Source organism: Ictidomys tridecemlineatus, chromosome 16, assembly GCF_052094955.1.
Source record: "Ictidomys tridecemlineatus isolate mIctTri1 chromosome 16, mIctTri1.hap1, whole genome shotgun sequence".
NCBI lineage: Eukaryota > Metazoa > Chordata > Mammalia > Rodentia > Sciuridae > Ictidomys > Ictidomys tridecemlineatus.
The window spans coordinates 13489091-13633269 of NC_135492.1; the positions used below are offsets into that span (position 1 = coordinate 13489091).

Consider the following 144179-nt stretch of genomic DNA (forward strand, 5'->3'; position numbering starts at 1 on the left):
ATTGAAATGAGATGTTTGCTACTAGTTCTTTTTTGTATTGTGATAATTAGTTGTCACTCCCTCAGAACAAGAATCCAGGAACTTGAAATAATGGCTCATCATTTTCTATTGCAAAGTAAAAAGGGGGAGTGTGCAGGGTGCCACCTGTAAATTACTTGAGGGTCTTCTCTGGGTATGGAGCCATGGAGATTTAGGTCTAACTGTGGGAACTGTCTGCAGCTCCCCAGAGTTCACTAGATTGCCCAAGGCACATGACCCTATCTCTGCTCTACTGGAAAGACCCGTCTTCTAGCTCTGAAGTTGAGCATAACTCATTGGGAACTGCAAAACCCACCTTCTATCTTACTTGGCAAAGAACATTCCATGGAAAACCTTTGATATTCCCTGATATAAATAAAGCAAACATGGGCTCTATTTTGATCTTTTGAGTGTGGAAGCTTCATCCCTAAATTGGCTAGTCCATCCCACCCCGCTTTTAAATTTACTTCCTGTATCCTGTGGGTTGTTTTCTCTTCTTTACTTTTCTTAGCTTTTATTTTCAGCCAGACCATTCCACCAAAAGGAACTCTATTTTTTGCCATCTGCAGTTTTGAATTTATGATTCATATTGCCTCAGCCTCCTGAGTCATTGAGATTATAGAACTGAACCACTGTGGTGGGCTCTTAATTGCTTTTTTATATTTTTTATATTTTATTTTTATTCTCAACCCATCTTTGTTTTTGGAATCTAAAGTGAATCTGATGTACACAGCAGAAAATTATTTTTTAATTCTAGGTCTTATAGCCAAAGGTGCCTTAACACTGGGCTGCATCCCAGCAACTTTTAAATTTTATTATCTTTTATTTTCAGATGGTGTTACGTTAAGTTGCTGATGCCAACATCAAACTTGTGATTCCCTAGCCTCAGTGTCACAAGTAGTTTAGTGAAAGCATTGCACCACTGTGCCCAGATGATGATAATTTAGACAGGCTCTCTATAAATCACCGAGTTTGGACTCAAAATTGCAATCTTCTTACCTCAGCTTCCCAAGTTTTTAGAGTCACAGATGTGTACTGCATGCCCAAGTTGATCAATATACTTTCTAAAATTGGAACAAATCTGATCTATATGCAGTAATAGTAATGAAAGAAGTAATAGTAATGAACAAAATGTTTCTTCTATGTTGTCACTTGTTTTCTACCTATGTTTTTGGTTCATCAATTTTCTCATTACTTCCTATTAATGATTCATTTTTCTTGTGTACCATTTTTATTTTATTTTCTTTTTTTGGCACATGTTTTAATTTTTTCTTATTGATTGCTCTGGGAGCTCTAACATGTTAAATTTATGACAATCAGTTTTTATTCATGTAAAATTAGTTTCAGTAGTATAGAAAAGTTTTGCTAATCTTACAGATTTGTCCCTCAGTCCTGGTTTTTATCTTTGTCATAGTCTATAACTTCATGCATTGTGTGTCTTCTAAGGCTTGGATGGCATTTGTTCCCAAACAAGCTTATATTTTGGACACTTGGTCCACATTATGGTAGCACTGAGGAAGGGGAACCTTTCAAATGTGCTGTCTACTGGGAGTTAATTAAGTCATTGGGGACACCACCCTCAGGAAAAATGGACACTAGTCTCTTGGAATGAGTCTTTGAGAAAATAACTTGTTATGAAAAATCAAGACTGTCCCTCTCTGCTCTGTGGCTCATATTTGTCCATATGATTTTTTTCCTCTTCCACTTGTCCTCACTCTGATGACAGCCATCATGCTGGAATAGAGCAAAGTGGTTACTCTCCAGAAGCCAAGTGTATGGCCCCTTTATCGTGGACTCTCAGCCTCTAAAATTCTGACCTAACTGACTTTTTAATCACAAATCTCTCAGCCTTAGGTATTTCCTGATAGCAATGAAAAATGGAGTGTTGTAGTCATTCTGCATCAATGTTTTTTTGGTTATAAGTGTTTCTGTGATTGTGTGTGTGTGTGTGTGTGTGTGTCTGTGTGTGTGTGTGTGTGTTGTGTGATAAGTGTTATTTTTGCACTCATTTATTTTTTAAATTGTTTGAATTTTTTTTTACATACACAACAATGTAATGCACTGTAATTTTTATTACACATATAGAGTACAAGTTTTTACACTTATATTTTTAAAACAAATATAAAAGAGTTAGAAACTAAATACTCCTTGGCACTGGCTATATTTGCTACCATATTAAGCTACCTAGCTACATCTACCATTATTTCTCTTTATTTTATGTGGACTCAAGGTTCTCTCTTTTATCATTTTCTTTAACCTTGATTCCTCTATTTGTAATTCTGGAAGAGTTGTTTACTCACCACAAAACTTTTCTTATACAAATCTCCCCTTATCTTTTGAAGCACAGGTTAGCAAGGTAGAAATTATTGATGGTTAAAAAGCAAGTTTTATCATGTCCTCCCACTGCCTTTCAGATTCTTGGATTCTCTAGGGAAACTCACTAATGCTGGCTTGTACCTGAACAACTGTTTCTCTCTGACCACTCACAAGATTGCTTCTTGGTATTTGTTTTACAGAGGCATGAGCCTCTGCCTTCTCCAGCAGTTTTCCAGTTTATATATTGCTTTTGTAATACCTTTCTGTTGGTTGTGAGTTGTCATCTTTGTTGAGAGACTGACTGTGGTGATAGTGCTTCACTTGTGTAGAAAAGAACATCTCTCCAATTACTCATGCACCAAATACTTTTTTTGCCCATGTTGCTTTGTTAGCACCTTGGAGCCTTAGAATAGAAAACAAACCTTGACCGTCTTCAAATGGAAAAAAAACATGATTTCCCAAGAGACTATGACCTAAGAAGTTGAGATGTGTTTAACAAGTCTAGGATAAAACTCTTTCACAAATAACCTTAAGAGAAAGTACCGGTGACTAGAAAATCAATTCTACTTCATTGTAATGCTAAAATGTCCAACCAGGAAGAAAGTTGAACCATGTTTCCATGGTATATGGTTGTATGCCAAAGTGTCCTTAAGAATGACTCGTGTTTAACCAATGCAGTCTGGTGCATGCTCAACTCCCAGGATTGAACCTGATTTCATCTGATAATGCAAGGTAACCCCCACCCCTGCCACAATGCCACCATGATCTGAGGGATGAGGTATCAGTCCCTGTGCATAACTAGGAGCCAATGGAGTCCCTTGTTCTCTCCAAAAGGAAAATGCTACAGTTGTCATTCATGGGAGAATTTAAGCCTCATTCTCATATCATGTAGTATATGCAGAAGCACATATTTCTCGCAATCCTGGGCTAACAATTTGCAACCTCTACCAATTCCTAGGCTGTGAGAGTTTGAAAGCTTCTTAGAAGGAATTTCAGGTGCAGATTCTGCTCATTATTTATTTATTTGTTTTTGGCACCAGGGATTGAACCCAGGGCTGCTTAACCACTGAGCCACATCTCCAGCTCTCCCCCTTTTCAAATATATACTTTATTTAGAGACAAGGTTTCACTCGGTTGCTTAGTCCTAACTAAGTTTCTGAGGCTATCTTTGAAATCACAATCCTCCTGCCTCAGCCTCCTAAGTTGCTGGGATCATGGGCATGAACCATTCTGCCTGGCTCAGTTAATTTTCCTTAATGATAAAAATAATGATTGTTTTGATGATAAGGTTTGAAGTCAGGAAGTCAGAGAAAAGTTGTTTTTGATTTGTTTAGTTCCCATCAGTTTAAGCAAGAGCTAGTAAGGCTCCGTACCAGTGCTGGATGAGAAGGGAGTTACAGAAGAACTTATATATGAAGTTGATTGCAAGTGATAGAATGGATAGCTGGCCAATGACAAGGAGTCAAAGTCCACTTCAAATGTCTTGGTGACAAAATGTGAGGACCCAGATAAAAAACAAGTTTGTGGGAGGAGAAAAGTGAAGACTGAGTCCAGCAGTGGAGATGTCTTGCAGTTTTCATTCAACATAGGTTGATGACTTGTTCCAGATCGCAATCCCCAAAGGATGACAAAGTGCATGAATTTATGTATACAGTTTGCAGACAGCCTGATCACATCCTCCTGTAAATTAAATAATCCCTTGGTTACTAGGACAATTTTATACAGGGCTGAGGCTATGGGCTTAGTGGCAGAGTTCTCACCTAGCACTTGTGAGGCACTGGGTTTGATCCTCAGCATCACATGAAAATAAATGAATAGAAAAAAAGGTATTGTGCCCATCTACAACTAAGAATATCTTTAAAAAACTGGTACAAAGTAACCACTATGTAAGTAGCCATTATACCATTGTCATTACTTGGGAAAAAGTTTGTACATTTACTTGGTACATGTGCAAATCATGTTCAAATCCTTCCCATCCACAAGGGTTTGAGACCTTGGGTGCAAAATCCATGCATATGGCCACAGGTATTTCCAATCCCTGGAGAAAACGCAGGGCAGGTTGTCTATAAAAGGCTTAGAAATATCTTGTAGGAATTCCAATAACATCTTGACCAGAGAGAGAGGTAAGTAGAGGGTCTGAGATGGCACCTGGGAAAGCAGTGAGTAACAGGCAGAGCCATGAGAAGTGGGGTGGCAAAAAGGACATGCAGAACCTCTGGGGACAAAGGGGTGGTGGGCAGATATTGAGATGAGGAAACACTGAATGCTTGGGGAAGCAGATGAAGAAAAATGACATCACCGTTAATAAAATAAAAATGGGGACAGAATAGATTTAGAAGCTCAGTAAGTCTTGACTTTCAAACTCCTCCTCCATTCCCGAATATTGCCTTCACTTTTCTGAGCAGAAAAGTAAAGTGGGGTTTTTTGTTTGTTTGTTTGTTTGTTTGTTTTTAAACTGGTAAAAGTGTTCACTGGTTTTGAAAGATGATTTATGGCCCATGATTAAGGTTTTCTTGAGTTTCTGGTCACAAAGTATTGGTCTCTACTTTTTTCCATTTTTGATGAATATCTAAGACCTGGCCTGAGAGTGTATACTAAATTTTATAAGCCAGTGATTGTATTTTTGAAATGCAAAATTATTATGGAACTCTATGGGGTGATACATAAGTGGTTCTCAAAGAAGCAGCTCATCCCTGCATTAGTTTATATGTATATATATATATATATATATATATATATATATATATATATATATATATATATATATATATATATATCTGTCTCTCTATTTTCAGTGCTGGTGGTGGATCTACCATTCAACTACATACTTATGGTGATGGATGGGTAGCATGCAGATGTGATTGATGGGATAATGCAGGTGAGAGAGTTATTTTATAAACCTGGCCTACTCTACAGACCCCACCTTTTCTGTTAGAAAAGTACTTTACCTAGAACCCTGCCTGGGCCATGTCAATGTGCTATCTTCCATTCCTCAGCCAACAACCTGTGATTTCTGTGAGAAGTGATTTCTACTCTGCTTGAGAACACAAGTTACCCTGGAGGGAATAAGTTCTGAGACACTTTCACAGACCAGATTCCAGAACTCAAAGAGATAGGATGATTGCACCTAACCATCAAGTATGTAAGAACCATTCCAGACCAGCATGGGCCAAAGCGACCTAGAGTTGTCCTGGATCTTTGGCATGTCAACTTCCTGTTTCTGTCACAAGTATGCACCTGCTAACTACTATTTCAGACACGTCCCTCACTCTATCAGGTATTAGTTTATTTAAAGACATAGAGAAAGAAAATAGGGACACTCTCAAGAAGGAGTGTCCTCTCAGAGAGTATATTGTGTCTCTATATCTTTACTGGTCTCAGAAAAGTTCCAATTAGAAATGGTCAGTGCAGAGCAAGGTGACTTAAGAGTTGCATTTATATATTTAGAATATCATCTTAAATTTTTATAATGTTTTTTTCCTATTGATTTTTTTAAAAACTAAATGACAGCAGAGTGCATTACAATTCTTATTACACATATAAAGCACAATTTTCATACCTCTGTTTGTATATAAATTATGTTGACACCAATTCATATCTTTATACATGTAATTTGGGTAATGATGTCCATCACATTCCACCATCCTTGCTAATCCCCTGCCCTCTCTTTCCCCTACCACCCATCTTCCCTATCTAGAAATCATCTATTCCTCCCATGCTCCCACTCCTTTCCCCACTATAGTCAGCCTCCTTATATCAGAGAAAATATTTGGCATTTGTTTTTTTGGGATTGGATAACTTCACTTAGCATTATCTCCTCTGAAACTATCCATTTACCTGCAAATGCTATGATTTTATTTTCTTTTGTTGCTGAGTAAAATTGCATTGTGTATATATAACACATATTTTTAATCCATGCATCCACTATAAGGCATCTATGTTGGCTCCACAGATTAGGTTTTGTGAATTGTGCTGCTATAAACATTGATGTGGCTGTGTCCCCCTAAGTTGCTTTTTTTTAAGTCCTATGGGTTTAGACTGAGGAGAGGGATACCTTGGTAAAATAGTGGTTCCATTCCCAGGTTTCCAAGGAATCTCCATACTGCTTTCCATATTGGCTGCACCAATTTACAGTCCCACAAGAAATGTATAAGTGTATCTTTTTTCCCACATCCTCACCAACACTTCTTGTTTGTCTTCATAATAGCTGCCATAATAAAACTTTTATTACAGTAAAATTTACACACACACACACACACACACACACACACAGGTTTCCCTTTGGTGTCTCTGGACAAGACCATGTGGAGTAGGAAACTACAAATATGATGCAATCCTACTGCCAGTTAAGAACTAAGAATTGGTCCATGGGTAGGCCTCTGGAGTCACCCACAGCATCTCCCATAAATTTAAGAAGCAAAGGGTGTGTGAGGCCTAGATGTGTCAGAGACACCTCATTGTTTTCCTCACCCCTTCTTGATAGTGATTTCTGGGACAATAAACTTTGCTCTACTTTGATTACATTTTAGGTAGTATCTAAAAATTCTCTCTTGCAAGAACACAAGAGTCAAGAGAAACAGCCTAACCTCTGTATCCCTGGGATCACAACCAGCAACATTGTCAGATCTTTTATTGCTTTACTTATTTACTCACTTCATTTGATCCATTTATTAATATGAGTGGGCACCAGCAACCACTCTAGGTCCTGTTGGAAGGTAACAGTCACATATGTACACACAGCATCCTAAGGGGAGACTGTTGAAACAGGAACTCTGACCCTTCATTGTTCATGAAGACTCAACCAGTGTCAGAGCTTTGATTATTTTATTTTGAGGCAGGGTCTTGCTATGAGGCCAACTGTGCCTCAGACTTGAGATCCTCCTGAAGCAGCCTCCCAAATGTCTGGCCTTACAGACAGGTGCTACCAAAACTTGTCCTTTGCTTATTAAAAAAAGTGCATAGATGCTTGTTATCTCCCTCCAGTGATGTATGTTATATCAGACTTAAAACAATAAAAAACCCACACAATTCCAAAGCTCAAGTCTGACTCTTGCTTTGTAAGGTTATGTAATAGGAAGGGATTCCAGGGAGAGAGAGGAACATCGGCTCAGAAAAAGTAGGTTCCTTGGTTTTCATGGCAGAAAAGAACTTCAACATTTGTCAGGCACATGGACAGACCTAATTAGAAAACAGAGGCACATTCAGAAAAAAACATGAGGGGCCGGGGATACAGTGAGGTCAGTAGTATGCTTGCCTTGTAGGCACAAGGTCCCAGGTTCAATCCCCAGCACCAGAAGAGAGAAATGAAAAATGTGAGAAAGCTCTAAAGGGGGAGAGATCAAATACATGGTCAGAGGTGTTGCTATTTGGAGAGAGACATTTAAGTGGTGCTGGACTACAGACGGGGCCAGTTTTTCTAAGCTTGCTCATATCATGCTACTATTTGGGGGTCCAGGAAGCTGGTGGCAGAGAAATGCTGCATTGTACGGAGTTGCTTTAAAAAAAAATCTGATCTTTATTTTTAAAAATAGGTTTTAGTTGGACAGGATACCTTTATTTTATATATATATATTTTTAATGTGGTACTGAGAATTGAACCCAGTGCCTCAAAGGTGCTAGGCAGGTGCTCACTGAGCCCCAACTCCAGTCCCTTGTTTTTAATTTCAAATTTTTTGTGGGCATTCCTGCATTCTGGTGATTTATGAACCTTCTCCTTTGAGGTTCAGTGTAACTTTCTTCTTGGTGTCCCAGCATTTCTGTCCCAACCAGACATATTTCACAGTTCTTTATGGACCTCAAGTATTGCTAGAGGAATGATTAAATCATCATTTAGTTATCAAAGCAAATAGGGCAGTGTTTTCAGGACAGAAGTCTTAAGAGAATGCTCATTATTAGACTTCTATTTTTACTTATGTATTTAGCTATGCACTCATATGGTTTTTGCAGTGATCCACAAATGTGGTCCACAAACCAGCAGATTTCAGAAACTTTTCATGTTGACAGGTATTTTCAAATGATTGCATTCGGATTGAGACACATTTGACCAAGGGTAAATAGTAAGATGCTTTTAAATTTCTTATTAATTTTCCTAGCTAGAGTATTACAGAGGGTTTTGCCAATTTTCTCACCACTTTGTTTAACTCATTAGTGTTGAAAAACCACTCAGATGCAAGTAGTGCACCCCAGAGGCAAGCTCCTGCAGCTGGCCACCCACAGAACCCCACACCCACACTTCCAATTCTTCATCTTCCATTAATTGGGTGTCAGGTGTTTGGATTCTTAATTATTGGGTAAAACCCAGTGTTTTGCCTGCAAGAATCCCAAGGTCTAGCTTGTTGGCTATTGAAACCACTGGCTTGCTTACTCACTTTTCCTTGTCTCTCAAGACAAATCTGAGCTCCTTCTAGGGACCTATATCTAATGGCATTGGTAGCTTACAAAAATCTCTCATTTTGGTTAAGAAAACCAATAGCTATAATAATATCCTTCATGGGGGAAATCAGTATAATTCCAGAGGATAAAATCAGCATACTACAGGGAAACAGCCACATGAATGTTTATGATAGCACAACTCACAATAGCTAAGCTATAGAGCCAGCCTAAATGCCCATCAACAGATAAATAGATAAAGAAATTGTGGTGTGTATACACGGTGAGATATTACTCAGCTTTAAAAAAGGATGACTTCATAACATTGCCCAGTAAGTGAATGGATCTGGAGATTATCATGCTCAAGTAAAATAAGGCAATCCTCCACAACCACAGGCCACATGTTTTCCCAGATATTTTTTATCTACATCACAAAGAAGGTGGGAATTAGACAAAGGGGAACAATAGAAAGGGAGGGGAGATAAGAACAGGAAAGACAATAGCATGAATCAACCATAATGTTCCTATTTAAATATATGAAAATACCTAAGTGAATCCACCATGATGCCCACCCAAACTAATGAGGTCCTAATGAGAATAAGGTATATTTTATGTTTGGATGATTTTATCAAAATGGACTCTATGGTCATATACATCTAAGAAGAATCAATAAAACATAAAAAAATTAAAAAGTACTGAAAAGGACCATTGGACCAAATGGATAGCATCAGAGCCAGATGACGAAATGTCTTTAGGTACATTCCAGAATTTTCTAAACCACTCCCCCATTGGATGCTGCCAAAGGTGTTGGAGCCTGTGGGAAGGTGGAGGTTCAGGGTGCTGCGTGGAGAAGAAAGGACCCCCGCCTCCTTGCATTCATCTGCAGGTGCAGTGGTCCCAGAGAGCAGGTAATCTCGAGGCCTCTGGGGTTAATTAAGGCAGAGAGGACAGGGTGCATTCCAGTCTATGGATTATTTACCAAATTAGGAAAACCTGGAATTGGTTTTTCTGGACTCCCAAAAAAACCCAAATTGTTTTTCCTTAGAGAGACAGACCCTTGAGCCCTTCTTAATGAGAAGTCTTTTCTGTATTATGTGACTTTTGCACCACTGAATTGGGAGTACAAGACCAGAGTTCTCTTTGGAAACGCATTGGCTTTGTTTGCATCAAGACAAGCAGGTATGGTCTGTCTTTTCTTTTTTCTTGTCAATTGCAGAGTATTCAGCTGATACTAAAAATGCACACCTGGACAAGTTGTCTCTGGTTTTTGAAAGAGGGAGGGTCCCATTGCCTGGGATTCAGGGGACTTGCAGGGTGGCCTTGATCTGTGCAAGGTTGTTATCCTATGGCCACCACAGGTATTTCTCTCAAAAAAGAAAGAAAGAAAAAAAGTGGCACAGGCCTTTCATTCCAGCAGCTGGGGAGGCTGAGGCAGGAGGATGGTGAATTCAAAGCCAGCCTCAGCAAAAGCAAGGTGTTAAGCAACAGAGTGAGACTCTGTCTCTAAATAAAACTCAAAATAGGGCTGGGGATGGGTCTCAGAGGTGGAGTTCTCTGAATTCAACCTCCAGTGGCCAGAAAGCGAGGGAGCCCCAGTGCAGTGGTGTTTACCCAGGTCTGGGCTCTCTGGTGTCTCTTCTGTGCTGATCTCCTTACTCTGCCTCCAGCTACAGATTCAACTCAGCTGGAGGAAAATCAGCTCTACTGCTGCCAACCCGGTCGGAGCCTCCACCAGAGCGCCTGCCAGGCCCTGTGAGCCTCCACCAGTGTGGGCTGTGATACACTGGGCAGTTCCCAGGGGGTGAAAGGGGAGTTCTGCTTGGAGAATTTTGCACAAATAAACAGAGGACAAGTCAGCCCTTCCCCATCCCAAGATACTTTGGGAGGTTTTATTATAGGAGGAGACCCAGGGGATGAAACTTTCAAGAAATTACTTCAATTTCCTAACATCATAATTCAACACAACTGAGAATTCTGGTCACTCTGATACTAACCCAATGCCCAGATCTCAAAAGGAAAAGAAAAATGAAAAAAGCTGCACCCAAACCCTGCCATTCTGGTTTTCTTCTTCCGGGGAGCAGATATCACGTTCCTGTCTATCACTCAAAAAGAGGGCTCCTTGGTCTCAGGCTGGGGAGAGCGGAGACTGACTGACGCCCTGTCCAATCAGAAGCCCCCGTGCTGAGCGCTGTCCAATCCTGAGCGCAGCCAGTGAAAAGGGAGCGGGCTTCCGCGCTTGGGATAGGATTTATTTCTCCACAGTCCGAGGTTCCAAGGTTTCTGCAGTTGGACACCAGGCTTCTCTTCATGCCCAGGATCCGTGTGGCCCTGCCATGCAGGGGCCGAAGCTCCCCAGGGCAGGCTTGGCTGCTTCTCTCGGAGAAATGGTGAGTGTGCAGTGGCACCTGGTACCTAGGCAGGGAGGTAGTCCGGTGGAACCGGCTATGGCGGGAACCCGAGCTGGCCAATTCTGACTCCAGGCGCTCTCCGCATCTGCAGGCCTGAGCCCCTCGGGGACAGCGCCCCTCAGTCCCCCTGGCCAGCGGAGTGGAGAGCATGACCGTGGCCGACACCCCTCGCAGCCTCCTCATCCCCTGGGGCAGTCTCAGCCCCAGCTCAAGTCCTAAGTGGCAGGTGAGCGCGGCTGCCCGGTGTCTTCCTGGGTTGTGGTGATTTACAGATGGGACCACTACAAGAATTCAATCTACAAGCCAGGCGATGGCGCACACCTGTCATCCCAGCGGCTGGGGCAGGGAAGGGGGTGTTGATGCAGGAGAATTGTGAGGTCAAGGCCAGCCTTCGCAAGTTTGCAAGGCACTTAGAGACTCAGGGAGACCTTGCCTCTAAATAAAATGCAAAATAAGGCTGGGGATGTGGCTCAGTGGTCGAGTGCCCCTGAATTCAATGCCCGGTTTAAAAAAAAAAAATCAAATCTCCAAATACGTTCTCCTGCAGGAGGGGAGCTGCAGTGAACAAGGACCTCGCTTATTCCTGAGCTAGTTTTGTGGAGTTTATTAGATTTTTGTTCTGGTAGTTAACAGAAGGATGCTTTACCACTCAGCTCTGTTTCTGGTAGTTTTTAGTTTTTTTATGCCCAGAGGTCTAGCTAAGTTGCTGACATTGGCCTTGTTAGGGTTTGATTTATAATGACTTTACCATTGCAATTCATTGTATGATTTTTTACAATCATGTGGGTTCGTGGGTACACTCTGTTGATGTCGAGATTCCTCCACGACAATTGTAAATTGTAACAGTACAGCTTCCCAATGTACATGTTAGGTAATAACTTCTATTTTTTTCTCTTATAACTCAAAAGTTTGTTAGATAATTTTACATATATTTAACTTTGTGGATGAAGTTTAGGACTGGATGCTTCTATTAAGAGTAAAGCATGCTTGATTGTTTATTAGTGCATCATAGTTATACATAATACCACATGCATATGTCACCCATGTAAAGCTTTTCCATGGTATTTTATACTATTTTTAAGCTGAATATCCCATAACTATTAATGTATTATCCTGGTCATAGAACTTATTTCAGCAAGTCCCTGTGGCGGGGGACTATCATGTGTCTTTAACAGTAAAACGGTTTCCACAAATAGTTAAGAAGCACTTAAACTCCTTGAGTTTATTAGAATTCTTTTGTTTGCTATCGTCATTGATATTATTTAATTTTCTTTCTGATAGGGTTTTATTTTACATTTCTGGGGTTTCTAAAGATGTTGGATTCTTTTTATTCTCATTTTGAACATACGGGTATCTCCTGTACAAATTGGCAGCTAAAGTCTCCTCCCTGAATTTCTTCTCTGGTGGATTTCAGACTTTCGGGACCCTGAGAATCACCACTCCCTATGCCCTTTTCCTACCCAAGAGGGCTAGGATCTGCAGGGGTCTCAGGTTTTTCTTCCCCCCTGAGCTTTTTTTTTGGGGGGGGGCATGGGGAGTATAGTGGATTGAACACAGAGGTCCTTTCCCATTGAGCTACATCCCTCGTACTTTTTATCATTTATCTCCTGTGCTCACTGCAAGAAGGCGGTGTGAGCCTATTCTAGAAAGAAACAGGAAGCTGTGGTTTTCATCTTTTTTCTTCGTTCCTCTGGGGGATCATAGTCCGTGGAAGTGCTTGCACACTAATGTGAAGCCCCTCCTTGCTGATCTAGGGAGATTTGCACATGCACAGTTGCCATTGCTCCCAAAGCTTGATGGGTTAGGATGGAGTCAATGGAATTGAAAAAAATGTTGGGACTCTCAGTGCCTGGACATACTCCTTCCAGAAAGAACTGGTCAGGCCTGAGAGTTATTACTGAGGTAGGGTACAGAGGGCTCAGGCAGGGCTGCCAGGGTAGACTGCATTTCTCATGTCTACCCTTAGGGACTGGCTAGAGAGGAGCTCAACTCTTTTTTTTTTATATTTTCTTTTCTTGTATTTATTTATTTATTTATTTATTTTATTGGTTGTTCAAAACATTACATAGCTCTTGACATATCATATTTCATACATTAAATTAAAGTGGGTTATGAACTCCCAATTTTATCCCAAATGCAGATTGCAGAATCACGTCGGTTACACATCCACAATTTTACATAATGCCCAATTAGTAATTGTTGTATTCTGCTACCTTTCCTATCCCCTACTATCCCCCCTCCCCTCCCCTCCCATCTTCTCTCTCTACCCCATCTACTGTAATTCATTAGTCTCCTTGTTTATTTTCCCATTCCCCTCACAACCTCTTATATGAAATTTTGTATAGCAATGAGGGTCTCCCTTAATTTCCATGCAATTTCCCTTTTCTCTCCCTTTTCCTCCCATCTCATGTCTCTGTTTAATGTTCATCTTCCTGCTCTTCCTCCCTGCTTTGTTCATAGTTTCTCTCATTATATCAAAGAAGACATTTGGTATTTGTTTTTTAGGGATTGACTAGCTTCACTAAGCATAATCTGCTCTAGTGCCATCCATTTCCCTGCAAATTCTATGATTTTGTCATTTTTTTTATTGATGCATACTACTCCATTGTGTATAGATGCCACATTTTTTTTATCCATTCATCTATTGAAGGGCATCTGGGTTGGTTCCACAGTCCAGCTATTGTGAATTGTGCTGCTGTAAACATCGATATGGCAGCATCCCTGTAGCATGCTCTTTTAAGGTCTTCAGGGAATAGTCCAAGAAGGGCAATAGCAGGGATAAATGGTGGTTCAATTCCCAGCTTTCCCAGGAATCTCCAAACTGTTTTCCAAATTGGCCGCACCAATTTGCAGTCCCACCAACAATGTACAAGAGTACCCTTTTCTCCACATCCTCGCCAGCACTTGTTGTTGTTTGACTTCATAGTGGCTGCCAATCTTACTGGAGTGAGATGGTATCTTAGGGTTGTCTTGATTTGCATTTCTCTGACTGCTAGCGATGGTGAGCATTTTTTCATGTACTTGTTGATTGATTGTATATCCTCCTCTGAGAAGTGTCTGTTCAGGTCCTTGGCCCATTTGTTGATTGGGTTATTTGTTATCTTATTGTCTAATTTTTTGAGTTCTTTGTATACTCTGGATATTAGGGCTCTATCTGAAGTGTGAGGAGTAAAAATTTGTTCCCAGGATGTAGGCTCTCTACTTACCTCTCTTATTGTTACTCTTGCTGAGAAAAAACTTTTTAGTTTAAGTAAGTCCCATTTGTTGATTCTTGTTATTAACTCTTGTGCTATGGGTGTCCTATTAAGGAATTTGGAGCCCGACCCCACAATATGTAGATCGGAGCCAACTTTTTTTTCTATGAGATGCAGAGTCTCTGATTTGATATCAAGCTCCTTGATTCATTTAGAGTTAACTTTTGTGCATGGCGAGAGGAAGGGATTCAGTTTCATTTTGTTGCATATGGATTTCCAGTTTTCCCAACACCATTTGTTGAAGATGCTATCCTTCCTCCATTGCATGCTTTTAGCCCCTTTATCAAATATAAGATAGTTGTAACTTTGTGGATTAGTCTCTGTGTCCTCTATTCTATACCATTGGTCCACCCGCCTGTTTTGGTACCAGTACCATTCTGTTTTTGTCACTATTGATCTGTAATATAATTTGAAATCTGGTATCGCTATACTGCCTGATTCACACTTCCTGCTTAGAATTGCTTTTGCTATTCTGGGTCTTTTATTTTTCCATATGAATTTCATGATTGCTTTATCTATTTCTACAAGAAATGCCATTTGGATTTTGATTGGCATTGCATTAAACCTATAGAGAACTTTTGGTAATATCGCCATTTTGATAATGTTAGTTCTGCCTATCCATGAACAGGGTATATTTTTCCATCTTCTAAGATCTTCTTCTACTTCTCTCTTTAGGGTTCTGTAGTTTTCATTGTATAAATCTTGCACCTCTTTTGTTAGGTTGATTCCCAAGTATTTTATTTTTTTGAAGGATATTGTGAATGGAGTGTTTTTCCTCATTTCCGTTTCAGAAGTTTTGTCGCTGATATACAGAAATGCCTTTGATTTATGCGTGTGTGATTTTATATCCTGCCACTTTGCTGAATTCATTTATTAGTTCTAGTAGTTTCTTTGTAGACCCTTTTTGGTCTTCTAAGTATAGAATCATGTCATCTGCAAATAGTGATAATTTAAGTTCTTTTTTTCCTATTTTTATGCCTTTAATTTCTTTCGTCTGTCAAATTGCTCTGGTCAGTGTTTCGAGAACTATATTGAATAGAAGTGGTGATAGAGGGCATCCCTGTCTTGTTCCAGATTTTAGAGGGAATGCCTTCAACTTTTGTCTATTCAGAATGATGTTAGCCTGAGGCTTAGCATAGATAGCTTTTACAATGTCAAGGTACGTTTCTGTTATCCCTAGTTTTTCAAGTGTTTTGAACATAAAGGGATGCTGTACTTTGTCGAATGCTTTCTCTGCATCTATTGAGATGATCATATGGTTCTTATCTTTAAGTCTATTAATGTGGTGAATAACATTTATTGATTTCCGTATATTGAACCATCCTTGAATCCCTGGGATGAATCCTACTTGATAATGGTGCACAATTTTTTTGATGTGTTTTTGTATTTGATTCGCCAGAATTTTATTGAGGATTTTTGCATCTAAGTTCGTTAGAGATATTGGTCTGTAGTTTTCTTTCTTTGAGGTGTCGTTGTCTGGTTTCAGAATCAGGGTGATGTTGGCCTCATAGAATTAATTTGGAAGAGCTCCCTCTTTTTCTGTTTCCTGAAATAACTTGAAAAGTATTGGTATTAATTCTTTTTTAAAGGTTTTGTAAAAATGCCTGTGATTGCAGCGGCTGGGGAGGCTGAGGCAGGAGGATGGGGAATTCAAAGGCAGCCTCAGTAAAAGCAAGGTGCTAAGCAACTCAGTGAGACCCTGTCTCTAAACTTCAAGCTAGGGCTGGAGAAGGGACTCAGAGGTCAAGTCCTCTGAATTCAACCCCCAGTGGCCAGAGAGTGAGGGAGCCCGGGTGCAGCTGGGGTTTACTCAGGTCTGTGCTCTTCGGGTCTCTTCTGTGCTGATCTCCTTACTCTGCCTCCAGCTCAATGTGGACTCCAGATACAGAGTCAGGTCAGGTGCAGGAAAATCAGCTCTCATGCTGTCAAGCGGGTGGGAGCCTCCACCAGCGCAAGCAGTTCCCAAGGGGTGAAAGGGGACTTCTGCTTGGAGAATTTTGCACAGATGAACAGAGGACAAGTCAGCCTCCCTAGGACACTCTGGGTGGTCTTATTATAGGAGGAGGTCCAGGTGGTGAAACTTTCAAGAAATGACTTCAATTTCCTAACATCAAAACCCAACAGTACTTAGAATTCTGGTCACCCTGACCCTAACCCAATGCCCAGACCTCAAAAGGAAAAGAAAAAGAAAAAATGCTCTACCCAACCCTGCCATTCTGGCCTCCTTCTTGCCTGGAGCATATATCACCCCACTGTCACTCAATAAGAAGGCACCCTATGCTCTGGTTGGGGGGGAGAGCAGAGACTGACTGACGCCCTGTCAAATCAGAAGCCCCCGTGCTGAGCTCTGTCCAATGCTGAGTGCAGCCAGAGAGCAGGGGGCAGGCCTCTGCGCTTGTGCTGGGATTTATTTCTCCCAGGTCTGGGCTTCTAGGATTCCTACAGTTGGAATCCAGGCTTCGCTCTGGCCCGGGATTCCGCGTGGGCCTGACATGCAGGGGCTGAAGTTCTTCAGGGCAGGTTTGGCTGCTGTGCACCAGGAGATGGTGAGTGTGAAGTGGCACCTGGTGTCTGGACAGGGAGGCTCAGGGGGAAGACGGGGCAGGGAGCCTGTCTGGTCGGACACACTGTGGCAGGAACCCAGTTGCCTACCGCAATTCCGGGCGCTCTCTGAATCCACAGGCCTGAGCCCCTCTGGGACAGCGCCCCTCAGTCCCCCTGGCCCCCCCCCATGTGGGGAGCATGACAGTGGCGGAGACCCCTCGCAACCTCCCCATCCCCTGGGGGCAGCCTCAGCCTCTGCTCCAGTCCTTATCTGGCAGGTGAGCGCTGCTGCCTGGCATCTTCCCGGGATGTGGTGATTGACAGGTGGGACCACTAGAAGAATCCAATCTCCTAGCCCAGCGATGGCACACACCTGTCATCCCAGAGGCTGGGGAGTGGGGGACAGGCTGATGCAGAAAGATTGCGAGGTCAAGGCCAGCCTTGGCAACTTGGTGAGGCACTTAGAGACCAGCTAGATGAGACCCTGCCTCTAAATAAAATGCAAAATCCTTCGAACACTTTTTTCCTGTAGGAGGGGAGCTGCTATTTACAGGGACTCTGCTTATTCCTGAGCTAGTTTTGTGGAGTTTATTTGTTTTGTGTTTTGGTAATTAACATAAGGGTGCTTTACCACTGATCTCTGACCCCGGAAGTTTATAGTTTTCATTCTGAGCGCAGGTCTAGCTACATTGCTGAGGATGGCCTGGTTAGGGTTTGATTGATAATGACTTTTCCTTTGCAATTAAGTGTATGATTATTACATCCACGTGGGTCCGTGGGTGTACTCTGTAGCCAGCAGCAGGGGCGGGCCTCCGTGCTTGAAGTGGGATTTATTTCTTAGCGGTCCTGGGTTCCAATCAGATTCCTGCATCTGGACTTCAGGGTTCACTCCAGGCCCAGCATCCCGGGTGGCCCTGCCATGCAGGAGCCGAAGCTCCCCAGGGCAGGCTTGGCTGCTGGGCACCAGGAGATGGTGAGTGTGCAGTGGCACCTGGTGCCTGGACAGGGAGGCTCAGGAGAAAGGCGGGGTGCCAAATGCCAATGTCTCGGCTTGGCACAGAATCATGAGCCACCACAGCTTTGTAGGTTCAAACAGCAATTCTTTATTCCTGATCTCACACCGCCTCCACACAGGTTCAGAGGCAATCCCAATCTCTTGCACAATTCACATCCTAAATACTTTCTCTTCAGGAGAACTCAGCAGGAACTCAGGCAGAAGGCACGCCCTACTCCCAGCAAGAATAATCTTCAACTTCCAACTTCCCTAAAACTCCTATTGTCATGCCCTAAACCCAAGTGGATACTTCCTGCAAGATACACCCTAATCCTGGATCCACCCTGGTGATTGAGCAGGGTCACCTTTCTCAAACACACAAGCAAGGTCGTAGCAAATTTCCAAGGCAAGTCCATTTAACATGGGGTATGCTGGCAAGGATTTTGATGCGTCATTCCTACTTGGTAATGGCCCTCAGCATCTGAGGCCAACTGTGGCCTCAGACTTGAGATCCTCCTGAAGCAGCCTTCCAAATTCCTGGCCTTAACAACATGTGCTACCAAACCTTGTCCTTTGCTTATTAAAAAAACAGTGTATGGCTGCTAGTTACTTCCCTCCAGTGATGTATGTAATATCAGACCCCAAACAATAAAAACCCCACACAATTAAGTCTGACTCTGGCTGTGTGATGCTGTGTAATGGGAAGGGATTTCAAGGAGAAAGAAGAAATCAGCTCAGAAAAAGTAGATTCCTTGATTTTCAAGGCAGAAAAGATCTTCATCATTGTCAGGCACGTGAACAGACCTATTTAGAAAACAGATGCACATTCAGGAAAAAACATGAGGGTCCGGGGATTCAGTGAGGTTGGTAGTATGCTTGCCCTGGATGCACAAGTTCATAGGTTCAACAAAAAGAAAGAAAGAAAAAATGTGAGAAACCTCTAAAGGGAGAGACAGCAAATACGTGGTCTGAGGTGTTGCTATTTGGAGAGAGGCATTTAAGTTGGGCTGGACTAGAGATGGGGCCAGAAAAGACTTCTGTAATTTCTCACCCGTTTTCTAAGCTTGCTCATATCATGCTAGTATTTGGGGATCCAGGAAGCTGGTCTAGGAATAATGCTGCATTTCAGGGAATTGCTTTTTTATTTTAAATCTGATCTTTATTTTTTAAAATAGATTTTAGTTGGTTATGATACCTTTATTTTATATATTTCTTTTTAATGTGGTGCTGTGGATAGAACCCAGTGCCTCACAGGTGCTAGGCAGGTGCTCTGTCACTGAGCCACAACCTCAGTCCCTTGTTTTTAATTTCAAGTTTTTGTGGGCATTCCTGCATTCTGGTGATTTATGAACCTTCTCCTTTGAGGTTCAGTTAAACTTTCTTCTTGGTATCTCAACATTTCTGCCCCAACCAGACATGTTCCACAGTTCTTTATGGACCTCAAGTGTTACTAGAGAAATGATTAAATGATCTTTTAGTTATCAAAGCAAATAAGGCAGTGTTTTCAGGATGGAAGTCTAAAGAGAATGCTCATTATTAGATTTCTATTTTTACTTATGTATTTAGCTATGGACTCATATGGTTTTTGCAGTCTTCCACAAATGTTGTCCACAAACCGGCAGATTTCAGAATCTTTTCACGTTGACAACTCTTTTCAAATGGTTGCATTCTGGTTGAGGCATATTTGACCGAGCGTAAACATTTAGATACTTTTAAAGTGCTAGTGAATTTTCCTGGCTAGAATATTGCAGAGGGTTTTGCCAGTTTTCTTGCCTCATTGTTTGTCTAATTGTTGTCAAAAAACTTATAAAATGCAAGGAATTCCTCTCAGAGACAATCTCCTGCAGCTGGCCACCCACAGACCCCCCCATACCCACCCATCCAATTCTCTATCCCCCTTTAATTGGGTGTCAGGTGGTGTTGGATTGTTAATTATTAGGTAAAACCCAGTGTTTTATCCCCAAGTAGCCCGAGGTCTAGCTTGTTGGTTTTGTCTTTTTGTCACAACAAGACAAAAACCATTAGGTTGGTTTTTACTTATTTTTGTCTCTCAAGACAAATCTGAGCTCCATCCAGGGGCCTATATCTAATGGCTTAGGAAAAGTTTTATTTTTCTTTAAGAAAACTAACAGCAAGAATAATTTCCCTCATGGGGGACAGAGGGGTTCTGGCCCCAATGTGTCCCCAGCTCTTTCCTTCTTCTCACCCACATAATCTTCTCATCAGGGGCAAGACAACCATGTACTGCTCATCCCTGGAATCCTAGGCATGTGCCTTGGCCTTCTAAGTCTTCCTTCAAGGGAAATGTTGCCATTTCACAAATGCAGGAAAACTGGTCCCCCAAATACCTGGATTGCTGTTACTGAGAAGCAAAAGAAAAAAATACTGAAAATAGAACTGGGGCTGGGTCTCTGCTGTAGAGCTCTTGCCTAGCAAGTGCAAGGCCCTGGGTTCCATCCTCAGTACCACAGAAAAATAAATGGATAGAATAAAGGTACTTGGTCCAACTCCAACTAGAAAAAAATATTTAAAAACCTAAATATTAAAAATGCAATGTATCTAGCAATTAGGGAAATACAAATTAAAACTGCCCTGATATTCTCTTTCACTCCAGTCAGAATGGCAATTATCAAGAATACAGTAACAATAAATTGATGAGGATGTGGGGTACAGGGAATGCTCACACCTTGTTGGAGAAACTGCACATTGGTACAACCCCTCTAGAAAGCAGGATGGAGATTCCTCAAGAAATTAAGACTTGAACCACCCTCTGACTCAATTATCCCACTCCTCAGCATAAATCCAGAGAATAAAATCAGCATACTACAGGGACACAGCCACATCAATGTTTATGAGAGAACAACTCACACTAGCTAAGCTTTGGGGCCAGCCTAAATGCCCATCAACAGATAAATAAAGAATTTGTGGTGTGTATACATGGTGGAATATTACTCAGCTTTAAAAAAAGATGACTTCATAACATTGGTTATTAAATGAATGGATCTGGAGATTATCATGCCAAAATAAAATAAGGTAATCCCCCAAAATCAAAGGTCACATGTTTTCTAAGACATGCATTATCTATATCACAAGGAAGGTGGGGGGCAAGAAGAGAAGTTGTGTAGATGAGACAAAGGGGAGAAACAGGAAGGGAGGGGAGATAAGAACAGAAAAGACAGTAGCATGAAGTGACTATAATGTTTCTATTTAATTATATGAAAATACCTAAGTGATCTACCCATCATGCCCATTCACAAGAATGGGGTCCTAAGGAGAATAAGGTATATATTATGTTTAGATAAGATTACCACAATAGATTCTATGGTCATGTATATCTAAGAAGAACCAATAAAGCAGAAAAAGATTAAAAAGTACTGAAAAGAACCATGGAACCAAATTAATAGCATCCTAGCCAGATAAAAAAATGTCTTTAGGTACATTGCAGAATTTTCTAAACTGCTCCCCCATTGGATTCTGCCAAAGGTGTTTGAGCCTGAGGTAACATGGAGGTACAGGGTGCTGCATGAGTAGAAAGGACTCCCCTCCACATTCATCTGCAGGTGCAGAGGTCCCAGGGGGCAGATAATCTCCAGGCCTCCACGGTTAAGTAAGGCAGAGAAGAGCAGGGTACATTCAATTCTATGGAGTTATTTACCAAATTAGGAAAACCTGGAATTGGCTTTCTTGGACTCCCAATCAAACCCAAATTGTTTTTCCTTAAAGAGAGAGACCCTTGAGTTCCTGTTAACAAAAAGCCTTCTCTGTATTATGTGACTTTTTGCACCACTGAATTTGGGGGGGGAAGACTTTGAGCTCTCTTTTGAAACACTTTAGCTTTGTTTGCATCAAGACAAGCTGGTAGCATCTGTCATTTTTTGTTTCTTTTTTATTGTCAAGTGCAGAGCATTCAGCTGATTCTAAGGATGCACACCTGTGCAGGGGGCCTCTGGTTTTTGGAGGAGGCAGGATCCCATTGCCTGGGATCCAGGGAACTGGTGGGAACCAGGGAGAAAACCCAGGGTGGCCTTGATCTCTGCAAGGATGTTATCCTGTGGCCACCACAGGTTATTTCTTTCAAAAAGAAATGAAAAAATAAGTGACATCCGCCTGCCATTGCAGTGGCTGGGGAGGCTGAGGCAGGAGGATGGGGAATTCAAAGCCAGCCTCAGCAAAGGCAAGGTACTAAGCAATTTAGTGAGATTGTGTCTCTAAACTTCAAGCTAGGGCTGGAGAAGGGGTTCAGAGATCAAGTCCTCTGAATTCAACCCCCAGTGGCCAGAGAGTGGGGGAGCCCAGGTGCAGCTGGGGTTTACTCAGGTCTGTGCTCTCCGGGTCTCTTCTGTGCTGATCTCCTTACTCTGCCTCCAGCTCAATGTGAACTCCAGATACAGAGTCAGGTCAGGTGCAGGAAAATCAGCTCTCATGCTTCCAAGCGGGTGGGAGCCTTCTCCAAGGAGCCTTCCAGGCCCCTCGGGAGCCTCCACCAGCGCAAGCCATGACTCACTGGGCAGTTCCCAAGAGGTGGAAGAGGACTTCTGCTTGTAGAATTTGGCACAGATAAACAGAGGACAAGTCAGCCTTCCTAGGACGCTCTGGGTGGTCTTATTATAGGAGGAGGCCCAGGTGGTGAAACTTTCAAGAAATGACTTCAATTTCCTAACATCAAATCTAACAGAACTTAGAATTATAGTCACCCTAACCCTAACCCAATGCCCAGACCTCAAAAGGAAAAGAAAAAAGAAAAAAAGCTCTACCCAGCCCTGCCATTCTGGCCTCCTTCTTGCCTGGAGCATATATCACCCCACTGTCACTCAATAAGAAGGCACCCTGTGCTGGGGTTGGGGGGCGGGGAGCAGAGACTGACTGATGCCCTGTCCAATCATAAGCCCCCATGCTGAGCTTTGTCCAATCCTGAGGCAGCCAGTGAGCAGGGGGCGGGCCTTCCCGCTTGGGATGAGATTTATTTCTTCAAGGTCCAAGCTTCTAGGGTTCCTGCAGTTGGAATTCAGGCTTCGCTCCGCTCCGTGCCCGGATCCCGTGTGGGCCTGTCATGCATGGGCTGAAGTTCTCCAGGGCAGTCTTGGCTGCTGGTTACCAGGAAATGGTGAATGTGCAGTGGTAGGCTCAGGAGGGAGGCGGGGCAGAAAGGCCATCTAGCAGGACCGGCTATAGGGGGAACCCGAGTTGGCCGACCCTGACTCCGGGGGCTCTCTGCATCCACAGGCCTGAGCCCATTGGGGACAGTGCCCCTCAGTGTCCATGGCCAGCTGGGTGGAAAGCGCGACAGAGGCGGAGACCCCTCACAGCCTCCCCATCCCCCAGGGCAGCCTCAGCCCCTGCTCAAGTCCTAAGTGGCAGGTGGGCGAGGTTGCCTGGAGTCTTTCCGGGCTGTGGTGATTGACAGGTGGGACCACTAGAAGAATCCAATCTCCTAGCCCAGCGATGACACCCACGTACCATCCCAAAGGCTGGGGAGTGGGAGAGAGGCCAATGCAGGAAGATTGTGAGGTCAAGGTCAGCCTTGGCAACTTGGCGAGACACTTAGAGACCAGCTAGATGAGACCCTGCCTCTAAATAAAATGCAAAATCCTTCAAACACATTATTTTTCCTGTAGGAGGGGAGCTGCTGTGTACAGGGACCCTGCTTATTCCTGAGCGAGTTTTGTGGAGTTTATTTGTTTTGTGTTTTGGTAATTAACAGAAGGGTGCTTTACCACTCATCTCTGATCCCGGAAGTTTTTAGTTTTTATTCTGACCGCGGGTCTAGCTACATTGCTGAGGATGGCCTGGTTAGGGTTTGATTGATAATGACTTTTCCATTGCAATTAAGTGTAGATTATTACATCCAAGTGGGTCCCTGGGTGGACTCTGTTGACATCATGATTCCTTGATGATAATTGTAACAGTTATTCCAAATTATATCAGAAACCTCCTATTCTGGTATAATTTTGAAACATAATCCTGCTCAACATGTGCTTCTTTGGGATGCTGGAGTATAATCCAGTACCATGCACGTCCTGCCCCCAAGACCTACCAGTGCTCTGTGCCTCCAGTTCCCACACCTCCCTTCATGTTGGGTTGTCTTGTTCATTCACATCAAATCCTCTGCTGGAGATGGTTGCATTTATCTAGGCCTTTTCATTGCACTTAACAGTAAAAATGAAATTTACATACATGTGGAGTCATCCATGAAATTGCTGCATTGTGATTTTCTTGGTCCTCAAATCACTGTATTATGATAATTTTATAACATGCATTAGTGCCTGGTAATGATAGCTCCTGCTTTTCCTCTTAGAGTTCAGAATTCTTGTCTAATTTCATATCAATTTAGCCTTCCAGGAGAATTTCCAAACTTTTTGGTTTGTTTACTTCTTCAATTAAAAGGAAATCAAGGTGAAATTTTGATGGGGTGTTATCATAGATGAACCTGAGGGAAGCTGTCCTATGTATAATGAGGAGTCCTATCATTTATTTCCAGGGTGTGTAATTCAGTCTGTTGTGTGGTGATCTGTATATGTATTTTTTTTTCAAATTCTGCAGGTGTCCTTTTAAAATATGTTTATGTGTGAAGTGTGATATTTATGTGACATCAATACAAAACTGACACAGTGTTTCATAGTGTTTGTCCAACTGTATGTAATATGGCAAACAAAATGTGGCTGATTGCCAGAAATGGTAATTTCTGGATGGAATTTCCAGGATATCCTATTACTGAACTATGTCCTCAGCCATTTTTAAATTTTTACTTTAAAAAATTGAATTTTTAAATGTTTTTTGAATTTAATTTTTTTAATTTACTATTACTTTTTTAAAAATTAAGGCAGGGTTTCACTCAGTTGCTGGGGTCAACTTTACAATTGTGATTTCGCCTGCCTAAGCCTCCAGAAGACTGGATATATCAGGTGTGTAGCACCACATGCATCCCATCTCACAATTTCTTTCTTTTTTTTTAGATTTTTTAAAGTCATGATTTATTTTTTTATTTTTTATGTTTTTAAATATTTTGATTATTTTTAAAGATAAACGATAACAGTGGAATGCATTATGATCCTTATTACACATATATAGCACAATTTTTCATATCTCTGTATATAATGTATGTTCACATCAACTTATACCATTATATATGAACTCATTTCTTTCTGCAATACAATTATTAATACACAAATATATCACAATTTTCATGTCTTTGTATATAAGATATGTTGACACCCAAATCAAGTCTTCATACATGTATCTTGAATAATGATGTTGATCATATCATTGTATAATGAAAACCATCACATTCCACCATCCTTGCTAATCCCCTTCCCACTCCAATTCCCTCCCACTCCTCTTCCCTATCTAGAATTAATCTAATCCTCCCATGCTCTCCCTCCCTACCCGACTGTGAGTCACCCCTCATATATCAGAGAAAATATTTGGCATTTTTTTTTTGGGGATTGGCTAACTTCACTTAACATAATATTCTCCAACTCCATCCATTTACTTGCAAATGCCATGATTTTATTCTCTTTTAGTGCTGAGTAATATTCCATTGTGTATCTATGCCACATTTCTTTATACATTCATCAACTGAAGGGCAAACAGGTTGGCTCTACAGTGTAGCTATTGTGTATTATGCTGCTATAAACATTGCTGTGGCTGTGTCCCTGTAGTATGTTGTTTTTAAATTTGGGGGTATATTTGAGAAGAGTAATAGCTGGGTCAAATGGTGGTTCCATTTCCACATTTCCAAGGAGTCTCCATACTTGTTTCTGTATTGGTACACCAAATTCCAGTTCCACCAGCAGTGTATGAGTGTATCTTTCCCCCCCACATTCTGGCCAATGCTTATTGTTGTTTGTCTTCATAATACCTGCCATTCTGACTAGAGTGAGATAGTATCTTAGAGTGGATTTGATTTGCATTTTTCTGATTGCTCCAGATGATGACCCTTTTTTTCATATATTTGTTGATTGATTGTATATCCTTTTCTGAGAAGTGTCTGTTCAGTTCCTTGGCCTATTTACTGATTGGATTATTATCTTTTTGGTGTTAAGATTTTTGGGTTCTTTATGTACCCAAGAGATTAGTGCTCTATCTGATGTATGAGGGGTAAAAATTTGCTCCCAGGAAGTAGACTCTATTTTTTTTTTTTGATAAAAAAACTTTTTAGTTTGAATCCATCCCATTTGTTGATTCTTGGTTTTAATTCTTGTGCTATAGGAGTCTTATTAGGAAAGTTGTGGCCTAATCTATGATGAAGTTTAGGACCTACATTTGCTTCTGTTAGATGCAGTGTCTCTGGTTTAATTTTTAGGTCCTTGATCCATTTTGAGTTAACTTCTGTTCATGGTGAGAGATAGGGGTTCAATTTCATTTTGTTGCATATGGATTTTCAGTTTCCCCAGCACTATTTTTTGAAGATGCTATCCCTTCTCCAGTGCATGTCTTTGGCACCTTTGTCTAATATAAGATAGTTGTAATTTTATGGGTTACTTCATGTGTCCTCTATTCTGTACCATTAGTCTACCAGCCTGTGTTGGTGCCAATACCATGCTGTTTTTGTTACTATGGCTCTGTAGAATAATTTAAGGTCTGATATAACAATACCACCTGCTTCACTCTTCCTGCTCAGAATTGCTCTAGCCATTCTGTGTCTCCTATTTTTTCAGATGAATTTCATGATTTCTTTTTCTATTTTCATGAGGAATGCCTTTGGGATTTTGTTCAGAATTGCATTAAATCTGTATAGTGCTTAGGTATTATGGGCATTTTGATGATATTAATTCTGCCTATTCAAGATAAAATTAAATGTTTCCATCTTCTAAGGTCTTTGATTTCTCTTTAGTGTTCCGTATTTTTCATTGTATAGATCATCTCCTTCTCAGAGGATTTGTCACTGATATACAGAAATGCCTTTGATTTATGGGTGTTGATTTTCTATCCTGCTACTATGCTGAATTCTTGTTATAGAAGTTTTCTAGTTGAATTTTTTAGGTTTTTTAGGTACAGAATTATATCATCAGCAAATAGTTCTAATTTAATTTCTTCTTTTCCTATACTTATTCCTTCAATTTCTTTCCTCTGTCTAATTGCTTTAACCTGTGTTTCAAGATCTATGTTGAATAGAAATGGTGAGAGAGGGCATCCCTGTATTGTTCCAGATTTTAGTGGGAATGCCTTAAGTTGTTCTCCATTTAAAATGATGTTGGCCTAGGGCTTAGTGTAGACAGCCTTTACACTGTTGAGGTAAGTTCCTGTTATCCCTAGTTTTTCTAGTGTTTTGAACATGAAGAGGTGCTGTATTTTGTCAAATGCTTTTTTCCTGCATTTATTAAGATGATCATATGATTCTTATGTTTAAATCTACTGATGCGATGAATTACATTTATTGATTTCTGTATGTTTAACCAAACTTGCATCCCTGTGGTGAATCCCACTTGATCATGATGCACCATCTTTTTTATGTTTTTGTATTTTATTTGCCAGAATTTCATTGAAAATTTTTGCAACTGTTTTTTAGAGAGATTTGTCTGAAGTTTTCTTTTTTGATGTGTCTTTGTCTGATTTTAGAAAAAAGGTGATATTGGCCTCATGGCCTCATAGAGTGAGTTTGGAAGTGTTCTCTCTTTTTCAATTACATGGGATAATTTGAGGATTGTTGGTGTTAGTTTTTTTTTTTTTTTTTTGAAGGTCTTATATCCATTAAGGCCTGGGCTTTTTTTTTTTCTTTTTTTGGTAGGCTTTTGAAGGTGTCTTCTAATTCATTGCTTGAAAATGATCTGTTTAACTTGTATATATAATCCTCACTCAGTTTGGATAAACTATATCATTCTAGACATTTGTTGATGTCTTTAATATTTTCTGTTTTATTAGAGTACAAATTTTCAAAATAATTTCAAATTATGTTTATTTCTCTAGTGTTCATGGTGATATTTGCTTTTTGTCATGGATTTTAGTAATTGGAGATTTTTTCTTTCTCTACATTAGCATGGATAAGGGTTTATCAAATGTATTTCTATTTTCAAAGGGCCAAATTTTCATTTTGAAAATTTTTTAAAAAAATAATTAATTTAAAAAATATCTGGCAGCAAATGTATTACAATTCTTGCTACACATGTACAGCACAATTTTTCATCTCTGTATATAAAGTATGTTGACACCAATTCATTTCTTCATACATGTACTTTTGATAATGGTGTACATCACATTCCACCACCCTTGCTAATCCCCTGGCCCCTCCCTTCCCACACCTCTGTTCTGAATAGAATTCATCTATTCCTCCATTGCTCCCCCACCCTCCCCACTATAGTCAGCCTCCATATATCAAAGAAAACATTGGGCATTTGTTTTTGGGGATTGGATAACTTCACTTAGCATTATTTTCTCCATTGCCATCCATTTACCTGAAAATGCCATGATTTTACTCTTTTACTCCTGAGTAATATTTCATTGTGTACAAATGCCACATTTTCTTTATCCATTCATCTATTGAAGGGCATCTAGGTTGACTCCACAGTTTGGCTATTGTGAATTGTTCTGCTAAAATTATTGTGGCTATGTCCTTGTAGTATGCTGTTTTTAAGTCCTTTGGGTATAGACTGGGGAGTGGGACACCTCAGTCAAATGGTGGTTCCATTCCCAGTCATTTTGTCAATTTTTAATTGCTTCTTTGGTTTCAATTCCATTGATTTCAGCTCTGATTTTAATTATTTTCTGTCCCTTACTGCTTTTGGTATTGATTCATTTTTTTTTCTAGGGCTTTGAGATACAATTTTAGATCATTTATTTGACTTTTTTTTTTTAAGGAATGAAATCCATGCAATGAACTTTTCTCTTAGTAATACCATCATAGTGTCTCAGAGACTTTGATATGTTGTATCTTTATTCTCATTCACCTCTAAGAATTTTTAAATCTCCACTTTTATGTTTTTTGCAACCCATTGTTCATTCACTAGCATATAATTTAGTCTCCAGGTGTTGAAGAATCTTCTATTTTTATCATTGATTTGTAATTTCAATCCATTATGATCTTATAGAATGCAGGATAGTATCCTTACTTTTCTGTATTTGCTTAGAGTTGCTTTGTGACATAATATATAGTCTAGAGAAACATCCATTTGCTGCTGAGAAGAAAGTGTCTTCACCTTTTGAAAGATGAAATAGTCTATGTATGTCAGTTAAATCTAAGTTATTGATTGTATTATTGAGTTCTATAATTTCTGTTTGGCTTTGGTTTGGAAGATCTATACAGTGGTAAAAGAGGTGTGTTAAAGTCACCCAGAATTATTGTCTTGTAGTCTACTTTACCTTGAACGTGAGAGGATTCTGTTTGAACATAGATGCTCCATTGTTTGGGGCATATATATTTATAATTGTTCTGTCTTGTTTGTGTATGGTTCCCTTAAGCAGTATGAAAGGTCCCCCTTTATGCCTTCTGATTAACTTTCACTTGAAGTTCACATTATTTGATATAAGGATGAAAATCCCTGCTTGCTTTCACAGTCCATGTGAGTGGTATGGTTTTTAATATTTATTTTTTATAGATGGACACAACATCTTTATTTTATCTATTTATTTTTATGTGGGGCTGAGAATCAAACCCAGGGCCTCAAACATGCTAGGTGAGCACTCTACCGCTGAGCCCCAGCCCCAGCCCAAGTGAAATATATATATATTTTCCAACCTGTCACTTTCACTCTGTGGGTGTCTTCCTATGAGATGAGTCTCTTGGAGGCAGCATATTAGTGGGTCTTTTTTTAAAATCCAATCTGCCAGTCTTTTTATTGCTGAGTTTTAGAAATTAACATTCAGGGTTATTATTGAGACATGATTTGTATTCCCAGTTATTATTATTATTTTTTTTTTGGTATTTATCTTGCTCTTTGATAGGTTTTTAATTTAGAGGGATACTTCCATTTTCTAATTTTCATTGTTTTTCATTTCCTCCTCATGGAATGTTTTGCCAAGGATGTGCTGTAGTGTAGGCCTTCTAGTTGTAAATTCTTTCAAGTTTTGTGTATCATGGAAGGTTTTTATTTTGTCAGAAAAATAACATCTATATCAAAATTCAATTGCTAATCAAAATTTAATTTTGCTGGGTATGATTCTTGGTTGGTATCTGTTTCTTTCAGAACTTGGTATACGTTGTTGCAGGATCTTGTAGCTTTCAGGGTCTTGGTTTAGAAATCAGAGATTCCAATTTGTTTCTCCCATATATAATCTGATTCCTTTTTCTTGTGGCTTTTAAAATACTCTGCTTCTCCTGCATGCTAGGTGTTTTCATTATGATGTGCGTTGGTGTTTATCTGTTGTGATTTTGTTTATTTGGTGTCCTGTATGCTGCTTGTATTTGCTTTTCCAATTCACTCTACATGCTTGGAAATGTTTCTGATATTATTTCATTGAATAGATTGTCCATTTTTGTAGTTTAGATGTCTATGCCTTCCTCTATCCCAATATTTGTTAAATTTGGTCTTTTTGTGTTATCTCATTATTCTTGAATCTTCTGCTCCTGCTTTCTTACCATCTTCACTGGGGTCAACTTCATTTTTTCAAGATTATATATTTTGCCTTCAATGTCGGAGGTTCTGTCTTCCAAGTGATTTATAATGTTGGAGATGTGGCCTATTGAATTCTTAATTTGATTTACTGTTTTTTTCATTTCAAGGATGTCTGTTTGTTTGTTGTTTTGAAATTTCTATCTCCTTATTGAAGAAAACTTTTGCTTTCTGTATTTGGTTATGTAGCTCTTTATAAAAATGATCCTCTGCTGCCTGTATTTGCTCTTATATCATCTTTTAATTCACAGAAAATTATGTACCTCCTCCATTCCTTCTCTGTTTTTTTCTCCTGATGTTCTGACCATGGATTCTAATAATGTAGCATCTTTGTTTGGGGAACATTCTTCTTGGTTTTTCATGTTGTTCATGAATTTTCTCTTCCATCTCTGTGTTTTTAAGGTTTTACAATCTTTACACTGTAGGCTTATACTGTTTTTAATGGGTTCCAATAACTTTCTTTTTTAAAAAATTATTTATTTTTCAAATATATGACAACTGTAGAATGCATTAAAATCCGTATTGCACACAGAGCACAATTTTTTATATATCTGTATAAAAAAGGTATGTTGGCATCAAATTCAAATTTTCATACATGTGTTTTTGAATAATGATGTTGATAATATTCCACCATCCTTGCTAATCCCTTTCCCCATCCATTTTTCTTTCACCATCTTCCCTATCTAGAATTAATCCAATCCTCTCATGTTCTCTCTCCTTACCCCACTGTGAGTCACCCCACATATATCAGAGAAAATACTTAGCATTTGATTTTTGGGATTGGCTAACTTCACTTAACATAATATTCTCCAACTCCATTCCTTTACTGTCAAACACAATGTTTTTATTCTTTTTTAGTGCTGAGTAATATTTCATTGTGTATATATACCACATATTCTTTATCCATTCATCCACTGAAGGGCATCTAGGTTGGCTCCACAGTTTAGCAATTGTGAATTGTACTGCTATAAACATTGAGGTGGGTGTGTCCCTGTAGTATGCTGTTTTTAAGCCCTTTGAGTATAGACTGAGTAGTGGGATAGCTGGGTCAAATGGTGGTTACATTCCCAGATTTCCAAAGACTCTCCAACTGCTTTCCATATTACCTGCACCAATTTGCATTCCCACCAGCAATGTATCAATGTGCTTTTTCCCCCACATCCTTGCCGACACTTATTGTTCATATGCATAAAAGCTGCAATTCTGGCTGGAGTGAGATGAAATCTTAGCTTTGATTTGCATTTTTCTAATTTCTGTGTAGAACTTTTCATATATATTTGTTGCTCATTTGTATATCATATTCTGAGAAATGCTTGTTGAGTTCCTTGGTCCATTTATCCATTGGGTTATATGGTTGTGTGTGTGTGTGTGTGTGTGTGTGTGTGTGTGTGTGTGTGTGTGTGTTTGGTGTCAAGATTGAGTTCTTCATATACCCTAGAGATGAGGGCTGTATCTGACATGTGAGTGTTAAGAATTTGCTCACAGGATGTAGGATGTCTCTTCACCTCACTGCTTGTTTCTTTTGCTGAAAAGCTGTTTAGTTTTGATCTGTCCACTTATTGATTCCTGGTTTTAATTCTTATGCTATAATAATCTTATTATGGATGTCGGGGCCTAATTGGACATGATGAAGATTTGGACCTGTATTTTCTTCTCTTAGGTGTAGGGTCTCTGGTTTAATTCCTAGGTCCTTGGTCCACTTTGATTTGAGTTTTGTGCATGATAAAAGAGGGGGTCTTAAATTCATTTTGCTGCATATGGATTTGCACTTTTCCTAGTAGCATTTGTTGAAAAGGCTATTTTTCCTCCAATATGTTTTGGGTACCTTTGTCTAGTATGATATGTCTGTATTTATATGGGTTATTCTCTGTGTTTTCTATTCTATACCATTGGTTTACTTGTCTATTTTGGTGCCAGTACCACACTGTTTTGTTATTATTCCTCTGAAGTATAGTTTAAGGTGTGGTATAGTGATGCCACCTGCCTTCCTCTTCTAAGGATTGCTTTGCCTCTTCTGGGTCTCTTTGTTTTTCCAGGATTAATTTTTATTTATTTTTCTATTTCCATGAGGAATGTCTTGGGATTTTGATTGAAATTGCATTAAATCTGTACAGTGCTTTTGGTAGCATGGTCATTTTGACAATATTACTTCTACCTATTTAAGAACAAGGTAGAACTTTCTATCTTCTAGGTCTTTTTTAATTCTTTTTCTTTAGCATGTTGTACTTCTCATTGTACAAGGCTTTCACCTCTTTTGTTAAATTAATTTAATCCCTTTCAATTCTCATTACCTTATTTTTTCCCTTCATTATTTACCCCCAATATTATCCTTCATCTATTTTATTAATCTATTTATTCATTTATGGTTGATTGCTTTCTCCATATACAGGAAGGTGGAATTCACAGTGGTATGTGTGTATTACATTTGATATTCTCCTTTCCTGTCACTCCCACCCAATCTCCTTACTCCACTAATCTTTGCTATATATTTATGATATGCAACTCTCCTTTCCCTTTGTTTTGCTGTATCTGCTGCATGTGAAAGAAAACATTTGACCCTTGATCAGTCTGATTTATCTCACATAGCATGATGATGTTAATTTCTGTCCATTTAAATTGTGTCATTTGTCAATAATATTATTTATAGCTGACTAAAAACTCCATTGTGTGTATCACATTTTATTACTCAGTTCATCTATTGGGAACTGCGTCCATAATGGGATGTGTTTTCATAATCTGGCTATGGTGAATTGGGATGCTGGGAAAAATGTGGCTCGATCTAAATAAACTATTAATTAAAATTACAGATAGCAAATATTCATGGCTACTCGGACATGCTTTTCTGATACAAGTATGTCAGGCATAAGAAAACAATCCACTGTTGATCATTATATATAGCCAGTAGCATATTCAAATAAATGTTTCTCATTATGGAAATAATGTTATTTATTGGGCAAATATCACTTGCATTTTTGTTTGCCTTTTGAAATCTTTGATTATTATATAATTATTTTTGCTATGGTTTTGAATTTTGTCTTGTTCCTCTAACAAAAACTTTTTTTTTCTTCTGGCAAAATATAATTAAAATCTAATTTACAATTTTTAAGGTTACAATCCCATAGCTTATACAGTAGTAACAATGTTGTAAAACGACCACCAGTGTTTAGTTTCTGATATTTTTATACATAAAAAATCAGTTCCTTCTAACACCTATTTACATTCTTTCAAAGAATTATTTTTAATTTTTGCATCCCTTGTCATTTTTAAATCTGCTTTCTTACATTTTTAGATTTGTGTAAATTTTAATACTGGTTTGTTCACTAGACAACAACCTTTAGAAAGATAAAAGGTATACCAATTTGTTCCTTATGGCTTTTACTTTTAAGAATGTACTGAGACATGTGCTCATCCAGGGCAGGGCTATCAGTCTAGATTCCCTAAGGGGGCAGTTTGTACATTTCAGCTACAGTTCTTGGAACCATGGTGTTTGAACTGGAGGAATAATTTGGGGACTTTATGAATTCCAAAGTAAAAAAGGCTGGGCACTAAGAAGAAATAAATAAAAGTAAAAAATGAAAGTTTAAATAAAAATTATGTTTAAGATACATGAGGATCATAATTGATTGTTTTAACTGAATGAAATTAGAAATTAATGGGGGTTGGTAAAAATATTTCAAGAAGAAATTTTCAGACATTGAAGTTTCTACTACATATAGGAGACACAGAAACCCACTAAATTCTGTGGTTTTTCAAAAAAATGACTGAAATATCTGTCAAATGTTACTATGTTATCATGGCCTTAGTGGAAACTATTGCATTTGTTTTTGTGCTGCTGTAATCAAACCCAAGGTTTGGCACAAGCTTTACAAATTCTGCACCACTTAACTACAAGCATAACTCCATAAAATATTATTGTGTAAATATCTCTAAGTGAAAACCTTACAAGTTATTCTGTATTTATACATAAATTATATACAAGTCATTAATGAATGAATTATAATAAAGGTTTTTTAAAATATATGCTTAAACTATGTAATTCTGTATGTTATATATCAATAATTATAAATCTAAGTATGTACATATAAAGAAGTTTATAGAAAAACAGATGTAAATAGATACACAAATCTCATCTCCATGGATCTGTATATATTTATTATAGTTTCTAATTATATTATTCTTACTATTGCTCCTGATGAGTTTCTAATATCATTATATGTGATAGTGAGATTTTGAAACTCATTGTTTTCTTGCTCAGTGTTTTTAAAAATATTATTTAGTTATCAATGGACCTTTATTTGTTATTAGTTTAAATGTGGTGCTGAAGATCAAACCCAGTGTCGTATAATGTATATTATATATATATATATATATATATATATATATATATATATATATATACACACACACACATAAATAATATACATATAATATACATTATGGCTTTTTTTTTCTTATTATCATTGAAGAACTTGTCCTGTGTTTCTTGCTTTGAAATTGTCTAGTCTCTTGTTTTTCCTCCACTAATGTCTATGTACATTCAAATCAACAACAAAACACTCCCCTTGCATTGTGTCAATCATATCTGACAATTAGACCATAATTTTTTTTTAAATTTTTTTAGTTGTTAATAAATTTTCCATTTATTTATATGTGGTACTGAGGATTGAACCCAGGGCCTCATACATGCTAGGCAAGACCTCTACTGGAGTCTATAACTTCAGGCCCACTTCCATTATTTGCAGAAATCTTTTGCAAATTTCTGGAGATCTCTAGGTCAACCCACTGCAATACATTACTATCATAAGTCAGTTTCTCTAATCTTGTTTGTAGATATATTTTTTACTAAAATTTTCTTATCAGAGTTCTTCCTGAATATGTGTAATCGATTTTCTGTGAAATTATCTGCCATGGAATGAATGTCAAGATGGACCAAGACTGCTTTTTTGAGAGATGGTGTAAGTTGTAATTGAATAAGAGGATGTTTAAAATAATACATCTGTGTATATTTACAATTTGGTTGGTTATTTTTTTCTTTATTTTTTTTATTGTGTACAGGAGGTTCCATGTTACAGACTGGGTTTCCTTGTATCAGTTAATTTTTTCAAAAATCAAGATATGCATGACTCTTGTTTGAATTGCCAGTAATGTTATATGTGCTTTTGCTTGTATAAATATTAAGACTCTTTTGTCTATGACTTTTGTATTTTATCTTGATTGGCCTTTCATTCTGCCCATGTAAATAGAAATTGAAATTTTCTATATGTAAATGTAATGGGGATTGATGGCAGTGATACTCTAATGCTGAACTACACCCAAAGCTCCTTTTCACTCATAGTTGGAGAGAGGTTCTCACTAAGTGATTGAGGATGTCTTGAATTTGCAATTCTCCTGCCTAAGACTTCCTAGTAGCTGAGATTACATGCATGCCCATCATTTGTATACTGATGAGTTTGTTATTAATTATAAAATAAAGACCACATTATTTTAAATGTAGCTTTGAAAAATGTTGCAGTTATCTTTTATGTGTTGTTTTTAATTTTCATTATAATCAAAACCACAAAATAAGACTTACTGTCTCCAAATTTTTGAATATACAGTTCAGTAACATTAATTCAAATTGTTATGCAATGTATCTCTAAACATTACATTTTTTAAAAAAATTAATTCCTATGATGCAAGGGCTCATTTCGGTCTCCCTATCACAAAACCATTCTATTTTGTTCAGAAAGCATGTGTTTTAATTTAGAGATGTCATATTCATAGAAGTCTGCAGTATTATTGCTGTGATATATTTCAGCTAACCTAGTATACATACATTTTGTAAAATATATAATTAGAATAAATTTTTTTACTTCAAAGCTCTATAGTTTTATATTCCAAATTGGCTCATCCATTTATTTCAAGGGATATTTGGTTTGCATTCCCCGTGATGGCTCTGTGAGTAACAATGTAACAACACTGGTGTGCAATGTTTTTAATTTGCTATTGATGTGAGGGCTTATTACCACACTCACTCCAAACTCCATCTACTTTATTCCATGTATGTATTTGCAATTGAATGCTGTAATTTTTAGTACATTTTTCAGCAGGGAAATATTCTTCTAATATTATTTGTATTATAAGGGATATTCATACAATTCTAATTTTTTTTTGCAGAGAAATCTAACAACTGGAGTTTGAATATTACTTGGAGACTCTAGTTAAAATTAAAAGATGTTTACGCTACTTAACATTATGTTTCAATTCTTGAACAACAGCATGCCCAAGAGTGTTCAATCAACTGACACATATTTAGGGATTTTAGAACATCCTACCACTTTTACTTCAAATATTTATTCCATTTTGGTTACAAGTTAACTAGCACTTAAATATTTATTAACCTTTTTTTAATACATAAAATTGGTCTATCCAACATAATATCCCAATTATGATTACGTACAGGGATTCTATAAGTCTACAATAGTTTCAAAATATTTTCAAAGTCTTATGCTTTGCAATTACCATTTTGCTTCACTGTATTTCCCTTTTCAGTAAGTGGGTTTTGATGTATTCTTGTATAACAGTGATTCTTTGTTTTTATTGAACTCTCTCAATGCTTTTTTGTGTGTTTGGGAAATAGGATGTACGTTGCAAATGTATTTACTCTTAATTCAGAACCTAGTGAAAGGTTCCTTTTCTCTATTTTGCCTCTTTTCAAAGTTTTTTTTTTTTTTTAATTTGAAAATGTCTTCTATGTCCTGTAACTGTCTTCAACTATGTTTTGTGTACTGTAATTTAGACAGCCCAGGTTTTGATCAGTCACTTTTGTATGTGCCATTCTTATATCTTTTCCTTTCAGTATTTGTGTGTTCTTCAATTTAGAGTATCTCATGGCCTGCCTACAGTTGTAAATTTTAGCGTTAATTAAAATAGCCAAGGATTGTTGTGATCAGAATTTTGTAATTTAATTTGCCAACAAAAAAAATCTAAAAATGAAGAATCTCCCTTTGTATGAGTATCAACTTGACTTTATTTTATTAAAAATTCAATATATTTGTGTCTTTTAAAACTACATTATTGTTTCTGGTATATATGCCTATTAACAGTTTTGTTTTGATGCCTTTGTCTTTCAAATACTATTGCAAAATTACATGTTTTGTGATCCATCGTTACAATAAAATAGAATTGTTTGTGCCAAGAAATTTTTAGAATTTCATATGACTTGTGTTGCTGTGCACACTTTCATTTCACTAAGAAGGTGTTGAGAGCCACAGCCAAAGGGGCCCCAGCAAACTTCCGGCTGCCAGTAAACTTCCAGCTGCTGGCTGATGATTGGCTCACAGTGGCCCCAGCAACATTTAGCTGATTGGCTCCTCCGTGGTGATGCTCATTGGGCTGTTTCCCTGCCCTTCAGACTGCCACCTGATGATTGGCTCACAGTGGCCCCAGCAACATCTAGCTGATATGTTCCTCCGTGGTGATGCTCATTGGGCTGTTTCCCTGCCCTTTCAGACCACGGAGCTGCTCATTGGGGGACTTCTTTGGCTTTGCCCACATGACCCAGCCAATCAGCCTTAAGAGCAGGAGGATTGTGGGAGGTGGAGAGGCTGGTGTTGGGGTGAGAGGCTTGTGGGAAGCCGGTGGTGGCAGTTGGGCTCTGAGGGTTTTTTCCTGAGGAGCTGTTTTGTTTGGCATGTGTAGTTCTAAAAATAAAGTTAGTTTCTTTTGACAAGTGGCTCCTGAATTGTTCCCAGCCAGACTGTTGCAAGAAGGATTATCTTTAGTACTTTTTAGAGAACAGATATAGTGTTGATGAATAGTGTGTTCATTTATATCTTTGAGGTCTTTATTCTTCTTCTTTTTTGAAAGATAGTGGCTGTGCATATAATTTCTTGGTTGATAATTTTATTCTTTCATCCCTTGAATATGGCCCCAAATTCCTTTCTGTGTTGTGAAGTTTTGACTAAGGATTTCACAATTATAGAGTTACATATGTCTAGGTAACCCATCTTTTTTCTCTTGGATGCTCTGAATATTCTCTGTAAGTTTTAGAACTTGGATTAAAACCTGCTTTGAGTCTTTACAAGCTGGAGATAATTAAACTGCTTGGATTTATTTATTTATTTTATTCTCTCAGATACATTTATTAGTACTGGAAAGAGAACTACCACTTTGCATATTTTACTTTGGCTAGCCTTGAAATTTTGAACCTTCTGGCTCAACCTCCAATGTTGCTGTGTACAACCCCTGACTCAGTATAAAGTATAAAGTATTTAAACACATTTTCTGCTTATGAATATTAACAATTCTTGACTACATTTTATTCTATTTTTTGTGTTGGTTTAGTTCAGTAACCTTCTATTAAATGATAATTTACTATTCTCTTTGAGTAATTCATAACCTACTTTTCTTACAGTAGATTTAGCCATGTTTTTTTCTGTTGATAAGCAGGAACCCCTTTTTGAACAGTCCCCAAACATTCGCATGTTTCATATTTCTTTAATGAAACAGAAGAAAGTCAGTAGATTTTTAAGGAGGAAAGGCTTTGTTTAACACAATGTATTTTTGTTTACTATATTACTCTCCATAGGAATGTACTCATCTTGGATACTGTGAACACTTAGATGATTTAGAAAGTACTCAAAGTAATTTTCTGTGTACATTTTTATTTGATTTATATATTTCTGCAGTAATGATGGGCTTGGATTTTATGACCTGCTCCCCTGCTGATGTTTCTTTATTGCTGTAATTTCCTATGTTTACAAAATATACTCAGCTCAGTACAGTAAGTAAACATGATTGTTATATTTATTTCAGCCATGAATTCTCATCATCCAGAGCAGGGAATAAAAGAGAGAGAGGGAAGATCTGGAAAGTCTGACCTTGACTATGTACAACTAAGAAAACAATGGAAAAATATAGGTGAGAGTAAAGTTCAAAATCGTATTATAATGGTCAAAACCAATTAGTAGTCCCTATTTATGATGAAAGTTTTATGGCCAAAAGACACCAGGAACAATTAATATCTTAAAATATTCAATTGATTCCACTTACTTTTGAGGAGCTGTATATTTCTTTAAGATTATATCCACAGCCATTTTTAAAGTGAAAGTTAATGTGGAAAATTTGAAATCTTGTCAATGCATCAGTTTTTAACTTGGCCAATTATAAATGTAGCACTGAGTTAAACTTCCAGTCAAACATTTGCACAGAGAAGATATTTCTAAAAGTGATACTATGAGAGTTTCTTTACAAAATATCCATTTTCTGTAATTTAAAAAAGTGTGGCAAATTCTTTAAAAATTCTTCATCTCTTACTCAACACCAAAAAATTTATTCTGCAGAGAAGACCTACCAATGTGAAGAATGCAACACACTCAAAACTTTACAAAAACATATTGACAAATATAAAAATTGTAGTAAGTTTCTTATCTATAGCCATCCCTTGAAGTATTTGGAATCTAGGAGGAAAAAAATATTTTAAATGTAGAAAATGGGTAATAGCTTTTGACATTTTGAAAATTTTCTTTACATCTTGAGCTGATATTATAGAAATAAGGAAATGCATGTATAGAATAGTGCATCCCTAAAAGGATATAATTTTACTGTAAATCAACAATTTCTAAATATTCTCAATTTTCAAAACTGGAAAAAACATAATTCGCATAGTTGATTATTACAGATGTCTCCTAAGATTTATATGAAATTTTAAATTTTTAGCTTTTATTTTTGTACTTAAACTTAGGGGCAGTTAATCAGTAAACCACATCCCCAGATTTGTTTATCATTTTTATTTAGAGATAGGGTTTGCTAAGTTGCTTAGGGCCTCACAAAGTTATGGAGCCTGGCTTTGAACTTGCAAAGCTTCTCATGTCCCTAGGGTCACAGGCATGGACCAACATGCCTGTTTTACAGAGCATTTTTACTTATATTTTATTATGGATGCAATTTGTTACTACATAAAGTGTGAATTTCTTAATATTAAACTTTTCATGCATTCAATGATGTTATTAGGTCACACGTCTCCCACTATTCACTTTGCTAATGGATTGATGCAATAGTAAGACATTCTATTGTGTAAATAATGCTATAACCTCTACATTAATTATTTCGTATGTTTAATCAAGTTTTATTTTGGAAATATTATTTATGTAAATTATATACTATTTTTTGTAATTAGGAAAAAATTAAGAGAGTTATAGAAAAGACCTAGGAATACTAAAATAATGCCCAGATATTCCTAGTTTGAATTACAACTTTAAAATTTTACCTTGTATAGTTTCAGTACTCCCTAAGGGATCTACAACTCTGGAGAGTTTTACAAGCTCCCAATCAAGGAGTGTAAAAAGAAAAAGACTGTAAAAAGAAAAAGACAAACAATAGGAGCATTTATACCCCCATATTTTTTATTTCATTATATATTTTCATTTTGTAGATCTTTTGGTTCTACTTAATAATTTACAATATAATATTTGTTATACTTATTGGATTATATGATAGATAGCATGTGTCATAGTCTCCCAGAACCCTCTGCAACCCAGTAATTATAAGATACTATAAACTAACCATGTCCCTCCTCAGATCTTATAGCTCCAACAGACCATGACACCACACAGAGAGAAACACAATTTTGATTGAAGTAAACCTCTAGACTCTCATCTACAAGTCCTGTTCAAAAATTAAAAACACAATATTGTCTTTATATGTGAGCCTCTTGGGTCAACAAACACCACCCACCAACATTTCATTCACCTTAATTTGGGAAAATAAATATTGAAATATAATGATAAGTTCTAGGAGAATAATATTCACACCATTCTTTATTCCAAAGAGTAAATCTCTAAGTTTCATGCTTATCTCCACATTATTATATGCAGAAAACTGGCTTCATTTTACATATGAGATTTTAAACTATTTATAAGCCAGGAGGGAATATTCAGTCCTAGAGGTCTAAAGAAAATACTAAAGATCTTCCCTTTTCTTGATTGAATAATGTCTGCAATCCTTGATGAAACAGATAAAGAATGATGATTTCTCAATGCATCTGGCTGGGTGGCTCACTCATTGGAATCCCAATTTATTTTGTCATCTCAAGGCTATCACTCTCTCCTCTAGGATCTGACCTGTTCTTGGGAGAACTTGGTGTTCTTCAGGGGATCACCAGGTCATGCAAGTAGTTAGAGTGAAGTTTTCTTAGTTCTAACTTTTATTTATTCAGCCTCATTTTCAATACAAGTTAGAACAAGACTTCAGACTCTCACCTGTGGAGAGGATGCTCTGCCCAGCACTTCCCAGTCAGGACCCTGAAAAGCTCTTTGAAACTCCCCAGTACACAGGTTCAGTGGTTGGGTTTTCCTAGTCTGGCAGTACAGTTGCCTGTGTCTTTCATTATTGCTTTCTCTCTTGATTTCATAGTATTACTCAAAGAAACACTGTCTTGTGTGAAGAGAGTGTCTTCCTTATCTATTGCATCTGACCTGCGAAGTTGAGCAGCTGCCCACATACTGAATGTCACAAACACATGTATGTGTTATCTAATCAGTAAGTAGTGTATCTTTCAACTGCATGATTTTTTATTGCACAGGGGAGAAAATTGAGAATGCTTTCTTTGAGTGCCCACAGCACTATTCATAGTATTCATAACATTGCTATTTAGTGTTTCCTCTCTGCTCAACTTGTAAGTATTGTTCTTGTGCTGCTTTGTAAAACAAATATAAAAGAGTTGTAAACCAAAAATTTTGTGATTATAGCTAGTTGCACAGACTGACTTGGGCAACTCTATTTACCATTTTTGTTTTGTATGGGCTCAAGGTACTCTTTTATACTTTTACTTAACCTTAATGACATTACCATTCATTGAAGAGTTTTTAACTCACAAACCTTCTCGGTATACAAATTTTCTTTTGTCATTTTTAAAATGTCTTACTCTTTTTAGGTATACATGATAGTAGAGCAAATTTTGACATATTATACATGGAGTAAATTTCATTTGACTTAGCATTTCATTGTTGAGGTCTACATGGTGTGGACCTTCCCTGGTGGTGTATTTATATATAAACATTGAAAAGTTGTGTTTGATTCATTCTACTGTCATTTGTACTCCTATTTCCCTTTTCTTCCCTTCAATTCAACTTTGTCTAATCAACTGAATTTCTATTCTCTCCCACTCTCTTGTTGAGAGCTTTAGCATCTACACATATTATGTATTGTATGTAATGTCTGTTTCATTCTATCATTTCTATCCCCATATTCCCTCCCCTCCCTGCAATCCTCTCTACTTAATCTAAATAACTATTATTCCCCACACCCATTGTGAATTAGCATACACTTATTGGAGAGAACATTTGGCCTTTGTGTTTGTGTGTGTGGGGGTGTGTGGAGCTTATTTCACTTAGCATGATATTCTTCAACTCTATCCTTTTACCACCAAATGGCATAGTTTCATTCATCTTTAAAGCTAAGTAATATTTCATTGGTGGGGGAAATTTTATATATATATATATATATACATATACATATATCACATTTTATTTATCCATTCATCTGTTGAAGGAAACATAGGTTGGTTCTATGGTTTAAGTAATGTGAATCGTGCTGCTATAAACATTGGTGTAGCTGTTTCCATGTAGTATGCTGTTTTTAAGTCCTTTGGGTATAGTCCAAAGAGAGGGATAGCTGGGTAAAATGATGTTTCCATTCTGGTTTTTCAAGGCGTCTCCATACTACTTTCCATGGTGGTTGCACCAATTTGGAGTCAATCTCATGAGCAATGTGTGAGTGTTCCTTTTCACCCACAACCTCACCAACATTTATTTTTGCCTGTTTTATTAATGATTGCCAATCTGACTGAAGTAATTTGTATAAAATCTGTAGGTTCATTCTTCACATTATTGTTTCTTTTGCTAAGAAACAGCTTTTTAGTTTGAATCTATCCCCTTTATTCTTGATTTTTAATTTTTGTGCTGCAGGGGTCTTGTTATTGAAGTCAGATTGTGTACCAAAATTCACCTCAGATATTTAAATGGCATCCCAAGTTCATGAATGTTTCAGTTTTATTGTTTCTCTTACTATCTTGCCTTATAGATCTACATGTTCTAAAGAGACATGAAATGATCTAGCTTCACATACATGATTTTCTGATGACTGTTATTTTTCAATATGTAGCTTCAGATTATTTAAAATATAAATCTATTATTTCAGACTTTAAATAAAGCACATGCATGCCTTGTGTAGGAAATATTTCATCAATAGATCAACATCAAATCTATATTATATAAAAAAAATTTATAAAAGCCTGGATTCAAATGCAAGCACATCCAACCCAGAGTGTGGCCCATAACACTTATTCTGTACTAGTTCTACACTTTAGAACCTACATGAAAGCTCTTATAAATCCAATGCCTGAGACTCACTCCTCAGACATTCTTCTTTTTTGGGGGTGGTACAATGGTGAAGATTGAACTCAGTGGCACTCAATCCCTGAGCCACATTTCTATCCTTATTTTATGTAGAGACAGGATCTCACTGATCTTCTTAGTAAATTTTTTTTCACTGAGGCTGGCTCTGAACTTATGACCGTTTTTCCTCAGCCTTCCAAGCTGCTGAGATTACAGGCAAATACCACCATGCTCAGCTCCTCAGAGAGCCTTCTTTAACTGGTTGGAACCTACTTGTTCAGTATGTTTTGGCCTAATTCTCACAACTACAGATGAAATTATTTTCATCTATATGAAAAATTATGGCTACAAAGAGATTGGACTCAACAACACCTAATTACACAGCATGTCCACATTACAACAAAGGTGCGGTCTGCAATTCTCCACCTATGTAAAAAGCTCTTCTTGGCTCCACAAGGTTGAGAGTACTGGCCAAGCTTCTGCCATGGCTCATTCAGAAGCCTCCAAGGAAGTGAATATATATGAGGGACAGAATTCCAGGTGGCACGTTGGTGATTAATAGGCTATGCCAGGGAGTAAGGCAGAGCCCAATTCACCAAAGGCACAAAACTTTCATGTGGCTGGTTTAGGATGGGGGCTGCATAAGAGGATATTTTTCCTCCCCCCTTGATGTGTCTTTCCTAACTGTTTATATGCTGAAATACTTGTTCAATGACTTGCACTGTTTTCCTATTTTATGTTTCCCTCTTATGTGGCTTTGGAGGTCTCATGCTTTGGCAATTATTGTGACTTTCTTCTTCAGTTTTCCAACCTCCCTTATCCCATCCATGTGGAATTTCTGACTGTGGATATTAGTTTTCATTTTATATATTTCCATTTAGTCAGAATTTCCATCACCTCTAGAAAAAACAAATGTTTCATTCATTATCACGCTTGTACTTACCCTTCACATGTTGATAATGGCAGTGTTCAAGAATTATCTTTTGATTTCTATAACTGGAACATAAGTGGGTTTGCTTGAAATGACTGTCCTTTTTTTTGACTCCAGATAATGGGGATCCTTTTTAATATAGCATGTTAATGCTTTTATGTATATTTATATATAGTACCCAGGATACTGAGCCTGCTTTTTACATGGTTTTCTCTCAGAGAAGGTGGAGTTGATCATGTAGGTTTCTCAGAGTGGACTCCAGCTCAGACTCTGCCTCAGCTCTGACTTCATTTCATCTGCCTGTGATTTCTACAACATGTGACCTATACGTCTTCCTCTTTTCTTAATTTTAATATTTCACTTAGAGCTTGAGCCACAGGACTTTCACTTTGGAAAGGATGACATACCAAACCATCACTAACCCCAAGAAGATGTGCTCCATGTACAAACTAGAAAAGAGGGGTCCATCACACATTTCAGGGCTTCAGGGAAATTATGAAGGTGCCAGGAGTCCCTCACATCAAAGTAGAGGCATTATAGGTTGTGGGACAGGTTTGGACTAATTTGATTTTAGGACCAGAATTAGAATAATTTAAGTTTCCTTATCAACATGAGAAAATAATCTCAATCGAGATCCTTTTCCAGATCTGGCCAGGAAAATTTAAGGGTTTGAAGCCCTGATCTCTTGGATTGTTGTTATCCATCAAAGAAGAAATCAAATTAAGAGAGATGACATGTCCCACTGGGGAAGCCATAGTTCTGTGTTCTCCAGTGGGTACTTTTTGCCTTTCTATAGACATTAAAATTACAAATCTGCAGAGACAAAACTTAAACACATCCTTTCCATGAAACTTACAAGTGTTTGTGCTCTGCTCAGCTTATTCAGGTAACAAAGTACCTCTGTGTCCTCAGATGCAGAGTTAGTGTGGATTCTAAAAAGGGCATTGTAGGAGGAAATTCAATCTACTAGTGAGCTTTTCCAGTGGCTTCTTTGCTTCTCAAAGAAGAAAACATCTTTAGAAGACAATATCCTCATTGCACCATACCGAACATGGTTCTCTGGGATAATTAGAACTGTTGGAGCCCAGAGGACCATGTTCTGTATGATGTAATGAGGATATTGTCTTCTAAAGATGTTTGCTTCTTTAAGATCCTGCTAAAATGAGTCAATTATTCTTATAGAAAATGCCAGTTTTACTTCTTCATTTTTCAATTTAATAACTTCATGGGACATAACTTACTTATGCTATGTCATGTAGAGATTTTAAACACTACTAATTTGTATACTTATTACCAGGGAATTAATAAGTTTTAATATTTTGATTGATAATCTTGCTTTGGTCATCTTCATAAGTCATAGAACAATTATGGTTTGAGTAATTGTACATTTTGAAATCTTTAGAGGGAAATGAGGTTCTGTGATCAAAACCTCATTTTATAGAGTGGAATCTCACATGGTTAAGAACTTTCAGTTGGTAAATGTAAAACAAGGGACCATGATCAAAAGGAAGTACATTAAGTCTTTTAGAAAATCAAATAAATGTGCTGGTAAGTTCCAATTCATGGTGGCAAAATATAGGCTTGTGAATATAATTCAAAGAATTTGGAAGAATATTTTTATGTATTAGTCCATTCTGTTTTAATCACTAAAACATTGTTCAATATCTAATAATGGAAGTGTGTAAATTTAATTTTGCTTAGAGGAACATTCTGGACACTTGAAATCCATCCTGCCCTGGTCACTTTCAGATTTTTTTCCAAAATTCAATTTTTTAATGTAATTAGCATGCACAGATAAATGTGACCCCAAGACACACTGAACAAGATAAAGCAGGAAAGCTGAAAACAGAACTTGACTCTTCCATCACAATATCAGTCAGGGAAAATGGACCCTCCTGTAGGATCATGTGGGTTTCCCAGTAAGGAGAGCTTGGGGTCTGCAGAGAAGTGCTTGGGCTCTCTGATCCCTGAGGATGTCCACAGAACAGAGGAGTGGAGAGTGTGGCTGTGGAGTCTCTAATCAAGTCCTCCAGAGACCAATCAGGAAGCAGGCCTGATTTTATTGTGCAGTTACCATGTATGTTTACTCAGGCAGTGCCTAAGGAAAATATAGACAGCCACCAATGTAATGTCTGCTAATTGTCCTTGCAGTGAACAATCAAAGAGTGGAACTGCAACACATGGCCTTGTGTCCAGAGTTGTGCCGATGGGGTAAGCAATTTGCCACTCACACACCTAGCATCGGGGGTGGCCTGCCCCTCAGACGCCCTTTACCTATGCCCTTTATGCAGTAATCAATGCACTTGTCCCCACAGAAAAGCACAGATGGGGCTTCTTTCTTGACTTTAAAGAACAATTTCTCTTTTAGTTGCCTTTCTCAGGAGAAATTTAAAATAATAGTAATATAAATATCATAGCTGTAAGTGTTAACCCTGTGCTGTATTTTCAAACGCTGACAATTTACAAAAGCAACCCATGGTTCTCATATCTACTTCTCACAAAGAGCTGCCATTAAGGCAAGTCTTGCCCAGGGTTTGCTCGTTGTGTTACTGGAGGGTGTGTTTTGCAGCAGAGGGGCTGGGTGATGTGTCGCCCTCTCTGAGGTGTCAGTCATTTCTCCCTAGTTCTATTTATAGATTCCCAGCACACAAAGAGACACAAGTAAGAGGTTTTTACAAAGGCTGACATTAGTCCCAAGCCCACTTGCTTGAAGCAAGACCTGTCTCAATTCTCCATCTCCCTTTTGTCTGTTAGTTTATACAAAGAGCACATGAGGAGGGTTTGCAGTAGTGGTGAAGTTGAGCTGTGAGATGAGGACAATCCCAAGCTGTACGTCTGCACATGTGTTGTTAGGGGTGACAGATCCAATTTACTCTCCCATTAAGAACAGGATGGTGCTCACACTGCATATGGGAGAAGAGATGCTTCTTCCTCTCACTTTCACCCTGGAATGTGCCCACCCAGAGGGTCCAAATAACCCTAAGTTGCAGCAGGGTATCCTTCTCCTGTAATTCTCTCTACTTCTGTCCTGACCACCAGCTCGTGTCCACTGCCTGAGCAGTCCTCACTAGATGGTTGCAACACAGATGATGGTGCATGTATCATACAGCCTCCCCTGACCTTAGTGACAGCACCATATCTAACATGACTCTTGCTTGGATCCAGATACTAGAGGGAGTCTTTACTATCAGCTCTAACAAACAAAACTTGTGATTATTTTTAAAATTCTTTTTCATGTGTGATCTGTTTTTTCTCATCTCCTCACTTGGCCTTTCCTTCTTCTTACCATATGTGAATTCTTATGTAACCTATTTCAGAAATCTGTGTTAGATTCCCTGTGATTTACATATTCTTCCACACAGAATGCCCACTCTAGGGGGCAGCTTGATTTCTCTAGTGCATAAAGGACATGAGTGCCCAGTACAATAGGGCATCCGTGAACCAAGCTGAAAGTATCACTCCGTAGACCCTTGTTTGAGCGGTGTATCTCAGATTACCTTCTTGATGTCAGAGAGTTTGTGTTATGTCTCATGATATCCTGAACTATGTTGTGCCAGGCATAATGTGCACAGATGGGAAGGTACATAGCTCAGGGTTTCAGTCATCTATGAATCATTCCCATTCCCCAGGATGCTTCCTAACAACAATGGAGCCTCAGCAGGGACGTTACTATAGATATTTCTTCACAACACTACCATGGTACATTTACACAATTTTAATCATACTTTATGCACATCATTTAGTGATGATTGTGGTTCAAATCTAGAGCTAGCAGAGTGACCAGACTGTGCTTTCTCCTGGCCACTATCTGTATGAAGATTAGTTCTCATTATTGCATGAAATTGTGTCCCTTTCTTTAAAGCATGCTATCAAGAAAGGGTCTAAGTTCTTCCCAATACTGATACAGAAATTTACCACCAAAAACCAATTTTCCAACAGTTTCAAGGCAATGAACAATCCATTTATGAGTTGTTGACTATTACTGCAAATTCATGGCACCTGCACACTCCAGTTTGTGTGACTGTAGATTCCTCAGCTACACTGACCTTAAATTCCTCCAATGGCCTGAAGACCCATGTGATTAAAACATGTCATTTATTGAGTGTTAGAAACTTTTTTTTTATATCTGTTATAAGAGACAGTTGGCAAGGAGTGCCCAAAAGCAGTTAAAAGGAAAAGTAACTCTTAGGTTTTATATCCCATCATGTGAACTGTATAAGTAATTATAAGACTGTGGACATTCTAAAAAGAGTTCACACGTTTCAAACATCAAAATGATATTTTAGAAGGCAGAAGTTGCACATATTTGATCACTACACATGTTCAATTAAAGTGCTGGATCCTATATGAAGATACAAATTAAAAATTAAATAATAATTAACACTTTAAGTAGCAAAAATAAACAAAGATGGCCGGAAATAAAAATCATGACTCAAGAATAGCCTTAAATGTTAGTGGCTTAAACACACCAATCAAAAGACATAGGCTAGTAGCCTGGATTAAAAAATTCCAACCATATTCTGCCCCCAGGAGACTCAGGAAAAGACAGACTGAAGGTTATAGATTGGGAAAACACATACCTCTCACATGAACCTTGAAAGCAAGCAGAGGTCTCCATACTTAAATAAAGTAGACTTCAAGCCAAAGTTAATCAAATAGATAAAGAAGAACATCTTATACTGCTCAAGGCAACCATAAACCAGCAAGACATAACAATCATAAATATATATGCCCCAAACAATGGCGCACCTATGTTCAAACAAACTCTTCTCAAGTTCAAGGGTCAAATTGACCACAAGATGATCTGGGGTGACTTTAACACACCTTTCTCATCATTGGATAGATCTTCTAAACAAAAGTTGAATAAAGAAACTATAGAGCTCAATAACACAATTAATAACTTAATTGACATATATAGAATATATATCAGACCGGAGGAGGAAGCTTGGCACCATGCCAGGCCAGAGGGAGGAGGAAGGTTGGCCCCGCCCTGAGCGTTAGTCTGGAGGAAGCCCATCAACCCTTAAAATCCCAAATCAAATTTTTAATCATTTAATTTTAACAGTATTCCCATTTTGATTCCATGATCTTTTTTGCATTTTATTTTCACCTTTACTGTTTACTTTGCAGTGAATAATTCTTTGGTTAATACTTTCATTTAGATTATTTTCCTATATTTGTGATTTTAACACTGCTCATTGCTATTGTATATAATTTAAATGATTTAATGTTGACCATGACATTATTGAACTAATTCTTATGTTTCATTAGTTTATCGAAATTGCTTAGAAACATTATAAAAATAATAGTATCATCTGCATATGCTATTTGATTTTTGATGAAAATTCTGTTAAATAGTCTCAAACAATATTTAGAAGTCAGAAAAGCAAACATTTTTATCTTTTTCTAAAACTAAATTGTGAAACACTTCAGTTAACACTTTTAAATATGAAAGCAGTTCATAGCTGCTCTTAAGTAGATTGAAAAAAAATTTCTCTGGTCATATTTGGCCATAAGTTTTACAGTAATTTGATCAGTGATTTTCCAAAAGGTTTGCTCTATCAAAATGATTTTTGGAAACTTCCCATATGACAATGTCCCTCTTGGGCATGAAGTCCAATCATTCTTTTTGTTGTTGTTCTCAGTTTGCTAGGGGTTTTGAATATCTGGGTCAACATCTATAAAAAGATGGTCTGCAATTTCCATTCTTATGCTGTGTTAGCTGGTATTTCTGGCCTTACAGAAAAAATTAGTCAATTTTCTTCTTCTACATTTAGATGTGATCATAAATTATGGTTACTGATCCTTATTACATGTTTCATAGAAATCACCCGTGAAGGCTCCTTTTTAAAAATGTGATTAGTTTGTTTTTTTTTTTTTGGTGGGTCAATTTTTAGAGCTGGGTTTTTGCCAGGTTGGCCTCAAATTCTTTAGCCTAAATCCTCTTCTTGCTGTGGTCTCAAGGTAGTCAAGACTAGTGGCATGTGCTCTCATCAGGATAACTAAAAGTATTTTTTGAGCAGCTGTAAGTTAAATGTTGATTTGTAGGTCTATTTTTGCATTTCTTCACATCTGGGTCTACTAATGTATTCTATTGATTTCTGAAGTAATTTTCAAAGTTGATAATTATCTAGCAATTTATCTATATTTTGTTGTTTTCCAGACTTGAGATTTTCTTGGCAATTAAGATGGAATAATGAGGAAGCATAATGTGGGAAAATGAGAACCTGGCATTTTTCTCATTGATCTCAAGATGCTTCCTGAAGGATGGAGAGTTTGCACCCATAATCCTGTGAGACAAATAAAGCAGAAAAGCTAAATTATCATTATATGTAGCCTAATATGTGATCTTGAGTAACTTTCATATGTCTTTACACACTTGTTTAATTTTTAGGGCAGAATCTAAGTATTTTACCATATTTAAATTAGGTTATGAGGGGTTTATATTAAATTATGGTGAGTTGTGTAAGTTTCTTATATTTTGGATGTTGAGCTTTTTCAGACATGGGGCCAGAATCAGTTTTCTTTAACCCAGTCTATCTCACATTTCATGGATTGATTCCTTTGCTGTATAGAAGCATTTTTAGCTTTATATAGTCTCAACCATTTTTCCTTGCACAGTCTCTTTATATTCTATCTAAAACCATTGCCAACACCAATGGCAAAAAAAAAAATTCTCATTTTCTTCTGGAATTTTTATGCTTTCAGTTTATATCACAATGAGATATAACCACATGCTTGTGGGCTCAATCCTCAAAATGTTGGTTGGTAACACATACTGCAGAGGATATGCAGAAAAGGAAACACTTGGACATCTTTTCCAGGAATATAAATTTAAATAGACATTAAAAAAACTATGAGGGGGTTTTTCAAAAAATTATAACTAGAGATGCAATATGACCCAGACATTGAGAATATGCCTGTATTTTTAGGATTTTTCAGAAAAACAGAATACACAAAAAATGTACATGTGTATACAGAAGAGAGCTTATTTTATTTACTCACATAATCATGGAAGTAATAGTTACCAAATATTTGCCTGCAAGATGGTAATACTGGGAAACTTGTAACAGCTCAGTCCAAGAAGCTGGAAGCTTCACAATGTGAGGAAGCAAATGAAGCAGCTGTTTTCCAAAACAGAGGACTTAAATGATCCTGGTAGATGAAAAAACAATTAACCTTATCAACAAGTGGGCTAAAGGACCTGAACAGACACTTCTCAGGAGAGGATATACAATCAATAAATATATGAAAAAATGCTCATCATCTCTAGGGATCAGAGAAATGCAAATCAAAACTACTCTAAAATGTCATCTCACTAAAGTCAGAATGGCAGCTCCTATGAAGACAAACAACAATAAGTGTTGGTGAGGATGTGGGGAAAAGGTACACTAATACACTGCTAGTGGGACTGCACATTGGTGCAGCCAACATGGAAAGTAGTATGGAGATTCCTTGGAAATATGGGAATGGAACCTTTTCTTGACCCACCTATCCCTCTCCTCATTCTAAGCACAAAGGTTTAAAAACATTATACAACAAGGACACAGCCACATAAAAGTTTATGGCACCACAATTCACAATAGCTAAACTATGAAGCCAACATAGATGCCCTTCAGTGGATGGATAGATTAAAAAATGTGGCATATATACACAATGGAATTTTACTCAGCAATACAAGAATAAAATCATGGCATTTGCATGTAAATGGATGAAGTTAGAGAAGATAATGATAAGTAAAGTTAGCCAATGCCTCCCCTCTTAAAAAAATGCCAAATATTTCCCTGACATAAGAAGACTGACTCATAATGGAGTAAGAAGAGAGAGCATAGGAGAAATAAATGAATTCTAGATAGCGTAGAGGGGTGGGAGGAAAAGAGAGGGGGAGGGGGATTAGCAAGGATGGTGGAATGTGTCATACATCCAAAATACATGTATGAATACTTGAATTAGTGTCAACATACATTACACAAAAAAGATACAAAAATTGTGGTATATATGTGTATTAAGAATTGTAATGCAAAAGAAAAAAAATTGCATTAACTTAAATTACGTCAAGGAAAGTGAAAGGAGGGGAAGGCAGGGGATGTGGAAATAAGAAACAGAATGAAACAGACATTATTTTTTTATGTATGTATGTGACTGCATGACACATATGATTCTACAATATGTATACTCAGAAAAAATGAGAAATTATATCCCATCTATGTATGATATATCAAAGTATATAAATGCTTTCTACTGTCATGGTTAACTAATTAAAACAAATAAAAATTTTAAAAAGACCCAGGTAGAGCGAATGGTGCAAGTCCCCAAAGAGGACTTCAAGAAGCTTGGAGCATAAATGAGTGACTTCTTCTCCTGCTTTTTTCCAAATCAAACCTATTGAACACCTATATATATGTTCATTACAGGTATTCCCCAGGCCTTCTGACTCAGCCTTTTGGAAGCACACTCACAGACACCTGGAGAGATCTTTCACACCAATTCTCTGGGTATCTCAATCCACTCAAATGGACAGCTGACATTAACCACTTAAACAATTGAAGAAAATAAAATTCATCTTTAGAAATATCTATCCTCCCAAGTTAACTGCAGTAATATCCACAACCTGAATTTCCAAAGAGTAACTCAGGAAGAAGAACCTACGGTATGTTACAGATAATAGCAAAAGACAGATTTATCATTGTGTTTACACACAAATGTATCAACATACATATATAACCTTTTCAGTTTTTTTTTACGATTATTTTGAGACAAGGTATTTTCAGGTGCAGTGGGTGTCACCAAGATGCGAGGCTTGCGCCAATATAGTGATTATTGAGTCTCTATCATGACAAAAGAAATGTGCCTCCACACCTCACTTATTACTCAACTTTAAAATAAGGATGATGTATATGGTAGTGTTGCCAAAATGTGAAGGCCAGCCTTAGTAGTTTGGTAACATTCTGTCTTAAAACTGAAAAAGAAAATGATGGTGGATCTCTTTCACAGGTAAGGCAACCCTGGGTCAAAACCCCAGAAACAAAAGAATATTCTCCAATAACACATACAAGCTGGAGGACTTTAGGCTAAGTGAGATGATCCAGATGCATTGTATACTCTATGTTCAGTATACATTGTATACTCTATGTTCAGAGCCTGGAAGAAAATAGAATGCATGTGGAGGGAGAGCTGGGTTGATATCAGGGAGGATCATCAATAATATTGCATCATATACTGGAAATTCCAAAAGACAGTAGGATTCTGTTTTTAGTGCAGAATTTGATAATTATGAGAGATGGTGGGTTTTATCATCACATAGCAATTGCACATACTAATGGGATTCAGTGTGATGTTTATATATATGCAGATACATGTATTCATAATATCCAAACACCCTCTTCTGACCTTGATGCCCCCCACACACTCCTCAGCCATACTAATCACTATTGTACTTGCACATGATATTATATTAGTTAACATATGAGATGTGACACTATTGTGTATTTCTTCACTTAGCATGACATCATCCAATTTCATCTATTTTGCTGATCATTTTAGGAGTTTTTATTGATGGCTGAGTAATACACCATGGTGAATATATAATGTACTTTCTGTTGGATATGTACAATTGCTTACCTACATTACTGACTTTTCTCTATATCTGTATTGTTAAACATACTATTATTCAACTTAAATTTATGTAACAAAAGAAAGCAACAACTACAAAAGAAGGAAGAACCTGGGAGCGGGGCACATACCTGCAATCCCAGTGGCTTGGGAGGCTGAGGCAGGAAATCCATGGGTTCAAAGACAGACTCAGAAAATTAATAGGGACCTATACAACTCAGTGAGACCATGTTTCTAAAAAAAATTAAACATGACTGGGGCAGTGGCTTTGAAGTTGAATGATACTGGGACCTATCCCTAGTATACACCCCCCCCCAAAAAAAAAAGAATAAAGAATTTAGAAAACTATGTCCTAACCTGATTTTATCAAATGAAAAGAAGCCAAGGCATAAGAAAAATCATATTCTTTAAGTTTGTTAATATAAAGTTGATAAGGTATTTCTTTGAGTCTTTCACAAAGTGCAATATTTTGAGATCATCCAGTAGGTTATATTACATGAAAAACTGCTCTTGTGCAAAAAATGAAATAAAACCTTAGCCAGGTGTGGTGGTGGATTACATGACTGTAATCCCATTGTCTCTGGAGGCTGATACAAAGCCAGCCTCAACAACTTAGGGAGGGACTAAGCAAGTCAGTGTAACCCTGTCTCTAACTAAATTACAAAAAAAAAAAATCAGGAATATTGCTGAGAGGTTGAGTACCCCTGGGCTCAATCCACAGCATTAAAAACAAAAACAAAGATAAAAAAGAAATAAGACATTAGGCTGCTGAACATTTATATTTTCAGTGTTTCAAATATTTGGCTCAATACTCCCAAGTTCACTTCACACATCAATTTATAATTGAAATCTCTATTCATTTGTTTGTGTGAGAAAAGAGACAGAGATGTTCCTGATCTCTGCCATTCCTTTGCTAGTTTCTGCCATAAGCTAGGCAAAGATGTGCCCATTGTGATCTCCAGGGTACTGTGGCTCAGTCCTTTAACTTTATGCAAGGATGCACCTTGAGGAGTGGATGTTGACTTGACTGCTAAAGTGGGGAAGAGGTAAAAGGGAAGTAATGTGTGTGGGCGTGTGGGTGGGGTGTGATAATGATGACTTCTGACCAAGTCCTACCCATGATCATCTTTTCAAAATGTAAACAGTAAATGGTTTATTTTCTTATATATATTCTGAGATCCTGATCCTACAGTTAAATGTGAGGGACCCTATTCTCCATACCCAGCTACCTTAGCATTGTATTTCTCAATCTGATGCCTCACAATTGGAAATACCTAATCCCCCTTCCTCAGAGCCTTGATCTCATTTTTCTTTTGCTTATATTTTTAATATCTGGAAAATCCTCAAATACTAAGTTGCAGGGGAATCCACAGTTGATGTTCCTCTTCCAAGGATAAGGATAGACATTTTCTCTCATTGTGGCTTCTGACTTCTACTCACAAAATGGGGACATTATTCACGTTTGCTAACCTAGATATTATCCTCAGCCAACCTGAAATATAAAAGTCAAGAATTTAATCCCTGAGGTTGGGGCTTAGGGTGAGAGCACCTGCCTAGCACATGTGAGGCACTGGGTTCAATCTTCAGCACTACGTAAAAATAAATATATAAAATAAAGATACTCTGTCCACTACAACTAAAGAAAACAAAAAAGACTAATCCCTACTAGGGTTGTGATGGCACATGCATGTAACCCGAGCTGACATGGAAGCCAAGCCTTGAGGGTCATAACTTTGAGTCTAGCCTCACTAACTTGGCAAGACCATATCTCAAAGAAAAATAAGAATGGGATGATGATAGAGCTTAGTGGTAGACCATACCTAAGTCCTGTCCTCAGGATCACAGGAGAAAGTTTTAATTCCTATCTTTTTTCTGAGTTAAAGTCACCACAAAAAAAAAAAAGGTGGCTTAGGCATAATGGTATATTTCATAAAAACAAGCCATGTTAAATGTTCAAGTGTTAACATTTCTTGAAAAATTCCCAAGTATTTTGCTGTTGATATTATGGTCATTAGAACTGTCTTTAATTTTATGTTTGCTACTTACTTTCTTATGCACATAAATAACTGATGATATTAAATTTTATTACTGTACTGAGCACATCTGCTGCTTGTAATAGTAATTACTGAACTCCTACATTTAAAATATCCACTTAAAATCTACTTCTACCTCATACCTCATTTTGGAAAACCACAAAAGTTAGACACCAAGAAACAGAAGTAAGTTGCAATACCCCTTGACAAAGGCAAAAATACTGGTGAGAATCTCAGAAAAACTCTATTCCCTAAAAGTCAGAAACCAAGAGAACAAGACCATAATCTCCCCCCACACACGATTTTATTCTTTTATTCCTGAATAAAATTCCATTGTGCATATATAATGCAATTTTATTTATCCATTCATCCACTGAAGGGCATCTAGGTTGGCTCCACAGGATAGCTGTGTAAAATTGTGGTTCCATTCTCAAATTTCCAAGGAATCTTCCTACTGCTTTCCATATTGCCTGCACCAATTTGTAGTCCCACCAGCAGTGTATGAGTGTACCATTTTTCCCACATCCTTGCCAACACTTGTTGTTTTTTGTCCTCATAATAGCTGCCATAATAAATATTTTATTATACTAAAATTCACAAAGACACACACATACACACACACACACACACACACACACACACACTTGGGTTTTGCTTTGGTGTCTCTCGACAAGACCATGTGGACTAGAAACCTACAAAACGATGTCATCCTACTGCTAGTTAAGAGTAGGAATTGGTCCATGGGCAAACCTCTGGAATCACCCACAGCATCTCCCATAAACCTGAAGATCAAAGGGGTGTGAGGCCTAGAGATGTAAGAGAAGAATCACTGTTTTTCTCCTCCTTTCTTGATAGTGATTTCTGGGCCTATAAACTTTGCTCTACTTTGATTACATTTTATGTACTATCTAAAATTCACTCTTGCAAGAACACAAGATCCAAGAAACACAACACAACCTTTGTATCTCTGGGATCACAACCAGCAACAATGTCAGATTTTTTATTGCTTTACTTATTTACTCACTTCATTTGATCTATTTATTAATACAGGTGGACACCAGCAACAACTCTAGGTCCTGTTGGAAGGTAACAGTCACATACCTACACACAGCATCGTAAGGGGAGACTGTGGAAACAGGAATGTTGACCCTTCATTGTTCATGAAGACTCACCAGTGTCAGAACTTTGAATATTTATTTTGAGGCAGGGTCTTGCTAAGAGGCCAACTGTTGCCTCTGACTTGATATCCTCTTGAAGCACCCTTCCAAATTCCTTGCCTTAATGACATGTGCTACCAAACCTTGTCCTTTGCTTATTAAAAAAACTGCATGGCTGCTAGTTACCTCCCTCCAGTGATATATGTGATATCAGACCCCAATCAATAAAAAAACCCCACACAATTACAAAGCTCAAGTCTGACTTTTGCTGTGTGAGATTGTGTAATGGGAAAGGATTTCAGGGAGAGAGAGGGACATCATCTCAGTAAAAGTAGGTTCCTTGGTTTTCAAAGAAGAAAACATCTTCATCATTGTCAGGTGCCTGAACAGACCTATTTAGAAAACATATGCACATTCAGGAAAGAACATGAGGGGCCAGGGATTCAGTGAGGTCGGTAATATGCTTGCCCTGCATGCACAAGGTACTGGGTTCAATCCCCAGCACCACAAGAAGAAAGAAAGAAAAAATGTGAGAAAGCTCTAAAGGGAGAGACAGGAAATACGTGGTTTGAGGTGTTGCTATTTGGAGAGGGACATTTAAGTGGGGCTGGACTAGAGATGGGGCCAGAGCAGAGTTCTGTAATTTCTTACCCATTTCTCTAAGCTTTCTCATATCATGCTAGTATATGGGGGTTCAGGAAGCTGGTCTAGGAGAAATGCTCCTTTACAGAGAGTTGTTTTTCTTTTTTATTTTAAATCTGATCTTTATTTTTTTAAAATAATTTTTATTTGGACAGGATACCTTAATTTTATATATTTCTTTTTTATGTGGTGCCAAGGATCAAACTCAGTGCCTCACAGGTGCTAGGCAGGTGCTCTGTCACTGAGCCAAAACCCCAGTCCCTTGTTTTTAATTTCAAGTTTTGTGGGCATTCCTGAATTGTGGTTATTTATGAACCTTCTCCTTTGAGGTCCAGTGAAACTTTCTTGTTGGTATCCCAACATTTCTGTCCCAACCAGAAATGTTCCACAGTTCTTTATAGACCTCAAGTGTTGGTAGAAGAACGATTAAATGATCATTTAGTTATCAAAGCACATAGTGCCCTGTTTTCAGGACAGAAGTCTTAAGAGAATGCTCATTATTAGTTTTCTATTTTTACTTACGTATTTAGCCATGGACTCATATGGATTTGCAGTGATCCACAAACCAGCAGATTTCAGAAACTTTTCATGTTGACAACTCTTTTCAAATGGTTTCATTCGGATTGAGACACATTTGACTGAGGGTAAACATTAAGATGCTTTTAAAGTGCTTATGAATTTTCCTGGCTAGAATATTGCAGAGGGTTTTGCCAGTGTTCTCACCACTTTGTTTATCTCATTGGTGTTGAAAAATTTCCCAGATGCAAGGAATGCACCCCAGAGGCAAGCTCCTGCAGCTGACCACCCACAGACCCCCACACCCAATGATCCAATTCTCTGTCCCCCATTAATTGGGTGTCGGGTGCTGTTTGATTGTTAATTATTGGGTAAACCCCAGGATTTTGTACCCAAGGAGCCCAAGATCAAGCTTGTTGATATTGGAACCACTGGGTTCGTTGTTCACTTTTCCTTGCCCCTCAAGACAAATCTGAGCTCCATCCAGGGAATTATATCTAGTGGCACTTGAAGCTTAGGAAAATCTCTCATTTGGGATAAGAAAACTAACAGCAAGAAAAATTTCTCTCATGGGGGAAGAAGAGTTTCTAGCCCAAAGGTGTCCCCAGCTTTTTCTTTCTTCTCACCCACATAATCTCTCCTCATCCTGAAAAAGACAACTGTGTACTGCACATCCCTGGAATCCTGGGCATGTGTCTTGACCTTCTCAGTCTTTCTTCAAGAGAAATGTTCTCAATTCACAAATGCAGCAAAACTGGTTCCCCAAAGACCTGGACTGCTCTTACTAAGAATCAAAAGTAAAAAATACTGAAAATGGGGGCTGGGACTGGGGCTCAGCCATAGAGTGATAACCTAGCATGTGCAAGGTACTGGGTTTCATCCTCAGCACCACAGGAAAGAAATGGATAGAATAAAGGTATTGGGTCCAACTCCAACTATAAAATACATTTTAAAAAATAAGTACTGAAAAGGCAATGTATCTAGCAATTAGGAAAATGCAAATTAAAACTGCACTGAGATTCCCTTTCACTCAAATCAAAATGGCATTTACGCCGAATAAAGTAACAATCATGCTCACCCACATGAATGGGGTCCTAAGGATAATGTATATTTTATGCATGGATAATTTTACCAAAATGGACTCTATGGTCATGTATAACTAAGAAGAACCAACAAAATATTAAAAAATAAAACATACTAAACAGGACCTTGGGACCAAGGATGAGGAAATGTCTTTAGGTACATTGCAGAATTTTCTAAATCACTCCCCCATTGGATGCTGCCAAAGGTGTTGGAGTCTGAAGGGAAGGTGGAGGTTCAGGGTGCTTCATGGAGAACAAAGGACACCCACCCGCTTTTATCTGCAGGAGCTTAGGTCCCAGGGGGCAGGTAACCTCGAGGCCTCCATGATTAATTAAGGCAGAGAGGAGCAGGGTGCATTCGAATCTATGGAGTTATTTACCAAATTAGGAAAACCTGGAATTGGCTTTCCTGGATTCCCAATCAAACCCAAATTGTTTTTCATTAATAGACAGACCCTGGAGCCCCCCTTAATGAGAAGTCTTTTCTGTATTTTGTGACTTTTTGCACCACTGAATTGGGGGGACAAGACCAGAGCACTCTTTGGAAACACATTGGCTTTGTTTGCATCAAGACAAGCAGGTAGGGTCTGTCTTTTTTCTTTTCTTTCTTTCTTTTTTTTTGTCAAGTGCAGAGTATTCAGCTGATATAAGGATGCACACCTGGGCAGTGTTTCTCTAGTATTTGGAGGAGGCAGGATTCCATTGCCTGGGATCCAGGGGACTGGTGGGAACAAGGGAGAGCACCCAGGGTGGCCTTGATCTGCACAAGGCTGTTATCCTGTGGCCACCGCAGGTATTTCTCTCAAAAAGAAAGAAAGAAAAAAAAAGTGTCACACGCCTGTCATTGCAGCGTCTAGGGAGGCTGAGGCAGGAGGATGGCAAATTGAAAGCCAGCTTTAGCAAATACAAGGTGCTAAGCAACTCAATGAGACCCTGTCTCTAAACTTCAAGCTAGGGCTGGGGAAGGGGCTAAGAGGTCGAGGCCTCTGAATTCAACTCTCAGTGGCCAGAGGAAGAGGGAGCCCAGTGCACCTGGGGTTTAACCAGGTCTGCTCTCCGGGTCTCTTCTGTTGTGATCTCCTTACTCTGCCTCCAGCTCAATGTGGGCTCCAGATACAGATTCAACTCAGCTGGAGGAACATCAGCGCTCATACTGCCAACCCGGTGGGAACCTCCTCCAGGGGGCCTGACAGGCCCCCATGTCCCCCCACCCGTGAGCCTCCACCCGTGATGGTTGTGATGCACTGGACAGTTCCTACAGGGCGAAAGGCTAGTTCTGCTTGGAGAATTTTGCACAGATGAACAGAGGACAAGTCAGCACCCCGAAGACGCTCTGGGTTGTCTTATTTTAGGAGGAGGCCCAGGTGGTGAAAGTTTCAAGAAATGACTTCAATTTCCTAAAACCAAAACCCAACAAAACTTAGAATTCTGGTCACCCTAACCCTAACCCAATGCCCAGACCCCAAAAGGAAAGAAAAAAAAAGCTGCACCCAAACCCTGCCTTTCTGGCCTCCTTCTTGCCACTGTCACTCAAAAAAAAGATTTGCTGGGCTCAGGCAGGGTAGAGCAGAGACTGACTGACGCCCTGTCCAATCAGAAGCCCCCGTGCTGAGAGCTGTCCAATCCTGAGCGCAGCCAGCGAACAGGGGGTGGGCCTCCGCGCTCTGGATGGGATTTATTTCTCCCGGGTCTGTGTAGTTGGCCTCCAGCCTTCGCTGGTGCCCGGGATCCTGGTTGGCCCTGCCAAGCAGGGGCTGAAGCTCCCCAGGGCAGGCTTGTCTGCTGGGCACCAGGAAATGGTGAGTGTGCAGTGGAACCTGGTGCCTGGACAGGGAGGCGGGGCAGGGAGGCCATCAGGTGGGACCCACTGTGGCGGAACCTGAGTTGGTGGACCCCGACTCTGGGGCCTTTCCGCGTCCAGAAGCCTGAGCCCATTGAGGACAGCGCCCCTCAGTCCCCATGGCCAGCCAAGTGGAGAGCGTGACAGTGGCGGAGACCCCTCCAGCCTCCCAATCCCCTGGGACAGCCTCAGCCCCCTGCTCCAGTCTTAAGTGGCAGGTGAGCTTGGCTGCCCAGCGTCTTCCTGGGCTGTGGTGATTGACAGGTGGAACCAGAGAATAATCAACTGCAAACCAGGGGATGGCACACACCTGTCATCCCAGTGGCTGGGGGTAGGGGGTTGATGCAGAAGGATTGCTAAGTCAAGACCAGCCTAGGCAAGTAGGTGAGGCACTTAGGGACTCAGGGAGACCCTGCCTCTAAATAAAATTCAAAACAGGGCTGGGAATGGGGCTCATTGGTTGAGGGCCTCTGAGTTCAATGCCCAGTACCAAAAAAAAAAAAAAAAAAAAAAATTCGAATCTCCAAACACCCTTTTCCTGCACGAGGGGAGCTATGGTGAACAGAGACCTTGCTTATTCCTGAGCTAGTTTTGTGGAGTTTGTTTTTTTGTTTTGTAGTAAACAGAAGGGTGCCTTTCCACTCAGCCATGTTCCTGGTAGTTTTTAGTTTTTATTCTGACTGCGGGTCTAGCTAAGTTGCTGAGATTGACCTTGTTAGGGTTTGATTGATAATGACTTTTCCGTTGCAATTAAGTATAGGATTTTCACATCCACGTGGGTTCATGGGTGGACTTTATTGACGTCGTGATTCCTAGATGATAATTGTAACAGTACAGTTCCACAATGTACATGTTAGGTAATAACTCTTTTTCTCTTATAATTCAAAAGTTTCTTGGTTAGATTTACATATATTTAACTTTGTGAATGAATTGTAGGACTGGATGCTTCCATTAAGAGTAAAGCATGCTGGATTGTTTATTAGTGCATCAGAGTTACACATAATACCACCTGCATATGGCACCCATGTAAAACTGACCCATGGTATTTTATACTATTTTAAGCTGAATGTACAATGACTATTAATGTATTATCCTGGTCCTGTGAACTGATTTCAGCAAGTCCCTGCAACGCAGGTCTATCATGTGTCTTTTTTAGCAAAACAGTTTCTACAAATAGTAAAGAAGCACTTAAACTCTTTCAGTTTATTAGAATTATTTTGTTTCCTATCATCATTGATACTATTTAATTTTGTCTCTGATAGGATTTTATTTTACATTTCTTGGGTTTCTAAAGATGTTGAATTCTTTTTATTCTCATCGTTAAACACATGGGTATCTCCTGTACAAATTGGCAGCTCAAGTCTTCTCCCTGAATTTCTTCTGTGGTGGATTTCAGAGTGTTGGGACCGTGAGAATCACCAGTTCGTGGGCCCTTTTCCTTCCGAAGTGGGCTGGGATCTTCAGGGGTCTCAGGTTTTTCTCACTCCTGAGGTTTTCATTTTTTGGAGGGGGCATGGGGAGCATAGTGGATTAAATGCAGAGGTACTTTCCCACAGAGCTATATCCCTCGTACTTTCTATCATTTATCTCTTGACAGATGCTGAGATGCCAAGTCTGGTCTTGAACTTATACCTTAGCCTCCTGAGTGGCTGGGATTACAGGTGTGGCCCTCCTGCCTGGGGCCCCCTGAATGTTCTAAATCTAAGAGAAGAAAAATGTCAGATCCATAACCCCGTCTCCCAGACGAAATCTGTACACTTGTATCAATGAATTCCTCAAATTCCAGTCCCCTGTCCCCACTGTAATAAAATAAGACACAAAGGTTTTGTTTTCTGTTTATGAGCATTTTACATGAGAGAAAAGTACACCAAAAACCACTTGACATTTGAAAAAATGTGTGAGTTTGTGTGTTTGTGCATGTGTATTCTCCCCTCCTCTCCCTGGCCAGACATCTTGTCAGAATGTCTTTGGGCTGAGTGACCCCCTGTGGACTGCATGTCCTAGGGGTCTCATGCCCTCTGTGATATTTTCCTGGTCCTGTTTTTGCTCGGCCTGACATGAAGTTTCCACACGTGGCACATCTGAGGTCTCCTGAGCCTCTGGTGCATATCAGGCACCTGTTGACCTATGAGCAGGTGCATTGAGAGAAAGTAGTTTCTCAGGGGAGTAGGTGATGGCCCTGCAGCTGGGAGGAGTCTCCTTAGCCAGAGCAACTTCAGAAGTTCCCTCATCCTGGCTCCTGTGGATCCTGGAACAGCGATGGGCATGCAGCCATTTATGAACACACTGGTTCAAGTTCTTTTGGAAATGCATCCAGAGTGGTTGTTACTTTGTTTCCTTTTAAAAAACTCCATGCTATTTTGAAAATGGCTGCACTGAGCTTATATTCTAGCCCCATGTGAGCAGGTCTCTTTCTCCATATCCCTGTCATTGGAGGACTGGTTCCTTTGCCCGTTTTATAGGAGCCTTTCCCATGGCTGCACTCAGATAGAGAAGCTGTCCTACTTTGCTGGGGGCTGAATTCCTGATGCAAATGATTAGAACCCAGGCTGCCTGTGCTCACTGCAAGAAGGTGGTGTGAGCCTATTCTAGAAAAAAACAGGGAGCTGTGCTTTTGACAGCTTTTGCTTCACTCCTTGGAGAGGGAATCATAGTCCAGGGAAGTGCTTGTACACTAATGTGAAGCCCCTCCTTTCTGAGTTATGCACATGCACAGTTGCCACTGCTCCAAAAACTTGGTGGGATAAGATGGAGTCCATGAGATGGGAAAAAATGTTGAGACCCAGAGTGCCTGGAGATCCTTCTTCCAGAAAGAACTGGCTAGACCTGGAGTTATTACTGAGGTAGGGAGGAGAGGGCTAAGGCAGGGCTGCTGGGTGGACTGCATTTGTCCTTTCTACCCTTGGGGATTGGCTAGGGAGGAGCTCAACTGTTAGCAACCACAGTTTGCAGATCATGCTGCGAATCCCTTCTAGGAATAAACTGGGACCCTTGATCTCACTCCTCTTCTGTCATTGTCCCATGGATAAAGCTCATGACCCTCCACAGCCATCGAAATTCACCCCCTTTCTCTCATCCTGACACTTGTGTATATCCAGCTTTTTCTTCTATGAGCAGCAGACAAATTCTGTTTTCAGCTACAAGTTATTTCGTGTCCCATGTGCTCCATTTGTGATGCCAATCAGTTTTCCTCTACTCTGGGTGCCACTGGATGGGGGTATTCTGTCCCAATTATGTGGCACATTGCTCAAGGCAGGACTAATGCCCACGTGTCCCCCAACTTTGCCTGCCCTTTGGATGGTAGAGATTTTCTGAGTGGTCCAATGTATAGGTCTCTCAGTCCATTATAACTTTATTTAAAAGGGACTCAAAACAGAAATAGGTGTTTATTTGGTGTATCCATGTGTGAAGGGAATCCAGGAGCCTCCTATTCTGGTATAATTTTGAAACATAATCCTACTCAATATGTGCTTCTTTGGGGTGCTGGAGTGTAATCCAGTACCACGCACGTCCTGCACCCAAGCCCTACCAGTGCTCTGTACCTCCAGTTCCCACACCTCCCTTCACGTTGGGTTGCCTTGTTCATTCACATCAAATCCTCTGCTGGAGATGGTTGACTTTTCATTGCACTTCATAATAAAATTGACATTTACATACATATGGAGTCATCTATGAAATTTCTGCATTGTGATTTTTTTTGGTCCTCAAATTACTGCAATATGATAATTTTATAACATACATTAGTGCCTGGTAATGATAGCTCCTGCTTTTGCTCTTAGAGTTCAGAATTCCTGGCTAATTTCATATGGATTTAACCTTCCAGGAGAATTTTCAAACTGTTTGCTTTGCTCCCTTCTTCAATAGAAAGGAAACCATGGTGAAATTTTGATGGGGTGTTATTATAGATGAACCTGAGGAAAGCCGTTCTTTTTATAATGAGGAGTCCTATCATCTATACCCAGGATGTGTAATTAAGTCTTTTGCTTCTCTGAATTTGTATTTTTTTTCAAATTCTGCAGATGTACTATTTAAGTATGCTTATATGTGAAATGTGACATTTATGTGACAGCTATATAAAACTGACATGTTGTTTCATAGTATTGCTCAAACTGTATGCAATGTGGCAAACAAAATGTGGCTAACTTCCATAAATAGTTATTTTCTATAGTTTATTATTTATCTGTTACCAAATGGACATCCTCTGTCACCAGGCTCTGGAGGGGGAGATTGGGGGGGGGGGAGACTGGCTGACTTCACCTAGATTTATCTTCTCCAACTCCATCTATTTACGTGCAAGTGACATGATTTTGTTCTTTTTAAATGATGAGTAATATTCCATTGTGTATATAAGCCACATTTTTTTATCAGGTCATCCACTGAAGGGCATCTATGTTGACTCCACAATTTAGCTATTGTGAATTGTGCTGCTATAAACATTGACCTGGCTTTGTCCCTGTATTATGCTGTTTTTGGTATAGTCCCAGAAGAGAAATAATTGAGTCAAATGGTGGTTCCATTCCCAGATATCCAAGGAATCTCTATACTGGCTGCACTAATTTTTTTCCCCACATCCTCTGCAACACTTATTGTTGTTTGTCTTCATAATAGCTGCCCTAATGACTGGAGTGAGATGGTATCTTAGAGTGGTTTTAATTTGCATTTCTCTGACTGCTAGAGATGATGAGCATTTTTTCATATAATTGTTGATTGATTGTGTATCCTCTTCTGAGAAGTGTCTGTTTGGGTTTATTGATTGGATTATTTGTGGGTGTTTTTTTTTTGGTGTTAAGATGTTTGAGTTCTTTATATACCCTAGAGATTAGTGCTTTAACTCATGTGTGAGGGGGTAAAGATATGCTCCGAGAAAGTAGGCTCTCTATTCTATTGTTTTTTTAAATAAAAATCTTTAGTTTAAATTGATCCCATGTGTTGATTCATGGTTTTAATTCCTGTGCTATAGGAGTGTTATTAAGGAAGTTGTGGCCTAATCCCACATGGTGGACATTAGGGCCTACTTTTTCTTCTATTTGGAAAGTCTCTGGTTTAATTCCTAGACGCTTGATCCATTTTGAGTTAACTTTTATGCATGGTGAGTGAATAGGATTCAATTTTGTTTTGCTGCCTATAGATTTCCATTTTTCCTATCACCATTTGTTGAGGATGCTATCTTTTTTACAGTGCATATTTTCAGCACCTTTGTCTAATATAAGATAATTGTAGTTTTGTGGGTTGGTCTATGTTTCCTCCATTCTGGACTATTGGTCTACCAGCCTGTTTTGATGCCAGTACCATGTTGTTTTTGTTTTATGTCTCTGAAGTATAGTTTAAGGTCTGTTATAGAAATACCAATTGCCTCACTTTTCAAGCTAAGAATTATTTTATCTATTCTGGGTCTCTTATTTTTCCAGATCTACTTCATGATTGCTTTTTCTGTTTCTATGAGGAATGCCATTGGGATTTTGATCAGAATTGCATTAAATCTGTAGAGTGCTTTTGGTAGTAGAGTCATTTTGATAATATTAATTCTGCCTATTTAAGATCAAGTTAAATATTTCCATCTTCTAAGGTCTTTGATTTCTCTTTAGTGTTTCATAGTTTTCATTATATAGATCCTTCACCTCTTGTTCATTCCCAAGAATATTTTTTTTATTGAGGATATTGTGAATGGGGTAGTTTTCCTCATTTCTTTCTCAAAGAATTTTTCACTGATATACAGAAATGCCTTTGATTTATGGGTGTTGATTTTATATCCTGCTACTTTGCTGAATTCTAGTTCTAGAAATTTTCTAGTGAAGTTTTTTGAATCTTCTAGGTACAGAATCATATCATCATTAAATAGTGCTAGTTTAAGTTCTTATTTTCCTATACTTATTCATTTAATTTCTTTCATCTGTCTAATTTCTCTGGCCAGTGTTTTAAGAACTATATTGAATAGAAGTGTGAGAGAGGGCATCCCTGTCTTGTTTCCAAGTATAGAGGGAATGCCTTCAGTTTTTCTCCATTTAGAATGATGTTGGCCTGAGACTTGGCATAGAGAGCCTTTAAAATGTTGAGGGTAGTTCCTGTTATCTCTTGTTTTTCTAGTGTTTTGACCATGAAAAGGTTCTGTATTTTGTCAAATTCTTTTTCTGCATTTGTTGAGATGATAATAAGGTTCTTATCTTTCAATCTACTGATGTGATGAATTACATTTATTGATATCTGTATGTTGAAGCAAACTTGCATCCCTGGGATGAATCCCACTTCATCATGATGAACCATCTTTTTGATATGTTTTTGTATTTGATTTGCCAGAATTTTATTCAGAATTTTTGCTTCTGCTTTTTAGAGGTATTAGTTTGAAGTATACTTTCTTTTCTGTGTTTGTCTGATTTTAGAATGAAGAAGATATTGGCCTTATAGAGTGAGTTTGGAAGTGCTCCCTCTTTTTATATTTCATGAAATAATTTGAGGAATTTTGGTGTTAGTCCTTCTTTGAAGGTCTTGTATCCATTGAGTACTGGGCTTTATTTTTGGTTGGTAGGCTTTGAAGGTGTCTTCTATTTCATTGCTTGAAAATGATCTGTTTAACTTACTCAGTTTGGGTAAGTCACATGATTCTAGACATTTGTTGATGACTTCAATATTTTCTGTTTTATTGCAGTACAAATTTTCAAAATAATCTCTAATGTGCATGGTGATATTTCCTTTTTCATCATGGATTTTAGTAATTGGAGTATTTCTTTTTTTCTCTACAGTAGCATGGATAAGGTTTAATCAAATATATTTGTTTTTCAAAGACCCAACTTTTCATTTTGAAAATTAAAAAAAATAAAAAATATATGGCAGCACAATATATTACAATTCTTATTACACATATACAGCACAATTTTTCATATCTCTGTATATAAAGTAGGTTGAAATCAATTCATGTGTTCATATGTGTACTTTGGATAATGATGTCTATTATATTCCACCATCCTTGTTAATCCCTTTCTCCTCCCTATTTCTTCCACCACACTGCCCAAAATAGAATTCATCTATTCCTCCCATGCTCCCCCTCCCTACCCCACTATGAGTCAGCCTCCTTATATCAGAGAAAACATTCAGCATTTGTTATTTTGGGTTTGGCTAACTTAGCATTATCTTCCTCAATGCCATCCATTTACCTGCAAATGCCATGATTTTATTTTCTTTAATTGCTGAGTAATATTCCATTGTGTACAAATGCCATGTTTTCTTTATCCATTCATCCACTGAAGGACATCTATGTTGGCTCCACCATTTAACTCTGTGAATTGTGCTTCTATAAACATTGCGACTGTGTCCCTGTAGTATGCTGTTTTTAAGTCCTTTAGGTATAGACTGGGGAGTGGGATAGCTGGGTCAAATGGTTGTATCATTACCAGTCACTTTGTCAATTTTTATTTGCTTCTTTTGTTCCAATTTCATTGATCTCAGCTCTGATTTTAATTATTTCTGTCCTTTACTGCTTTTGGTGTTGATTAATTGTTTTTCCTAGGGCTTTGAGATGTAAATTTAGGTCATTTATTTGACTTTTTCTTTTTATAAGGAATGAACTTTATGCAATGAACTTTCCTGTTAATAATGCTTTCATAGTGTCCCAGAGATTTTGATATGTTGTATCCGTGTCCTCATTTACCTCTAAAAATTTTTAAATCTCCTTTTTGATGTTTTCTGCAACCCATTGTTTATTCACTAGCATATTATTTAGTCTCCAGGTATAGGAGTAGCTTCTATTTTTATCATTGATTTCTAATTTTGTTCCATTATGATCTGATAGAATGCAGGGTAGTATCCTTACTTTTCTGTATTGCTTAGAGTTCCTTTTTGGCATGACATATGGTCTATTTTAGAGAAGGATCCATTTGCTGCTGAGAAGAAAGTGTCTTTGCACTTTTAAGGATGATATATTCTATGTATGTCAGTTAAATCTAAGTTGTTGATTGTATTATTGAGTTCTATAGTTTCTGTCTAGATATTGTTTGGAAGATCAATCCAGTGTTAAAAGAGGTGTGTTAAAGTCACTTAGAAGTATTGTCTTGTGGTCTACTTGGTCTTTAAACTTGAGAAGAGTCTGTTTGAACATAGATGCTCCATTGTTTTGGGGTGTGTATATTTATAATTGTTCTGTCTTGTTGGTATATGGTTCCTTGAAGCAGTATGTAGTGTCCTTCTTTACCCCTTTTGATTAACTTTCATTTGAAGTCCACATTATTTGATATAAGAATGGAAACCCCTGCTTGCCTCCACAGTCCATGTGAGTGGTATGTGTTTTAATATTTATTTTTTTGTATATGAACAAGATACCTTTATTATTTAGTTTAATGTGGTGCTGAGGATCAAATACAGGGCCTCACATGTGCTAGGCGAGTGCTCTAACACTGAGCCCCAGTCCCAGCCCCAGCCTGAATGATATATTTTTTTTCCTACCTGTCACCTTCAGTCTGTAGGTGTCTTTTCCTATGAGATGAGTCTCTTAGAGGCAGCATATTGTTGGTCTTTTTTTATACAATCTGCCTGTCTTTTGATTGCTGAGTTGGAACTAAACTTTCAGGGTTATTATTGAGACAAGATTTGTATTCCCAGTTATTTTTGTTTATTTTTTGGTATTTAACTAAGTCAATTTCTCTTTGATAGATTTTTCCTTTAGAGTGATACTACCCTTTTCTGATTTTTTATTGTTGTTTATTTCCTCCTCATGAAATATATTGCCAAGGATGTTCTGTAGTGCAGGTTTCTCATTGTAAATTCTTTTAATTTTGTGTATGACGGAAGGTTTTTATTTTGTCATAAAATAACATCTGAATCAAAATCTAATTGCTAATCAAAATTTAATTTTGCAGGGTATGATTTTTGGTTGGCATCCATTTCTTTCAGAGCTTGGTTTATATTGTTGCAGGATCTTGTAGAATTCAGAGACTTAGAAACCAGAGATCCTGATTGGTTTTCCCTATATGTAATTTGATTCTTTTTTCTGTTGCTTTTTGAGTGCTCTGCTTCTCCTGTATTCTGTTTTAATTATGATTTGCGTTGGTTTAGACCTGTAGTGATCTTGTTCATTTGGTGTCCTATATGATACTTGTATTTACTTTCCCAATTCACTGTACATGTTTGGAAATTTTTCTGGTATTATTTCATTGAGTAGATTGTCCATTACTGTAGTTTAGACCTCTCTGCCTTCATCTATCCCAATATTTGTTAAATTTGGTCTTTTCATATTATCTCACAATTCTTGAATCTTGTGCTCATGGTTTCTTACCATCTTCACTGGGGTCAACTTTATTTTTTCAAGATTATATATTTTGCCTTCAATGTCAGAGGTTCTGTCTTCCAAGTGATGTATTCTGTTGGAGATGCTTCCTATTGAGTTCTTAATTTGGTTTGCTGTTTCCTTCATTTCAAGGATCTCTGTTTTTGTTTTGTTTTTCAAAATCTCTATTATCTTATTGAAGAAATCTTTTGCTTTCTGTATTTTATTATGTAGCTCTTTATCAAAATACTCTTTTGCTGCCTGTATTTGCTCTCATATCATCCTTTAATTCACAAAAAAATTATGTACCTTCTTCTGTTTATCCTGCTATTCTGACCATGGATTCTAATAATGTAGCATCTTTGTTTTGGGCACATTCTTTCTTGGTTTCTCATGTTGTTTATGCATCTTCCCTTCCAGATCTGTTTTTTTAGATATATAGCCATGTAGGCTTATAGTGTCCAGAATGGGTTTCAGTACCTTTCTTTTTAAAAATTTTATATATTTTTTAAATACATGACAACAGTGGAATTCATTACAATTCTTATTACACACATAGAGCATAATTTTTCATATCTCTGTATAGAAAGTATATTCATGATAATTTGTGCCATTATGTATGTACTTATTTCTTTCTGCAATACAACTCTTAATACACATATATATCTCATTTTTTCATATTTCTGGTTGTATATATGTTATGTTGGCACGAATTTGTCTTCATATATGTACTTTGGATAATGGTGTCATCACATTCCACAATCGCTGCTAATCCCCTGCCTCATCCCCTCCCCTCCGACCCCTCTGCCCTATGTAGAATTCATCTATTCCTCCCATTCTTCCCCTCCTTACCCCACTATAGTAAGCCTCCTTATATCAGAGAAACCATTCAACATTTATTTTTTGGGATTGCACAACTTCACTTCTCCAATACCATCCATTTACATGCAATTGCCATGATTTTATTATTACTTAGTAAAATTTCATTGTGTATATATGCCCCATATTTTTATCCATTCATCCACTGAAGGGCATCTGGGTTTGCTCCACAGTTTGCTATTCTGCATTGTGCTGCCATAAACATTGACATGGCTGTAACCCTGTAGTATTCTCTTTTCACGTACTCTGAGAATAGTCCAAGAAGAGAAATAGCTGGGACAAATGTTTTTTTCATTCCCAGATTTTCAAGGAATCTCTATACAGTTTTCCATGTTGTTTGCACCAATTTGCAGTCCCACCAGCAGTGTATGAGTGTGCCTTTTCCCCCACATCCTTGCCAAAACTTGTTGTTTGTCTTTATGATAGCTGCCATTCTGACTGGAGTGAGATGATATTTTAGAGTGGTTGTGATTTGCATTTCTCTTATTTCAAGAGATGATGAACTTTTGAAAAAATATTCGTTGATTAATTCTACATCCTTTTCTGAAAAGTGTCTGTTCAAGTCCTTGGCAAATTTTTTGGTTGGATTTTTGGGTTTTTTGGTGCTTAGCCTTTTGAGTTGTTTACATACTAGATATTAGTTCTCTATCTGATGTGTGAGGGGTAAAAATCTACTCCCAGGATGTAGGCTGTCTGTTCACCTCAGATTTTTTTCTGAGAAGAAACTTTTTAGTTTGAATCCACCTCATTTGTTGATTCTTGGTTTTAATTCTTGTGCTATAGGCATCTTATTAAGGAAGTTGGGGCAACCTAGCCCCATGTGATGAAGATAATGGGCTACTTTTTCTTCTATTAGATGCAGAGTCTCTGGTTTAAATTTTAGGTTCTTGATCAAATTTGAGTTGAGTTTTGTGCATGGTGAGAGATAGGGTTTTAATTTCATTTCTTTGAAAATGGATTTCCAGTTTTCCCAGCACCGTTTGTTGAAGAGGCTATCTTTTCTCCAATCCATGTTCTTGGCACCTTTGTCTAATGTAAGATAATTGTAATTTTGTGAGTTACTCTGTGTGTCCTCTATTATGTACCATAGGTCTACCGGACTATTTTAGTGCAAATACCATGCTGTTTTTGTTACTATTGCTCTGTAGTATAGTTTAAGGTCTGGTATAGTGATACCACCTGCTTTACTCTTCCTGCTTATAATTGCTTTAGCTATTCTCCGATTCTTATTTTTCCAGATGAATTTCATGATTGCTTTTTCTATTTCTATGAGAAATATTCTTGGGATTTTGATCAGAATTGCATTAAATCAGTGTAGTGCTTTTGGTTGTATGGTCGCTTTGATAATATTAATTCTGCCTAGGGGAAGACTAAGGTAGATCTTTCCATTCTCTAAGGTCTTCTTTGATTTCTTTTTTTAGGGTTCTGTAGGTTTCATTGTATAGATCTTTCACCTCTTTTGTTAAGTTGATTCCCAAGTATCTTATATTTTCTTTTTTTGAAGTTACTGTAAATGTGGTAGTTTTTCTTATTTTCTTCTTGAGGCTTTGTCACTGATATACAGAAATGCCTTTTTTTAATGTGTGTTAATTTTATATCCTGCTGCTTTGCTGAATTTATTTTTTAGTTCTAGAAGTTCTCTGGTGGTGCTTTTGGGGTCTTCTAGGTATAGAATCGTATTCTCCACAAATAATGCTAATTTAAGTTCTTTTCTTGTAGTTAAATTTTTAAAAATTTCTTTCATCTGTCTAATTGGTCTGGCCAGTGTTTCAAGAAATATGTTGAATAGAAATGGTTAGAGAGAGCACCCCTGTCTTGTTCCAGTTTTTAGAGAAAATGCCTCTAGTGTTTCCTCCCTTTAGAATGATGTTGCCTTTAGCCTTAATGTAGAGAGCCAGTATGATGTTGAGGTATGTTCCTGTTATCTCAAGTTTTTCTAATTTTTTGAACATGAAAGGGTGCTGTATTTGTCAAATGGTTTTTCTATTCTCTTGAGATGATCATATAATTCTTATTTTTGAGTCTATTGATGTGATGAATTAACTTTATTGATTTCTATATGTTGAACCATCCCTGTATCCCTGGACAAACCCCACTTGATCTTAGTGCATGACCTTTTTAATATGCTTTTGTATTTAATTTTCCAGAATTTTATTCAGATTTTTTGCATCTATGTTCATTAGAGATATTGGCCTGAAGTTATCTTTTTTTTTCATTTGTCTCTGCCTGGTTTTGGAATCAGGGTAAAATTGGCCTCATAGAATGAGTTTGGAAGTGCTGCTTCGTTATGTATTTTCTGAAATAAATTGAAGAATATTGGTATTTTTGAATTTCTTTTTTAAAGGTCTTGTTTAACTTGGCAGTGTATCAATCTGGGCCTGGGCTTTTTTTGGTTGGTAAGCTTCTGATGGAATCTTGTATTTCATCATTTAATATTGGTTTGTTTAAATTGTGTATGTCCTCCTGATTCAATCTGGGCATATCATATAACTTAAGAAACTTGTTGATGCCTTCAATGTCTTCTATTTTATTAGGGCATACATTTTCAAGATAATTTCAAAATATCCTCTCTATTTCTGTAGTGTCTGTTGGGATATTGCCATTTTCATCATGTATGCTGGTAATTTGAATTTTCTCTCTCCTTTTTTTCATTAGCATAGCTAGGGTTCTGTAAGAGAACCAACTTTTTGTCAAGGTTTAATTGTTTCTTATAATTCAACTTCAGTTCTAATTTTAATTATTTCTTGCCTTCTACTGCTTTATCTGTTGATTTGTTCTTCTAGGGCTTTGAGATTAAGTATGAGATTAATGATTGACTTTTTCTTCTTTTAAGGAATGAACTCCATGCAATGAAGTTTCTTCCTAGTACTGCTTCATAGTGTATAAGAGATTATGATATGTTGTGTCTATTTTCTTGTTTACCTCATTGAATTTTCTAATCTCCTCCTTGAAGTCTTTCGTAACCCATTGTTTATTCTATTGTACCAAATTGATTCACTCGTTGAACTGCTTATAGAACTTGAAATATTTCAAGTTTGTCTTTTCACGAGGTGGAAGTGTCACTTTACATGTCTCCAAACATTAATATTTTATGAATATTTTACACATTGGGAATGTGTCATGGATGATACTTGAAACTAATTGTATTGGGGAGCTAAATCTATCTCACGAATAGAAAGCAGAGAGAATAGGAACCAGACTGTTTTCAAAAGCTTTCTTACCAGTCTTTTTGTCTCCCTTGTGCACAATGACCTTACGAGAATATCTTTGACAAGTCTGATTTGCATCTGGAATGTCCACCAAATTTCACATACACTGATGGCAGAAAACTTAGGAGCTGATCTTTTATTCAGTGCTTGGGTTATGGTATATATCCTTCACTTCACTCTGATATGGAATATATATACTGTTTTTAGACTTATGTATTTTCCTCTGAATTAGATATTGGAAAGTATCTTATTACATAATTAAATTCAATCTTCTACATGACAGTCAGTTAACTAACTCTTAATTTAAGTTAAAAACTGAATAATGGTTTGGTCAATGTTCTATTGATCTAACAATTTTTATTTCAGGAGCCATTGACATTTGGGGATGTGGCTATTGATTTCTCGAAGGAGGAATGGGAATGCCTGGATCCTGCTCAGCAGAATTTATATAGAGAAATGATGTTGGAGAACTACAACAACCTAGTCTTTGTGGGTGAGCATAACTTTCCTTCAAAATTCTTAATTATTATTATTTAGCTTTCTTCCCTTTAAGTATATCTTTTGGGAACTTCTCCACAAGAATGTGTTGCAGATTTATGCTTTCAATAAAAAGATGGAGTAGTTCTTGGTGCCAAAAAGAAACTGTTAATGATGTTTCCTTTCATCTTTAATGTTTTCCTTTGGTGGCATGATATATATCTTTCACTTGACATATGGTTGACTTAGAGGAATGCAGTGATGTCAAATCCTGTGGCCCACATATAGTAGAGGACAGAGTTTAGGTAGAGGAGGAAGTCTAAATTCAAAAAGGTTCATTGAGATATTATCCAACAGAAAACTTTTTTTAGAATCTTTGAATTTTTTTCTCTTTTTATCATAAAAAAGCCTGTCCTGTGTTTTGTGCTTTAAAATTATATAGTATATCCTGCTTTTCCTCCAGAAATGTTTCCATACATTCAAATTAACAACAAAACACTCCCCTTGCCTTGTGAGTGTCAATATTATCTGACAGGTCTTCCATAATTTAAAAAATATTTTTAGTTGTTAATGAATTTCCTATGTATCCATATATGGTACTGAGAATATAACCCAGGGCCTCACACATGCTAGACAAGCTCTCTAACACTACTCTACAACTCTAGCTCTTTTTCCATTATTTGCACATTTCTGAAGACCTGTACTTCCACCCATTGTAATACATTACTATCATAAGTCAGTGTCTCTAGTCTTATTTGTACATATTTTTCACTAAAATTTTCTGATCAGTGTTCTTTCTGATATGTGTAATGCATTTTCTGTGAAATTATCTGCCATGGAATGAATGTCAAGTTGGAAAAAGACTGTTGTTTTGAGAGATGGTGTAAGTTTTATTTGAGTTAGAGGATTTGTAAAATAAAACTTCTGTGGATATTTACAATTTAGTTGTTTTTTCCTCTTTTTTAAATTGTGTACAGTAGGTTCCATGTTATACACTGGGTTTCCTCATATCAGTTAATTGCTTCACAAACTAAGATATTTATGATTCTTGTTTGTATTGCCAAAAAATTATATGTGCTTTTGCTTGTATAAATATTAAGCCTCTTTTGTCCATGACTTTTTTATTTTATCTTGATTGGCTTTTCATTCGCCCATGTACGTAGAAATTAAAGTTTTCTATGTTTAATTGTATTGGGGAGTGATGGATATGATACTCTCATCCTGAACTACACCCGAAGCTCCTTTCCACTCATATTTGGAGAGAGGTTATCACTAAGTTATTGAGAATGTATGGAATTTGCAATTCACCTGCCTCAGACTTCCTAGTAGCTGAGATTACATGCATGCTCATCATTTGTATATTGATGAGCTTGTTCTTATTTCAAAGATAAAGACCACATTATTTTAAATCTAGCTTTGAGAAATGTTGCAATTCTCTTTCTTTTAATTTTCTTTGTAATCAAAACAACAAAATAAAACTTACTGTCTCCAAAATTTTAAATATACAGTTCAGTAACAGTAATTCAAATTGTTATGCAATATATCTATACAAAGTTTACATCTCAAAAATAAAACCTAGGAAGCAATGGCCCATTTCTGTCTCCTCATCACAAAACTATTCTCTTTTTTTCAGAAAGCTTTTTCTTTTAGTTTAGAGATGTTATGTTCGTAGAATTCTGCATTATTCTTTCTGTGACATTTCAGTTAATCTAATGTACACATATTTTGTAAAATATATAATTAGAATAAATTCTTTGACTTCAAAGTTCTATAGTTTCTATATTCCAATATGGCTCATCATTCTTTTCAATGGATATTTTGTTTGTGTTCCCCATGATGGCTCTGTTGAATAACAATGTAACAACACTGGTGTGCAATGTTTTTAATTTGCTATTGATTTTAGGTCTTATTGCCACACTCACTAAGAACTCCGTCTACCTGATTCCATGTTTGTATTTACAATTGAATGCTGTAACTTTATGTATATTATTTTTAGCAGGGAAATAGTCTTATTTGTATTTGGGGGGATATTCATACAATTTAAAAAATAGATTTCTCTGCAAAAAAATTTTATAGCCATAGGAGGTTGATGAATACTACATGGAGCCACTAGTTAACTTTAAGTAGTATAAACATCTTTAAATTTAATCTTTCAATATTGAACAACAGCATGCCCAGGAGTGTTCAATCAACTGACAAATATTTAGGGATTTTTGAAAATCCCTACCACTTTTGTTTTCAAATATTTATTAGATGTTGGTTACAAAATAACTATCACTTAAATATTTATTAACCTTTGTTTTAATATATAAAATTGATCTAACCAGCATAATATCCCACTTGTGATTAAAAACAGGGATTCTATAAGTCTATAGTAGTTTCAAAATATTTTCAAATTCTTATGCTTTGCAATTACCATTTTGCTTCACTGTATTTCCCTTTTTTAGTAAGTGGGGATTTATATCTCTTAGTATGACAGTGATTCTTTGTTTTCATTCAACCCTCTCAGTGTTTTCTTTGTGTGTTTTGGAAGTATAAAGTACGTAGCGAATGTATTTACTCTTAATTCAGAACCTAAGGGAAAGGGTACTTTTCTCTCTTTTGCCTCTTTTCAATTTTTTTTAACTTACAACGCTTTCTATAACCTATAATTGTTTTAAACTATGTTTTGTGAACTATTATTTAGACAGACCAGGTTTTGTTCGATCACTTTTGTATGTGTCATTATTGTATCCTTTTGCTTTCAGCATGTGTGTGTTCTTAGATTTAGAGTATCCTGTAGACTACCTACAGTTGCAATATTTAGGGTTAATTCAGATATCCAAGATTTGTTTTGATCAGAATATTGTAATCTTGCATTTGCCAACAAAAAACTCTAAAAATGAAGAATATCCTACTCATACTTTGTATGAGTATCAACTTGACTGCACTTTATTAAAAAACTGAATATATTTATGTGTCCTTTTAAAATTATATTATTGTTACAGGTATATATGCCTATTAACAGTATTGTTGTTATGCTCTTTTCTTTTAAATTCTATTGCAAAATTACATGTTTTATGACCCATAATTATAATAAAATAGAATCATTTTTGCCAAGACATGTTTAAAATTTCATATGACTTATGATGCTGTGCACTTACATTTTATTATGAAAGATTACCTTTAGAACTTTCTGGAGAACAGATCCAGTGTTGATGAATAGTGTGTGTATTTTTATATGTTTAAAGTCTTCATTTTCTTTCTCTTTTGAAAGGTAGTAGCTGTGAATATAATGTCTTGGTTGATAATTTTATTCTTTCATCCCTTGAATATAGATAGACTCGAATTCCTTCCTGTGTTATGAAGATTCGACTAAGGATTTCACAATTACATAGTTACACATTTCTAGGTGACCCATCTTTTTTCTCTTGGATGCTCTCAGTATCCTGAGTTTTTAAACTTCTATTACAATCTACTTTGAGTCTTTACAACTTGGAGAAAACTGAGCTGCTTGGATGTTTCATTTTTTCTATTTTCTGAGATGTGTTTTTTAGTACTGGAAAGAGAACATAAGGGCGATTTAGCACTTTGCATTTTTTACTTTGGCCTTCATATTTTGATGCTCTAGCTCAACCTCCTATGTAGCTATGTACAACCACTCCTGACTCTTTCAGACGTTTTTTAAAAAAAGTCTTTAAACATATATTTTCTGCTTATTACTATTAACAATTCTTGACTAATTTTTATTCTTTTGTTGTGTGTGTTGGTTTACTTGAGTAAACTTCTTTTAAATGATAATTAACTATTCCTTTTGAGTAATTCATCACTTTGCTTACAGTTGATTTAGCCATATTTTTTTCTGTTGGTAAGCCGAAACCCCTTTTTGAACAGTCCCCACACATTCACGTTTCATATTTTTATATTTTAATTAAACAGAAGAAAGTTGGCAGATTTTGAAAATATATTCTGAAGGAGTGAACTCTTTGTGTAACACAATGTATTTTTATCTACTATATTACTCTTTATAGTAATGTACTCATCTTGGATACTGTGAACACACAGATGATTAGGAAAATTTTCAAAGTAATTTTCTGTGTGTATTTGTATTTGATTTATATATTTCTACAGTAATGATGGACTTGGATTTAATAATCCACTCCCCTGCTGATTTTATTTTTTGCTGTAATTTCTTAGGTCTGCAAAATATACTCAGCGCAGTACAGTAAGTAAACATGTTTGTTATTTTTATTTATTACAGCCATGACTTCTCATCATCCTTGGCAAATTTTACCAGAGCAGGGAATAAGAGAGAGAGAGGGAAGATATGGAAAGTGTGACTTTGACTATTTACAGCCAAGAAAACAATGGGAAAATATAGGTGAGAGTAAAGTTCAAAAATTGTACTATAATAGACAAAATCAATCAGTAGTCCCTATTTATGATAAAAATTTTATGGTCAAAAGACCCCAGAGAAAATTAATATCTAAAACAGAAATTCAATGTATTCCAATTATTTTGAGGAGTTCTATATGTCTTTAAGAATAAATCCATACCCATTTTTAAACTGAAAGTCAATGTGGAAAATTTGAAATCTAGTCCATGCATCAGTTTTTAACTTAGCCAATTATAAAAGTAGCACTGAGTAAAAATTCCGGTCAAACATTTGCACAGAAAAGATATTTCTAAAAGTGAATCTTTTGGTAGTTTCTTTATAAAATGTCTATTTTTCAGAAACAAAAGATGAATTTCTCTTTGTGCCCAAATGGACAAAATATGAAAAAATTGTAGAAAAATTTATACTTCCCCACTATTTTTCAATGAAAAATTTTGATACAGATTTCTGAAAAGTGTACTATACAAATAATGCTATAAGTAACACATTAAGCCATGTCTCTACCATGAGTAATGACCAGTATATTTACATTGGTGATAAAAATTATTACTATGGAGTAATCCTAGTTTTTTTCTAAAGGAAATTTACCAAGATGAAAAATGTAGGAAAGTCTTGCGTCAGTGATCAAAAACTAGTATTCATTAAAATATTCATGGCCAAGACAAAACCTACAAGTGTAAGATATGTGATGGGCTCTTAACCACAGTGCAGAGCTTGCTTAATACAAGAGAATTTATAGAGAAAGAGAGACCAATAAGTATAGAAGATATTGAGCAGGCAAATGCTTTGATATATTTTTTAAACACAGCAGATACTATGACAGTGATAAATTCTACACATTTAAAAAATGTGGAAAAACTTTTAGTGAAAAGTTACAATTTGTTAAGCATCAGAGGTTTTAGACGGAAGGAGAGACCTGTAAATGTAAAAAGTGTGGGAAAGCCTTAAAAAGTTTGTCAACCCTTACTCAACACCAAAAAATTTATTCTGCAGAGAAGACCTACCAATGTGAAGAATGCAATGCACTCAAGAACTTTACTCAACATCACAGTGTTCATACAGAAGATATGCCATGCAAATGCAAGCATTGTGACAAAACTTCTAATAAAAGCTCAAATCTTATTTGTCACCAGTGGAAAAACCCTGGAGTGATGCCCTACATATGCAAACAATTTTGCAAAGGTTTCAGTCAAAAAACAAGCCTTAAAAATTACCAGAGAATTCATACTGGAGAGAAGCTCTTCAAATGTAATGTATGTGGCAAAAGGTTTAATAGAAATTCACATCTTGATTGTCACAGCAGGATTCATACTGGAGAAAATCCCTACAAATGTAAAGTGTGTGGCAAAAGTTTTAATAGAAACTCGCAACTTGATTGCCACAACAGGATTCATACAGGAGAGAAGCCCTACAAATGTAAATTGTGTGGCAAAAGTTTCAGTCAAAAATCATCACTTACTTGTCACCAGCGAATCCACAGTGGAGAGAAGCCCTACAAGTGTAAAGAGTGTGGCAAAGCTTTTAATAGCATCTCACATCTCTATTGCCACAACAGGATTCATACTGGAGAGAAGCCCTACAAATGTAAACTGTGTGGCAAGTGTTTTAATCACATATCATCACTCACACAGCATCAGCGAATTCACACTGGAAAGAAGCCCTACAGCTGTGAAGAATGTGGCAAAGCTTTTAATAGCATCTCACAGCGAAACTGGCATAACAATATTCATACTGGAGAGAAGCCCTGCAAATGTAAAGTGTGTGGCAAAAGTTTTTATACAAACTCACATCTCTATTACCACAACAGGATTCATACTGGAGAGAAGCCCTACAAGTGTACAGTGTGTGGCAAGAGTTTCATTCAAAAATCATCACTTACTCAGCACCAGAGAATCCACACTGGAGAGAAGCCCTACAAATGTAAAGAATGTGGCAAAAGTTTTATTCAAAAAATAGTACTTACTCAGCACCTGAGAATCCACACTGGAGAGAAGCCCTACAAATGTGGAGAATGTGGCAAAGATTTTAGTCAACAATCATCACTTACTCGACACCAGAGAACCCATACTAGAGAGAAGTCCTATAAATGTGAAGAATGGCAAAGCTTTTAATATTGAAGATCACATCTTACTAAACATTATAGATTTTATACTGGAGAGAAGTTTTACAATGAAAACATTGCATCAGTGTCTTTAAGGATGAATCAACCCTTATTTCACAGTAGTTCAACACTATTTCACACCAGCGATATGATACCACAGAAATTATATAAACGTAAAATAGGTGACAGAGTCTCCAATAGTTGTTCACACCCTACTCAGCACCTCAGAATTCATGTGAGTGAGAGAACATGCACAAAAATTTTTGCAAAGCTTTTGGCCATTGATCAAACATTTTTAAAACACTGCAGGATTTATAGCATATAGAAACCCAAACAATGTGTCCAAGACTCTATTCAAATTTCAGACATTTTTTATTTCTGACCTCATATCTGTAGCAAATGTGGAGTAGCATTTTTCCAAAGTGTGTACCTTAGATAACAGCAAAATATTTACAAAAACACCTTGACAAATATAAAGATGGTAGTAAGTTTCTTATCTATAGCCCATCCCTTGAAGTATTTGGGACCTAGGTGGAAAAAAAATCATTTAAATGTAGAAAATGAATAATTGCTTTTCACATTTGCTGAAATTTTTCTTAACATCTTTAGAAGATATTGTAGAAATAAGGAAATACAAGTATAGAATTGTGCATCGCTAAAAGGATAAAATTTTAGTATAAATCAACAATTACTAAAGAGTCTCATTTTTCACAACTGGAAAATAATAATACTAAGAGTTTATTATTTCAGAAGTCTCTTAAGATTTATATGAAATTTAAAATTTAAATTTTTAAGAGCCTCTTAAACTTAGGGGCACTTAAACAGAAAACCACATCCTCAGATTTTTTTTTTTTCATTTTTATTTAGAGATAGGATTTGCTAAGTTTTATAGGGCCTCACTAAGATATGGAGCCTGGCTTTGAACTTGCAAAGCCTCTCACATCCCTAGGGTAATGGCATGGTCCATAATGCCAGTTTTACAGAGCATTTTTACTTATATTTTATTACAGATGGAATTTGTTACTAAATAAAGTGTGAATTTCTTAATGTAAACCTTGTCATGAATTTAATGATGTTATTAGGTCACACATCTCCCCCTATTCACTTTGCCAATGGATCGATGTAATAGTAAAACATTCTATTGGGTAAATAATGCTATAACGTCTCCATTAATTATTTCATATGTTTAATCAAGTATTACTTGGAGAATATTATTCATGTAAATTATATACTCTCTTGTTCTTAATTATGGGAAAATTAAGACAGTTATAGGAATGACCTAGGAATACTAAAATAATGCCCAGATATCTGTAGTTTGAATTATGAGTTTAACATTTTACCTTATAGAGTAGCCGTACACCCTAAGGGATCTACAACTCCGGAGAGTTATACAAGCTCCCAATCAGGGAGAGGAGAAAGACCCAAGAGACTAGGAGCCAACGTGCATATTCAGGCAATTAAGCAGGGTTCCTGAAGGGGGAAATAGTCTTAATGTTTCCTAGGGAATCCACATGATCCATAGGCCCATCCTGACTCTTGGACTGAAAAAACCATGCAGTTCCTCATGAATTCTATGATGTTCATTACTGAGGTGACTATACTCACCTCTAGTGTAGGAAAAACATCACAATTCGGGACCACTTCTTTAGTTTTGGATACCCAGTAGAAAAGTGTAACTAGAAACATGTAAAATCATGAGTGTAAAAAGAAAAATACATCCTATAGGTGCATTTATGTCCCCACATTTTTTATTTCATTATATATTTTGATTTTGTAGACCCTTTGGTTCTACTTAATTATTTACAATATAATGTTTGTTATACTTATTTTATTATACGATAGATAGCATGTGTCATGGTCTCCCAGAACCCTCTGCAACCCAGTAATTATAAGATACTATAAACTAATACTGTCTCTTCTCAGATCTTATAGCTCCAAAAGCCTATGACACCACAGAGAAAAACACAATTTTGATTGAAATTAACCTCTAGACTCTCATCTACAAGTCCTGTTCAAAAAGTAAAAACACAATATTCTCTTCATGTGTGAGTCTTTTTGGACAACAAAACACAACGTACCAACATTTCATTTAACTTTATTTGGGAAAATAAATATTGAAATATAATGATAAGTTCTAGGAGAATAATATTCACACCATTCTTTATTCTGAAGCATAAATATCTAGGTTTCATGCTTATCTCCACATTATTTTATGCAGAAAACTGGCTTCATTTTACATATGAGAGTTTAAACTATAAGTCCAGGAGGGAAGATTCATACTAGAGTTCTAAATAAAATACTAAAGATCTTCCCTTTTCTTGATTGAATGATGTCTGCAATCCTTGATGAAACAGATAAAGAATGATGATTTCTCAATGCATCTGATTGGGTGGCTCACTCATTGGAACCATAATTTATTTAGTCATCTCAAGGCTATCACTCTCTCCTCTAGGATCTGACCTGTTCTTGGGAGGACTTGGTGTCCTTCATGGGATCACCAGGTCAAGCAAGATGTGAGAATGAAGATTTTTTGTTCTAACTTGTATTTATTCAGCCTAATTTTCAATACAAGTTAGAACAAGACTTCAGACTCTCACCTGTGGAGAGGATGCTCTGCCCAGGACTTCCCAGTCAGGACCCTGAAAAACTCTTTGGGACTCCCCAGTGCATAGGTTCAGTGGTTGGGTTTTCCTAGTCTGGCAATACAGTTGCCTGTGTCTTTCCATTTTGCTTTCTATCTTGCTTTCATAGTATTACTCAAGGAAACACTGTCTGGTGTGAAGAGAATATCTTCCTTATCTATTGCATCCGACCTGCGAAGTTGAGCAGCTGCCCACATACTGAATATCACAATCACATGAATGTGTTATCTAGTCAGTAACTAGCGTATCTTTCAACTGCTTAATTTTTTCTTTGTTGCATGGGGGAGGAAGTTCAGAATGCTTTCTTTGAGTGCCCACAGCACTATTCATAGTATTCATTACACTGCTATGTAATGTTTCCTCTCTTCTCAACTTGTAAGTATTGTTCTTGTGCTGCTTTGTAAAACAAATAGAAAAGAGTTGTAAACCAAAAATTATGTGATTATACCTAGTTGCGCAGACTGACTTGGGCAACTCTATTTACCATTGTTGTTTTGTAGGGGCTCAGGGTACTCTTTTATACTTTTATTTAACCTTAATGACATTACCATTCATTGAAGAGTTTTTAAATCACAAACCTTCTCGGTATACAAATTTTCCCTTGTCATTTTTAAAATTTCTTACTCTTTTTAGGTATACATGATAGTAGAGCAAATTTTGACATATTATACATGGAGTAAAACTCATTTTAGTTAGCATTTCATTCTTGAGGTGTACATGGTGTGGATCTTCCCTGGTGGTGTATTTATATATAAACATTTAAAAATTGTGTCTGATTCATTCTACTGTCATTTGTACTCCTATTTCCCTTTTCTTCCCTTCAATCCAACTTTGTCTTATCCACTGAATTTCTATTCCCCCCCTTGTTGAGTGTTTTAGCATCTACATATATTATGTATTATATGTAATGTCTGTTTCATTCTACTATCATTTCTATCCCCATATTCCCTCCCCTCCCTGCAATCATCTCTACTTAATCTAAATAACTATTTTCCCCACCAACATTGTGAATTAGCATACATTTATTGGAGATAACATTTGGCCTTTGTGTTTCTGTTTGTGTGGGGGGGGGACTTATTTCACTTAGCATAATATTCTTCAACTCTATCCTTTTACCACCAAATGGCATAGTTATATAATTATATAATTTATATATATAAATTATATAATTTCCCCCACCAATGGAATATTACTTAACTTTAGAGATGAATATATATATATTCATCTCTAAAGTTAATGAACTTAACTTTAGGTTGATTCTATGGTTTATCTATTTTGAATTGTGCTGCTGTAAACGTTGGTGCAGCTGTTTCCCTCTATTATGCTGCTTTTAAGTCCATTGGGTATAGTCCAAAGAGAGGGATAGCTGGGTCAAATGATGGTTCCATTCTGGTATTTCAAGGGGTCTCCATACTGCTTTCCATTGTGGTTGCACCAATTTGGAGTCAATCTCATGAGCAATGTTTGAGTGTTCCTTTTCCCCCACAAACTCACCAACATTTATTGTTGCCTGTATTATTAATGATTACCATTCTGACTGAAGTGAGATAAAATCTTAAAGTAATTTTGATTTACATTTTCCTAATTGCTAGATGGGTGGAATGTTTTTTCATATATTTGTTAATGGTTTATATTTCTTCTGTGAAGTTGTCTGTTCAGTTACTGAGTCCATTTGTTAATTGGTTTTTGTTGTTCTTTGTGTTAATTTTGAGTACTTTATATACCATAGACATTAGTGCTTTTTCTGAATTACGTGTGGTAAAGATTTGTATAAAATCTGTAGGTTCTTTCTTCACATTATTGTTTCTTTTGCTGAGAAGCAGCTTTTTAGTTTGAATATATCCCCTTTATTTATTCTTTATTTTTAATATTTGTGCTGTAGCGGTCTTGTTATGGAAGTCAGATTTTGGACCAACATTCACCTCAGATTTTTAAATGGCATCCTAAGTTCATGAATGTTTCTGTTATATTGTTTCTCTTACTATCTTGCCTTATAGATCTACATGTTCTAAAGAGACATGAAATGATCTAGCTTCACATACATGATTTTCTGATGACTGTTATTTTTCAATATGTAGCTGCAGATTATAATTTAATTATAATTATAATTTAACAATCTACTATTTCAGACTTTAACTAAAGCACATACTTGCCTTGGGTAAGAAAAATTCCATCAATAGATCAACATCAAATCTATAATATATATAAATATATATAAATGCCTGGATTAAAATGCATGCACATCCACCCCAGAGCTTGGCCCATAACACTTATTCTATACTAGTTCTACACTTTAGAACCTCCATGAAAGCTGTTATAAATCCAAAGCCTGAGACTCACTCGTCAGAAATTCTTCTTTTTGGGGGGGTTACAATGAGGAATATTGAACTCGGGGGCACTCAACCCCTGAGCCACATCCCTATCTTTATTTTATGTAGAGACAGGATCTCACTGATCTGCTTAGTTAATTTTTTTCACTGAGCCTGGCTCTGAACTCATGATCCTCCTTCCTCAGCCTTCCAAGCTGCTGAGATTACAGGCAAATACCACCATGCCCAGCTCCCCAGAGAGCCTTTTTTAACTGGTTGGAACCCACTTGTTCAGTATGTTTTGGCCTAATCCTCACAATTAGAGATGAAATTATTTTCCTTTTTATTAAAAATCAGGGCTACAAAGAGATTGGACTCAATAGCACCAAATTACACAGGAAGTCCACATTACAACAAAGGTATGGTCTGCAATTCTTCACCTCTCCAAAGAGCTCTTCTTGGCTCGACAAAGTTTGGAGTACTTGCCAACCCTCTTCCATGGCTCATTCAGAAGCCTCCCAGGAGGTGAGTGTATATTAGAGACAGTATTCAAGTTGGCACCTTGGTGATTAATGGGCTATGCCAGTGAATAAGGCGGAGTCTAATTCACCAAAGGCACAAAATTTCATGTGGCTGGTCCAGGTTGGGGGCTGCGTGAGGGGATACTTTTCCTCCACCCTTGATGTGTCTTTCCTAACTGTTCATATGCTGAAATACTTGTTAAATGACTTGCACTGTTTTCCTGTTTTGTGTTTCCCCTCTCATGTGGCTTTGGAGGTCTCATGCTTTGGCAATTATTGTGACTTTATTCTTCAGTTTTCCAACCTCCCTTATCCCATCTATGTGGAATATCTGTCTGTGGATATGAGTTTTCATTTTATAAATTTTCATTTAGTCCAAGTTTCCACCTACTTCTAGAAAAAGCAAATGTTTCATTCATTATCATGCTTGTACTAACCCTTCACTTGTTGATAATGGCAGTGTTCAATAACTATCTTCTGATTTCTACAACTGGAACATAAGTGGGTCTGCTTGAAATAACTGTCTTTTCTTTTGATTCCAAATAACTGGGATCCTTTTTAATATAGCACTTAGAGAGAGAGAGAGAGAGAGAGAGAGAGAGAGAGAGAGAGAGAGAGAGAGAGAGAGAGAGACTGATCCTGCTTTTTACATGGTTTCTCTCAGAGAAAGTGGAGTTGATCATTTAGGTTTCTTAGAGTGTACTCCAGCTCAGACTCTGCCTGGGCTCTGACTAGATTTTATCTGCCTGTGATTTCTACAACATGTGACCTATAGCTCTTCCTCTTCTTCTCTTAATTTTAATATTTCACTTAGAACTTGAGCCACAGGACTATCACTTTGGAAAGAATGACATACCAAACCATCACTACCCCCAAGAAGGTGTGCTCCATGTGCAAACTAGGAAAGAGGGGACCATCACACACTTCAAAGCTTCAGGGAAATTATGGGGGTACCAGGAGTCCCTCACATCAAAGTAGAGGCGTTATAAGTTGTGAAACAGGTTTGGACTAATTTGATTTTAGGACCAAAATTAGAGTAATTTAAGTTTCCTTATCAGCATGAGAAAATGATCTCAATCAAGATCCTTTTCCAGATGTTTCCAGGAAACCTTTAGAATTTGAAGCCCAGATACATTGGATTGCTGTTATCCATCAAAGACAATAAAATTGAGAGAGATGACATGTCCCACTGGGCAAGCACAGTTCTGTGTTCTCCAGTGGGTACTTTTTGCCTTTCTATAGACATTAAAATTACAAATCTGCAGAGACAGAACTTAAACACATCCTTTCCATAAAACTTACAAGTGTTTGTGCTCTTCCCAGCTTATTCAGATAACAAAGTACCTCTGTGTCCTTAGATGCAGAGTTAGTGTGGATTCTAAAAAGGGCATTGTAGGAGGAAATTCAGTCTACTAGGGAGCTTTTCCAGTAGCTTCTTTGCTTCTCAAAAAAGAAAAAAAATGTTTAGAAGACAATATCCTCATTGCACCATATAGAACATAGTCCTCTGGGCTTATTAGAACTGTTGGAGCCCATAGGATCATGTTCTGTATGGTGTAATGAGGATATTGTCTTCTAAAGATGTTTGCTTCTTTGAGATCCTGCTAAAATTAGTCAATTTTTCTTATAGGGAATGTCAGTTTTACTTCTTCATTTTTCAATTTAATAACTTCACGGGACATAAGTTACATATGGTATGTCATGTAGAGACTTTAAACACTACAATTTGTATAATTATTACCAAGAAATTAATAAGTTTTTAGATTTTGATTGATAATCTTGCTTTGGTCATCTTCATAACTCATAGAACAATTATGATTTGAGTAATTGTACATTTTGAAATCTTTAGAGGGAAATGAGGTTCTATGTTCAAAACCTCATTTTATAGAATGGAATCTCACATGGTTAAGAACTTTTAGTTGGTAAATGTCAACAAGAGACTGTGATCAGAAGAAAGTACATTAAATATTGTAGAAAATAAAATAAATGTGCTGGTAAGTTCCAATTCATGGTGCCAAATTATAGGCTTATGAATATAATTCACAAGAATTTGGAAGAGTATTTTTATGTATTAGACCATTCTGTTTTAATCACTAAAAACCTTTTGTAATATCTAATAATGGAAATGTGTAAATTAAATTTTGTGTAGAGAAACATTCAGGACACTTGAAATCCATCCTGCCCTGGACACTTTCAGATTTTTTTCCAAAATTCAATTTCTCATGTCATTAGCATGCACAGATAAATGTGACCCTAAGACACACAGAACAAGATATAGCAGAAAAGGTGAAAGGAGAACTTGACTCTTCCATCGCAATATCAGTCAGGGAAAATGGACCCTCCTGCAGGAGCCTGTGGGTTTCCCAGTAATAAGAGATTGGGTTCTGCAGAGAAACGCATGGGCTCTCTCATCCCTGAGGAGCTCCACAGAAGAGAGTAGAGGAGAGTGTGGCTGTGGAGTCTCTAATCAAGACCTCCAGAGACCAATCAGGAAGCAGGCCTGATTTTATTGTGGAGTTACCATGTATATGTACTCAGGCAGTGCCTAAGCAAAATATAGACAGACACCAATGCAATGTCTGCTAACTGTCCTTGCGGTGAACAATCAAAGAGTGGGTGTGCAACACATGGCTTCGTGCCCAGAGCTTTGCCGATGGGGTAAGAAGTTTGCCACTCACACACCTAGCATGGGGAGTGGCCTGCCACGCAGATGCCATTAACCTATGTCCTGTATGCAGTACTCTATGCATTGTGCCCACAGAGAAGCACCTCTTGGGCTTTTTCTATCTTGACTTTAAAGAACAATTTCTCTTTTAGTTGCTTTTCTCAGGAGAAAATTAAAATGATAGTAATATAAATATTATAGATGTAAGTGTGAATCCTGAGCTGTATTTTAAAACCCTGACAATTTATAAAAGCAAGCCATGGTTCTCATATCTACTTCTCACAAAGAGCTGCCATTCATTTAGTCAAGTCTTGCCCAGGGTTTGCTCGTTGTGTTACTGGAGGGTGTGTTTTGCAGCAGAGGGGCTGGGTGATGGTGTTGCTCTCTCTGCAGTGTCAGTCATTTCTCCCCAGTGCTCTTCATAGATTCCCAGCACACAAAGAGCCACATGTAAGAGTTTTCTGCCTATGCTGACATCAGTCCCAAGCTCACTTGCTTGAAGCAAGACCAGTCTCAATTCTCCATCTTCCTTTTGTCTGATAGTGAATACCAAGAGGACATGGGGAGGGTTGGCAGTAGTAGTGAAGCTGAGCTCTGTGATGAGGACAACCTCAAGCTGTATGTCTGCACATGTGTTGTTAGGGGTGACAGATCCTATTTCCTCTCCAGTTATGAACAGGATGTTGCTCACATTGCATATGGAAGAAGAGGTGCTTCTTCCTCTCACTTTCACCCTGGAATGTGCCCACCCAGTGGGTCCAAATAACCCTTATTTGCAGTGGGGTGTCCTTCTCCTGTAATTCTCTCTAATTTTGTCCTGACCACCAGCTCATGTCCACTGCCTGAGCAGTCCTCACTAGATGGTTGCAACACAGATGATGGTGCACGTATCACACAGCCTCCCCTGACTTTAGTGACAGCACCATATCTAACATGACTTATTCCAGGATCCAGATACTAAAGGGAGTCTTTACTATAAACTCTAACAAACAAAACTTCTAATTTTTTTTTTGAAAATTTTCTTTTCATGTCTGATCTGTTTTTTTCTCATCTCCTCACTTGGCCTTTCCTTCTTTTTACCATATGTAAATTCTTCAAATGTAACCTATTTTAGAAATCTGTGTTATATTCCCTGTGATTTATGAATCTTTCCACACAGAATGCCCACTCTAGGGGGCAGCTTGATTTCTCCAGTGCATAAAGGACATGAGTGCCCAGTACAATATGCATCTGTGAACCAAGCTGGAAGTATCACTCCGTAGACCCTTGTTTGAGGGGTGTTTCTCAGATTACCTCCTTGATGTTAGAGAGCTTGTTTATGTCTCATCATCTCCTGGACTATGTTGTTCCAGGCATAATGTGCACAGCTGGGAAGGTACATAGCTCAGAATTTCAGTCATCTATGAATCATTCCCATTCTTCAGGATGCTTATTAACAACAATGGAACCTCAGCAGGGACATGACTATAGATATTTCTTCACAACACTTCCATGGTGCATTTACACAATGTTAATCATATATACTTGACGCACATCATTTAGTAATGATTGTGGTTCAAAGCTGGAGCTAGCAGAATGACCAGACTGTGCTTTCTCCTGGCCACTACCTGTATGAAGATTAGTTCTCCTCATTATTGCATGAAATTGTGTCCCTTTCTTTAAGCATACTATCAGGAAAGGGTCTAAGTTTTTCCCCAATATTAGTATAGAAGTTGATTATCACAAAACAATTTTCCAATAGTTTCAAGGCAATAAAAAACCCATCCATGAGTTTTTGACTATTACTGCAAATTCATGGCACCTGCACACTCCAGTTTGTATGATTGCAGATTCCTCAGCTACACTGATCTTAAATTCATCTAATGACCTCGAGACACACGTGATTAAAACATGTAATTTATTGAGTGTTAGAAAACTTAGATTGTGTAAGATTCAAATGTTTAAAATAAAGTGAAGCAGATTTTGTGTGTCACAGAAAAGTGATACAATGCAGTTTTTGGTTTTAAATTTCACATGTCTTTTTGTTGTTGAGACAAGGCAATTTTAAAACCCCCCTCCTTTCCTTTGTTCAATCAAACCCCAGATTGAACCCAGGGCATTTACTCATTAAACTATCTCACCAGCCATTTTTTTTTATATTGGGAGAAAATCTTGCTAAGTTACTGAGCTTTGGCCTTGTAATCCTCTGATTCCTGAGCCAACGGGATTGCAGGCAATCAGCCTCATGTAAAAGCATTTTTAATTTATTTTTTACATGCTAATATAGATCAATTTAAGCTTATACTATAAAAATATTTTTATAATATTTTTCTTACATAAAATAAATTCATAAAAATTGGCATATGGCATTAATATATAGATCTCACCAAAAATAACTAAGGCCTAGTGACTAAATGTGAATGCTAAAATATTTGGGGGGTACCAGGGATTTAACTCAGGGGCACTCAAACATTGAGCCACATTCCCACTCCTATTTTGTATTTTTTTAGAGACAACATCTCATCAAGTTGCTCAGGGCCTTGCTGTTGCTGGATTTGAACTCGCAATCATCCTTTCTTAGCCTTTCAAGGCACTGGGATTCTAGTTTACAATTTTAAAATTTATATTCTTTTTTCTTGATTTGCCATGGGAGACTGTCTTTTTCTAGTAATTTTTCATATTTCACAAATACTGTATGCTTGTACTTATATGTTGAAGCTGAAAAAGTTGATCACAAAGAACCACAAATGAGAAAAGCTTTTTATATCTGTTTTAAGAGACAGTTGGCAAGGAGTGTCAAAAAGTAGATTAGAGGGAAAAGTAACTCTTAGGTTTTATAGCCCATAGTTTTAATTGTATAAGTAATTATTAGACTCTGGACATTCAAAGAAGACTTCACAGGTTTCAAACATCAAAATGATATTATAGAAGGTAGAAATTGCACTGATTTGAACACTACACATATTCAATTAAAATGTTGTATCCTATATGTAGATACCAATTAAAAATTAAAGAAAAATTAACACTTCAAGTCAAGTAGCAAAAATAAACAAGGATGGCTGGAAATACAAACCATGTCTCAATAGTAACCTTAAATGTTAGTGGCTTAAACACACCAATCAAAAAACATAGGCTAGTAGCCTGGATTTTAAAAAAAATCCAACCATATTCTGCCCCCAGGAGATTCAGAAAAAGACAGACTGAAGGTGAAATATTAGCAAAAAGCATATCACTCACATGAACCTTGAAAGCAAGCAGAGGTCTCCATACTTATATTAAATAAGGTAGACTTCAACCAAAGTTAATCAAAATAGAAAAAGAACATCTCATACTGCTCAAGGAAACCATATTCCAAGAAGACATAACAATCATAAATATATATGCCCCAAACAATGGGGCACCTATGTTCAAACAAACTCTTCACCTGAGTCTACTAAAGTATTTATTGATTTCTGAAGTAATTTTTAAAGTTGATGATTATCTAGCAATTTATTTATATTTTATTGTTTTTCCAGGCTCGAGATTTTATTAGCAATTAAGATGGAATAATGAGGAAGAATAATGTGGGAAAATGAGAACCTGGCATTTTGCTAATTGATCTCAAGATGCCCCGTGAAGGATGGAGAGTGTGCACCCATTATCCTGTGAGACAAATGAAGCCGAAAAGCTAAATTATCATTTTATGTAGCCTAATATGTGATTTTGAGAAACTTTCATATGTCTTTACACACTTTTTTTGATTTTTAGAGCAGAATCAAAGTATTTTACCATATTTAAATTAGGTTTTGAGGGGTTTATATTAAAATCTGGTGAGTTGTGCAAGTTTCTTATATTTTTGATGTGAGCTTTTTCAGACATGGGGCTAGAAACAGTTTTTTTTAACCGAGTCTACTTTTACATTTCATTGATTGATTTCTTTGCTGTATAGAAGCATTTTTAGCTTTAAATAGTCTCAGCCGTTTTCCTTGCACAGTCTCTGCATATTCTATCTAAAACCATTGCCAACACCAATGGCAATAAAATTTTCTCATTTTCTTCTGGAATTTTTATGCTTTCAGTTTATACCACAATAAGATATAACCACAATAAGATATAACCACATTTTGAGGCTCAATTCTCAAAATGTTGGTAGGTAACAAATACTTCAGAGGATATACAGAAGAAGAAACACTTGGACATCCTTGCCAGCATATAAATTTTAATAGACATTAAAAGAAATTATAAGGGAGTTTTTCAAAAAATTATAACTAGAGATGCAATATGACTCAGACATTGAGAATATGCCTTTATTTTTAGGATTCTTCAGAAAAATAGAATACACAAAAAATGTATATGTGTATACACTAGAGAGCTTATTATATTTACTCATATAATCATGGGAATAATAGTCACCAAATGTTTGCCTACAGGATGGAAACACTGGGAAACTGGTAACAGCTTAGTCCAAGAAGCTGGAAACTTCACAATATGAGGAAGCTAATGAAGCAGCTGTGGTCCAGGATAGAGGACTTATATAATCCCAGTAGATAAAAAAACAAATAACCTGATCAACAAGTGGGCTAAGGATCTGAACAGATACCTCTCAGGAGAGGATATACAATCAATAAATATATGAAAAAATGCTCATAATCTCTAGGAATCAAAAAAATGCAAATCAAAACTACTCTAAGATATCATCTCACTCCAGTCAGAATGGAGCTATTTTGAAGACAAACAACAATAAGTGTTGGCGAGGATGTGGGGAAAAGGCACACTCATACACTTCTGGTGGGACTGCAAATTATTGCAGCCAATTTGGAAAGTAGTATGGAGATTCCTTGGATATATGGAAATGAAACCTCAATTTGACCCACCTATCCCTCTCCTCAGTCTAAGCCCAAAGGTTTAAAAACATCGTACTACAAGGACACAGCCACATAAAAGTTTATGGCACCACAATTCACAATAGCTAAACTATGGAGCCAATATAGATGCCCTTCAGTGGATGAATGGATAAAAGAAATGTGGCATATATACACAATTAAATTTTACTCAGCAATACAAGAATAAAATCGTGGCATTTGCATGTAAATGGATGGAGTTTGAGAAGATAATGATAAGTGAAGTTAGCCAATGCCCCCCCCTAAAATGAAAAAAAAAAACACAAATGCCAAATATTTCCTTGACATAAAGGGGCTGACTCATAATGGACTAAGAAGGGGGAGCATAGGAGGAATAGATAGAATTCTAGATAGGGCAGAAAGGTGGGAGAAAAAGGGAGGGGGATGGGGATTAGCAAGGCTGGTAGAATGTTTCATACATCCAAAATACATGTATGAAGAATTGAATTGGGTGTCAAAATACGTTACATTAAAAAGATACAAAAATTGTGGTATATATGTGTATTAAGAATTGTAATGCAAAACAAAAAAGAATTGCATTAACTTACATTAAGCAGAGAAAAATGAAAGGAGGGGAAGGGAGAGGATGTGGGAATAAGAGAATGAAACAAACATTATTACTTTATGTATGTATGTGACTGTATGACCCATGTGATCCTACAATATGTATACTCAGAAAAATGAGAAATTATATCTCATCTATGTATGATATATCAAAATATATATATATATATATATATATATATATATATATATATATATGCATTCTACTGTCATGGATAACTAACTAAAACAAATAAATTTTTTTAAAAAGACCCTGGTAGAGCCAATGGTGCAAGTCCAAAAAGGGGACTTCAAGAAGCTTGGAGCATAAGCATGCGACTGCTTCTCTTGCTTTTTTTTCAAATCAAACCTATTGAACACCTATATATTTGTTCATTACTGGTATTCTCCAGGCTTTCTGATTCAGCCTCCTGTAAGCACACTCAGACACCTGCAGAGGTCTTCCACACAAATTCTCTGGGTATCTCAATCCACTCAAATGGACAGCTGACATTAACAACTTCAGCAATTGAAGGAAATAAAATCCATCTTCAGGAATATCTACCCTCACACGTTAACTGCCGCCATACTATCCACAACCTAAATTTCCAGAGTATCTCAGGAAGAAGAACCTATGGTATATTATAGATAATAGAGAAAGAAAGATTTTTCATTGTGTTTACACATAAATGTATCAACATACATATATAACCTTTTCACTTTTTTTTACAATTATTTTGAGACAAGGTCTTTTAAGGTGCAGAGGGTGTCACGAAGACGCGAGGCTGGTTCCAAAATAGTGATTCTCCTCCCTCAGCCTATCGAGTCTCTAGCATGATAAAAGAAATGTGCCTCCACAACTCACTTATTACTCAACTTTATGATGGTGGATCTCTGTCACTGGTAAGGCAACCCTGAGTCGAAATCCCAGAAACAAACGAATATTCTCCAATAACACAGATAAGCTGGAGGACTTTAGAATAAGTGAGATGATTCCAGATGCAGAAATACATTGTATACTCTGTGTTCAGAGCCTGGAAGAAAATAGAATTTATGTGTAGGGAGAACCGGCTTGTTATCAGGGAGCATCATCAATAATATCGCATTATATCCTGGAAATTCCAAAAGATAGCAGGATTCTGTTCTTAGTGCAGAATTTGATAATTATGCAAGATGATGGGTTTTATCATCACATAGCAATTGCACATACTTATGGGATTAAGTGTGATGTTTATATATATGCATATACATGTATTTATAATATCCAAACACCCTCTTCTGCCTTTGATGCCACTTACACACTCCTCAGCCATACTAATCACTATTGTACTTGCACATGATATTATATTAGTTAACATATGAAATGTGACACTATTGTGTATGTCTTCACTTAGCATGACATCATTCAATTTTATCTATTTTTGCAGATCATTAGAGGAGTTTGTATTGATGGCTGAGTAATACACCATGGTGAATATATAATATACTTTCTGGTGGATATGTTCAATTGCTTACCTACATCACTGGCTTTTCTCTATATCTGTATTGTTAAACATACTGTTATTAAACTTCAATTTATGTAACAAAAGAAAGCAACAACTACAAAAGAATGAAGAAACTGGGAGTGGGGGCACATACCTGCAATCCCAATGGCTTGGGAGGCTGACGCAGGAAATTCACGAGTTCAAAGACAGACTCAGCAAATTAATAGGGACCTATACAACTCAGTGAGACTCTGTTTCTAAAAAAAAATTAAACATGACTGGGGAAGTGGCTTTGTGGTTGAGTGATACTGGGACCTATCCCTAGTATACCCCACAAAAAAAAAAGAGAATAAAAAAACTAACAAACTATGTCCTAACCTGATTTTATCAAGTGAAATGAAGCCAAGGCATAAGAAAAAATCATATTCTTTAAGTTTGTTAATATAAAGTTAATAAGATATCTCTTTGAGTCTTTCACAAAGTGCAATATTTTGAGAGCATCCAGTAGGTTATATTACATAAAAAACTGCTCTTGTGCAAAAAATGAAATAAAACATTAGCAAGGTGTGGTGGTGCATGACTGTAATCCCAGTGTCTTTGGAGGCTATACAAAGCTAGCCTCAGAAAGTTAGAAAAGGACTAAGCAATTCAGTGAAACCTTGTCTCGAACTAAATTATAAAAAAGATCAGGAATGTTGCTGAGAGGTTGAGTGCCCCTGGGCTCAATCCACAGCACTAAAAACAAAAACAAAGATAAAAAAGAAATAAGATATTAGGCTGGTGAACATTTATATGTTCAGTGTTCCAAATATTTGTCCCAATACTCCCAAGTTCACTTCATCCAGCAATTTTTAATTGAAATCTCTAGCTATTTGTTTGTGAGAGAAAAGAGACAGAGATGTTCCTGAACTCTGGCATTCCTTTGCTAGTTTCTGCCATAAGCTAGGCAAAGATCTGCCCATTGTGATCCTCAAGGTACTGTGGCTCAGTCTTTTCTCTTCATGCAAGGATGCACCTTGAGGAGTGGATGTTGACTTGACTGCTAAAGTGGGGAAGAGGTAAAAAAGAAATAATGTGTGTGGGTGTGTGTGGGGGGTGTGATAATGATGACTTTTGACCAAGTCCTACTCATGATCATCTTTTTAAAATGTACCCAGTGAATGGTTTATTTTCTTATATATCTTCTGTGATCCTACAGTTAAATGTGAGGGACCCTATTCTCCATACCCAGCTACGTTAGCTTTGTTTTCCTCAGTCTGATGCCTCACAATTTAAAATACCTAGTCCCCCTTCCTCAGACCCTTGACCTCATATCTCTTTTGCTTATATTTTTAAGATCTGGGCAATCCTCAAATACTAAGTTGCAGGTAAATCCACATTTGATGTTCCCTCTTCCAAGGATAAGGATAGACATTTTCTCTCATTGTGGCCTCTACCTTTCACTCACAAAATGGGGACATTATTCATATTTGCAAACCTAGATTATATCCTGAGCCAACCTGTAATATGAAACTCAAGAATTTAATCCCTGTGGCTGGGGCTCAAGGTTAGAGCACCTGCCTAGCACATGTGAGGCACTGGGTTCAATCCTCAGCACCACATAAAAATAAATATTTAAAATAAAGGTACTCTGTTTACTACTACTAAAGAAAACAAAAACAGAAAAGGCGAATCCCTACCAGGGTTGTGATGACACATGCATGTAACCCGAGCTTTCCTGGAAGTGGAGCCTTGAGGGTCACAACTTTGAGTCTTGTCTCACTAACTTGGCAAGACCATATCTCAAAGAAAAATAAAAATGAGATGATGATAGAGCTCAGTGGTAGACCATACCTAAGTCCTGTCCTCAGGATCACAGTAGGAAAGTTGTTAACTCCTATCTTTTTTCTATGAGTTACGGTCCCCACAAAAAAGAAGGTGGCTAAGGGATAATATTATATTTTCTAAAAACAAATCATGTTAAATGTGCAAGTGTTCTCATTTCTTGAAAAATTCCCAAGTATTTTGCTTTTGATATTATGGTCATTAGAACTGTCTTTAATTTTATGTTTGCTACTTATTTTCTTATGCACATAAGTAACTGATGATATAAAATTTATTACTGTTCTGAGTTCATCTGCTGCTTCTAATAGTAGTTAGTGAACTCCTACATTAAAAATATCCACTTAAAATCCACTTCAACCTCATACCTCATTTTGGAAAACCACAAAAGTTAGATAGCAAGAAACACAAGTAAGTTGCAATACCCATTTGACAAAGGCAAAGATACTGGTGAGAATCTCAGAAAAACTCTCTTCTCTAAAATTCAGAAACCAAGAGAACAAGACCATAATCTCCTCCACACACACATGATTTTATTCTTTTATTGCTGAATAAAATTTTATTGTGTGTATATAACGCATATTTTTTTATCCATTAATCTACTGAAGGGTATCTAGGTTGGCTCCACAGAATATCTGGGTAAAATGGTGGTTCCATTCTCAGATTTCCAATGAATCTCCATAGTGCTTTCCATATTGGCTGCACCAATTTCCAGTCCCACCAGCAGTGTATGAGTGTACTATATTTCCCACATCTTCGCCAACACTGGTTGTTGTTTGTCTTCATAACAGCTGCCATAATAAAATTTTTATTATAGTAAAATTCACAAATACACACATACACACACACACACTCACAGACTCGGGTTTTGCTTTAGTGTCTCTAGACAAGACCATGTGGAGTAGGAACTTACAAATACGATGTCATCCTACTGCCAGCTAAGAGTAGGAATTGGTCCATGGGCAGAATTCTGGAATCACACACAGCATCTCCCATAAGCTTCAGGATTAAAGGGGTGTGAGGCCTAGAGATGTCAGAGAAGCCTCACTGTTTTCCTCCCCATTTCTTGATAGTTATTTCTGAGCCAATGAGCTTTGCTCTACTTTAATTACATTTTATGTATTATCTAAAATCCTCTCTTGCAAGAACACAAGAGCCAAGAAACACAACATAACCTCCATATCCCTGGGATCACAACCAGCTACAGTGTAAGATCTTTTATTGCTTTAGTTATTTACTCACTTCATTTGATCTATTTATTAATACAGGTAGACACCAGCAACTGCTCTAGGTCCTGTTGGAAGGTGACAGTCACACACCTACACACAGCATCCTAAAGGGAGACTGTTGAAACAGGAATTCTGACCCTTCATTGTTCATGAAGACTCACCCAATATGAGAACTTTGAATATTTTATTTTGAGGCAGGGTCTTGCTAAGAGGCCAACTGTGGCCTCCGACTTGAGATCCTCCTGAAGCAGCCTCCCAAATGCCTGGCCTTACAGACATGTGCTACCAAGTTTTGTCTTTTGCTTATTAAAAAAATGTCCATAGCTTCTGGTTACCATCCTCCAGTGATATATGTGATATCACACCCCAAACAATAAAAAACTTACACAATTACAAAGCTCAAGTCTGACTCTGGCTGTGAGGGGTTATGTGATGGGAAGGGATTCCAGGGAGAGAGAGAGACATCAGCCCAGAAAAGTAGGTTCCTTGGTTTTCAAAGCAGAAAAGAACTTCATTTGTCAGGTGCATGGATACACCTATTTAGAAAAGCAGATGCACATTCAGAAAAGAACATGAGGGGCCGGGAATTCAGTGAAGTCGGTAGCGTGCTTGCCCTGCATGAACAAAGTCCCAGGTTCAATCCCCAGCACCACAAAAAAAAAAAGAAAAGAAAAAAATGTGAGAAAGCCCTAAAGAGAGAGACAGCAAATACGTGGTCTGAGGTTTTCCTATTTGGAAAGGGACATATAAGTGGGGCTAGACTAGAGATGGGGCTAGATCAGACTTCTGTACTTTCTCACTTATTTTTCTAAGCTTTCTCACATCATGCTCATATTTGGGGGTACAGGAAGCTTGTTTAGGAGAAATGCTGCATTGCAGGGAGTTGCTTTTTAAAATATAAATCTGATCTTTATTTTTAAAAATAGTTTTTAGTTGGACAGTATACCTTTATTTTATACATTTTTATTTAATGTGGTGCTGAGGATTGAACCCAGTGCCTCACAGGTGCTAGGCAGGTGCTCTGTCACTGAGCCAAAACCCCAGTCCATTGTGTTTAATTTCAAATATGGCATTCCTGCATTCTGGGGATTTATGAATCATTTCCTTTGAGGTTCAGAGTAACTTTCTTCTTGGTATCCCAGCTTTGCTGTCCCAACCAGATGTGTTCCACAGTTCTTTATGGACCTCAAGTGTTGCTAGAGGAATGATTAAATGATTATTTAGTTATCAAAGCACATAGGGCAGTGTTTTCTGGACAGAAGTCTTAAGAAAATGCTCATTATTAGACCTCTATTTTTACTTATGTATTTAGCCATGGACTTATATGGATTTGCAGTGATCCACAAACCAGCAGATTTCAGAAACTTTTCATGTTGACAACTCTTTTCAAATGGTTTCATTTGTATTGAGGCACATTTGACCCAGTGTAAACATTAAGATGCATTTAAAGTGCTCATGAATTTTCCTGGCTAAAATATTGCAGAGGGTTTTGCCAGTTTTCTCACCACTTTTCTTCTCTCATTGGTGTTGAAAAACCTCCAAGATGCAAGGAATGCATCCCAGAGGCAAGCTCCTGCAGCTGGCCAATCAGAGACCCCCACACCCACTGATCCAATTCTTTGTCCCCTGTTAATTTGGTGTCAGGTGCTGTTGGATTGTTAATTATTAGGTAAAACCTAGTATTTTGCCCCCAATAAGCCCAAGGTCTAGCTTTTTGGTTATTGGAACCACTGGGTTCGTTGTTCACTTTTCCTTGTCACTCAAGACAAATCTGATCTCCATCCAGGGACCTATATCTAGTGGCACTGGTAGCTTAGGGAAATTTTTAATTTTGTTTAAGAAAACTAACAGCAAGAATAATATCCCTCATGGGGGAAGGAGGGGTTCTGGTCCCAAGGTGTCCCTGGCTCTTTCCTTCTTCTCACCCACATAATCTTCTCATCATAGGCCAGAAAACCGGGTACTGCTCACCCCTGGAATCCTGGGCATGTGACTTGACCTTCTCAGTCTTCCTTCAAGAGAAATGTTTCCATCTCACAAATTCAGCAAAACTGGTCCCCCAAATACCTGGGCTGCTGTTACTGTGAAGCAAAAGTAAAAGTACTGAAGATGGGAACTGGGGCTGGGGCTCAGCCGTAGAATTCTTACGAGGCCCTGGGTCCCATATTCAACACCACAGAATAATAAATGAATAGAATAAAGGTATTGGGTCCGACTCCAACTAGAAAAAAATATTTTAAAAAACAAATACTGAAAAGGCAATATATCTAGCAATTAGGGAAATGCAAATTAAAACTGCACTGAGCTTCTCTTTCACTCCAGTCAGAATGGCAATTATCAATACAGTAACAATAAATTGGTGAATATGTGGGGGACAGGGAATGCTCACACCTTGTTACAGAAACTACACATTGGTGCAACCCCTCTGGAAAGCAGGTTGGAGATTCCTTAAGAAACTCGGACTGGAACCACCGTCTGACTCGGTCATCCCACTCCTCAGCATAAAGAAGATAAAATCAGCATACTACAGGGACACAGCCACATCAATGTTTATAATAGCACAACTCACAATAGCTAAGCTGTGGAGCCAGCAAAAATGCCCATCAACAGTTGAGTAGATAAAGGAATTGTGGAATATATACATGATGGAATATTACTCAGCTTTAAAAAAGAATGACTTCATAACATTGGCCAGTAAATGAATGGATGTGGGGATTATCATTCTAAAGTAAAATAAGGCAATCCCCCAAATCCAAAAGTCACATGTTTTCCCTGATATGTGATATCTACATCACAAGGAATGGGGGGCACAAAGAGAAGTTCAGTAGATTAGACAAAGGGGAACAACACAAAGGGAGGGGAGATAAGAAAAGGAAATACAGTAACATGAATCAATCATAATGTTCCTATTTAAATATATAAAAATACCTAAGTGAATGGGTCCATCATGCACCTTATTTTCCTTAGTACCCACACGAATGGGGTACTAAGGAGAATAAGGTATATAGGTATATTTTATGTTTGGATAATTTTATCAAATTGACTCTATGGTCATGTATAACTAAAAAGGATGAATAAAACAGAAAAAGATAAAAAGTACTTAAGAGGACCATGGATCCAACTTGATAGCATCTTAGCCAGATAAGGAAATGTCTTTAGGTACATTCCAGAATTTACTAAACCACTCCCCTATTGGATGCTGCCAAAGGTGTTGGAGTCTGTGAGAAGGTGGAGGTTCAGGGTGCTGCATGGAGAAGATAGAACCCCCCCATTCATCTGCAGGTGCAGGGGTCCCAGGGGGCAGGTAATCTCGAGGCCTCTATGGTTAACAAATGCAGAGAGGAGCCAGGTGCATTGGAATCTATGGAGTTATTTATTAATTTATTTATTTTTGGTTGGTAGGCTTTGATGGTGTCTTCTATATCATTGCTTGAAAATGATCTGTTTAACTTACTCAGTTTTGTAAATCACATGATTCTAGACATTTGTTGATGACTTCAATATTTTCTGTTTTAATGCAATACAAACTTTCAAAATAATTTCTAATTATTTTCTGTATTTCTCTAGTGTTCATGGTGATATTTCCTATTTCATCATGGATTTAGTAATTGGAGTATTTTTCTCATTCTCTACAGTAGCATGGATAAGGTTTTATCAAATGTATTTGTTTTCCAAAGAGCCAACGTTTCATTTTGAAAATTTTTTTAAAAATTAAAAATATATGGCAGTGGAATATATTACAATTCTTATTACACATACAGCACAATTTTTCATATCTCTGTATATAAAGTAGGTTGACATCAATTCGTGTTTTCATATGTGTACTTTGGATAATGATGTCTTTTGTATTCCACAATCCTTGCTAATCCCTTTCCTCTCCCTATTCCTCCCACCACACTGCCCTAAATAGAATTCATCTATTCCTCCCATGCTCCCCCTCCCTACCCCACTATGAATCAGCCTCCTTATATTAGAGAAAACATTCAGCATTTGTTATTTTGGGTTTGGCTAACTTCACTTAGCATTATCTTCTCCAGTGCCATCCATTTACCGGCAAATGCCATGATTTTATTTTCTTTTATTTCTGAGTAGTATACCATTGTGTACAAATGCTACGTTTTTTTTATCCATTCATCAACTGAAGGGTATCTATGTTGGCCCCACAGTTTAACTCTTGTGAATTGTGCTACTAAAAACATTGTGACTGTTTCCCTGTAGTATGCTGTTTTTAAGTCCTTTAGGTATAGACCAGGGAGTGGGATAGCTGGGTCAAATGGTGTTACCATTACCAGTCACTTTGTCAATTTTTATTTGCTTCTTTTGATCCAATTTCATTGATCTCAGCTTTGATTTTAATTATTTTCTGTCCTTCACTGCTTTTGGTGTTGATTAATTGTTTTTCCTAGGGCTTTGAGATGTAAATTTAGGTCATTTATTTGACTTTTTATTTTTATAAGGAATGAACCCCATGCAATGAACTTTCCTCTTAATAATGCCTTCATAGTGTCCCAGAGATTTTGATATGTTGTATCTGAGTCCTCATTCACCTCTAAGAATTTTTAAATCTCCTCTTTGATGTTTTTTGCAACCCATTGTTCATTCACTAGCATATTATTTAGTCTCCAGGTATAGAAGTAGCTTCTATTTTTATCATTGATTTCTAATTTTGTTCCATTATGATCTTATGGAATGCAGGGTAGTATCCTTACTTTTCTGTATTGCTTAGAGTTCTTTTTGGCATGATACATGGTCTATATTAGAGAAGGATCCATTTGCTGCTGAGAAGAGTGTCTTCGCCTGTTGAAGGATGAAATAGTCTACGTATGTCAGTGAAATCTAAGTCATTGATTGTATTATGAGTTCTATAGTTTCTGTCTGGGTATTGTTTGGAATATGTATCCAGTGTTAAAAGAGGTGTGTTAAAATCACCCAGAATTATTGTCTTGTGGTCTGCTTGGCCCTTAAACTTGAGAAGAGTCTGTTTGAACATAGATGCTCCATTGTTTTGGGGGTGTGTATATTTATAATTGTTCTGTCTTGTTGGTGTATGGTTCCTTTAAGCAGTATGTAGAGTCCTTCTTTATCCCTTTTGATTAACTTTCACTTGAAGGCCACATTATTTGATATAAGAATGGAAACCCCTGCTTGCCTCCACATTCCATATGAGTGGTAGTATGTGTTTTAATATTTATTTTTTGTATATGGACACAATAACTTTATTATTTAATTTTATGTTGTGCTGAGGATCCAATACAGGGTCTCACATGTGCTAGCCAGTGCTCTACCACTGAGCCCTATCTCCAGCCTGAGTGATATATTTTTCCCAACCTGTCACCTTCAGTGTGGGGGTGTCATTTTCTAGGATATGAGTCTCTTGGAGGTAGCATATTTTAGGTCTTTTCTTAATCCAATCTGCCTTTCTTCTGATTGCTGAGTTGGAACTAAACTTTCAGGGTTATTATTGAGACAACATTTATATAGCCAGTTATTTTTGTTTATTTTTGGTATTTAACTAAGTCAGTTTCTCTTTGATAGGTTTTTCCTTTAGAGTGATACTACCCTTTTGTGATTTTTTATTGTTTTTCATTTCCTCCTCATGCAATATTTTGCCAAGGGTGTTCTGTAGTGTAGGTTTCTGGTTGTAAATCCTTTTAATTTGTGTATGTTGGAAGGTTTTTATTTTGTCATAAAATAACATCTGAATCGAAATCTAATTGTTAATCAAAATTTAATTTTGCTATGTATGATTCTTGGTTGGCATCCATTTCTTTCAGAGCTTGGTTTATATTGTTGCAGGATCTTGTAGATTTCAGGGTCTCAGTTCAGAAATCAGAGATCGTGATTTGTTTTCCCCATATGTAATTTGATTCCTTACTCTTGTGGCTCTTGAAATGCTCTGCTTCTCCTGTATGCTGGGTGTTTTCATTATGATTTGCGTTGGTGTAGACCTGTAGTGATCTTGTTCATTTGGTGTCCTATATGATCCTTGTATTTGATTTCCTAATTCACTCTACATTTTTGGAAATTTTTTCTGGTATTATTTCATTGAATAGATTGTCCATTTCTGTAGTTTAGACCTCTATGCCTTCCTATATCCCAATATTTGTTAAATTTGGTCTTTTCATATTATCTCAAAATTCTTGAATCTTGTGCTCATGGTTTCTTACCATCTTCACTGGGGTCAACTTTATTTTTTCAAGATTATATATTTTGCCTTCAATGTAAGAGGTTCTGTCTTCCAAGTGATATATTCTGTTGGAGATGCTTCCTATTGAGTTCTTAATTTGGTTTACTGTTTCCTTCATTTCAAGGATCTCTGTTTTGTGTGTTTTTTTTTCAAAATCTCTATCTCCTTATTGAAGGAATTTTTTGCTTTCTGTATTTGCTTATGTAGCTCTTTATCAAAATGATCCTTTGCTGCGTGTATTTGCTCTCATATCATCCTTTAATTCACAAGAATTATGTACCTTCTCCCATTTATCCTACTATTCTGACCATGGATTCTAAAAATATAGCATCTTTGTTTGGCGCACATTCTTTCTTGGTTTCTCATGTTGTTCATGCATCTTCCCTTCCAGCTCTGTGTTTTCAAGATATATACCATGTAGGCTTATAGTTTTCCCAATGGGTTTCAATACCTTTCTTTTTTAAAAATTTATTTTTTAAAATACATTATAACAATGGAATGCATTACAATTCTTATTACACACATAGAGCACAATTTTTTGTGTCTCTGTACAGAAAGTATATTCATGCTAATTTATGCCATGATATATTTACTCATTTCTTTCTGCAATACAACTCTTAATACCTATATATATCACAATTTTTTATATCTCTGGTTGTATATAAGGTATGTTGGCACAATTTGGGTCTTCATACATGTACTTTGGATAATGGTATCATCACATTCCACAATCACTGCTAATGCCCTGCCTCTTCTCCTCCCCTCCAACCCATCTGCCCTATGTAGAATTCATCTATTCCTCCCATGCTTTCCCTCCCTACCTTACTATAGTCCGCCTCCTTATATCAGAGAAACCATTCAACATTTATTTTTTGGGTTTGCCTAACTTCACTTCTCCAATACCATCCATTTAAGTGCAATTGCCATGATTTTATTATTGCTGAGTAAAATTTCATTGTTTATATATGCCCCATATTTTTATCCATTCATCCACTGAAGGGCATCTGGGTTGGCTCCACTTTTTGCTATTCAGCATTGTGCTGCTATAAACATTGACATGGCTATGACCCTATAGTATGCTGTTTTCAAGTCCTTTGAGAATAGTCTGAGAAGAGGAATAGCTGGGTCAAATGGTGTTTTCATTTCCAGATTTCCATGGAATCTCTATACAGTTTTCCATATTTTTTGCACCAATTTGCAGTCCCACCAGCAGTGTATGAGTGTGGCATTTCCCCCACATCCTTGCCAACACTTGTTGTTTGTCTTTATGATAGCTGCCATTCTGACTGGAGTGAGATGATATCTTAGAGTGGTTTTGATTTGCATTTCTCTAATTGCAAGAGATGATGAACACTTTTTAAAATATTTGTTGATTGATTCTACATCCTTTTCTGAGAAGTGTCTTTTCAGGTCTTTGGCCAATTTTTTGGTCGGATTATTGGGTTTTTTGGTGCTTAGAATTTTGAGTTCTTTATATACTAGATATTAGTTCTCTATCTGAGTGAGGTGTAAAAATCTACTCCCAGGATGTAGGCTGTCTGTTCACCTCAGATTTTTTTTCTGAGAAGAAACTTTTTAATTTGAATCCATCCCATTTGTTTATTCTGGGTTTTAATTCTTGTGTTTTAGGTATCTTATTAAGGAAGTTTCTAAGGTCTAGCCCCATGTGATGAAGATTATGGCCTACTTTTTCATCTATTAGATGCAGAGTCTCTGGTTTAAAATCTATGTCCTTGATCCACTTTGAGTTGAGTTTTTTGCATGGTGAGAGATAGGGTTTTAATTTCATTTCTTTGAAAATGGATTTCCAGTTTTTTCAGCACCCTTTGTTGAAGAGGCAATCTTTTCTCAAATGCATGTTCTTGGCACCTTTGTCTAATTTAAGATAATTGTAATTTTGTTAGTTAGTCTCTGTGTCCTCTAATCTGTACCATTGGTCTACCGGCCTGTTTTAGTGCCAATACAATGCTGTTTTTGTTACTATTACTCTGTAGTATAGTTTAAGGTCTGATATAGTGATACCACCTGATTTGCTCTTCCTGCTTATAATTGCTTTAGCTATTCTGGGCTTCTTATTTTTCCAGATGAATTTCATGATTGCTTTTTTTATATCTATGAGAAATGTCATTGGGATTTTGATCAGAATTGCATTAAATCTGTACAGTGCTTTTGGTAGTATGGTCATTTTGATAATATTTATTCTGCCTATGCAAGAGTAAGGTATATCTTTCCATCTTCTAAGGTCTTCTTTGATTTCTTTCTTTAGGGTTTTGTAGGTTTCATTGTATATCTTTCACCTCTTTCGTTAAGTTGATTCCCAAGTATCTTATGTTTTCTTTCTTTGACGTTACTGTAAATGGGATAGGTTTTCTTATTTCCTTCTTGAGGCTTTGTCACCGATATACAGAAATACCTTTTTTAATATGTGTTAATTTTATATCCTGCTGCTTTGCTGAATTTATTTTTAGTTCTGGTGGTGCGTTTGGGGTCTTCTATGTACAGAATCGTATTTTCAGCAAATAGTGCTAATTTAAGTTCTTTTCCTGTAGTTATTCCTTTAATTTTTTCATCTGTCTTATTGCTCTGGCCAGTGTTTCAAGAAATATGTTAAATAGAAATGGTGAGAGAGAGCACCACTGTCTAGTTCAAGTTTTTAGAGGGAATTTCTTTAGTTTTTTTTTTTTCTTTTCGAATGATGTTGGCCTTAGGCTTAACGTAGAGAGCCAGTATGATGTTGAGGTATGTTCCAGTTATCTCAAGTTTTCTAATTTTTTGAACATGAAAGGGTGCTGTATTTTGTCAAATGGTTTTTCTGTGTCTCTTGAGATGATCATATGATTCTTATTTTTGAGTCTATTGATGTGATGAATTACCTTTTTTGATTGCTATATGTTGAACCAACCCTGTATTCCTGGACAAACCCCACTTGATCTTGATGCACGACCTTTTTAATATGTTTTTGAATTTAATTTGGCAGAATTTTATTCAGAATTTTTGCATCTATGTTCATTCGAGATATTGGCCTGAAGTTTTCTTTCTTTCATTTGTCCCTGCCTGGTTTGGGGATCAGGGTGATATTGGCCTCATTGAATGAGTTTGGAAGTGCTGCTTCTTTCTGTATTTTCTGAAATAAATTGAAGAATATTGGTATTTTGAATTTCTTCTTTAAAGGTCTTGTTTAACTCGGCAGTGTATCCATCTAGGCCTGGGATTTTCTTGGTTGATAAGCTTCTGATGGCATCTTGTATTTCATCATTTAATATTGGTCTGTTTAAATTGTGTATGTCTTCCTGATTCGATGTGGACATATTATCTGACTTAAGAAATTTGTTGATGCCTTCAATGTCTTCTATTTTATTGGGGAATACATTTTCAAGATAATTTCTAAATATTCTCTCTATTTCTGAGGTGTCTGTTGGGATACTGCCTTTTTCATCATGTATGCTGATAAATTGAATTTTCTCTCTCCTTCTCTTCATTAGCATAGCTAGGGGTCTGTCAGAGAACCAACTTTTTGTCAAGGTTTAGTTGTTTTTTTTAATTCAATTTCAGTTCTAATTTCAATTATTTCTTGCCTTCTACTGCTTTTGCTGTTGATTTCTTCTTCTAGGGCTCTGAGATGTAGTATGAGGTCAATTATTGACTTTTTTTTCTTTTAAAAAATGAACTCCATGCAATGAAGTTTCCTCCTAGTACTGCTTTCATAGTGTCCAAGAGATTTTGATATGTTGTGTCTATGTTCTTGTTTACCTCTAAGAATTTTTTAATCTTCTCCTTGAAGTCTTCTGTAACCCATTGTTCATTGTATTGTACAAAATTGATTCACTCATTGAACTGCTTATAGAACTTGAAATATTTCAAGTTTGTCTTTTCACGAGGTGGAAGTGTCACTTTACATGTCTCCAAACATTAATATTTTATAAATATTTTACACTTTGGGAATGTTTCATGGATGATACTTGAAACTAATTTTATTGGGGATCTCAATATATTTCATGGATAGAAAGCAGAGAGAATAGGAACCAGACTGTTTTCAAAAGTTTTATTACCAGTCTTTTTGTCTCCCTTGTGCACAATGACCTTATGAGAATATCTTTGACAAGTCTGATTTGCATCTGGAATGTTCGCCAATTTTTACATTCACTGATGACAGAAAAGTTAGGAGTTGGGCTTTTATTCAGTGCTTGGGTTATGGTATATATCCTTCACATCATTCTGATATTGAATATATATATACTATCTTTGGACTCATGTATTTTCCTCTGAATTAGATAATGGAAAGCACCTTATTACATAATTAAAGTCACTCTCCTACATGACAGTCAGTTCTACAAACTCTTAATTCAAATTAAAAACTGAATAATTGTTTGGTCCATGTTTTATTGATCTAACAATTTTTATTTCAGGAGCCATTGACATTTGGGTATGTGGCTATTGATTTCTCTGAGGAGGAATGGGAATGCCTGGATCCTGCCCAGCGGAATTTATATAGAGAAGTGATGTTGGAAAACTACAGCGACCTAGTCTTTGTGGGTGAGCATGCCTTTCCTTCAAATTTCCTAATTATCATTATTTAGTTTTCTTCCCTTGAAGTATATCTTTTGGGAAATTCTCCACAAGAATGTGTTGCAGATTTATGCTTTCAATAAAGATGATGGGGTAGTTCTTGGTGCTGACAAGAAAATGTTAATGATGTTTATTTTCATCCTTAAAGTTTTCCTTTGGTGGCATGATATATATCTTTCACTTGACATATGGTTGACTTAGAGGAATGCAGTGATGTCAGATCCTGTGGCCCGCATATAGCAGAGGACATAGTTGAGGTACGAAAGTAATCCCATATTTAATAAGGTTCATTGAAACATTATCCAGCAGAAAATATTTTTGAGAAGCTTTGAATCCTTTCTATTGTTATTAGAAAAACCTGTCCTGTGTTTTGTGCTTTAAAATTATGTAGTATCCTGATTTTCCTCCAGTAATGTCTACATACATTCAAATTAACAACAAAACACTCCCCTTGCCTTGTGAATGTCAATATTATCTGACAACTCTTCCATAATTTAAAAAATATTTTTCGTTGTTAATGAATTTTTTATTTATCCATATATGGTGCTGAGAATTGAACCCAGGGCCTCACACATGCTAGGCAAGCTCTCTAACACTACTCTACACCTCCAGCCCTACTTCCATTATTTGCAGGAACGTTTTCACACTTCTGGAGACCTCTAGGTCCACCCATTGTAATACATTACTATCATAAGTCAGTTTCTCTAATCTTATTTGGACATGTTTTTCACTAAAATGTCCTTACCAGTGTTCTTTCTGATATGTATAATGGATTTTCTGTGAAATTATCTGCCATGGAATGAATGTCAAGTTGAACAAAGACTGCTGTTTCGAGAGATGGTGTAAGTTTTATTTGAGTTAGAGGATTTGTAAAATAATGCATTGGGAGATATTTACAGTTAGCTTTTTTTTCCTTTTTTTAATTGTATACAGTGGGTTCCCTGTTAAGGACTGGGTTTCCTCATATCAGTTAATATCTTCACAAACTAAGATATGTATGATTCTTGTTTGTATTGCCAATAATATTATATGTGCTTTTGCTTGTATAAATATTAAGCCTCTGTTGTTCATGACTTTTGTATTTTATCTTGATTGGCTTTTCATTCTGCCCATGTACGTAGAAATTGAAGTTTTCTATGTATAACTGTAATGGGGATTGATAGAAGTGATGCTCTCATGTTGAACTACACCCCAAGCTTTTTTTCACTCACATTTGGAGAGAGGTTCTCACTAAGTTATTGAGGATGTCTTGAATTTGCAATTCAATTGCCTCAGACTTCCTAGTAGCTGAGATTGCATGCATGCTCATCATTTGTATATTGATGAGCTTGTTCTTATTTTTAGGATAAAGACCACATTATTTTAAATGTAGCTTTGAGAAATGTTGCAATTCTCTTTCTTTTAATTTTAATTGTAATCAAAACAACAAAATAAAACGTTCTGGCTCCAAAATTTTAAATATACAGTTCAGTAACAGTAATTCAAATTGTTATGCAATATATCTCTACAAAGTTTACATCTCAAAAAAAAAAAAAAAAAAAAACCACAGTGCCTAGGAAGCAAGGGCTCATTTCTGTCTCCTCATCACAATACTATTTTCTTTTGTTCAGAAAGCTTCATTTTTAGTTAGAGATGTTATGTTCGTAGAATTCTGCAGTATTCTTTCTGTGACATTTCAGTTAACCTAGTGCACATACATTTTGTAAAATATATAATTAGAATAAATTCTTTGACTTCAAAGTTCTATAGTTTCTATATTCCAATATGGCTCATCGTTCTTTTTAAGGGATATTTGTTTTGCGTCCCCCATGATGGCTCTGTTGAATAACAATGTAACAACACTGGTGTGCAATGTTTTTAATTTGCTATTGATATGAGGGCTTATTGCAAACTCACTAAGAACTCCGTCTACCTGACTCCATGTTTGCATTAACAATTGAATGCTGTAACATTTAGTATTTTTTTTTAGCAGGGAAATAGACTTATTTGTGTTTTGGGAGATATTCATACAATTTAAAAGATCAATTTCTCTGCTAAATTTTTTTTAACAATGGGAGGTTGATAAAAACTATATGGAGCCTCTAGTTAACTTTAAGTAGTATAAACATCTTTAAATTTAATCTTTCAATTTTGAACAACAGCATGCCCAAGAGTGTTCAATCAACTGACACATATTTAGGGATTTTTGAAAATCCCTACCACTTTTGATTTCAAATATTTATTCTATGTTGGTTTGAAAATAACTATCACTTAAATATTTATTAACCTTTGTTTTAATATATAAAATTGATCTCACCAGCATAATATCTCACTTGTGATTAAGAACAGGGATTGTATAAGTCTATAGTAGTTTCAAAATATTTTTAAATTCTTATGCTTTGCAATTACCATTTTGCTTTAATGTATTTCCCTTTTCAGTAAGTGGGGATTGATGTCTTAGTATGACAGTGATTTTTTGTTTTCATTCAACCATCTCAGTGTTTTCGTTGTGTGTTTGGGAAGTATGAAGTACTTAGCGAATGTATTTACTCTTAATTCAGAACCTAGGGAAAAAATCCTTTTCTCTCTTTTGCCTCTTTTCAAAGTTTTTTTTTTTAATTTAAATCCTCTTCTATGTCCTATGACTGTCTTAAACTATGTTTTGTGTACTATAGTTTAGACAGCCCAGGTTTAGTTCGATCACTTTTGTATGTGTCATTATTATATCCTTTTGCTTTTAGTATGTGTGTGTTCTTAGATTTACATATCCTGTAGACTACCTACAGTTGCAATATTTAGAGTTAATTCAGATATCCAAGTTTTGTTTTGATCAGAATTTTGTAATCTTGCATTTGCCAACAAAAAACTCTAAAAATGAAGAATGTCTTAATCATACTTTGTATGAATATCAACTTGACTTCACTTTACTAAAAAACTGAATATATTTATGTGTCCTTTAAAATTATATTATTGTTACAGTTATATATGCCTATTAACAGTATTGTTGTTATGCTTTTTTCTTTTAAATTCTATTGCAAAATTACATGCTTTATGACCCATCATTAGAATAAAATAGAATTGTTTTTTCCAAGAAATATTTAAAATTTCATATGACTTACAATACTGTGCACTTACATTTTATTATGGAGGATTACCTTTAGTACTTTTTGGAGAACAGATCCAGTGTTGATGAATAGTGTGTGTATTTTTATATGTTTAAAGTCTTAATTTTCCTTCTCTTTTGAAAGGTAGTATCTGTGAATATAATGTCTTGGTTGATAATTTTATTCTTTCATCCCTTGAGTATAGGTAGACTCGAATTCCTTCCTGTGTTGTGAAGATTCAAATAAGGATTTCACAATTATATAGTTACACATTTCTAGGTGACCCATCTTTTTCTCTTGGATGCTCTCAGTATTTTGAGTCTTTAAACTTGGATTAAAATCTACTTTGAGTTTTTAAAACTTGGAGAAAACTGAGCTGCTTGGATGTTTCATTTTTTCTGTTTTCTGAGATGTGTTTATTCGTAATGGAAAAAGAACTGAAGGGCCATTTAGCACTTTGCATTTTTTACTTTGGCCTTCAAATTTTGATGCTCTAGATGAACCTCCTATGTTGCTATGTACAACCACCCCTGACTCTTTCAGACGTTTTCTAAAGAAAGAGTTTAAACATACATTTTCTGCTTATTACTATTAACAATTCTTGACTAATTTTTATTCTATTTTTTGTGTGTTGGTTTAGTTCAGAAAACTTCTTTTAAATGATAATTGACTATTTCCTTTGAGTAATTCATAACTTTCCTTACAGTTGATTTAGCCATGTTTTATTCTTTCTATTGGTAAGCAGGAACCCCTTTTTGAACAGTCCCCAAATATTCACATGTTTCATATATTTATCTTTAATGAAACAGGAGTAAGTTGATAGATTTTTAAAATATACTCTGTAGTGAAAAATATTTTTGTAACACTATGTATTTTTTTCTAATATATTACTCTCCATAGTAATGTACTCATCTTGGATACTGTGAACACAAAGATGATTAGGAAACTCTTCAAAGTAATTTTCTGTGTGTATTTTTATTTGATTTATATATTTCTACAGTAATGATGGACTTGGATTTAATAATCCACTCCCCTGCTGATGTTATTTTTTGCTGTAATTTCTTAGGTTTGCAAAATATACTCAACCCAGTACAGTAAGTAAACATGTTTGTTATTTTTATTTATTACAGCCATGACTTCTCATCATCCTCGACAAATTTTACCGGAGCAGGGAATAAAAGAGAGAGAAGGAAGATATGGAAAGTGTGACTTCGATTATTTACAACCAAGAAAACAATGGGAAAATATAGGTGAGAGTAAAGTTCAAAAATTGTATTATAATAGACAAAATCAATCAGTAGTCCCTATTTATGATAAAAATTTTATAGTCAAAAGACACCAGAGACAACTAATATCTGAAACAAAAACTCAATGTATTCCAATTATTTTGAGGAGATTTATATGTCTTTAAGAATAAATCCACAGCCATTATTTAACTGAAAGGCAATCTGGAAAATTTGAAATCTAGTACATGCATCAGTTTTTAACTTGGCAGATTATAAAAGTAGCACTGAGTTAAAATTGCAGTCAAACATTTGCACAGAAAAGATATTTCTAAAAGTGATCCTTTTGGGAGTTTCTTTATAAAATGTCCATTTTCTAAAACAAAAGATTAATTTCTCCTTGTGCCCAAATGGACAATATTAAGAATTGTAGGAAAGGTTCTACTTCTCCATTATTGCTCAATGACAATTCTGATACAGATTTCTGGAAAGTGCACTATATAGATAATGCTAAAAGTAACACAATAAGCCATGTCTCTACCCTGAGTAATGACCAGTATATTTACATTGGTGATAAAAATTATGAATATAGAGAAATCTTTGTCTTTTTCTAAAGGAAATTTACCAAGATGAAAAATGTAGGAAAGTCTTGCTTTAGTTTTCAAAAACTAGTTTTTATTAAAATATTCATAGCCAAGACAAAACCTGCAAGTGTAAGATATGTGAAAGGGCTCTTAACCACAGTGCAGAGCCTGCTTAATACAAGAGAATTTATAGAGAAAGAGAGCCCTATATGTATAGAAGATATTGAGCAAGCAAATGCTTTGATATTTTTTTTAAACACAGCAAATACCATGACAGTGATAAATTCTAAAAATTTAAAGAATGTAAAAAAACTTCTAGTGAAAAGATACAACTTGTTATGTATCAGAGGATTTAGACTGAAGGAGATACCTGTAAATATAAAAAGTGTGGGGAAACCCATAAAAAGTTTTTCAACCCTTACTGAACACCAAAAAATTTATTCTGCAGAGAAGACCTACCAATGTGAAAAATGCAATGCACTCAAGAACTTTACTTAACATCACAGTGTTCATACAGGAGATATGCCATGCAAATGCAAAGAATATGACAAAACATCTAAGAAAAGCTCAAATCTTATTTGTCACCAGTGGACACACCCTGGAATGATGCCCTACATATGTAAACAATTTTGCAAAGTTTTCAGTCAAAAACCAAGCCTTAAAAATTACCAGAGTATTCATACTGGAGAGAAGCCCTACAAATGTAAAGTGTGTGTCAAGAATTTTAATAGAAATTCAAATCTTGATTACCACAACAGGATTCATACTGGAGAGAAGCCCTACAAATGTAAAGAATGTGGCAAAAGTTTTAATACAAATTCACAACTCCATTACCACAACAGGATTCATAGTGGAGAGAAGCCCTTCATATGTACAATATGTGGCAAAAGTTTCATTCAAAAATCATCACTTACTCAGCACCAGCGAATCCACACTGGAGAGAAGCCCTACAAATGTAAAGAATGTGGCAAAAGTTTTAATCAGAAAATAGTACTTACTCAGCACCTGGGAATCCACACTGGAAAGAAGCCCTACAAATGTACAGTGTGTGGCAAAAGTTTTAATCACATATCATCACTTACTCAGCACCAGCGAATTCACACTGGAGAGAAGCCCTACAAATGTAGAGAATGTGGCAAAGCTTTTAATCAACAATCATCACTTACTCGACACCAGAGAACCCATACTAGAGAAAAGTCCTATAAATGTGAAGAATGGCAAAGCTTTTAATATTAAAGATCACATCTTATTAAACATTATAGATTTTATACTGGAGAGAAGTTTTACAATGAAAACATTGCATCAGTGTCTTTAAGGATGAATCAACCCTATTTCACAGTAGTTCAATACTATTTCACACCAGAGATATGATAGCATAAAAATCATATAAATGTAAAATAGGTGACAGAGTCTCCAATAGTTGTTCACACCCTAGTCAGCACCTCAGAATTCATACGAGTGAGAGGACGTGCGGAAAAAGTTTCGCAAAGCTTTTGGCCATTAATCAAACATTTTAAAACACTGCAGGATTTATATCATATAGAAACCCAAAGAAGTGTCTAAGAATGTATTCAAATTTACATTTTTAAATTTCTGACCTCATATCTGTAGCAAATATGGAGTAGCATTTGTCCAAAGTGTGTACCTTAGATAACAGCAAAATATTTACAAAAACACCTTGACAAATATAAAGATGGTAGTAAGTTTCTTATCTATAGCCCATCCCTTGATGTATTAGGGACCTAGGAGGAAAAAAATCATTTAAATGTAGCAAATGGGTAATTGCTTTTGACATTTGCTGAAAATTTTCTTAACATCTTTAGCTGATATTGTAGAAATAAGGAAATACAAGTATAGAATTGTGCATCTCTAAAAGGATATAATTTCAGTATAAATCAACAATTACTAAAGAGTCTTATTTTTCACAATTGGAGAAAATATAATTTGCAGAGTTGATTACTTCAGAAGTCTCTTAAGATTTATATGAAATTTATAATTTAAAATTTTAAAGCCTCTTAAACTTAAGTACCTAAGTTTAAGAGGTACTTAATCAGTAAACCACATCCTCAGATTTATTTTTTTTTATTTAAAGATAGGTTTTGCTAAGTTGTATAGGGCCTCACTAAGTTATGGAGCCTGACTTTGTACTTGCAAAGCTTCTCATGTCCCTAGGGTCACAGCATGGTCCACCATGCCCGTTTTATAGAGCATTTTTACTTATATGTCATTACATGTGCAATTTGTTACTAAATAAAGTGTGAATTTCTTAATGTTAACCTTGTCATGAACTTAATGATGTTATTAGGTCACACATCTCCTCCTATTCACTTTGCCAATAAATCGATGTAATAGTAAAACATTCTATTGGGTAAATAATGCTATAACGTCTTCATTAATTAGTTCATATGTTTAATCAAGTATTATTTGGAGAATATTATTTACGCAAATTATATACTCTCTTGTTTTTAATTATGTAAAATTAAGAGAGTTATAGGAAGCACCTAGAAATACTAAAATAATACCCAGATATCCCTAGTTTGAATTATGAGTATAACATTTCACCTCATAGAGTAGCAGTACACCCTAAGGGATCTACAACTCTGGAGAATTATACAAGCTCCCAATCAGAGAGTGGAGAAAGACCCAAGAGACTAGGAGCCAACCTGCATATTCAGGCAAAAAAGGAGGGTGGCTGAAGGGGGAAATAGTCTTAATGTTTCCTGGGGAATTTACATGGTCCACAGGCCCATCCTGACTCTTAGACTGAAGAAACCATGCAGTTTCTCATGAATTCTATGACGTTCATCACTGAGGTGACTAGACTCAAATGTAGTGTAGGAAAAATATCACAATATGGGACCACCTCTTTAGTTTTGGATACCTAGTAGAAAAGTGTAACCAGAAACTTGTAAAATGATGACTGTATAAAGAAAAAGACATACTATAGGAGCATTTATGCCCCCACAATTTTTAATTTCATTATATATTTTGATTTTCTAGACCTTTGTGTTCTACTTAATAACTTACAATATAATATTTGTTATACTTATTGGATTACACGATAGATAGCATGTGTCATGGTCTCACAGACCCCTGTGTAATGCAGGAATTATAAGATACTATAAACTAACCCTGTCCCTCTTCAGATCTTAACGCTCTAAGAGCCCATGACATCACAGAGAGAGAAACACAAATTTGATTGAAATAAACCTCTAGAATCTCATCTACAAGTCTTGTTCAGAAAGTAAAAACACAATATTCTCTTTATATGTGAGCTTTTGGGGTCAGAAAACACCACCCACCAACATTGAACTTAACTTTATTTGGGAAAGTAAATATTGAAATATAATGATAAGTTCTAGGACAATAATATTCACAGCATTTTTTATTCCTAAGTGTAAATCTCTAGGTTTCATTTTTATGTCCACATTATTTTATGCAGTAAACTGGCTTCATTTTACATATGAGAGTTTTAACTATTTATAAGGCCCAGAGGAAAGAATCAGTACTAGAGGTCTAAGGAAAATACTAAAGATCTTCCCTTTTCATGTGACTGCATGATGTCTCCATATCCTTGATGAAACAGCTAAAGAATGCCAATTTCTCAATGTGTCTGGCTCGGTCACTACTCATTGGAACCCCAACTTATTGAGTCATCTAAAGGCTATCACTCCCTTCTCTAGGGTCTGACCTGTTCTTGGGAGCATGTAGTGTTCTTCATGGGATCAGTAGGTCATCCAAGATGTTTGAATGAAATTTTTTTTGTTCTAACTTGTATTTATTCGGTTTCACTTTCAATACAAGTTAGAACAAGACTTCAGACTTTCACCTGTGGAGAGGATTCTCTGCCCAGGACTTCCCAGTCAGTACCCTGAAAAGCTGTTTGGGACTCCCTAGTACATAAGTTCAGTGTTGGGGTTTTCCTAGTCTGGCAATACAGTAGCCTGTGTCTGTTACTTTTGCTTTCTCTTGCTTTCATAATATTGCTCAATGAAACACTGTCTTGTGTGAAGAGAGTGTCTTCCTTATCTATTGGATCTGACCTGCCAAGTGTAGCAGCTGCCCGCATGCTTAATGTCACAAACACATATGTGTGTTATCTAATCAGTAACTAGTGTATCTTTCAACTGCATGTTTTTATATTGCATGGGGAAGAAAACTGAGAATGCTTTCTTTGAGGGCACACAGCACTATTCATAGTATTCATAACACTGCTACATAATATTTCCTCTCTGCTCAATTTGTAAGTTTTTCTCTTGTGCTGCTTTTTAAGTCAAATAAAAAAGAGTTGTAAACAAAAAATTCTGTGATAATACATAGTTACACAGACTGTCTTGGGCAACTATATTTACCATTGTTTATTATTTTTATGTGCTCAAGGTAGTCTTTTATAATTTTATTTAACCTTAATGACATTAGCATCTTTTGAAGAGATTTTCACTCACAAACCTTCTCTGTATACAATTATTCCCTTATCATTTTTAAAATTTCTTACTCTCTTTAGGTATACATGACAGTAGAGCAAATTTTGACATATTATACATGGAGTAAAACTCATTTTATTTAGCATACCATTCTTCAGGTGTACAAGATTTGGACCTTCCCTGGTGGTGTATTTATATATGAACACAGAATAGTTGTGTCTGATTCATCCTACTGTCATTTGTATTCCTATTTCCCTTTTCTTCCCTTCATCCCAACTTTGTCTAATCCACTGAATTTGTATTCTCTCCCCCTCCCTTGTTGAGTGGTTTAGCACCCACATATATTATGTGTTATACGTAATGTCTGTTTCTTTCTACTATCCTTCCTATCCCCATGTCCCGTCCCCTACCTGCACTCCTCTCTACTTAATCTAAAGTAACTATTCTTCCCCATCCCTCATTGTGAATTAGCATACACCAATCAGAGAGAACATTTGGCCTTTGTGTTTGTGTGTGTGTGTGTGTGTGTGTGTGTGTGTGTATGTGTGTATGTGTAAGTGTTTTGGGGGGGCTTATTTCATTTAACCTGATATTTTTCAACTCCATCCATTTACCACCGAATGCCATAGTTTCATTTATCTTTAAATCTAAGTAATATTCGATTGGTGGGGGGTAATATATATATAATCACATTTTACTTATCCATTCATCTGTGAAGGACATCTAGGTTGGTTCTATGGTTTAGCTATTGTGAATTATGCTGCTATAAATCTTAATGTCGCTGTGTCCCTGTAGTATGCTGTTTTTACGTCCTTTGGGTATAGTCCCAGGAGAGGGATCGCTGGGTCAAATGATGGTTCCATGCTGGTTATGCAAGGAGTCTCCATACTTATTTACATCATGACCTTCAGTGAATGTGGCATTTAGAAAGATGCTTGGCGCTTAATTGCTGCCTCAGAATTCTTACATTTTACTGACAAACCTTTACCAGACTTTGTAAGCAAGTATTAGAAGGAAGATTCTTGCTATGGCTCATAGGCCTGTATTCAATCTCCTTACACTTCAATTACTGGAAATGTAAAAGTTAATAATGGAAGATGATAGATATCTTATAACATGTAGTAAGTGTAATTTAACTAATTGTATCACCAGAAATTATAGAGAAAAAGGAACGATGATACTTCATCAGCCCTCTTTTGTCTTATTACCAGGAAATATTTCAGAACCATGGTAGGCTGATGCTGGTTTTCAAGTCTTACAACAAATACACGCCCAGCTAGTGAGATCTAAGTGTGCTCTTGGGGTCACAATAGTGGGAGTTCTTCCCTTGGTTCATTTTATTGCTCTCATGGTCACAGCTTCGGTTTCTATATCTCAAATATTCAACATGCAAATTTTCTTAATAATTTGGCTCAGAATACTTCCAAGGCTCTTCACAATCAAATAAATGTTGATGAAAGGATTGAGACCAAGCTAAATGCCTTAGAGGCTTCTGTCATGAATATAGGTAATGAACTTTCTGCTTTGATATTCAAGGAAAGACTTAAATGTCATGCTAGGTATAAGTATGTGTGTGTTACTGCTGCCAAATGCAATGCTTCTTAATGGTATTGAGAGAAGGTTCAAAACCATTTGTTGGATATTTGGCAGAATAATGATAACAGCTTGGATCTTTTGGAGCTGCATCATCAGATTCAAGATATATAGAAAAGTAAGATTGATTTTTCAGATCCTACTTTTTTAGCTGATCAAATACTTAAAGAATTAAACAGCTTTAACCCTGGAACATTCTTAAACACTCTGCATGGTATATCATTGTATTGTTCTAATTGCTACTAATTCTCTCTTGTGCTGTAATTGTAGAATTTTTTTCCAGATGAAGAAGAATTCAGGACTCGAAATAATGACCTATCACCTGCTTTTTCAAAGAAAGAAGAACAGACATGTGGGAAGCCCCTCTGAATGACCCATGACATTTATCACCATTCCTGGTCCCCCAGCAATTTTTTTTTTTTATTGGAGACAGGGTTTTGCACTGTTTGACCTTGAACTTGCACAAGCTGGCCTTAAACTTGTAGTCCTCCTCCTTTAGCTTCTGAAATATATGGGATTAGTTGTGTGCCATGATCCCTGCTATTGTTACTTTTTTGAGTAATATGCACAGTTTTCCATATCGGCTACACACCCGTGCATAAGTGTTGATTTTTCTCCACATCCACATCGCTTTTTGTCACTTTTCTAAGTTATACATTCTGACTGGAGTGTGGTGATACCTCATGTATTTTTTTTGTGTGTGGTGCTGTGGCCTGAACCCAGGGCCTTGCACATGCAAGGCAAGCACTCTACAAACTGAGCTATTTCCCCAGCCTTCCTCATTGTATTTTTGATTTGCATTCTCCTGAAGGCTAATATATGGAACATTTTTCTATATGTTTATTAGAACTTTTTGTTTCTTCTTTTGAAAACTGTCTACTTCATTTGCCCTCTTGAATGGCATTACTTACTTTTTGATTGTTTGGTGTTATAAATTTTTTTTGTTCTTTACATATTCTAAATATGAAGCTTGTATCAAATGCATACTGGGCAAAGATTTTCTGCCATTTTATAAGGATTCTACTTTTTTTTCTTTTCTGTACATCAGAATTTTAGATTAATTCCTTATTTATTTATTTATTGTGTGATTTCAAAATTCTGTCTAAAACATTTGTTGTCCTTAGCAGAGTCTTAAATTGCTTTCCCTTGTTTATTTTGTAGTTTCACAGTCAGGTCTTTTACTCCTTTTGAATTGACTTTGAACAGGATGAGTAATAGGGATCCAGTTTTTTTGAGTACTGAAACTTTATACTGAGCTTTAAAATTGGGAGGTGTGAGTCTTCCAATTTTGTGCTTTATATTTTTCTTGGAAAAACCTATATTTGGTATTTGAGGTTGACTGAACTTCCATATTCACTTTAGGCTTATCATTAAATCTTTTTCAAAAATGGCATGTGGAAATTTTGGTAAGGTTTACATTGGTATGTAAATCAACTTGCATTTTACCATTTCAGCAACATTAATCTTATCAATAAATTGTTGATGCCTAATTATTCTTTTCCACATTTTCTATAATATTTTCTTCTTACAAGACACATTTGTAAGTTTTTTGCTAGGTATTTAATGTTTGATTCTACCATAAAAAGTATTTTTTAATAATTTTGCTTTGAATATTTATTGCTCAGCTACAAAAATTATATTGATATATTTCTTTTAAACTGTAGGATTCTGTAGTTATTAATTTTATTCTGGGGGCTACTTTACTGCACCTCATAAATTTAGGCTTTTTGTTTCATTTTTATCCACCTAAACTACTTTGCATTTTTTTCTTTCTAAAGTGTACACTGTCTAATTGCTACATGTTAGCAGATTTTTAAATTTTCTGGTTTTTTAAACTTAATTTCATTGTAGTTACAAAAGATACTTTTCCTGATTGCAGTGTTTTAAAATTTATTAACATTTTTATGGCTTTAAAATGGCAAGTTCTGTACAATGTTTCCTACACACTGGAGTAAAATGTGTATTCTACTCTTTGGGGCAGAATATTCTGTATAGACTTGTAGACCTAGTGTAGTTATATTGTTGTTCATGTCATCTTGTTTTCATGGACATTTTACTAGTCATTTCATTCTTTCTTGAAAGTGAGATATCACAAATTATCAACCCTTTTTGTAGAAATGTTTGTTTCTTTATTCCTGATAGTTTTCAGTCACCAACTCCATTGGATGGCAATAGGAATAATTTACTAGAAGCCTCTTACACATTGAAGCATTGCATCAGATTTAAAATTCCTCAGTCAGTTCACAGACACAACAGAAGTGAGAGATTTTGGCCCAGGGAGAAGAACCTCTTCCCCAGTCCTACTACTTGTTAATGTTACCTCATGTTGACCTTTTATGGTTAAAGGTTTTTTTTTTCAGTTTGAAGAGAAACAGTAATTCTTATTTTTCAACTAGAAAAAATTACTTAAATAGCCTACTAATCGTTTTAGTGGCTATAATATATTGAGGACCTCTTGAAACATATCTTTTTAAATTTCTCCAATTGGCTTCTGAGTCAAGTATAATTAGTTTCGCTTATAATCCTCACAAGTCCAGATTAGAGCTGATAACTTACCCAGAGACACAAATGATGAGCAAGGATTCCAACCCAGGTCTACACACCATGCTCTCTTCTGCATAAGCCTAATTCTTCTTTAAAATTTACTCGCTGGACTTTTTTCATGCTCTTGATATTTTTTTTCTTATATTGTTATTCTTTTTCTTCTTTTATGTAGAAGATTGCCTTTCAATTTGAAAAAAAAATCCAGTTTTGGCTAAAGATGGAAAGGCATTTTACTTTTACTGCTGCCCAAATAATTTGCAGGCAAAAATCAGATGGCTTCAGATGTTTTCTGAACCACCAGATGTTTCTTTAAAAAATCTGAAACATTTGACCAAAAGTTCATTGTGCAAAATACAACATTTTTATTGTTGTTATGTAGGTTACATTTAGATTAACCTTAGTTTGTGTAGAAGTGTCAGTTATTGTTGTAATTCAAAACTAGAATCAATAATATTTTTTTTGCATTATGGTAATGGCAAGCAGCCATGGATAACACTTAGGATTTCTGGCCTGATCGACCGATAGGATAGATCTTTTCCTGAAATGATGAGACCCTTTTTATATTTATTTATTTATTTGTTTGTTTGTTTATTTACTTATTTTGAGATGCAAGTTTGTGTGTGTATGTGTGTGTGTGTGTGTATGTGTGTGTGTGTGTGTGTGTGTGTGTGTGTGTGTTTTGATGGTTATGTATGCAGTTTATTTTGGACATTTGAAATTTGAAATATATATAGCTTAGTTAATGTTTAGAGAGTGTATGCATTGAATCCAAAGTAAACGAAGGTATCTAGGTTAATTTTGGCATGTTAATAAAATTTAAAGTTTTTTTTACAAACCTTTAAAACATGTGAGGCAATAGGTGCATCTCAGGGACTCCCATTGCATTAAGCATGCTCTTATCTTGGAGTCACAGTGTTGGTTTTGGTTATATTTTGTAAAAATGTTTTTTGAAGTATATAGGGAGTTGTATATCTGAAAAATAGAAGAGGACTCAACAGTTGTAAGGGTTGCTATTTTGTTAGGAGAGCAAGTAAACAGTAAGATGTTTTCCCAAAAACATAAGTGCCTAATTTCTGAAAATTCTGAACGTGTTAGGTTACATGGAACAGGGGGAATTAAAGTTGAAGAAGCAGTGATAAAATGACAAAGATAGAAATAAGGGATGAATGGAAAAAGGGAGACTTCAAGTTAATGTGGCAAGATTTAGTATGTCTACCTAATATCAGGCACACACTCAAATGCTGGAATCTCTTTATCTTAACATCTTGTTCACTGGCTTTAGCCATGAGAGTTACATTTCAATGTATGTTATGTATATACTAAGAGGGAGAGGTCTAATTCTCTCACGTTTTCTCTTCTCTCTCTGGAAAGAGAAAGGCTTAGCATTTCTTATGTAGTGTGTGTAGGAGAGGTAGTAACGGAATCCTCATACCCACCTTATAGCTGTTCTCATTTGTATTCTTGGCCCCTTACATTATTACTGTCCTAAGATTGTGATTTTCATTAAAACTCTGAGGTAAGAGAAATATCTTTTATTCTTTTTAAATGTCCTGATTATTTTATATTGGAATAAATCTGTAAGTATTTTCTAGTTTTTGTTTGTTTGCCCCACTCACCTCTCATGGCACTGAAATTGAACCCAGGGAATTCTACATTTACATCCCTGATTATTTTTTTCTTTTTATTTTGAGACAGAGTGTTTCTAAGTTTCTGAGGCTGGCCTCAATTTTGTGATTCTCGTGCCTTCGCCTCCTGAGTCACTGGGTTTAGAAATGTGTGACACCACGCCTGGCACAGATAGTTTCCTAATCTTACCTAGCCCATAAGCCTAGGTTTTGACTCTCTAAAAAATCTTTCTTTTTATAACTATATTTGGCCTGCTGATGTGTATAGCAGATATAAAGTACTGTTGCAGCTGAATGAATGAAAGGATGTGAAGGAAAGTCAGGTACTGTCTGTAAATTTCATCAGAAGAAGCAAAACTAAAAGAGTAACCAACCTCAAGACAAAAAGTGTTTAGATCAGAAAAATATCCTGAATGAGCAAATATTTTGAAAAAATGAGAATAAGATATAAAAAAATGAGAATAAGTTTTTAGTAATCTTGGATTATATTTTTATGAGAATATAAAAAATGCATTTTTATTCCCTTGATTTACTAAAATCAAATAGTTAATTTTCTATCATTGCATATGAAAAAATGCAAACAGAGTTTTATACAAAGATGTATAAAACCTTGTTTTATACATATAGTCTTATTTTTAAATATAATTCTTCTGTATGTGCTTTGCTTTATATTGTATACATTTTTTCTCTTTCTCTGACTATTAAATACAAACTTTGATGTCAAATAATGCTTATCTTATTCCTGTGAGAATATTTATGCAACCAGTTATCAGATTATGACACCAAAATTGGGTCTGAACAATGGCAATCTTCTGCTTAATTTCAGGTTTTTGTGTTTAAATAACATCCTGTAGCCTACATGACAGGAATATGAAAGCATAAGTGTTCTTGCATGAGTTTTACTGGAATTGTGAATTTTATAAGTTAAATATATCAAACCTTCATCAGCACTGTGATAGATGGCTTGCCAGTAATGATCTGGACTTTGAAGTATGGGCATCCCAAGTGAATAGGAAACATTCTGATTCATATTTTTTCATGCTTAAGTACTTGAAAATACATTAGCTTATTAACATTGTATTTCAGGTTCCCCAAGATAGATATGTTTAATTTAGCACAAGTCACAACTTAATGCTTGAATAAAGATCTGATTGTAATAATAGAGTGTATCTATGTGTGTAAACTAAGTCATATTGTGTTGGAAATATAATAATTAAAATTCTAGAAGATATGGATTCCAGACCATCTTCCACTTGAGAAATTTATTTTTTTGTTGTCCCCATTTACTCATGTCAAAAATGAAGATGGTATATTGAATACTTCTAAGATTTTTTCCAGTGTTAACATGCAACAGTGCTGTTATGGATGTTTGAAGCTTATGACAAGGTTAGCCTTTCCCTCTTTTTCCCTTCCTCTATGCAGTCTTTAAATAGTTACTGAATACTTACTTAGTGCCAGGTGCTGTTCTGGTTTCTATGGAGAGAAAAAAAAAGGGAAGGCTAAAATTAATTGTTGGTCATGAGAAAATAGGTTAATAATTAGGTTCCTTTAAGGTGAGGATGAAGGCTCAGAGGACATGAGCAGCATGTAATGGAAAAGAGCACTGAGCTAGGTGCAGATCCTTTAAATTAAGTGTAAATGATAGCCTATTTGTAGAAGTGACATTTTAAAAACTATTTTATGAATTTATATTTAATGTGTAATAAAATGCACAAATTTCAAGCATGCAGGATGATGGATATTAACAACTGTTTTCATAGAAAAACTCACTATACTAGTAGTAAGATTTTTCTCTATATTTCTCCCTGCCCAGCCCTGCCAATAATCTATTTTTTTTAACCTAGGTTAGCAGTTGTTACCTATTCTAAAATTTAATACTATTGGAATCATTGAATATGAAATCCTTTATGTCTAACTTCACTCCGTCAACATAATTTATGTGATATTCCTAACATGATAATTAATAATAACAATAATTAACAATTTTTGAGTGCCAGGCACTGTTTTAAGTGTTTTACAGCCCAGCTAGTCAGTGCTGATTCTCACATTACTGGTGAGAAGAAAGGCAAACAGTCTGACAGCTAGAGTGCACTTGGATTCCTGAAAATACACTTGACCCTCTGTGCTGTGCTGGCTATTAGAGTGATATTCAGGGGTGAAAAAAATTTAGCACTGCAGATCTCAGTGAAAGCATGTCCTAGGTAGAGGATAAAGGCAAGCAGGTTCAGTAAAGAGCTGCATGTATTTGCAAAACTAAGAATCTATGGCCAGACAATTATGTTCTTACAGAACAGATGGGTGGACAAAGAGATTAGAGTCTCTGTAGGCCCCAGAATCTAGAAAGGAATATTGATTTTATTTTTTAAAATCTAAAACTTTTTGAAAGATTATTGTTTGTATTTTTTAAAAAAAATAATAATTGTGAAAAATATCTATATAACATGAAATTTACCATTTCAACATGTGTAGTTAAAAGAGGATTAAATATATTCATTGTCTGCAGTTATTACTAATATCCATCTCCATAACATTGAGAAATGAAGCTTGATACTCATTAAATATTAATTCTTTGTTCCTTTTTCTCATCAACCCTTGGAAACCACCATTCTATTTTCTGACTATAAATTTTCTGCTGTATGGTCCTCATTTACATAGATTCTACAGTATTTTTCATTTTTGTCCCATTTTTCACTTTTAAATAAATAGTGTTTGGAGATAATTTTCAATTCACATGCACTGTCAGAAAGTAAATCAGGGTGATGCTTTCTCCTTTAGCCAGTTTTTGTACATCTTTAAAAATAAACACAGTGTCACAATCAGGATGCTTACAATGATACAAATAAGATACAGAATATTTTTTTCATACAATGATCTGCCACATTTTTTAATGGCTGCAATTATTTTTTTTCTCTTGCCTCAGCCCCTATCTAAACACTGTCAATCACTAATCTGCTATTTCTTTGTATAATTTTGTCATTGCAAGAATTTGTATGAGAAAAATCCTGCAGTGGGTAGTTTTTTGAAGTTGAATTTTGTATTCAGCATGATTCTCTTTTCTGTCACACAAGTAAAAAAAAGGTCTTTATGCATTTAATAAATCATTTAAGGGCTGGAGTTGTAGCTCAGAGGGAGAATGCCTGCCTACCATATTTGAGGAACTGGTTCAATCATCAGCACCATATAAAAACAAATAAAATAAAGGTATTGTGTCCATTTATGACTTTAAAAAGTCACTTAAGTGAAAAAAAGCATACAATATGCAGCTAAAATAAGAACTGTTATTTTGGTAGATGTGAGGAAAATACTCAGACTAAAGCACTGAAATAGAAATATTAAAACTATGAAAGAAAAAATAAAAGGATAGAAAGTTAATTAGTATACATGTCAGAAAATTTTCAGAAAAAAATGGAGAGAATTGGGATTAGATAATGTTGAAAGAGAAAATTGCTACAAAATTTCCTAAAATGATGAATCTTTGGAGTCAAGAAGCAGGAAAAATTTGAAAGTCATATATACTATAGAATTTCAAGAACAATAAAGATCTTTTTTGGGGGGAGGTGGGTACTGGGTATTGAACTCAGGGGCATTCAACCACTGAGTAACACCCCAACACCATTTTGTATCTTATTTAGAGACAGGGTCTCAATGTGTTGCTTAGATCCTCGCTTTTGCTGAGGATGGCTTTGAACTTCTATCCTTGGGCCTAAGCCTCCTGAGCTGCTGGGATTATAGGCTTTCACCAGCATTCCAAGTAAGAAGATCTCTTTTAAATGTATACATTTTAATTATACATGTACACCACACATATATTTTAATTATTTATTATTATGTGGTGCTGAGGATCGAACCTAGTGCCTAACACATGCTAGGCAATCCTTCTACTACTTATCTTCATCTTCAGTCCAACAAAGATAATCTTAAAAACAGCACACAAAGAACAACAATGAGAAAATAACAAACAGCAATAATGGACAAGGTAATGTAATAATACCTTCAGGAAACCATGGAATGTAACTGTAAGAATAGAATTTTGTATCCTGCTAAACGAACATTCAAAAGTAGAGATAAGGTGAATATATTTTCATATAAGACTGAAAATTTATATTGCTAAGCAGGTTACTGAAAAATTGAGGTTGAGGAAACATACTGAATTTAGAATATAATACGGTGTTAGAAATGTTGGTCTTCATTTAATTTCTGTAGTTAGAAAAGTTTTACTAATTTAAATATATGTATATAAAAATGGAGATAGAAAAATAAAATAACTGTTTGGCACTCTTGTAAATGGCTTCAGAGTATAATGTAGTGTCCGTTGTGGGTACAAGAAGGTGAGGGTAGTGATTATCCCTTAAGTTGAGGGATATCAATGTTTTTTGTATGCCAATGAAAATTATCTGATGGAGACTCAAGAGAGTGTGAATACATTGGAGGAGCAAAACTCTTTTAAAGGGGATGTGGGGTAGGGATTAGGCCATTTCCAGAAGAGGACCTGGATCTGACAGATATAAAGTGTACAATCTCATAACTGTATGTGGTCATGCTTTGAGGCACTTAATAAAGTCAGAGACACTTTCACTTGAACAGGTCAGGAACTAGAAAACAGGTATGGGTGTATGTTGTTTGATAGATGTACTCATGAGAAATCAGTGGGTTTTTTGTGGACTTGAAGTCTCTCTGAATATTGCAAAGTTCTGGGTGACATGTGCCACTGTAAGAGAAGTGAAAGTGTTAATAATCACCCAGAGTCCATAGTAAACAAGGGAACTCACTATTTTGTGGAAAATATTGAGTGCTGATGCAATTACTGTATGTGGAGATAAATTTTTTTCCAATGAAGTTGAGAGTTTAAGATGAAGGGGTTCAGGAACAAAATGTTAAGGGAGTTTGCAAGGGGGTTAAATGTGTCAATTGTCTCTGAGTTTTATAAGAGATGGAATGACAATTAGACAACTATGATACACTTAGAAAACTGTAAGCTCCTGTGTATTGAATGAATAGTTATAATGGACAAAGAGCAGAATGTGGGTTTATAGGCCTAATCTTCTTGTTCTCACCTAGACCACTCAACCATTCCCAGAAATTGGGCTTCACCACCCATTCAAAGAGCTCAGGTGATGGAATCCAGGAATATGGTAGAGTTGAATTTTTTGATAGATAAATTTTGACCCTTACAGAAGTAGAACAGTTGAATGCATGTGTATCAGAAAATAAATTTCAGCTCCATGTCCCTTCCTGAGGTTTCCCTGTGGGTTGTTTACTATTTCCTCCTGCTGTTCTGGGATTATGTCTATAAACAGTTGATGTTCAGGCTGTTGCAAAGGTTGTGCTTTCCAGGAAAAATAGAGTAACTTGTGGGGTATTTGAAGTCTGCTCTTCAGAATGGAACTTGAGAAGAATTGATAAATTTTAGTGAGTGACCATGATAATAAGGTGCTAAGATAGTAAAAAGGAAAAAGTTAAGAGCAGTGGGAATTCTAAGGTACCTAAGCAAGTGTTAGAGTGAGTATAATAGTCAGTGGGAAGTGAAAATCAGAAGCTATAGAAACATGGAATGGGAAGAGGAGCATTTGGAGGCTTGGAAGAAACAGCACTGAGAAGAAACTCAAGATTTCCTGGGCTTTAAGGTATCTGGGACTTGTACAGGAAAGGGCAAGAGGGTTGGCTCTTGCCTGTTCATGACTTTGGTGGGAGCTTGATCTGGGTAGACAAGATGCTCTAAATGTCTCCTGGAACTGCCTCTGTGAGCATTTGATTCCATTCTCTGGCAGCTTGGAATGTCACCAAAGAGCAATGTGTCTAGGGGCACTCTAGCTTTATTTACAGAGCATGGAGAATGATGTATGGAGATAGGGTAGTAATATTAACCACTCGGTGCCAAGCAGAAAAGGAATTGAACTACTAGAGTCCAAATTAGTGAAGTCTGTGATGTATGCACCCCCCATAGACAAAAAAGAAAAAAAATAACTAATATCTAGGCATGTAGATTTGAGGATGCTGTATATGGGTTTCTGTGCATGGCTGTGCACATGTGTTCTGTGACTCATAGCAGACTGGGTGTGTAAAGGATATGCTTCAGCCTAGGGTATAGCCCCTCTGCCCCAGTGGCCTCAGCTCCTGTAAAATATCCTTAGTGCTTTTCCAAGTGTTGGTTTCTAAGGTGCAGAAAGTTTTTTTGGTTGTTTCTCTTGTGACCACATCCAGGTTAAGTCACAGGATTCTTTTGTCTGAACTAATATTGTTCTGAGAAAAAAAATCATGTCCCTGGGAGTGGGTAAGTAAAAGTTGGAAAGTATTATATTGGTTCAAGAAATAGAATTCAGCCTGTTGACTCAGTTTCCTGTTATGTGATTTACACAGAATCCCACTGTGTATAGTGAAAGCCTCAGTGACAAAGATTATTCTGAGAACTTAATATTTTCTTTCACATTTTCAAGAGGTGTAATAAGTGCTGACTCACTGACTGTGTTAGATCAGGTCATGGGCACTGGCTGGCAGTAGCTGCATGTTAAGTTTGATGTCTGCATCACTGCTGAGTGCACCTGGAGTGATTGAGATCTCTAGAAATTTCTCTTGTTGACTGCAGGTAGTTGAAGCCATGATGCTACTGATGATGTAGGGTAGGACAGGAACTCTTTCTGTGCAGAATGAACATCCCTAGAAGTGTGGAATCTTAGAAAAACTTGGTTCCATTTGAGTTGGCAATTTAGTGTTTAACTTTGATGACAACTTTACTATCCTGGAAGCAGATGTGGTAAACATGAGGCCCATGCAAATGACTTGGAGAAAAACACTTTTCTTACCTGCCTGCAGGACTGCTCTCCAGTTTTCATGGTATACTATGAGAGAAAATAGCAGAAATCTTATGACAGAGATTCTGTGGATAACTAGATGGGGAAGGAAAGTAACTAGGTTATTTAAAGCCAAAGAATATGTTAGAGGTGGAGCTCTAACAATGAGTATTGTCCTCAGTGTTCAAATAGTATCTTTCTGGTAATTTTTGTGAATGCTTGTGACAGAATTTATCTCCACTTCCCCATGAGAGTGAAGACATGGCAGAAGGCACTTTACCCAGCCTCTGGAATTGTGATATCATACTCAGCCAGGTGCCAGGGGTGAATTCTAAGTTTTGCTTAGTTTCTTTTCTGTCTATGTGGAGTTCAGGGATAGTGAGTGGGCCTTCCAACCTTAGAGGACTTTATATGTGTACATAATTATCAAATACTGGCACTGAGTTAGGAGTCTTTAGTGGATTACTAAGTTTCACATCTGATTAATGTGAAATTATTTCTTATGAGGGCTCACTCTTTTTTTGAAATCAGAGCTGAACAATACTTAGCTAGATCTAATGGCTAGAATATTTGCTTCCAAATGACAGTCCCAAGTATCCAGTCATTATTCAGGCAGTAAATACCAGCAATGTACTAGGCTCTGCAGACAAAATGCCAGTTTTTGTTCTAGGCATTAGCACATCCACACTGTTGTTCACTTATCACCACTGTCTATCAGAAATTCTTCTCTACCCCAAAAGACAACCCTTTGCTCAATTGTAACCATTCCCATTCTTACTTATTTTCTAGCTCAAGAAACCATGAGTTTTTCTTTCTCATTGATTTTTTTTCCACTCAGAAGATTTAATACAGATGAACGTACACTGCATTGCCCTTTAACACCATTTTTCGCCTTAATCGGCTCTTTTTCTTTTATCTTTTGATGACCATCATTTTATACTTCACTGAGTCATTTTTATTTTGTACTTCTATGGCCTGTGTTCTGTGGAATAAAGGAAAGCCAACTTTTCCTCAACTAGTACTTATGAGAAGCCTCACTTTTGTCACATTCCACTGGTTCCTGTTACTAAATTAGTAGTCTGATAAAAGTAAAGTGACAAAAATGAGCAAAGCATAAACACATAAACATAATCAAATGATCAGAGAAGCCTTTTCCAAAGATAAGATATTTAAAATAAAATTTGAAGAAGGATACAGTGACACAAAACATTTGGGCTAGACACTTGGCACATCATTTGCAGAGGAGCTAAGTTGAGCAGGTGTCTGGTGAATTTCAAGGCCTGAAATAAAGCCAGAATGGCTGCAGTGCTGTGAGGAGGGTGGGCACAATTGAGAGAAACAGGCCCAGATTACCTGGGGCTTTGTCATTGAACTCAGGTTTGGATTTTTTTTCAGATGCAGGATAAGGTTTTAAAAGAGGAGAGTACTATGATCTAATTTTTTTAAAGAAAATCTGGCTGCTCTTTGGATAATGGGTAGCAAAGATCAAGGTGGAAACAAGTATTTGAGAAGATTTTGCAGAGATCCTGGAAAAGAGCACTGGCAGCCTCAGACAAAACAGGACAGAAGAAATGAAGCAGATTGGACACATGAAAAAGCTATGTCAAGGCCCATTTTCCTGCCTATTGCCTGCGCATCACATGTCACCTGCCACTCATTCACGGATAAGCCAATGTTAGTCTGAAGACTGCTCACAGAAAGTAGTTGGATCATTGATCACTGCCCCCTGATGCCTGCAAGTCAATTGTCACAGTACCCACTGTTTTGTTTACACATGACCACAACCATCTTGGGATACCCACTGGAGATATACATTTGCCATCAACACTGCCAACATCTTAAGGCATGGCCACTCAGTCTGGGGACACTGGCCAGAGACTAAAAATATATTGACATAATACTTGTGGGTCTGGTTGCATCTGAGGTCTTTCTGCTTGGTGTGCTAGTGACCACCATCTGAATGCCTCTTTTCAGGGCCACTCCTTTTATGTAAGTGCGTCCCTCTGGCCTCTCTGAAAGGTGAAATGGCATTGAAATCTTAGAACTGCAGCAAAGCGGAGTCTGGGGAAGCTGAAAAACAGGTTCATCTGATTTCAGCTCGGTTTGTGTAGACCAGTATGAATCTGTCAAGCTGTGGAGAGCCAGAGACTAGGGGTAGTTCCTCAGGGAGCTCAGGTTTGAGAAACTAGAGAAACTCAGGCTCTCCCCAGCTCAGTGAGTCTTAAACTGCATGGGGAAAGAGAGGGCTGTCTACAATGGGTGAGAAGACTTGAAGAGGGAGTAGGAGCATCTTGCTATCTGCTCACATTCCCAACTTGTCTGACACCCCCCAGAATGGAGCTACCATCAAACTTCAGACAATTCTATATATTGATGGATAAGGAATGTTCAGAAAAATTTTGAAAGCTAATAAAAGGTAACATTTAATATTCAATTGAGATTTTCCTTCTTTCCCCCTCTCTCTCATATCTCTATGTTCTTTGAATGCAAATATTTTTTATTTATCAATTTATTGAGGAATGGGATGTTTTAATAATAAAGATTTGCTGTCTATCTATATCTATCATCTATCTATCTATATCTATCTATCTATCTATATCTATCTATATCTATATCTATATCTATATCTATATCTATATCTATATCTATATCTATATCTATATCTATATCTATATCTATATCTATATCTATATCTATATCTATATCTATATCTATATCTATATCTATCTATATCTATATCTATCTATCTATATCTATCTATCTATCTATCTATCTATCTATATATATATATATATATATATATATATATATATATACACCTCTTTGTCTCCATGGATTCTCTTTCTCTCTTCTCTCATACTAAAACAAATCTCTAGTAACTCTTTTCTCACTCTTACTGTAAATTTTTATCTGTATATTCTCTCCTTCTCCCTGAAAAACCACACATCTTACATTACTTCTGTTACCTCATTGCCCATAATTAGAAATTGTGAACCCTTTTAACAAACTTACTATTTGCATTGTAGATAACAATTTAACACATTATTTCTGTTTATTGTGACAAAACTGAAGTTACTTTAATAGGAACTACTAGAATTAAAGATGTATTGTTTACATTGGGTGCTATTAATATTGGTCTCTCCTTTGAAGGTGAGGTACTGGGAGACTTCAGGGATGCTATAAGATGACAGGGTAGAAACTACTGCCTCAGAGTTATACTGCTAGGTGGGAAAAAACACAAACAACATGAAAATCAAGGGATCAACGTGCCTCAAAAAACCAACATGTTCCAACAATAGAATCCATAAATGACAGAGTAGAAGAAATGTCAGACAAGGAATTTAGAGGAAACATACTTAGGCCAAACTTTAAAATGAAGGATGATATAGTATAGGAAATACAAGAAGTAAAATATCACTTCAATAAAGAGGCAGAGATTATGAAAAGAAATCATGTAGAATTCCTCAAATGAAGAAAACAATAAACCAAATTAAAATTTCAATGAAAAATATCACACGGACTATAGACTGCTTAGAACAAAAAAAAAAAACATCAGATAATGAGACAAAGTATATACTCTTGAAAAATAAAGTTAACCACACCAAGAAGATGGTAAAAAATTATGAACAGATTTCTAAGAAATATGAAATAACATGAAAAGACCAAATTTAAGATTTATTAAAACAGAGGAAGGCTTGAAGTTGCAAAATAATTAATTCAGAAACTTTTTAAAAAATAATGTCAGAAAAATTTTCCAAATCTAAAGAATAAAATGGAGAATTAACTACAAGTGGCTTACAAGACCCCCACTGTTCAAAATTATAGCAAAACCACACCAAGGCACATTATAATAAGAGTGAATAGTAAACAGAATAAGAATAGAATTTTTTAAAGAGAGAGTGAGAGATGAGAGAAAGAGAGGGAGAGAATTTTTAATATTTATGTTTTAGTTCTTGGTGAACACAACATCTTTGTTGGTATGGGGTGCTGAGGATCAAACCCGGGCCGCATGCATGCCAGATGAGCACAATACCACTTGAGCCACATCCCCAAACCAAGAATAGAATTTTAAAGCCTGAAAAAATACATATGGTTGGGGACCAATTTAGTTTTCAGCTGATTTCTCAACTCAGACTCTCAATGCCAGGAGGTCCTGGAATAACATATATCATGCTCTAAAAGAAAGTGGATTCCAACCAACATTTTTATATATAGCAAAATTAAGCTTCAGATTTAAAAATGCAGGCTCTGAGAATCTGCTATATTTGCAGAAGGACACAGTAAGGTACCACAAGATTGCAGATGGGGAGGAGGTATCAGGAGAGCTTGGTAGCATTCAGCCACCAAAAAGCATCCTTTTAAGATGATTTCACCCCTGCTTAGGAGTCTTGACTCAATAAGGAGTAAATTCGATACAAAATAAGTAAATAAGAGATCCACAAAGCAGAGGCAGAGAATAGAAGGCATTAGGTAGAAAAGTTAGAAGCAGAGAGCAAGGCATAGGTGAGCCTGACTTTATTGTTTCCCTCATATTTGAATAAAATCTGTTTATAACAAACTTAGCTCAACAGCTTTGTTGATAAAAGTTCAGCTCCATTCTCACCACAATTATTAATTGGAAAGCCTCCTGGGAAAAATGTGCTGTGAAAAGATTAGAAAATTTTGGATTAGACAACCCTAGCAGCACTAGTTCATCCTTTACCCAGTATAATTATCCTTCATGATTTAGTGCTTAGTTTTTGTGCCTGCTCACAAAACTATACTGTTTTACCTTGAATGATTATAAATTAGGAAACATTCTTATAACTTATTTATCTTTGAGAGCATGAATCTTTCCTTCAGTCTAGACTTGCACACTCATTATTAGAATAGGTAAATTATTCAATTTGAGAGAAAAATTATGTCCTCTGGTGTATATTTTTATAATTGGAGCCTATAACTTAATGCATGAAGCCATTTTTAGAATGACTTATGGTATTTTTTGGTATTTAGAATCTTAACTTAATGAAGTCTGTGTTCATGGTCTTTTTAAAACCTATCTTTCATTCTATGAAACAATTGGTATACCATTATTGCCTAATTTAGTACTCTTAATTATCATTTACCACTGATTTTTGGAATTTGGTATTATATCCAAAAATCTACATCATGCCAAGAACTTTGGAAAATTAATTCACTCCAGATACTTTTATTAACATTTTTCTTAATTTCAGTCTGGTTTGAAGCTACTATATTTGGACTTAATTTACTTAGTCATATTTTTGCTAAATTTAAGCATTTTGTCTGTAGAAATGAATGTGAAAAAGTACTTGTGTCGATTCAATTTGAAGTGAAAGGAGGAATTGGCAACCTGCCTTTTGCTGATCTCTAATCCTTGGTTGTGAGTGAACTATCTAGTTATTTAGTGCTTAGCCTTCAACTACTAGACTGTTTATGAATTTGAATAAATTGTGAATGCCCTGGGTACAAAGAAATAATTTATTTGATCGTGTGATGAAATAAATAATATTTGCAGTCATGTATTTTTTAAAAATTATCTAGTAATTAAAAATAAAAATCCTATTTCTGAATTCTTCATCAAAAATCATCCTTTATTTACTACAACTTTGTGTTATTACTATGATTCTTAATGTCTTTAGGAATATATAGTAGTTAAACCTTGGAAAGAGGCAATACAAAATGGTAGGTAAGAATGTGGACTTGGAAATTTGACTGACTGTCTTGGTTCAAGTCCTGGCTCTAACACAGCACATCCATATAGTCTTGGGCACAGTAATCAACCTCTCAGGATTTTTGTTTCCTTTTCAGTAAAGATAGCATAATAATAATAATGCCTGCATCAGGATTGCTGTTGGATAACCTGTTCAAAACTGTGTATAAATGTGTAAATCTTTGGATCTGAAGTAATACATAGGTCATAGAAAGATCATCCTTACCTTTCTTCCTTCCTTCCTTTCTTTCTTTCTTTCTTTCTTTCTTTCTTTCTTTCTTTCTTTCTTTCTTTCTTTCTTTCTATCTATCTTTCTTTATTTTTTATTATTATAGGAGGTTTCTCTTATTCAGTTTCCTCTCCATAATTTTAGTTACTAGGTCAGCTGAAGTCCTAAATTGTTGCATGGAAAATTCCAGAAATAAAGAATTCATGAGTTTTAAATATGTGTTATTCTGAGTATAGTAATGAAATGTTGTTTCTTCCCATTGAGGGCATAATAATTACTTTGTCGAGTGTTTTCTTGTTTTATACACAGTCTGGGTGTTATCAAATTGTTGCAATAATATTTTGTCTCAAATAAGCCTATTTTACTTAATAATTGCCCCCAAAGCATATGAATAGTGATGCAAAGGAGGTATTAGGGCATAAAACATGAAGAACAGATTAACTCCTGTACTCTGGGGCAGCATGAAAGGTACCTAAAAATATCCTTTTTTGAGCATGGGGTTTATAGTTTTCATGGTTTAAGACATCTGTTGGGAGGTCTTGAAACATCTATACTCTGGAGCCCAGGGGGAAGAAAGGCTGTGTAATTACTTTTTTGAATGATTTCAAGACAGAAAGAGGCAGTGGTGGAATTTTTCTGTTGGGGTTAGTTCAAATTAGTATGAGCAAAATTTTGCATTTTTGACTATTCTCATGTGACTGGAGAAATGAAAATTATTTTCGTAATGTTTTTTTAACAACATTTCAAATTCATAATAGCAGTAGGTTAAAAAAAACTAATGAAGTAGTAGTGAAATGAGCATTTTGAGCTGAGTTTAAGTTATGCTCTTTTAAAGGTACTATCCAAATTTCTCAGTGCTTTTTAAAATGATATTGTTCTTGGTTACAGAAAATTCTTGGTTTTATTCTCGGTATAAAACTGAAAGTGAAAAGCACATCTTTGCTTTCTTTTCTCACCTTCCACATTAACCCTGAAAGAAAAGCCCATCGTGTGGACAACCCTTCAAAGATGCTGTTTATCATTCAAGACCCTGTTTTACCGGACAGAGAAGGTACTGGAGTCTGGACCTTCTTTTTTTGTTATTCTGAGTAAGGGTTCTACACTCACAGTCTAAGTCAGAGAAGGAGGTTCACAGCAGCAATGACAGATATTTAGCCCTCTGCATCCTACAAATGTGTCTCATTTTACATGATAAAACTATGTAATGTATCTGAAAGTGTGTGTGTCTGCACATATGTGCATGTGTGTACCAGAAAACCAGTATTCATATTTTATTTTATTTTGCCTTTAATAATTAGATCTGATAATTTCAATTTGATAATTAAATAATTAATTTATATAATTTTCATATATTATAATCTTTTAAATTTTTTATTAGTTGTTCATGAAAATACAATGATCTTGACATATCATACATTTGAATCAAATTGGGTATAATTTCTCATTTTTCCAATTACACAGGTTGCAGAATCACATTGGTTATAGAGCCACGTATATACATACAGTGATACTAGTGTCTATTTTATTCTGCTGCCCTATGTATCCCCCCTTCCCTGCCTCTCTTCTCCCATCACCTCCATTAACCCAATCTAATGTGCACATTTTTTTCTCACATCAACAAACATGTATTTTGTATAATGATGAGGGTCTCCTTCCATCTTCCGTGCAATTCCCCTTCTCTCTCCCATTCCCTCCCACCTCTCTTTTCTATTTAGTGGTAATCTTCTCTCATGCTCTTCCTCCCTACCCCATTTTGAGTCACCGCCCTTATATCAGAGAAGACACTCGGCATTTGTTTTTAGGGATTGACTATCTTCACTTAGCATAATCTGCTCTAATGCCATCCATTTCTCTGCAAATGCCATGATCTTGTTATTTTATAGTGCTGTGTAATATTCCATTGTGTATAAATGCCAAATTTTTTATCCATTCATCTATTGAAGGGAATCTAGGTTGATTCCACAGTATAACTATTGTGAATTGTGCTGCTATAAGCATTGATGTGGCTGTGTTCCTGTAGTATGCACTTTTTAGTCTTTTGGGTACAGTCCGAGAAGGGGAACAGTTGGGTCAAATGGTGGTTCAATTCCCAGCTTTCCAAGGAATCTCCATACTGCTTTCCAAATTGGCTGCACCAATTTGCAGTCTGACCAGCAATGTACAAATATACATTTTCCCCCACATTCTCACCAATACTTGTTGTTGTTTGACTTCATAATGACTGCCATTCTTACTAGAGTGAAATAGTATCTTACAGTAGTTTTAATTTGCATTTTTCTGATTGCTAGAGATGATGAGCTTTTTTTCATGTATTTGTTGATTGATTGTATATCCTTCTCTGAGAAGTGTCTGTTCAGGTCCTTGGCCCTTTTGTTGACTGCGTTATTTATTTATTTTTGTTGTTTAACTATTTGAGTTCTTTGTGTACTCTAGACGTTAGAGCTCTATCTGAAGTGTTAGGGTTAGGGTTAGGGTTAAGGTTGCATTTTGTAATAGAAGCCCTTCAATATATCTATGTGATTTCCTTCATTCTAAGTCTTCATTTGGGAATGTCAAATCTTATTCAAACAATGATAGGCTATATTTTTAAGAGCTGACAAAAAACAATGATTAATTATGTTGAAACCATTTGAAGATACTTCTATAATATGTAATCATTTTTAAATCAGCACAAATATTCCAACAACAAAATATCTGTTTGAAAATGAAAAAAAATAAAATATAGCCTGTTGCTTTCATTGGGTGTTATTATTGTTAGAATACCCATTTTATGGCATGTTGGTTTAGGGTTTACCTTGTGGGTTTTTTGTTTGTTTGTTTTTGTATTGAATTAAAGGACATTTGACCTTTAAGCCACATTCCCAGACCTATTTTGTCTTTTATATAGAGGCAGGGTCTCACTGAGTTACTTATGGCCTCACAGTTGCTAAGGCTGGCTTGAACTCAATATTCTCCTGTATCAGCCTTTTGAGCCACTGGGATTACAGGTGTGCACCAGCATGCCCTGCTTCCATGGAGTTTTAATGAACTTCTTAAATCACAGTAAAACCTTGCAGGCCTATTTTAAATATTGCCTCAACTTTACTCTTTTATTTAGCCTTTTGACCTAAATAAATCCAGAAGAACAAATCTGAACTTTAAAGATAATGCTGCAGTCAAATAGTTTTGACAGGAAGAAATAGGTTTTAATACACAAATTACAATGTAATTCAATAACTGATATATATATATGTATATTATATATATATAATATACATATATATATACATATTTATGTATATCAGATATGTGTGTGTGTGTGTATATATATATATATATATATATATATTTCAGTTTCTTAGCTTACATAAATATTTTTTCAGAAAAAAAGAGAATCAGATTTTAAGTGCTTGAGAGTCATGAAATTGGATAACCATATACAAAAAAAAAAGTTAGTTGTTATGCATGCTACAAGTATAAGTCGTTCTTATTAGTCCTTACCAGAAAAATGAGATAATTGACCACTATACAAAACAGTGATAAATAATGTGTAAATGTAGACACAATGTAAAAGGATATCAATTATTTTCCCATAATTTCTGGGAGAAAGTTATGTTTATTATTTTATTATTCATAAGCTAGTTTACTTAAAACTTAATCTAATATATTGTAGATTTTTATGAAACATTAATTGGTCATATCATGCTAGCCTTAATAAAAGAGCTTAAAAAGCACTCTTTTATCAAGAGACAAAAATATGTCTTTTTAATTACTGAAGAATGCCTTCAAAGGTAAAGGGAGGAGAGAAAAAAGGTACTATAGATAAAGAGTGATCAAATTATTTTTATGTAAATCTTTGAATATTTAATAATTAATTTCACTATTATGTATAATTAAATGCACCAGTAAGCATTTTGTTTGAAATAATTTTACTTAAAAAAGGAAATAAAAAGAGAAAGATAGGAATGCGAATTCTGTCAATCAAGATTATTTTTCATCACATCTAATTCCTGTGTAAGGGAATTGGGTGTCACATTATTATTATCACTACAACATACTTTCTATGTTCAGTAATCTATTTCTGACCTTGTTTGGAAAATTAATAAGAGAACAACTTTTATACAAAGAACACTCTACATGGTGACACTTATACAAGAGTTGATAGTATTTTCACACATTTCTCATCAAGTGCACACCTGTAATGAACCAAATGCTTCAAAAATTTTGGTCATAACTTCTGAGCTATGTATTTTTCCCTAGTCTGAAAATCAGCATATAAAAGATCTTAAGTTTGAAACTGCCTCTTTTTTTTTTTTTTGCTTCTGCTCCACTATGAAACTCTCAGCCTGTATGCTGAAAGTCTTCTGTGGAAAAAAGCAGCATCACCCATTTTCTGTAGTTTATGGCCAAAAGCCAAGACTGACGTAGTAACAGTAAAGCATTTAAATACCCTGTTATGACCCTGTCATTATTTTACATTTTGCCCTCAAGAAAAGTACAAATTTTTTTAGAAAAAAATTAAAATCAACTAGATTCTTGTCAGGTTATTCACATTTATCTCTTCACAGTTGCATCACTGTCACATTGCTCTAGATTTTAGTGACATTGCACCACTGGTGATTCCACAAGTGTTCTTTCTTATCCCATTGTCTTCATGCCCCTCTTCTCTCTGTGTCACATTTTCTCTTTTTCTTTCAGGTGTTACCTTACGTATCAGTTCCACTGAAGTACCTCAAACACTGAAACAAATTTGGCACAGAAGTCCCTTCTAAGGGTTCCAGTAGTATCTTGTTTTATTCCTGTCATAATGCCAATGACTCTGAATTGAAATCAACTGGTTGCCTGCTTTTCAAGCTATGGTATATGGCTGTTGAGTGGTGTCTATTATCATTTCCATGTTGTCATTTCAGTGCTTGCCAGAATACCCTAGAATACACTTGTCAAATTCATGCATGAGTGGTGGAAAATCAAAACCTCTGATACACAGTCATAATGATAACTTTGTATGAAAATATGGGTATATTGCTTTTCATAGTAATTTTGTATTGTGGACATACATATCTATTTTGAATTCTTATGAGCAATGAAAAGATCTCAACTTTTTTTACTGATTCATGCTTATAAAATCTTTGAGACAAATTACAATTCTTTTTCTCTCCACTTGCTACAGAATGAATCTTGACTATGGGAGCTTCTGCCTGAACAATTACAAATAAGCCAAGACAAGCTCCACTTTTGAAAAAAACCAGAAGAATATACAGAGATATTAAGAAAAAACATAAGAAGAATAATATTGTGTTTTTCAGACTGTTGATATAATATTTGTATTGTTTGATGAAATGTATGATGTAAAAACTTTATTGTAAAGGATGTGTGTATCATATATATAATGAAATTCTCAAAATATGAAGCTTTATATACATCTGTAAGAAAATTTGAAGTGCATGTGCAAACCAGTTTTTATTGAGATGTTTTCAAACTGTGTAAATGCAAACATTTAAACTTCATTCAACAAGCAAATGGTCAATACTAATTTGGTGAATCTAAATATCACAATTATGGTAGATTATATGTATTTTAAAAAATGTATCCCTTAATATCAATCCAGAGATTTAGGTAACATTAGTTTGGAATTCAATT

General features: G+C 36.3%; 1 protein-coding gene across 1 annotated transcript; it reads left to right on the forward strand.

Moving 5' to 3' along the window:
- The first annotated feature begins 11259 nt into the window (after nucleotides 1-11259).
- Nucleotides 11260-81941, forward strand: LOC144371209 (uncharacterized). The gene is made up of 3 exons (XM_078033636.1): nucleotides 11260-11337; nucleotides 16786-17187; nucleotides 80733-81941. The coding sequence occupies exons 1-3, from the start codon at nucleotides 11260-11262 to the stop codon at nucleotides 81939-81941; spliced, it is 1689 nt and encodes a 562-aa protein (XP_077889762.1).
- Nucleotides 81942-144179: the final 62238 nt, after the last annotated feature.

What these genes read in the sequence shown, in the direction of transcription:
- LOC144371209 (XM_078033636.1), top strand. Translation starts at nt 11,260, where the DNA reads ATGACCGTGGCCGACACCCCTCGCAGCCTCCTCATCCCCTGGGGCAGT. An exon ending in GCTCAAGTCCTAAGTGGCAG is followed by an intron (nt 11,338 to 16,785) that starts GTGAGCGCGGCT and finishes TATTTCTCCCAG; the next exon opens with GTCTGGGCTTCTAGGATTCC. An exon ending in CTCCAGTCCTTATCTGGCAG is followed by an intron (nt 17,188 to 80,732) that starts GTGAGCGCTGCT and finishes CAGAGGTTTTAG; the next exon opens with ACGGAAGGAGAGACCTGTAA.